This window comes from Elephas maximus, chromosome 11 (genome assembly GCF_024166365.1).
Source record: "Elephas maximus indicus isolate mEleMax1 chromosome 11, mEleMax1 primary haplotype, whole genome shotgun sequence".
Lineage (NCBI taxonomy): Eukaryota > Metazoa > Chordata > Mammalia > Proboscidea > Elephantidae > Elephas > Elephas maximus.
Window position 1 is genome coordinate 74644231 of NC_064829.1, and position 144179 is coordinate 74788409.

Sequence of the window (144179 nt, forward strand, 5' to 3'; positions counted from 1 at the left end):
AGTATTAAGCATAAATGCTACAATTATAAAATTTTTGAAGAAAACATAGGAGAATATCTTCATGACCTGGGATAAAACCAGGATCTCTAGCACAGGACATGGAAAACAACAGATAAAAGCCCCCCCCCAAAAAAAACCCCCAAAAGAATCAATGATTATAAAATAGACTTCTTAAAATTCAAAACTTCTGTTCATCAGATGACATCATTAAGAATATGATTAGGCAAGTCACTTACTGAGAGAACATATTATAGAACAAGAACACCTGACAACAGTAACAAAGGCAAAAAAAAAAAAAAAAGACAAATATTGGAAATATTTTCTAAATTATTTTTGGCTTTTGGGTTACTTAAAAATACTTTGAAATTCCACATATTTTGATTTTTTTCTGGTTATAACGTTCTTATGAATTTCCAATTTAATTCCAACCTGGTCCAAGAACATAATCTGTGTGATATGAGTATTTTAACTGAGACTTGCATTATTGGGCAAAGATAGAACAGTGTATGTACTACCTTGGTGAATGTAAAATGTGTACTTGAAAAGAATATGCATCCTGTAGCTATTGAGTATAACATTCTAGAATTATCAGTTAAATCAAGGTGCTTGACACCGTTGTTTTGATCTTTTATGTCTCTACACATTTTGGGGGGTCTTATTTTATCAATTGTATAACCATCAAGTTGGTTCTGACTCACAGGGATCCTAGCCGTGGTATTTTCAATCGTTTCACATGCATGAGAAAGCTGGACAATGAATAGAGAAAACCAAAGAAGAATTGATGCCTTTGAATTACGGTGTTGGCAAAGACTGTTGAATATACCATGGACTGCCAGAAGAACAAACAAGTATGTCTTGGAAGAAGTGCAGCCGGAATGTTCCTGAGAAGGGAGGATGGGGGATTTTGTCTCACCTACTTTGGACATGTTATTAGGAGGGACCAGTCCCTGGAGAAGGGCATCATGCTTGGTGAAGTAGAGGGTCAGTGAAAGAGAGGAAGACTCTCAACGAGATGAATCAGTGGCTGCACCAATGGGTTCAAGCATAGCAACGATTGTGGGAATGGCACAGGACCTGGCAGTGTTTCATTCTGCTGTATTTAGGGTGGCAATGAGTCGGAACCAAATGGATGGCACCTAACAACAACAACAATGGGAAACAAGAAATTGAGGTCTCAGCATTTTTATGTCATTTTCAGAAATACCACTACTACACATTGTATGAATCCCCACCATGCCAAACACAGCCTTGTGAGTGATAGAGTGGGGGTATGCAACCCCCTATGCTCAGGTGTTCCTATTCTCCTCTACAGAGTATGTTTTTGTAGGGCACAGACTGTGCACATGGAGGCTGTGTTTTGAGTGATTATACTTAGTGCCCTGTGTGCAGTATGGCACCTTTGCTCTCATCCCTAGCTGGCACCCTCCAATCTAGAGAACCTCTATGTTTGTTGTCCCAGGAGAACAATCATCCAGTCACCAGACAAGGTGGGAGAGAAATGGCTTCAGAAGGCAGAATAAGGCAAGGGGTCCGAGGCTCAATATTCACCTCATCCTTCTGATTTCTGCCACAGGCTCACCTCATTTTCAGGTGAATCTGAAGCCACTAATTCTTGAGCTTTTGAGAAGTTTTGTTATGCAGATCAGGTAGCATCTTGACTTGCTCCAATATCTGTCTAGGATTCCATTTTCTTATACCTGCTAGGGCAGTTATCATTTTCACGTTTGCTTTCTAGTTTTTGAAATGTCATTGCTTTTCTTTCCGTTTATGCTCTCCATTTCCTTGTGTATTCATCTCTTTCAAAATCCACTCTTTTCATTGGGAGAATTTTCGGAGGCAAGGGAGGTAAATCCAAGTATTCATTCAATCGACTGGTTCTACATTAAAAAAATAAAATAAAATAAGATCTTGAAAATAAAATTTTAAAGCACTTTTTTGTAATGTTTATCATTTGTTTATATACATGAGGTGTTCTACATTGGGGAAAAAAAAAAACTAGAAGGACTGTCATGAGTGTGTGTGGAAAAGAACACAGCTTGGAAGGTTATGATGACATTGTAAATGCAACCTGGATGATAACATTGCTTATAAAGAAGATTACTTTCAAAATTATTTGCTCCACCAGTCATATTCTGTTAATCACATAGAAGATGATTATGTAAATTTTAGATTAATCTAAACTCAACCATTAAAGCAAAAAACAAACCAAAAAGAAAGAAAGAAAAAAACAGTCTAAAATATTTCCGTACCGAATACGTGGTACTCCCAACGTTGTCAATGTCCTCTTCACAGTAGTTGAGCTTTGGAAGAAGCGTTGGCACAGGAGTCCAGGATTCAGTCCTCACTAAACTGACTGAAGTAGAATAAGAGGCGTACAGATCTCAAAGACTTTGAAATTGACTTGCTTTATTTTATTTAGGCTAATAATATTTTAATATTATTTTTTCCAGAGAATCTTGGTAAGGTAGGAGCTATAAAAATAGAATTTTTAAGATGCAAAACATATTCTTTTCATAATTAATGTTTTAATTTGAGGGGATACGAGGGTGGCTAAGTCAATGTTAATTTTATCATTTGGAACTGTTTATCCTGCTGAATCTCTTTAAAATTTTGGCTCTAAATAAATTCCATAACTATATATATATATAAGTTTTTACTAATATGTAAACATCTCTGCAGCTTTCTGTTTGTTTACTGTGTGGGAGGCAATCAAATAGGTGTATAGGGGAACTGAGCAGATCCTTATAAGTGTTAGTAATTGCCTGATGATTTCCTTTCAATTAGCAAACGATTTTTCTTCCTTTGGAGGATGGAAATGAGTATGAGATAAAACAGAATTACAGAAATGTTGAAAATGAGGGAAATCAGCATAAAAGTTACAGGTAAGAGAAATTAACCAAGATTACCACAAAGCTTTATTATTTCACCTTTTCATGCCATGTACTAATGAATTGAAATATCTTTTCCATGATCTGCAGAAATTGGGAAGCCTTTGTGTTATTACAATGGCAAACACAACCTCTGTTTATGTCAGTGGAATTTGGTCATGCAGCCTGAAAAAAAAAAAGAAGAGCATCAAGAATATATTTCTCTTGTATATATTTTGAGAGAAGATTAATGCAAAGACACACATACTCACACAGAATGTGTTTAATTCTAAGAAGAAAAGTTCAAATTCCAAGACATGATGAGGAAGAATGAAGAAATATGACATGGAGAGAGAAGTAGAACTTTCTGTATATCTTCAATTTACATTACATATAATTGGAACTAAGTGGATATCTAAACATTGAGAGGATTTGGAATTGAAAAAAAATTTAAATTGGAAATGCACTTATTGGAACAAATACAAATTAAGTGTGACTCATATATATGCAGCTTTTCATTCATTTTTACCAAGTTACACAGTATTAAAGAATCCTAATGCACTGATATATTTTAACCAAAACATCAACATATCTATTTATTTCTAAGAACCTTAATTTACTAATTTAGAATAGGATGTTTTCTTATTTTAATTTAGGGTACTATCTCCTGGCAGAAAATCAATAACGAATATCAAATTACAGATCACAATGCTGATCAACTAGAAAAACAAAACAAAAAAGTGAAATCAGCGAGGAATATTTTTGTGTATCAATGATACATGTGTTGTCTTTCTATGCTCAGGTTAATTCCGTGTTTAAAATACACACAAAAAAAAAACCCAAAACACAAAGAGATGTGTTTCTTAATTATGGACCAATGATTTCTAGACTTTACCCAGAACATACCTAACCTTTTAAACACACTGATAATGCTAATATGCCTAAATTTAAATGAAATATGTTAGTTACATCCATAGTTCCGTTAATTTCCAGTCCTAATCATAAATCGATAAATTGCAAATTGTCTTGCTAGATAACAACTGTAGATGACTAATCTCATTCTCCAATGATTTCTACGAGTAACATTACAGAGGGAATGTGTTCTGCTTGGAGCTTGGAGCCACCTATTCACTAGCTATCTGTATGTAACTCATTCCTCAGTACTGGTTGAGAAGATACTTTGTGAAAGGCTTTGGTTATGAGAATGAACTACGAGACAAACGGGACAGCATATGTTAATAGTTTGGGAAGAAGAAATGTCAATTTTTGCATTTCCGTATAGTGATTCAGAAAATTGCATAGGCTATGAGGAAGGAAGGATGGAAGGTAAGGAAAAGGAGAGAGGAAATTATGTACCAGGTCAAATTGAAAGTATATTCTCTTAGATTGTGTAATGAAATATAGTTAAACCTCTCAAGGTTTATCTAACCTACTTATAGCTAAAAATTCTTAATTCTTCTGTAGAAAAATGGAATACCTGAAATAAGATAGTCAAGCATGATTAGACCAAGAAGGTACAGAACAACATTCGATGTGATGAACACATCACAGAAATTCAGAGTTCAAAATTTTAATCCTTTACAATTTTGGTAGCCATGTATTTTTCATATCACTAACTTGTATTAAAATTCATATATTCTTATGGATAAATAATGGAAAGGCAATTTGGTAAAGGATTGAACAAACTACATAAATCATATAATCTAATCTCAGTATTTACATAGCTAATCATAGATATTCTAATATAAACCTAATATATGTTCAATCACTATATACAATATTAAATATTGCATAATTAACATATTAACAGTGTTGACTCTTTTGACCAACGCACAAAGTGTATCTCTCCAATTGTTTAGGTCATCTTTAATTATTTCTCAGCACTGTTTTTAGTTTTCACTCTGTTTCAAATTTTTGTCAGAATTTTCCCTGTGTTATATATATATATATTTTACTATTATAAAGGGTATTTTTAAAACTTCAATTTCTGTTTGTCCATTACTGTATATAGAATATTGTTGATTTTTGTATATTAATCTTAAATCCTGCAGCTTTACCAAACACATTTGTTCCAATAGTTTTTCTTGTAAATTCCATGGAATTTTCTACATAAATTATTATGCTATTGGTGAATAAAGACTGTTTTCCTTTGAGTGACTACCTTCCCTATTTTAACTTTATGTTTTAATATATTTGGAATGAGGAAACTTAAAAAATTTCCAGAGAACAAGTATACTGAAGGGACTAAAAAGTATATATTTAGTAAAAATAATCAGCAGAAGTTAAGAAAATTAATATGAATGACTCTAATTCCCTCTAATTATGGCCCTGAAACTAAATGAGATATGGGTCTTAGATGTACTACCAGTAAAAAGATGTAGGGCTTTTACTTGATGTGATGCTGAAAGGAAGTCTGTGATATGATCTAACTTAAAAAAAAAAAAAAAAAAAACCCAAATTGATCTTTGCATTTGTCCTTGTATTGGAATAAGGCCATTGCCTTTTTTTTTTTTTTTTCCAACACATAGGTGATTGCAGTGTATTTATATGTTTATTTTTATACAACATGTCTTGGAGAGGAAAAGATAATTGTGGTCATTTATAGAGAGCCAGAATGGGATCTAACACCACTAGGTGGGGAATGCTTGGAAAAAGGTAACTGTTTACTTTGCAGAGAAGACTTGAAGCAAACGGGAGAGGAAGGAAGGTGGAGGATATGACAGCTGATAGTGACTTCTAAATATCACACAGACAAAAAATATATCCCCATCCCACTACCCAGCTTAATGTTCCTGTTAGTAAACTATATAATAGTGGCATTATTTTAATTCTCTCATTTTTGAAGTTGCAATGTAATGGCATCTGACCCATTAGTACCTTGCTGCTGCAAAATTCTAATCCTGTTTCCCATGTTGGCCCTGGTGGCGATATTTGGCTCTGTTCTTCACAGATAAAGGGGAGATAATAATTAATAATGTTGTTTCTTGAATTTATAAGTATTTGACAGAGCTAAAACTCTTCACACTTTTCAGCATCTTGACAAGTAAATTTGAGACAAGGGGCAAAATTATCAAAAGTTGGCAGTGTTTATACCATGTGTTATTTACTAGTGTTTATTAGAAATACTTGAATAAGGCTATCAAAACTTGTCACAATCAGATGAAGGGGATTTGTGCTTGTTTAGACATTATTTTCAAAGAAGAATTCAGTTAAACTTTTAAATATTGTAAATACAATTTTATAAAGTTATTTTGTTGCCTTTGTGCAAATCTAAGTTCTCAGGAAAGTTTTATATTAAATTTGCTAAATGACTGACAGAGATGTCTTTAGGATATGAAAGAGAAACATTAATATTTTAGCCCATGTTTTTATAGTTCCTCTTTCCCCTATTTACGCTTCTCTCAACATTATTTTCACTAGAAAAAATTATTCTTATTAGTCTTAATGTGGGCTTACATATTTTGGTAAGTATTATAGGTGACTAAAACTGAAGGTATTCTTTCAAGTTCCTAGTCTCACTGAATATTTAGATTAAATTAACTAAATGTGACCATGTTTAGGAAATAAACTGAGCTATTGAAAAAATTTGAGATGTATAATCCCTTATATATAATAATCAAATAATGTATGCATATGTAATAATAATATACTTGATTTTAAACAATATATTTTTAAAACTACATTAAATAACTAATATTCATAAAATACTATTATGTTCCAGGAAATGTCTCAATTGCTTTACATATATTAAGTCACTGAATTATTTTAGATTTTAATTATTAGCCCCATCTTCTTTAAGAGAAAGCAATGGCACATCAAAGCTCAGATTTGCACAAGATCGCAAACCTGGACATACTAGAGTTGGTTTCACACTTAGGCTGCCAGGCTCTAGAGTGTATTGGGAAAGTGTTTTACTTCTTTTGTGTTATAATAACTCCTACTGTGGCACAGCAGTTAAGGCTGGCAGTTTGGTATCCTTATATATTACAACCTAGGAAACCCCATGGGGCAGTTCTGGTCTTCACCACAGGATCACCATGATTGGAATTGATTCTATGGCACCCAAAAAGAACAACAACAACAACAGTGAAGATAAAGAGATATGTTTTTTGACTTTACATTTATGGAATACATTTTATGTAATTAAAATTACTATCCCTATGCATAAGGATTTGACTGTGAGAAATGTACAAAGGTCAGCTCCATATTTTAACTGAGGTATACTTACGTTTCACTGCAAATATGAACAAATATGCATTAAAGCAAACTATTTTTAGTATCCATACTCTCTTAGAGTATGAGGAATCTTCTTACTATGCTAAATAATTCATTTTAATTGCTTCTTTTCATTTCATGTCTGTGCCAAACTTAGAACTTCAAATTTAAATCCCAGTTTAAATATGAATAGCTAAGGTTGCCACCATACATACTGGATACCTCTTTTAGGGAGTTCCCAACGTCAGACCACTTTCAAATTCTTTCAGCTGTGTGTCCAATAGTACTACTTAATAAACTGTAGAATGGATTTTAAAACATTAGTGAGGTTACTGGATACAATTATTAGATTAAAAGGGATAAACTTGTGGTAGTAGAAGTTCACTGATTTATTCATTTACTCAACTTTAATTCAGCACCTATTCCGAAGCTCATGTCCAAGTTATTCATGGTCATGACCCATCATGTGGAGAATTTAAGTTATGCGTAAAGAATCCACAGTCTTCTTTTACCCTCTGCTTTACAGAAAAACCAACTCTGTGATCAAGCTGCTCAGAAATACTCCCTCCTTTCCCTCCTAGGTATCACTGATATATGATTCTTTCCTAAGTGTGGTGTTTCCCTGACAGTCCTCTACAATGTGTACTGCTTACTGTCCCTCACAGTGCCCAGATTCCAGGTTCGTGTTACAGGAGCTGGCATTTGACTTACTCACCTCTTACTCCTCCTATTATTGTTGTCTGCCAATTTTCTAGTCATTGTCCCCCATTTTTTTCCACATTTATTCTCTACCCAGATCTTATCGATGTGTTGACTGCAATAAATATGTGTTGTATTTTGACAAGTAGAAAAAAAAGGCAAGTTTTTCAGCCATATGGTATTATCCTATTTAGATCAGCTTGAGAATATTTCAATATATATTGAAATATATATTTCAAATCATATCAAAATTCATCCTTTATATACTCTCACATTTTTTCATATTGGTACATTTATTATTTTTTTTCCAGATAAAACCACAGAAATCTTCTAGGACCAAAGGGTAAGTCCATTTTTATTTTTAAAATTTAATTAAAATGATTGTATTCTCTGAAAAGTACTGGTGATGCTGAGAAGTACCAGAAAGTAGAAGAGTACTAGTCATAATATCTGGTTTAAAAGGAAAAAAAAATTTTTGAGTAGAGGGCTGAGTTAAGGAGAATTTCTAGTTCTATGTTGAAATAAAGTCAATGTGAGATACATCAGTCAAGTTATTTTCTGTTAGTCAGTTAAACTTTTTGACATGTTGACCCAGAATGGATATAATCCTCTTTGACAACATTTCTAACAGTCAGATCCCTTATGCACAGGCACAGCAATTTTAATTATATAAAATATATTCCATAAATGCAAAGTCATAAAACATTGCTTGATTTTCAATATTGTCATATCATTTTTGACCATGAGAATTCATTTGATGGGCGGTAAGCAATTAACCTACGATGTGAAAACACAAGAACAACACTTTCCCAAACAAACAAAATAATAAATAAATGGGGCGTGGTTGTGGCACACTTGAGAGAGTTCTTGAGACCATATACAGATTCTTCAGGATCAGCAGATTTGAGGAAAATGAATCCAATAATAGATGCAGTTAGGGGCCAGGTAAGAATTATTGCAATACTCCATGTGAGAAAGAATATTGACTTAGAATGATAATAGTGGTTGTAGAGATAACTGTATACATTTGAGACCTGTTTAAGAAGTAGAATCAACAGAACTTGATGAGGGATGGGATGTGAGAGAATAAGAAATAGAGAAAAATATCTATTTCAATTTACAATCATCTCCATTATCTTCTGGCATTTTCTTTTTCTTTTTTTTTTTTTTAGGGGCAGGAAGCCTTGCCATCAAATTTCCATTTGAGGCTTTGCCAATGAGAAGCTTTGAAAGGCAGAAAGACAAAGCCAATTTGGAGGGCCAAAGAAAGGCAAAAACCATTGCTTCTTCTCCTGTGGCCTCAGGCATAAGCATGAGCTCTGGCAGACATGTAAGTTTTGTAGCTCTCCTGGTAAAAATATTCCCCTAATAATTTGTCTGCCTGGTGTTATAGGCAGTTGAGACTATTGTCAGAAGTTTTCTGCCATTCCTGCAAGTTACTGATTTTCTAAAATCTAAGAATGAAATTGAGACCTAGCAATGGTTTTCCTGACCTTGACTTCCTCCAGCATTCTAAAGAAATTTTAAGCATATCATTTCCTGTACTAAACACCTATCTGCAGGAAAGGCCATGAGGGTTTTTTGTTTTTCTACCTGCTTCTGTCTAAACTGAGTTTGGTACCAGAAATGGCTGACCTACCCTTCAGCCAGCATTGTTCCATTTTTCACTCTACTAATAAGAAACAATTGTGTGAGATCTGGAAGATGAAAGAGAAAAACAAAACCAATTATTATAGTCGTGGTGGGCAGACCCTTGGTCTTCTGAGAAAGTATTATTCTGCAGTCTCCAGGCTTTATTTATTTTTTTCCTGCAGATTTCCTGTCTAATGCTACAGGCAGCTATGATCATTGACACTGGTTTCCTGCAAATCTGGTAACTTTTCGATTTTCTGGAAACCTGCTAGGAAAGGTTCTTCTAGACCTTTTAAATACATTCCTTCAGTAATTCTTATGCATCTATTTCTGTAAATTAAGTTTTATCTCATTTGACTCATTGACTCGATGGCAAAAAGTTTTTCGGTTTAGAGTGATAAAAATCAAACTTCTGTATGTACATCATTCAGCTCAGCAAATTATGTTTAGCAATGACAATATTAGAATATGGGGTCAGAAAATAATGCATGTGGAATTTAGCGAAAAACGACAGCAACAACAAAACATGACAGTGTTTCTTAGGATATCTTGTGGACAACTCAGAGAAATATGGGTTCTGTAATAGTGTTTTTGGAAGGTTTTTAGTGTGTTAATGGAAGCACCTAAATTGAGTTCACCAGTTCATACCGTAAGGTGTGATTATAATGGTCTTTCACAGGCTACTGTTGAATTTTAAGTTTTCAAATAACTGTGCGTGACCTGGATTAAGAAGTTAAAGAGATGCTTTCATGTTTTCAGATGCGATAAAGTCAAGAGAAAGAATAGATTGTATGCTGTTAACGTTTTATTTGTCTTGTGATTGTAGCCACTTGTTTACCACTAAAAGGAGCCCTGCTGCACAATGGTTTTCGCTCAGCTGCAGAGCAGAAAGTCAGTGATTTCAACTCACCCTGCTGCTCTGAGGGAGAAGAGACCTGGTGACCTGCTCCCATAAAGATTAAAAACTCAAACCCATTGTTGTCGAATCAGTTACAACTCACAGCGACCCTATAGAACAGACTAGAACTGTTCCATAGGTTTTCCAAAGCTGTAAATCTTTATGGAAAGTTTTCTCCTGCAGAGCGGCTAGTGGGTTCCAACAGCCTACGACAGTCTAGGGGGCAGTCCTATTCTCACTTATGGGGTTGCTATAAATAGGAATCAACTCTATGGCACTAAACAACAATAACTTACTACCAAAATTTCTTTTGACACTTGTCAAATGCAAATCTTTATAAGAAGGCATGGTAGATCTTTCACTTGCTTGGCACTTTTTTCCAAGTTTAACATAAGACTATATAAAAATAATGCTAGTATAAATTTATGCACTATAAAAGCATGAACGCTTTCAGGCTGCAGCAGTTCATTTAACTCTTATTAACTTGAAATAGGAGGAGTCTATGACCCAAAAAGAGCAATGGTCTCTTTAAACCTAGCTTTAACCATTCCTCTCTTTGGATAAGTGACTTTTGTAAGGATAATTTACGCCTATCCTAAGACCCTAATTTATGATTTCATTGATCACCTATTGAGCACTGTGCCCTGTACTATGCCCAGTGATTATTAAGGAGATAGCTTTTTGGCATGATACATTAGAATCAATTCTGGAAGAGTAATGCATATGAATAAAAAAAAATCAAAGCTAACTAGAGATAAAAAGATAAGTAAACACTTTATCTTCGTATGTCCTGTGAAGTGTCACTAGGGGACTCTGCAAATGGAGAGACTTGCATTTAATCCCTTTTCTAAATGGACTTCTCTGTGCGTTTACAAGTTTCTTAAGTGCAAGTGGATAAAGACAGTGCTTCACATTATTTTAGAATGTGCTCTGCTGGTGTTAATAATTTTGAAATCAAGTAGACTGATTCACACTTGACTATGTTTCAAAATAAAATTGCCCATAAGGATACTGTAGTTACATCCTGACAATTTCATGTTTTACAAAAGTTTCCATAATTTCTTTAGTAAGGCAGTAAACCTATTTCACCGTTAAATTATATAAGGAAAAAAAAAATGATCTACAGGCTTTTGCTTTAAAGAAATGGCAGGGATGGCCACAACTTAAATAAGATCTGCATCTGATGAGGAGTACTGTATATGATAATCACTTTACTGATAGTATCCATTGAAAGGAATGGCTGCACTGGGAGAAATTATGGATGAAATGTGGAGTTATATGCCGAAAATCTAGGTTATTTCAAAGTCATACACTCTTCTTTGAACCAAGCCTACTTAAAATAGAACACACTGATAAAATCAGGACTGAAGAAGAATCTCCAGGGGTAAAAATACTTGAGAATCAGGGATAAAAATATCATTGTTGATAAAGTGATTAATTGATTGAAAACTTTATCAAACCACAAGAAAACAACTAGACAGGAGCTTAAACGATACTCACCTGGATGTAAAGGACGGAATATGTTTACTAGTTGTAATCATAATAATAAAACCTTAAGTATTAAATATTTTTTTCATTTCCAAGATATTTTCACATTCTCTACCTTGATCTTCAAAAACAGTCCAAGTAAACAAAAGTTTTAATGAATTTAAGGAATTTTGATAAGGACTAAGGAGTGCCTGATCCAAGCCATGATATTTTCAATCACCTCATATGCATGTGAAAACTGGAGAATAAATAAGGAAGACTGAAGAAGAGTTTATGCCTTTGAATTATGGTGTTGACAAACAATATTGAGTATACCACGGACTGCCAAAAGAACAAACAAATGTTCTTGAAAGAAGTACAGCAGAACGCTGCCTGCAAGCAAGGATGGTGAGACTTTGTCTCATGTGCTTTGGACAAGTTATCAGGAGGGACAAGTCCCTGGAGAAGGACATCATGCTCAGTAAAGTAGAGGGTCAGTGAAAAAGTGGAAGACCCTCTACGAGATGGACTGACACATTGGCTGCAACAATGAGCTCAAACAAAGCAACGATTGTGAGGATGGTGCAGGACCAGGCAGTGTTTTGTTCTGTTGTACATAGAGTTGCTGTGAGTTGGAACTGACTTGATGGCATTTAACAACAACAAAGAAGTTGAAATAGCCATAGGATGGTTATGATTATCTAATTTGTTTTCCTCAGCCCTGTCTCCCTTTCTCAGGTAGTAATCAGTATAATTGGTTTTGCATGAATAAATTGAAGCACAGGATTAAAATTACATGCCCAGAAGTGGTAGAATCAGTACTAGAACCTGTCTTCCAGAGCAAAATCCAAGCAAATTTCTTCCTTTTTTTTTTTTTAACTCAGGGCATTGGGAAGAAATCATTACCTACAGTACTAACCAAAACCAAACCAAACCCACTGCCATTGAGTCAATTCTGACTCACAGCGACCCTGTAGGACAGAGTAGAACTGCCTCATAGGGTTTCTAAAGCTATAAATCTTTATGGAAGCAGACTGCCACATCTTTTCTCCTGCAGAGCGGATGGTGGGTTCAAATGGCCAAACATTCTATTAGCAGCTGAGTGCTTTAGCCACTTTGCCACCGGGTTCGTTTCTACAGTACTAGAGTACTACAACACAGCTGGTTAAAAGTAAAGGGGTGAGGAAAGATATGCCATATTAATATTAATTTAAGGAGGCCTGGTTTTTTTTTCTGGTGGCACAGAGGTTAAGTTCTTTTCTGGTCACTGAAAGGTTGGTGGTTTGAATCCACCAGATGCTTCTGTAAAGATTACAGCCTTGGAAACCCTATGGGGCAGTATTTGGAAAAAAAAAGCTGAAATAGGTACATTAAATTCAGACAAAGCACACTTTAGAAAAAGGTAAATTATCAGGGATTTAAAAAAGGGCATGCCATACTGATAAAGGGATCGATTCTCCAAGGAAACTTAATCCATGTTGTATATGCATCTAACAAAATAGTGTCAAAATATGTGAGGCAAAAGCTGATAGAACTGAAGGAATGAATAGACAAATCCACTATTTAGGATGAGATTTCAACATCCTTCTTTCAGTAATTGACAGGCCAAGCAGGCAGAAAATCAGTAATGATATAGCTGACCTGAACAGCACTATCAATCAACTGGATCTGATTGAAATTTATAGACTACTCCATCCAATAACAGCAGAATACACATTCTCCTTAGTCTACCATAGTCGATTCACCAAATAGACCACATTCTTGACCATAAAACATACCCTAACACATGTAAAAGGAAGGAAATCATACAAAGTATGTTCTCACACCAAAATGGAATTAAATGAGTAGTTGATGACAGAAAGATAGCTGGAAATTTTTTTAAAATATTTGGGAAACAAACAACACACTCCTAAATAATACATGGGTCAAAGAAGAAGTCTCAAAGACATTGAAAAATATTTTTAACCAAATGAAAATATGACAGAATGTCAAAATTTTGGGGATGCAGCAAAAGCAGTCCTTCGAGTAAAATTTATATCATTAAATGCATGCAGTAAAAAAGAAGAATGATTAAGAAGGATGTGAAATCCTAGCACATTACTTGGCTCTGCAGTGAACAATAATCACGAGATGTAAATGCTCTTCCCTGGCTGTCAACTTCTAAAATCAACACATAGAGCATGGAAGACTTAATTATGGTTATGAAACCAAAGGTACGAACCAGTTTACCCATATTAGTGATTCAAAAGAAAAGCTACAACCGATATTGGAGCAAGAAGGGGAAAGGGAAGAGCTGCCAATAAGACAAAAAAAGAAAAATGATTAAAAATCAATTATCTAATCTACCTTAAAAAACTAGAGAAAGAAATATTGAAGCCTAAAGCAGGCAGAAGAAAAGAAATAATAAAAATTAGATAAGAAATCAATGAAAGTAAAAACAGTAAAACAACAAAAGCAATAAAACCAAAAGCTAGTTCCTTGAAAAGATCAATAAAATTGATAAGCTTCTTGTAGGCCAACCAAGAAAAAGAGAGAAGAGACAAATTACTAATATCAGAAAAGAAAGAGGGATGATCAGTAGGAATATACAGACAATAAAGTAGTACTATGAACAACTCTATGCCCACAAATTTGATAAATAACACTGACAATTCCTTGAAAGACAAAAGTTACCAAACTCACACAGGGGAAAATAAATAATCTGAATAGGTCTGTATCTATTAAAAAAGTTGAGTCAATAATTAATAAACTTCCAAAAAGAAAGCATCAGACTCATAGTTTCACTGGTGAATTTTACCAAACATTTAATGAATAGATAATACCAATTCTCTACCATCTCTTTGAGAAAATAGGAGCAAAAGGGGAACTTTCTAACTGATCCCATGAGGCCACTATTGTCCTAATATCAAAACCAGATTAAGACATTACAAAAAGGAAAGCTACAGACCAAAACCTCTCATGAATATAGATTCAAAAGTCCTTAGCAAAATATTAGTGAATCAATATATAAAAGCAGATATTGTCAAAACAAAGTGTAATAAAAATTGGATAACACAACCAAATGGGAGTTGTTTTGAGTATGCAAGATGAGTTCAACATTTGAAAATCAATTAATGCAACTCATCACATCAACAGTCTAAAGAAGAAAAATCATATGATCATATCAATAGATTTAAAAGAGTGATAAAATACAACACCCATTCATCATAAAAACACTCAGCAAACTCGGAGTAGAGGACAGCTTAGTCAGTTTCATAAACAACATCTACAAAAAAATCCACAACAAACATCATACTTAATGGTCAAAGACTGAACACTTTCCCCCTAAGATCTGGACAAGGTGAAAACATCCCTTCTCACCACTCCTATTCAGCATCACGCTGGAATTTCCTACCTCATGCAATTAGACAAGAAAATAAAATAAAAGGTATACAGATTAGAAAAGAAGCAATACGATGTCTTTGTTCACTGATTACGTGATTGTGTATGTAGAAAATTCCATATAATTGAAAAACAAAAAACTAGAACTAATGAGCAAGTATGGCAAGGTTGCAGGATATAAGGTAAATATACAAAAGCCAATTGGTTTCTTATACACCAGTTCTGAACAACTGGAATTTAAGATTAAAATGTATTACCATTTACAATAGCATAAAAAATGAAATCTTAAGGTATGAATCTTCCAAAATATGTAGAAATGTACAAAGCTCTGATGAAAGATATCAAAGAAGATATAAGTAAATGGGGAGATATTCCTTGTTTATCAACTGGAAAAATCAATATTGTGAAGAATTTAATCTTTTCCAAATGAATCAATAAGTTTAAAAATAGTCATATCTTCCTTGCAACAGAATTCCAAAACATTTATGAAAATACTGCACCCTCAATGAAGGGGAACATACTTCCCAACTCGAGTATAGGCTGTGCAGAGTGAATTTCTTCCCAAGAGTGTAGTGTGGAAACCAAAAAAAAAAAACAAACCTGTTGCCATCAAGTCAATTCCGACTTATAGCAACCCTATGGGACAAGGTGGAACTGCATATAGGGTTTCCAAGGAGCGGCGGGTAGAATCAAACTGCCAAAATGCTGACCTTTTGGTTAGCAGCTGAGCTCTTAACCATGTGCCACCAGGGCTCCACAGTATAGAAAGGAGGAAAAAAAGAGTAACTTCACAGTGGGGAAAAATGACAAACACTGTCTCAGCCAAGTAATCAAGGTCAACATCAGCAGGGAGAAACCATGTTGATGGTACATACTCTTGAAATGATATGATGAAAATGACTCTTTACCATGGGGTCTTCCTTCAAAAAACCATGGTCCTAAGTAATCATTAGAAAAACATTAGCCAAATCCCAATAGGAGAGTCTACAAAATACCTCACCCGTACTCCACAAAACTGTCAAGGTCATCCAAAGCAAGGAGAGTCTGAGAAATTGTAACAGCTAAGAGGAGGCATCTAAGGAGACATGATCAGTTATTGTGTTATCCTGGATAGGATCCTGGAACAGAAAATTGTTAGATAAAAGCTAAGGAAATCTGAATAAAGTATGGACCTTTAAAACAACAATGTATCGCTATTGGTTCATTAATTATAATAAATGCATCCAACTTATATATAAGATGTTAATAACAGGGTTACTGGGTGTGAGGTATGTGAGACCTCTCTGTACTATCTTTGCAATTTTTCTTTAAATCTAAAATTGTTGTAAAAATACATCTCTCTTAAGAGATGGTGGAGCCCTGGTGGCACAGTGGTTAAGAGCTATTGCTGCTAACCAAAAGGTCAGCAGTTCGAATATACCAGCCACTCCTTAGAAACCCTGTGGGACAGTTCTACTTTGTCCTGTAGGGTCACTATGAGTCACAATCAACTTGACAGCAACAGGTTTTCTTAAGAGAGTGACATCTGTGTTCAGAGTTATGTTATACAGCCAGACTGCACAACACTTGACTGCAAAATGAATGGTACTCTGAGAGTTATGAGTTGTCCTGTCTGTATTGTGTGACTGTGCTCCCTACTCCAGGTGTATCCACCTTTGTTTGGATGACGTAGTTCAGACACCACAACTGAAATTCACTACTTGTGTCTTTGGTGCAAGTCTAGTTTTGAGGTAATTGTCATGTACCTGCAAGGTCAAAAACGTGTCATAAGAAGGTTCTGTTCAATCTCCAAAGAAATTACACTGTGGGGTACGTGAATATGTGATACTGCATTATGTCTACAAAGATCATGTCAGTGACCATCTCCTTGTCAATTTTGTTCAAACCCAGCTCAAGTACCATCTCCTTTATAAAGCTTTTTCTCACCATGCCTGTCTGCCATATCCCTCACTGGACAGGATTAGAGAGTGAGTGGCTGCCTCCTCCATTTTCCCAACACACTTTACATTCACTTCTGTTAGCATCTGGATAGTGATCAATGTTTTCTTCTCACACACCAGTCTCCTGATGTTGACACCTTGTGTTATTCTCCTTCATGTTGTCAGAATCTGCTATAGTACTAGGCATGTAAGAGGTGCTCAATAAATATTTATTGATTGGATAAATAAATGAAAGATGAATATGTGTGGTGGTCACATGTGAATTAGAACACTGGGATGAGAATATAGCAAAATGGGTTCTCACCATCTTATGGTGTGACTTTAGCTCTTTACTGCGATGGCACACACACACTCATGCACACACACACTCACACACACACACAAATAAGCATATACCCTAAAAAACATTTGTTGTACTTAGAAAATGAGATAATGCAATGCCTCATATATATATATATAAAATGTAAGTTTCATTATATATACATACATACATGTACATATATATTTTTTCTATTTAGTCTACTAGAACCAAATTATCCTAAAAAAAAAAAGACATAGGGATCACATGGATATCACATTATAAAGATATCTTAAAGTATTATTCAAATGGATCTTTTGAAGCAACTAATTACTCAAATAACAAGAAAATAACAAGATCTTCTAAAAATTGCATTTTCATCTTTTCATGATGCTTTTAGTAGTTGAGGGACACTTTTATAAAATATATTGTTTTATAAGTAGCTGAATAGTAGTTTAATAGTATGAGAGTTAACTTTTGAAAAGATTAACAGTACTGTGCACTATATTGCCCTAAAGAATATCTATGTACTATTTGATTATTCCAAACCAATATTCCTTGACTGTTTTATTGTTAATGCAAAGCAGTATAGGTATGTTATTTAAAAATTCATTGTTATTCTGGTCTTCTCTGATCTGGGCCAATGTCTTAAGGCAAAGGCTAATTGTAAAAGCCACAACTGAGATAGATCATTTCTACTTGAATTAAGAAACTGCCTGGGAGAAGAGAAGCATCTTGAATGATCCCTATGTCTCTCAGTGGGACTGTTGCCATGTTTAACATATTTAATACATTTAAGCATCCTACCTTTCAGAAAAGCAATTAGTGGTCATAATGGAGTACTCTGATTTACTTAATGTTATATACAGTATGAAAATAAATGGAAGTGATTAGAGAAGGGAAAATTTGGAGCTGAAATCTGCCTCAGGGGGTAGTAGCGTTCCTGCTGCAGAAAGTAGCATTTGGCTTTTCAAATTGTGTAGCATGTGGCAAAACAAGAACCAGCTTGGAATAAATAGCTCTGCCCATAATGCTCTTTGAGTTCAAATCCCAAGGTTCCGCAAGCTTTGTGCAACTAATTTAATTAGAAAAGAGAACGCATTATAAAATAGCAAATGATTTACAAGGGCAGAAACCCTTCTGCAGTCTGGAATGTTAACTAAATACTTAAGATATTTCACTCACAAAACGCTAACTATGGCGACCTCAACTCTAGCTATCTCTATGTATTCTGATGAATTGATTAATTAATTTTTATTGATGTTACAAACCCACCAAAGAAATAAAACTGGAAGCCATAAAAAAATTAAGATTTGAATGCAATATAAAATTCTGTCTGGTTTGTTGCTACTTCTCTACACAAGTTCATTTTCATTCTCTTCCTCCAAGCTAATAGTATTTGCCTTGGCACAAATACAGAAAAGCCCATATTCTTCCTTCTGAGTACAAATTGGTAGAATGCACCCCCTGCTGGGGCAAATCATGGTGATGATATGTCTACTCTTGACTGCAATGTCAAGGTCAGGCTGCATTTCAGCAATGGGAACAGGTAATTTTTAATGCCTGGTGAGAATCACCATAGTGATTTAATGCTAATAACTGTCTCCATGTTTGAACAATTTCTCCAAAATATTACAGAGGCCTTTATGATGTCTCGCTTTCCACCGTGGAGAGCAGAAAGAGAGCACGAAGAGCAGCCACTTCAGCATATATGCCCTTTTAAAATGTGTCTAGGAACGCAGGACTTGATTCATTTTCTTTCTTTCGTATTTTCACTCTTTGCAGATGCTTTATTTCAGAGATTTGTAGGTTTTCAGCTCTAAATTGAATCAGGTGCCATTTTTAAATAAGGAATTTCATGTAAAAAACACCAGTTAAATTTACTTTATCCTTCTAAGTTGACTACTTTCAAAATCAATACCACATTTCAATATGTATCTTGGAAGGTCTAAAATAAAGTCAATTACAATTCAGATGTGCAAAAACAAACAAAAGGAGAATCTCCTTATTTCTTTAACTTGCCTATTTTTCAAAAACCCTGTCCCAGTGGTTTTCAGGTAACTCTTGTTTTTTGTTATATAAGTAGATGCTCACGTTTTCTTTATCATATCTTTTCCCCCCATGAGATGGCACATGGATATATGTGTTGTTGCTGCTGTTGTTAGTTGCCATTGAGTTGCCTGGGATTCATGGAGACCCCATGTAATAACAGAATGAAACATTGCCCGATCTTGTGCAAGCTATGTGATTGTTGGTATGTTTGAATCCATGTTGCAGTCATTGTGTCAGTCCATCTCATTGAGGATTTCCCTTACCTTCACTGGCCCTTCACTTTATTAAACATAATGCCCTTCTCCAGCAGTCAGTTCATCCTGATGACACATCCAAAGTAAGCCAGTTGAAATCTCGGACAATATTCTGTGACCTACAGGGTTTTCATTGGCCAATTATTGAAGTAAATCAACAGGACTTTCTTCCTGGTCTAGGTCTGGAAGCTCCACTGAAACCTGTCTACCATAGGTGACCCTTCTGGTACCTGAAATACCAGTGGCATAGCTTCCAGCATCACAGCAACCCACAACCTATCACAGTACAACAAACTTACATATAGGGTGGCTGACATATGTAATAACCAAACCCAGTGCCGTTGAGTCAACTCCAACTCATAGCGACCCTATAGAACAGAGTAGAACTGTCCCATAGAGTTTCCAAGGAGCACCTGGTGGATTTGAACTGCCAACCCCTTGGTTAGCAGCTGTAGCACTTAACCACTACGCCACCAGGGTTTCCGACATATGTAATAGAGGCTTAAATTACTGTATGAGGATGAGAAAGAGAGCATCTTATAATCATTCTTGTGCAGACCTCATGCTCTATCTTTTTCTTCTGGTCTCTGTCTCCTGACCCCCGACTCCCTGCACTGAACACACTGCTAGACAACACCTGAGAGCAGACTCAGCTTCACTTCAGTGCTCACTGACACTGAGAGTATTTCCAGGTTGGGCACAATTCCCATTTAATACCTGGCCTAGGCAGTCAGCCAGCACCCTTGTAATCGCTGCAGGTATCTCACCACGCAGCATCAGCACCTACGTTCCCAGCCCATATGTAACATGGGTGCATGTATGGGTTCCTTTCAGTGTGTTTGGAAGCCAAAGCAGGGATGGGTAATAAACTTAGACCACTTTATACCTGTCAAACTGTTTTTTCTTGGCCACAAGAGAACATTAAAGGTTGGACCACCATGGTGGCAGACCCCTTTCAGGGTTTCAAGTAGAAAACAAAGTCCATGTTATACATCCCTTCCCACTGTTCTCACAACCTATTTGATACGGGCCTCTCTCTCAGAATTCTAGCCCAGAGTGAGCCAGGACCAGTTTTTATGACATCTTATTCTCTGGCTTGTGTTTCTTTGTCCCTTGCCACACTAAGCTCTCATACTGTATGTCTAAAACTTCTTTTACATTAGCTCTTGGGTATTCTCTATCCATGACTTACTAATAAAGTAGATTTTCTTCAGCCCTTATAGATTTCTGCCTCCACATGCCTGTCAGTTTGTCGTATTATGGGGGCTTGCATGTTGCTGTGTTGCTGGAAGCTATGCCATTGGTATTGCGATACCAGCAGGGTTGCCCATGGTGGACAAGCTTCAGCTGAGCTTCCAGACTGACAGACTAGGAAGAAGAACCCTGCAGTCTACTTCTGAAAAGATTTAGCCAGTGAAAACCTTATGAATAGCAGGGGAACACTGATATAGTGCTGGAAGATGAGCCCCCAGGTTGGAGGGCACTCAGAGATGACTGGGGAAGAGCTGCCTCCTCAAAGTAGAGTCGACCTTAATGACGTGGATGCAGTAAAGCTTTTGGGACCTTCATGTTCTGATGTGGCATGACTCAAAATGAGAAGAAGCAGCTGCAAACGTCCATTAATAATTGGAATGTGAAATGTATGAAATATGAGTCTAGGAACGTTGGAAGTCATCAAAAATGAAAAGGAACAAATAAACATTGATATCTGAGGCATTAGTGAGCTGACATGGACTGGTATTGGCCATTTTGAATTAGACAATCATATGGTCTACTATGCTGGAAATGACAACTTGAATAGGAATGGCGTTACATCTATTGTCAAAAAGAACATTTCAAGATCTATCCTGAAGTACAACGCTGTCAGTGATAGGATAATATCCATATGCCTGTAAGGAAGACTACTTAATATGATTATTACTCAAATTCGTGGCCAAAATCACTGAGGCCAAAGATGAATAAATTGAAGACTTTTAACAACTTCTGCAGTCTGTTATTGATCAAACATGCAATCATGATGCATTATTACTGGAGTCTGGAATGTGAAAGTTGGATCGGTAATTGGAAAATACAGCCTTGGTGATAGAAACGATGCCAGAGATTGCCTGATAGAATTTTGCAAGAACAATGACTTCTTCATTGCAAATATCTTTTTTCACCAACATAAATGGTGACTATACCCATGGACCTCACCAGACAGAATGCACAGGAATCAAGTTGACTACATCTGTGGAAAGAGACAATAGAAAAGCTCAATATCATCAGTCAGAACAAGGACAGGGGCCGACAGTGGAACAGACCATCAGTTGCCCATATGCAAGTTAAAGTTGAAACTGAAGAAAATTAGAACAAGTCCACGAGAGCCAAAGTACAACCTCGAGTATATCCCACCAGAATTTAGAGACCATTTTTTTTCAAGAATAGATTTGACGTATTGAACACTAATGACTGAAGACCAGACGAGTTGTAGAATAACATCACCAACATCATACATGAAGAAAGCAAGAGGCCATTAAAAATATAGAAAAGAAAGAAAAGACCAAAATGGATGTCAGAAGAGACTCTGAAACTTGCTCTTGAATATCGAGTAGCTAAAGGGAAAGGAAGAAATGAAGTAAAACAGAAGATTTCAAAGATTGGCTCTAGAAGACAAAGTATTATAATGACATGCACAAAGACCTGGAGATGGAAAACCAAAAGGGAAGAACATGTTCAACATTTCTTAAGCTGAAAGAACTGAATTAAAAACTCAAGCCTTAAGTTGTAATACTGAAGGATTCTATGGGGAAAATATTAAACAACTCAGGAAGCATCAAAAGAAGATGGAAGGAATACACAGAGTCACTGTACCAAAAAGAATTGGACTTTCAAGCATTTTGGGAAGTAGCATATGAGCAGAACCCAATGGTACTGAAGGAAGAAGTTCAAGCTGCACTGAAGACATTGATAAAAAACAAGGCTCCAGGAACTGATGGAATACCAATTGAGATGTTTCAACTGAGATATTTCAAAGGAATACAGCGCTGGAAGTACTCACATGTCTATGCCAAGAAATTTGGAAGACAGCTACCTGGCCAACTGACTGGAAGTGATCTACATTTATGCCTGTTCCCAAGAAAGGTGATCCCGCCGAATGCAGAAATCATCAAACAACATCAATATCACACACAGATAACATTTTGCTGAAGGTCTTTCAAAAGTGCCTGCAGCGGTATATCAACAGGGAACTGCCAGAAATTCAAGCCAGATTCAGAAGAGGACACAGAATGAGAGATATCATTGCTGATGTCAGATAGGTCCTGGCTGAAAGCAGAGAATACCAGAAAAACGTTCACCTGTGTTTTATTGACTATGCAAAGGCATTTGACTGTGTGGGTCATAATAAATTTCGGATAACATTGCAAAGAATGGGAATTCCGAAACACTTAATTGTACTCATGAAGAACCTGTGCATAGGTCAAGAGGCAGTTGCTTGAACAGAACAAAGGGACACTGCATGGTTTAAAGTCAGAAAGGTGCATGTCAGGGTTGTATGCTTTCACCATAGTTATTCAATCTGTGTGCTAAGCAAATAATTCGAGAAGGTGGAGTATATGAAGAAGAATGGAGCATTGGTGGAAGACTCGTTGACAACTTGCATTATGAAGATGACACAATCTTGCTTGCTGAAAGTGAAGAGGACTTGAAGCACTTACTGATAATGATCAAAGACCACAGCCTTCAGTATAGATTACAGCTCAACATAAAGAAAACAAAACTCCTCACAACTGGATCAATAAGCAACATCATAATGAATGGGGGAAAGATTGAAGTTGTCAAGGATTTCATTTTACTTGGATCCACAATCAACACCCATGGAAGCAGCAGCCCAGAAATCAAAAGACGAATTGCATTGGGCAAATCTGCTGCAAAAGACCCCTTTAAAGTGTTAAAAAGTGAAGATGTCACCTTGATTTCAATCGCCTTGTTTTCAGTTGCCTTGTTTTCAATCGCCTCCTATGCATATGAAAGCTGGACAGTAAATAAAGAAGGCTGAGGAAGGATTGACGCCTTTAAATTGTGGTGTTGGCGAAGAATATTGACTATACCATGGACTGCCAGAAGAACAAACAGATCTGTCCTGGAAGAAGTACAATCAGAATGCTCCTTAGAAGCAAGGATGGCGAGACTATGTCTCACATACTTTGGACATGTTGTCAGGAGGGATCACTCTCTGGAGAAGGCCATCATGCTCAGTAAAGTAGAGTGTCAGCAAAAAGAGGAAGACCCTCAATGAGATGGAATGACACAGTGGGCTGCAACAACGAGCTTAAGCATAACAACAATTGTGAAGATGGCGCAGGACCCTGCAGTTTTTCATTCTGTTGTATATAGGGTCACTGTGAGTCAGAACTGACTTAATGGCACCTAATGACAACAACAGCATAGATTCCTGGGTATGTATGGAATTTGAAATGCTTTTCTCCTTTTGCTTATGGCTTTTAAGTTCATTATCTTCCAAAGGACTCAAGAATTCCATTTTGATGGTTTAATTCTTCATTTGCATTCCCGTTATCACAGTTCAAATTTCCTTCAAACCTTCCACTGTGGCATTTGATTTCCTCTGGCCAACTGTGGTGTTGGTTACGCATGTAAGAGTGCCAATGAAAGAACACACTATTGCATTTTATATATATATATATTGTTTTTTCCTTTATTTTGAAAATGTAGGTATGTTTATGTATGTGTGCATACAGACAGAGAGATAGAGCTGTACTAGATTCCAGGAATCTGAATTAAAAAAAAAAGAACAAGAAACAATCCATTCACTCAAATTTCTCATAGTCTAATGAGGACAGACATATGCAAGCCAGAAAGTACAAAGTATACATGATAAACCTGATAGCTTGAATACAAAAAACATGTAGAACACGGAAGGAGAGTCTTTACTTCCAATGGGTGCATCTTCAAACATTGCCCAAAGTACCTGACATTTGTCCTCATTATCAAGGACAAGTATATATATGATGGCCTTGTTGATTATGGAAAGAAATTGTTTTTGAATGGGAGAATATTTTGAATAACTGTGTGATCTTGCCATATCTGAACAATTCCAGTAAACTTGGTGTTATCAGGGTGCAAGGAGTTTCATGGAAAGCTGATAAGCAATAAGGCTAGAGGGTTGGCCTAAAGCCAGATAACGGAAAGTAGATGAGCATGCCCCATTGTCTTACTTTTTAACACAATGTAGTAAATTTAAATTTTTTTTTCTCATGTTTGGTTTTTAAGAGGATGGTAAACTTTTTAAGAGACTTCAGAATTTCTTGATCATAACATTAAGACCATTAGGAGTTATAATATCCCTGAAAGTGTGTATTACTTTAGCAGTTTCCTTCATGAAAATTAATATGTGTAATTAGAGTATCCAAATGTTTTGACTAGATATATCCTGTTCACCACCAGTTTAATAGTTTTGGACTCTGAACAGGTATTCTGTTTCATATTTAATTGCCAGGTGCTTACTCTTCAGACAAGTAATTGGGTGCATTGTTTCTTCAAGGTTTAGTCTTTAAAAGCTACCACCATCAACCATTCTGACAGAGATCAAAATAGTGGGTCCCGGGCACAGCGGGAGACAAATGTAGAACAAAACTCAAATTCACAAAAACAGACCATACTTACTGGTCTGACAGTGACTGGAGTAATCCCCCGAGACCGTGGCCCCCAGGCTCCCTGCTAAGTCAGAACTGAAGCTACTCTCGAAGTCCACCTTTCAGCCAAAGATTAGACAGGCCTATAAAACAAACGATAACACACATGAGGAACATACTTCTTAGTTCAATCAAGTATATGAGACCAAATGGGCAACACCTGCCCAAAAGCAAAGACAAGAAGGCAGGAAGGGACAGGAAAACTGGACAAATGGACGGGGAGAACCCAGGATGGAAAGGGGAAGCGGGAAGGTGTTGACACATTGTGAGGATTGCAACCAATGCCAGAAAGCAATTTTTGTATAAACTTATGAACAAAAAACTAATTTGCACTGTAAACTTTCACTTAAAACAGAATAAAGTTAAAAAAGAAAGCCTATGAAACATCCTTATCATTTCAATGCATCATCAGTAAGGCAATACAAATAAGACTATTACTATATGGAACAGTAGAAGGTGATATGTAGAATAAATAGAACTTTCAACATTACAAATTAGCTTAAAACAACTGCGAGAGCAACTCTTTCCCTTTTGTCCAAAAGAAGCACAGGCATTTTTATTTTCTTTAAAAAGAAGCAGGCTTAAAATCATTAATTCTACTGTGTAAATGTTGAAACTATGTTAAAAATTCAAAAGCTGTTAAACTAGAGAATATTATATTACTCATAATAAATAGTGTTAAACTTATCCCATTCACCAAATCCTTAAAAACCCCTGGCCCCATCTAGGTCTCTCAGCTAATATTCTCCCCCAAAAAATCATAAATTAAAGCAAATATTTTATTAAAAACATGAAATTTAATAGGTTTTTAATGCTACATTGGAAAGTATCTCTGAAGGGTTATATGTTTCAGTCACTGAAAATGAAAGAATATATATGATAGTGCTCTTAGGGCGAGTACAAAACATCTTCATCTATTGGGATGAGAATAAGGTCCAGGGGTGTAATTATACTGACAGCATATTATGTAGCTCATAGAAAGAAATTTGGAGAAACTTACCCCCCCCCCTTTGCTACAGAGGTATTTGTTCCCTTACCCAGTTTAGAAATCTTTCCTTCTATTTCCAGAAATATGTACTCCCTATATAATCACACATATAGGGTATTAAGTTGCTTCAAAAGTAATAAGACCAGCTTACTTCTGGGAGAACTCTGGTTTCTTTAGACTTCAAATGGACTGCTTTAGCAAAACATACTGGGAAAATATATTCTTTGAATGAGTCTGAGAACCAATTATAACTTCTTGCTTGCTTATATATACAAATCTTTTCCAAAAATTATGAATTAAAAAAAAATCAATAAATAAGTCTGATGGATTATGACTCCATCCCCTTAAACTGGGTCATTGATATGCTTCTCATGTGTTATTGTGTTAATTTTTCACCACGCCCATACATCCTGTCTTAGTTGTCTAGTGCTGCTAAAACAAAAATACCACAAGTGGTTTGCTTTAACAAACTGAAATTTACTTTCTCAAAATTTAGGATACTAGAAGTCTGAATTCATGGTCCTGGCTCTAGAGGAAGGCTTCCTCTCTCTGCCGGCTCTGGAGGAAGGTCCTTGTCTCTTTTGAGCTTCTGCTCCTGGGCGATCTTCTCGTGGCTTGGCATCTCGCTTCCACCATTTCTGTTTCTCTCTCTTGCTTGTTTAATCTTTTTTTGTATGTAAAAGAGATTGATTTAAGACACACCCTATGCTAATCCTGTATCATTAACATAAAACAAAGAAAAAAAAAAAACATTGCCAAATAGGATTATAACAACAGATACAAGGGTTAGAATTTACAGCACATATTATTTTGGGAGGACGCAGTTCAATCCATAACACATCTTAATACACAGTCTCTCCCTGCTCTACATAACGTAGAACTCTCTCCTTTGTTTTTATCCTGACTGAAGTGGAAGTATGTTAGAGGAATTCATAAAGTTGGCCTGGCACTCAATAACGATGATGCCTATTATTTTGGCAGCTGGCATTTTCCAATGGTCATCTGCAATTGCTGTCTTCTTTAAGCAAGGAATGCTGAACTCTTTGAAATGGTAGAGACCATGCAGTCCTGACACTGGAAGGAGAGAAGTTAAGGAAACATGTTGAGTGTTATTATCTTGCTCTGGTTCTGAAAGCACAGATTATTGCTAAAAATAGGCCTCCCCAAACTAGGTCTGTTTATTTATGCAAATTTATTATATGTTACCTAACAGCATCAGATTAATTTGCAAATTGTGTGAGTGTTGGCACGCAGTATCTAGGAATTTCAAAGATTCTTTTTTAAAAATAGCTAACCCATTCTACTTGAAAATTAAATTATGGAGAAAAAGGGAAAAAAGCCCAGCACACGATAGTGTACATGTAAATGAATCAGAAAATCCCAAATAGAGGGAAGGACAAAGGAAGACGTATGAGGAAATGGCAAAAGCAAAACAAAAGAATTGTAATTGCTCTAAATTCTCCAACTGAATTTAGTTTTTGTTTTTTTTCCATACTCATGTCTTTGTTTTTCTTTACCTTGTTGATCATTTGTTTGCTGCTAAATGCAAAAACCATACACAGCTATTACTTTGCATGCCTTCTGTGGAGGGACGGTTACTATGAAGAGAAAAAAAAAGACATTAAATAATTATGGTGAGTTTGTGTGGCTTTCTATAATAGTGTGAATGCCCTTGAGTAATCAATGTTCCTCCTGTAGCCACAGATGTTCTGAATGCGTTGATTCCATGAATTATACGTAGTAATAATGGGAAAAAAAGTTTGAGATTTTATTTTAATTTAGAAGCTTGCTGATTATTAATAATAGTAATAAAATGGGTAAATATGTTTTTGAATAAGTAATGTAATTATACAGATGATACATACATTGCTTACTGAAAGTGAAAAGGACTCAAAGCACTTACTGATGAAGATATCAAAGAGGACAGCCTTCAGAATGGACTACACCTCAACATGAAGAAAACAAATATCCTCACAACTGAGCTAATAAGCAGCATCATGATAAACAGAGAAAAGATTGATGTAGTAAAGGATTTCATTTTACTTGGATCCACAATCAACACGCATGGATGCAGCAGTCAACAAATCAAAAGACGCACTGCATCGGGCAAATTGAATGCAAAAGACCTCTTTAAAGTATTTAAAAGCAAAGATGTCACTTTGAGAACTAAGGTGAGCCTGACCCAACCTGTGGTATTTTCAATTGTCTCATATGCATATTAAAACTGGACAATGAATAAGGAAGACCAAGAATTGAATGGATTTTAATTACTGTGTTGGTGAAGAATATTGACTATATCATCCAGCGCCAGGAGAATGAACAAATCTGTCTTGGAAGAAGTACACCCAGAAAGCTCCTTAGAAGCAAGGGTGGTGAGATTTCATCTCATGTACTTTGGACATGTTACCGAGAGGGACTAGTCCCTGGAGGACATCATGCTTGATAAAATAGAGGGTCAGTGAATAAAAGACCCTTAATGAGATGGATTGACACAGTGGCTGCAGCAATGGGCTTAAGCATAGCAAGAATCATGATGATAGTGCAGGATCAGGCAGTGTTTCATTCTGTTGTGCATAAGGTTGCTGTGAATTGGAGCTGACTTGACAGCACCTAACAACACAACAGCAATGCTAATCAACTGTCCTATCTATGTGTATATATAATTTATATGCAGTCATGTCATCTAAAACAACAAGAAATCATTGGCAACCTAATATAACTAAAATTCCTAGGTTAATAACCTAAAGAGAGCATGTAAATTGAGAGACAACGTGGTATATTGACTAAAAGCCTGGACTCTGAATCTAGGATGCCGGGGTTGACATAGCGACTGTCCTACTTATTATGTGTATATGTATATATTTTTTAAAAAAAACAGTTGCCGTTAAGTAGATTCCAACTCACAGTGGTGACCTCATGTGCGCAGAGTAGAATTGCACTCCACAGGGTTTTCAAGACCGTGACCTTTTGGCAATAGATCGCCAGGCCTTTCTTTTATGGTGCTTCTGGGGGTTTTGAACCATCAACCTTTCAATTAGTATTCAAGCACTTAACCAACTGAATCACCCAGGGACTCTATTAGGTGTATGTCTGGGGGCAAATTACTCAGTGTCTTGGTGTCCTAGTTTGCTCATTAGTATTCTGGTGATTCTAACAGGACCTACCTCATACACAGATGATTAATTGAGCTAACACTTATAGACTTAGAATAGAACCTGAAAATATAAGTGCTTTTTTAAAAAAGAGAGAGATTTAGTGCAGCAGCTTTGTTTGATATAATCAGAACAACTTGAAAGGATACAAACCCTCCAATTTGGGGCCAATAGCACACGTCAGTGAGGATGGGTGAGGGACAGCTATGCCTGCAAAGTCTGGAGGGGAGCTGAGCTCAGTTCAGTCTCATCTCAGCATCAAACTCTCAAACTAGCCACATGCTATCACTTCACCTCCAAGTGTTTCATTATTTTTTCAAGCCAGGACATAGATATTTCAATTGCTAAGTTTCTGTTCAGGTTTATCACAGAGCATTCATTCTACATGGAGATGCTCAATTGATGCTACTAGTCGATAAAATGTTTGATGCTCGTTATTTACTTCAAATAGAGGACAAATGAATGCCACTGTGAGAAATGTTTAGCATTTTCACAGCTCACAAATTTTCCTAGTATGCACTCTGATCCTTATGTAGAAAATAAAGTAACATGGTGGTGGAGAATATTTTATAAAGACAGAGATTTTGGTGTTGAAAACTTTATTTTTGGATGATTTTAACAGTATGTGACAGTGGGAAATTGTGTCGCTGTTAGTTCAAGTCCGTTCTGACTCATAGTGACCCTATGTACAACAGGACTAAACACTGCCTGGTCCTGAGCCATAGTCACAGTCCTTGGTATGTTTGAGCCTATTGCTGCAGCCACTGTGTCAACCCATTTCATAGTGGTAAATTACTGTACATAAATTTACTACGTGATTTATCAACTTCTAATGTTATTTCTAGGAGTCCTTGGGTAGTGCAAATAGTTAATGCGCTCAGCTGCTAACCAAAAGGTTGGTGGTTCAGATCCAACCAGGGGCTCCTTGGAAAAAAGCCTGATGACTACTTCTGAAAAATCAGCCATTGAAAATGCTCCTCTGACCCACATGGGTCACTGTAAGTCAGAATAGACTGACGGCAAATGTGTTTTTTTGAAGTTTTATTTCCAGAATTAATAGAACTTAAAACATTTTCAAATAATGGGTGAATTTATGTATAAAATAAATCTGTCAGGTACAGGCACGTGTAAGCTTTAAAGAGAGTTAAAATTAGACAATTAGCTTTGCAGAGGAAGCTTCCAGAATTATGTAGAGGTCATCTGGGATAAGAAAGAAGTTTCTGAACACAGAGGTGTCAGTGTGAGCTGGACAAGTGCCTAGAACTTGCATGAGCCCTGAGATTGGCTCAGATATGAGAAGGAGAGATGATAAAAACTTCCTCACCCGAGAACATATGGCAATGTGCCCTTAATTTTTTATTATGAAAGGAGAGAGGATGGTGGAAAGCAGATAGGAGAAACCAAGGATACAGCTTTTCATTTTGTATTGCCAAAGGTGATGTGAACAATTTGCTTTGTAATTTAATTTTAATTTCTTAAAATAACAGTAGAAACATAGATATCAGTATCACATTTTAAAAAAGTTTTCTGTTGGGGCCATTGGCATGTTTCTTTTTTCTTTTCTTCTATATAGTCCTAATATAACACAGAAGTACTTTCTCTTCGTTTTTTCGCCAAGTGAGCAAACCCAGATCTTTCTTTTTTGACAAGTTTTCTTGTAACTAGAGTAACTAGAACTAGTAGTAACTAGAAAAGTTTACCACAAAAAGTTGGTGACCGCTTAATTTAGCATTTTCTTTTCCTCCTAAACAAATGCCAATAGGAGTCACTTTTGATCAAAACACCTCATAAATAATGTATATCTTCAGCAATTAAATTCTTCTTTTGGTAATAATAGAACAGCACCCAAGGGAGAGTCAAGGCATAACAGAAAGCTAATTATTATCTGGGATTAATTGACTTTCTTCTTTCTTTTTTTCCATATTAACTCTAATAATTAAGCAAGGAAATGGGCTTATAAGTATTCCTAAAGGTAAAAATAATAATAATACAATAATAATGATTATAACAATAATACAAACAGCTAAAAATGTCAAGCATTTGCTATATATTTAACATAGGTCTACATTTTTATATGCATCATTTCAGTTAATTCCTAAAACAGCCCTTTAATTGTATATTCTTAATATCCCCATTGCACAGACAAATTTACCAAGAGGGAAGGTTTTGAAGAACTTGCCCAAGGTTACACAACAAGGAAATATTAGCAAGTGGAAAATAATTAAAAATGAACTTCATAGACCACTTACTCTCTAGCATGCAAATTAGGAAATATTATGGAAATATTTACCATGTGAATACTTCATATCTCCACTCTCTTTCCTAGATAAAACATTCTATAGAATTGCACTTCTATGTATTCACAAAAATAGTGTAGGTTCCATGTATAATCTTATTTTGGGCTGAGGTTAATCACTTAGCAATGTAGAAATCAATAAAGATGCATCATATTTTAAATATTAAAATGAATAAACATAAAGGAACCACATAAAATAAATGTGTAAACCATTTTAATATGCTCTTAGATGACTTAAGGGCACTATAAATTATATTTACTTTTCTTAATTTTACTCCAGGTTTATATTAGAAAAATTGAATTTTAAATTATTATTTCAACTATATTAAATATCAAATTGATTTGTTATGTTAATATATCCAGTATATTGAGTAGGTTGCAACATGAAGAGAACCATTAGGAACATGTTTTATTTTATTCAAATTTTGGACATATTTGCATTGACTGATACTCTCCTTGGCTGAATTTCAGGCAGTTTCTGCAGCTTCTGGTCACTTTCAAATAAAATTTTAAAAAGTCCCTTTTCCAGGTACTAGAAAACTTAAACATCCAATGTAAGCTTCTGCCTTTACCCTCCCCTACTCATTCTTCTGCTCCTCGTTCTGTAGGGCCTGGAGAAATAAGAGATAAAGGGCAAGGTAAACATGGCTGTTGCTATCATAATTTAACGGCCAGTGTCCTCTGTATAACGGTGGGACTTCTAGCCTGTGGCACATGAGCGCAGTATTCAGAGACACACCTCAGGGACTTGAGGTCCCGGTTCTCCCTCAGCCTGTGTGACATATTCTCGGGATGGATGTGTTTATCTCCCTCTCCTGACTTCTGTCTGTGCTAATTTCTCTAGCTGCATCCACTTAACCTATGGGCAACTCACACAGCTGTGCCATGTTGAGCACTGGGAACTACATTTTGCCCAGCTGCTGCTGTCTCACCTTGTCTGCCATTTCAGACTGATCAGCCAACCATTGAGCTTCAGAACTCTCCAGGCAAAAAGGCAGTAGCAAATTCAAAAAGCATCCGAGAATCTACCATGTGGTTGAGATACTAGTCTTCCCTCTTCCAGAAGCCATAATTTCTGGATAGATAGATGGTAAATGATAGATAGATAGACAGACGGACGGACGGACGGACGGACGGACGGACGGACGGGCGGACGGATGGATGGATGGTTGGATGGATGGATGGATAGATGATAGATTGATAGATGATAGATGATTGATAGATAGATAGATAGATAGATAGATAGATAGATAGATAGATGATAGATAGATAGATAGATAGATAGATAGATAGATAGATAGATAGATAGATAGATAGATGATAGATAGATAGATGGATGGATAATTTAGGTATATAAAAAGCCACATATTCCTTTCCTCCATTTACCTAATTAGTCTCCCTGCCTTTCTCATATTTAATATCTAGTTCCTTTATCTAGCCTATAAAAGTTGAAGATACTTAATAGGTTTTGAGTAGCCCAGCAAGCATAACTGTGCCTTTACTCTGAATTCAACTCTAAAATGGAAAGTAGATAGAATCCTCATACATCTTACATGTTTTCATATTCATCATACTGCACAGGAACTTATTAATTCTATGAAAGATTTTCTCTAGTAATCATCAAAAACATGTTTTGACTGAACGGTATGACTTTCTCAACATCTTTTTCCCCCACGTTTAACAAGTATAAAGACCTTGAAATGCCAAACTCATATACCATAATTTCTAGAAAAAATCTGAAAAAGCTTTATTGTATCTAATAGCTACCCAGTACTAACCTATTTTGAGGAATATATTAATTCCTTATTTATGTTCCACAAAAGTCAATATGACTTGTGCACAGGCCTGTAAGTAGAGTGGTATTCATTATTACATTAATCTAAGAAATATTTGTTGGATACTTACTATGAGCTAGAAATAGTTGTGGACAATAACAAATGAAGAAGGCAGACAATTTCTTAAGGTTTGCATTCTAATAAGGGAGAAAGGCAATTCAACAACCCAAAAGTGTGTTCTATACTTTGGGGTGGCTAAGTGATTGTGGAGATGGCGCAGGGCCAGGCTGGATTTTGTACTGTTGTACAAAGGGTTTCTATGAGTCGGAACTGACTCAAAGGCACCTAACAACAAGTAATTGGATGAAAAACAATGCAGAACAATGCCCAGAGGTGGTAGGTGGGGAGTCATCAGGAAGGCTGTCTGGGTAATGTACAGTTGGTCATAGACCTGAGTAAACTGAAGGAATGAAAAACACCAGGGTTTGGGGGAGTGTTTCAAGCCTGTATCACATCCTGTTAGAAGTCATGAGGTTGGAACCAACTCCCTGTGTGAGTATCAAAAAGTCAAGTATTCCTAAAACCAAACAATAGTCTATCCAGAAAAGAATGTCTGCCTTGAGCATTGTGCTCTTTTAAGATCTATCTATAGGGGATCAAATTGAAAGTATCAACTCCAAAGAATAGATAAGAACCTTGGGGTGGCAGTGAGTTTATATTAATGGGGAAGGAACACCTCAGAAAAGGGGATAAGAATGGTTGTACAACTCAAAGAATGTGATCGTTGTTACTGAATTGTACATGTAGAAATTGCTGAATTGATGTATGTTCTGCTGTATATATTCTCAACAAAGCAAATAAAATAAGTTATATTAAAAAAAAAAAAAAAGAAAAGTCCTGGACTAAAGTAACTGAAGTTTAGAGTGGAAGCAGGGAGATTGCAGTTATAATCAGGAACCGAACAGTAGGTGACCTTGTGAGCCACAACAGGAGGGTGATTTGTATTGGAAATGTGCTGGGAAGCCATCAGGATTTCTCAGTGCTGGAAATGAAAGAGATCTTGGTGCACCAACAGAAAAGTGTCCATCATAGCAGTGATGCAGTGTTTTTCATTGAGTCCTTCGATTTTGTCAGGTACTGATTGTGTTGACAGTCCTACACATCTTATTATTTACAAGAACCATGGGAATTAGGTAGCCTGGACCTCATTTTACATATTACAGACTGAGGCCCTGAAAAATTAAGTAGTTTGACAAAGTTCAGACAGTTATAAGTAGTAAAAGAGAACTAATTTAAACTGAGATCTGTGAGGCTCAGTCACATTTGCTGAGTGGACTTATTATTAGAGCTAATATGTTTTGATTCCCATCAGTTGCCCCGAGTTGAATCCAGCTCATGGTGACCCCATGTGTTGCACAGTAGAACTGCTCCATAGGGTTTTCATGGCTGTGACCTTTCAGAGGCAGGTCAATCATGCCTTTTTTCCAAGGCACCTCTGGGTGGATTCAAACCGCCAACCTTAGAGTCAGTAGCTGAGTGCTTAACCACTTGCACCACCCCACAACTCTCTGTTTCTTAAAAAAGGACTAAATATTCTCACATTTTAACATTAGTAATTTAAGGTTTACTTATAAACCTGTGAGTCAGCTAAGGGTGATATTTAAGTGCTGCGGGTATTAATGTGAAGCTGTGCTGTTGTCATAAATATCTACACCAATTTAGCCTTTATTAAAATCTACAAAAATGGGATCTTTCGTACCTTTGCTATTAGGAAACAGCTAATTGTATTCCTGAAACAGCTATGTGACTTGAAAAGAGATGAAATCGCTATTAAGGTATCACGGCGTATAATTTTCAGGAAATTGCAACTTCTAGCCTAGAATCAGATAATATTTTTGATATGGTTTTATTTTTTTTTAGCCTAGAATCAGATAATATTTTTGATATGGTTTTAAAGAATACTTGTTAGGCTAGCAAATAGATATGCAACCATTCATGGTTTTTTCCTATGCTTCATATGATTAATAGCCCTAACATTAACTAAACCAGAATCCATTTTGATACATCCGCTTAGCACCACCAGACACAAACAGTAAACACATTGGGGCTGGTATTGGACCAATATACATTTTTTATAGCTTGTACATCCAAGTTTGCCTGTTGTTTATCAGGCTTTCATCCATGGAAGAATCTACTGTGATGCCCAGAAGACCCTATTTCTTTTTTCTAATCCATTTTCCGTGGATTGTTCAATCTGTTGTTTAGCAAACTCTCCAGTTCTTCACTCAAAATCATATAGCACTATTTTTAAATATGGAATAATTCATGAAAGTCTCTATAACTATTTGCTTTCAATGTTGTATATTAATACAATAATTTTTTTTTTCTCAACTTGTACATTTCTGTTTTATTTGCAAGTTTTTGCTCTTTTTTAAGGCACTCTGGTTGATTTTTTTTTTTTAACTCTTTCCTAATAATGATATGAATACTTAAGGATTTACTACAGTTTATGTTCTTTCATTAACTTTTTATTATTTCCCTAAATCATCATATTTCAAATCAGAATTGCTCTGGCTTTTTTAATGTCATGATATCTATGTCACCAACATAATGGTGCCTGGTTCAAATTGTTGAATCAGATTTCCAAGGAGTGCCTGGAGGATTCAAACTGCCAACCTTTTGGTTAGCAACCATAGCTCTTAACCACTACACCACCAGGGCTCTAAAGTACGGAGAAAAGAAAATAATTGTACTCATCCAACTGCTCTATCCATAGCTCTAAATTATTTGAAATATTTGATTTAAACATATATGGCCAATTTGATTCAGTTCAGCTTCACATACTATTAACCAGGAAGGATCATATAAGCCAATTTTAAGACTATTGTATGCACTACTTTCTTTTTGATCAAACTATGAATTTTTAATCCCACCTTGGGTAGAATAAAGATCTTTTTTTAGAAGGTGGATTAAAATTAAAGTGTTTTATTATTTTACTATCTAATGTTACCATAAAGCTTTATGTCCAGCAGCTTAGCATTTACTTCCTTCATAATGTTGCAATAAAACTTACTATTGCACCTAATTTTATATTCCATAATAAAAAAAAAATGACACTGAAGGATCAGTCATACTCTAAGCTCTTAATGAAAAAGGAAATGCTGAGAATCATATCATGTTTTATTTTATGCTTGGTAAAAGGCAGTACAGTTGATCATAATATTTAAGATGAATATTAATTCAAGCTTTAATCTACTACTCATTTCATGTTTCTGTATCATTTTTCATCACAATAAAATTTACTTAGAGATTTTACTCACTTTCCACAAGTTTTATAAAGTTTACATTTAATGATGAACAAATATTGACATGTATTTTGCCACTGTGTTTTAAGATAATACAAAAGTATTCTGGGCTGCATATGAAAATAATCTATGAAAACTCCTTAAACATATTTCCATGTTTCCTTTTTATACAAGGTTGTAATATTATAAACAATACAAATGTATGCAGTGTAGTTTTGATTGATTAATATATACCATGTATCAGTCCAAATTTGAACTCATTTTTAAAATATCAAGCTGGAATGAATCATAGAATCTCTGTGAGGAGTCAGATTATTCATATAAAGAATATAGGTTTTGAAAGATTTGATACCATCACCCACATTCTCCTAGGTGTTTATCTTTACTTAGTATCAGGAACTTAATATACATAAACACTTTACTCTTACTTTATAAGTTTAAAAACACAGAAAAACAATGAAATAATATTAAGATGGCCTAACCCAGTGCTTTTCCTAGATTTGCCATCCAAATTTTGAGAATTTGGATTGGATTTTATTGAAGGAAAGTTAGTGGAGTGCTTCAAGGACATGCTAAAGCCAGCTGGTACTGGCACCCAAGAGCTGATTCATAGCATCTCTCCCGAGGTCTGCAATCAGTGACATCACGTGGGCAGCTTGAAATGACAAAAAAAAAAAAAAAAAAAAAAAACCTGTTGAATTGATTTGACTCATAGGATTCCATAGGGTTTCAAAAACTGTAAATCTCTACTGAAGCAGACTACCACATCTTTCTCCTGGGAGCAGCTGGTGGTTTTGAACTGCCGACCTTTTAGTCAATAGCTTTAACCGCTGCGCCACCAGGGCTCCACGGGGTATTTATTCTAAGGAAATCAGCAAACAATATATACCAAAGAGCAGATTTATCGGTACCTCACGACCAATGGGGGTTATCATCACATGTGCTTTATCTCTTCACCCAAACACATTTTAATGATAAAAAGTCCTTAGTTATTTGACTGCATTGCAGAACCAAACATGCAAGCTAATCTTTGAAAGCGAGGTCCCAAGTCATTAAGGTAATCGTAGCTTTCAGTCTGATCAGAGATTCCCGATCCCAAGGAGCTCAGCGATGCGGCTAACGACCCTGTTCCCTCAAAAGCATAGGTCTGAAGGGAGTCAAAAGGAGGCGCACACGGATCACTGTTCGCTTCTTCGAGCTTTTCTAGGATGAATTTCCTGAATATGTCGCTGTCCGGGCCCACCTGCAGAGACTGCCTGTACAGACTCCGGAGCTCCGAGGTGGCGTGTTTCCGAGTCTTGCGTTCCCGCATAAAGGTGCTGCTCCTCAGCTCTGCGATGTCGTAGGCCTCTGTGTCTTCTTCTCCTCCCCCTTCGTCATCATACCTGAATATATTCTCTCTGAAATCCTCCCCCTTCTCAGGAAATAGAGTCTGTTTTCTTCTTTGTGTTAGACCCAGGATCAAAAAAATAAACCCTGACAATGAAAGCATACCAGAATATTTAATATTTGAGTTAATATTTATTGGCTACAAAGTATGTGCATTGCTCTGAAAGCTTTACATTTATTCCTTGATTGAATCCTTATGATAATGTTATCGTTGTTGTTGCTGCTGTGCAGTGGAGTGATTCCAACTCATGGCCACCCCGTGTGACAGAGTAGAACTGCCTGATAGGTTTCCTAGGCTCTAATCTTTAAGAAACAGATCACCAGGTGTTTTCCCCGGGGGAGCCCCTGGGTGGGTTTAGAAGCAGACATTTAGGTTAGCAGCCCATCACTTAATAGTTCAGCCACCAGAACTATTTATGATATCCATATATTATTACTGTCACCTATTAAAGATGAGAGAAATGGGGCACAAGGACCTTAAATAACATAGCCAGGACCACTGCTAGTAAGTAGATAGCTGGGACTCAAAACCACAGAGTTGGATCAGATCATGTGGTCTGTGATACATTATTAATTTCAGAAATTCCCAAATACCAGGTTTTTAAATCATAAGACTAGTTTGTCCAGAAACAACATGTATTACATAAAATAATTTTAGATATTAAGTAGAAATAAAAAAAAGTCAGAATACTCTTTATTTTAAAGAATACTGTATGTATCAAAGATAGCCAACCCTCACTCAACCTTGGAGCTCATGTAGCTGTTCAGAATTTCATATGTGGAGTTATAACAAATACCAAGTATTAATATTATCATAAAAATAAAAAATATATAGTATTTTACCTACAACTTACATTTAAAAAATTTGAAATAGTTCTCTTGAAATAAATAAGGTCATCACATGTGAATTCAGGTAGTAGACTTTAAACTCATTGGAAATACGTACATGATATAGAACACAATATAATGAATAATTTTCCAATTCATAAATTTGAGAGAGGCCTCAGGAAATTTCAAAGGATGTTACTATTAGTTGACCCATACTCTCCACCCATAAATACTACTCATGTCTTTGCCTGTGAGGCAGCCTCTTGCTGATTTGTAGGATTCTGGGCTTGGTTTAGGTCTCTACCTGTAAGTGGTTCAGTCCTTCAACCACACACTGTGTTTATGCTTCTTGCTTTTACTACCTAGCTATAAAGTTCTAAATGCAGTTTTATTATGACAGATCACTGAAAACATTTTGAAAACTGGAGCGGAGACAAAAAGTCCGATAACGTTCGGTGGTAAAAGAGGAATGAATGGTTTTAGAAACTTTGAGAAAGATGAGAATGAAGGCAAAGCAAGTCCTGAAACATAGTCAAACTCAGATTGAGTGGCAAGGTTGAGATTCCAGAACCAGCAGCTGACAGGATGACTCACAACACTTATGATGTCATGTTTATGTGATGAAAAGTTATCAGGGAAACAAGAGCAGGGCTTAGGTGTTATATACCAGTGTGTTAAAGAAGGGGAAAGGGCTACATTAGATGAATCATTTACAGTCTTGAAAGCTTGACTAAGGCATTTTGGAGTTCAACTATAAAATCAGTAACTTACCTGCTTCTGGAAACAAACAAAATGAAACTGTGTTACTGAGATTTATTTTTTTTCAACACTTTGATTAAATAAGACTGTTTTACATTCTTCCACGAAGCTTGGTGGTGTAGTGGATAAGAGCCTGGCAGTTCGAATCCACCAGCAGCTCCTTGGAAACTTTATGGGGCAGTTCTACTCTGTCCTACAGGGTCGCTATGAGTGAGTTAGAATTGACTTGACGCCAATGGCTTATGCTAACCTTGACTTTCTTTTGTAACGTGTCCAGTCAGCTGCATTATGGTGGTTCATAGGGGAGTGTGGTAGCTATGGAATGTCACTACATCGTTTACTAGCTGCATGGCTTTTAGGAAAGCACGTAACGCTTTGAGTTTCAGTTTTCTCATCTATACAGTGCAGATGATGAGAGTTGTTACTTCAAAAATTTTATTGTTAGAATTAAATTGCATAATGCATATAAAGCACTTAAGACAGTCTCTAGGAGTGTAATAAGCACTCAACAGAAGCTCACCGTTATTATTTTTTATGTATAACTTACGTTTTTTGCAATGCCATGTGTCAAAAACATGCATATACAGATGTCCACATACATAATCACATGCTCCTACCATTCAGGGATCACTGAATTTCAACTCGAAATGTGAATTTATCAATTCTAGTTTTTATTTAGTCTTTTGGGTTTAATAGTTGTAATACATCCAGAAGAGCAATTAAACACACACACAAACAGTACTGCTCTTTTGGAATTAACTTTTTATATATGTATCATGTTATTTTAAATAAATGAAGAGACATTCCACTGAGTACTACTTACCAAATATTATCATAATGCAGATTAGAATAGCAATTACGACTTCTGTCCTGAATCCCATGGAAAGCATACGTTTCTTATTACCGCACGTCTGTGTACTGCCGTAGTCATCACAGTCACAAACATGTATGGTAAGGGTGTTTGTGCTCGTAAGCGGTGGGATTCCATTGTCGGCAATTAAAATGGACATGTAGAAGACAGGCTCTTCTTGAAGGCTGAAACCATTTCTGTTAGTCAAAATTACAGCTGTGTTGTCTAAAACAAAAATCCATGTGCATAATTTTTTTTTTATATACTATAAAAGAAACTCACACAAGTCATAGTACTAGGGGTAATAATGTAGTGGTATGACCAAATAAGATCCAATAAAAGGAAGAGGTGATTTCTGATAAAAAGATAATGATCCACCAAAAAATATCTTTATTCTTTTGACATTACCTAAACTCTAATTCTGTAGTTAGAGGAATTATTTAAACCCATTCCAGATAGGGATAATGTGTGTGGAACACAGAAAACAATTTCATTTGAATTAATTACACGTGATACACGGTGCTTTTTTAAAAAAAGTTGGAAACCATTGTTTTCGCAAATGCTGCAAATACACTAAAAAAAAAAAAATACACTAGATTTTCACAATTATCTATCAGCTAATTATCTCAAATAGTGTATTTACTAATGAAACAAAAGGGTAGGAAAAATCCTGTTTCATTTCACTTTGACATTATTAATCAATTTTCTATATACAATGCAGAAAATCCTTAAGCCTTTGTCCTGTTGATTCATTCATCTATATAGGACATTAAAAAAAAAAAAAAAGAACAGTGTATACTTCAAGCACATTGGAATTGCTCTTCCTTGAATTCTAAAATATTCTAAATAACCCTTTTCAGTGCAATTTCTTGTGTCTCAAAACTATGTTTTTCTTTTACTTTTTTCTCTTTTTTTGATTACTGTGCCACAAAAAATATTTACTGTAGCTATCTGATAAACTTTAGAAGACAACTGTAAGAAAAAGCAAAGAAATGGAAATCTCCTGAAATATATGCTTATTTATGGCTTTTTCAAAATCATCTTTTTTAAAACCAATTCTCCATTATGCTCTTGAAGATTATAAAATGCATGTGATTTTATTTACTAGGCATATTTAAGAGGTAAGAGAAAATTTACATTTTTTTCAATATATATTTTATTAAATTACTTTGTAACCAGAAATATTAAACCAAATAAATCATTTTCTTTATGTTTCAATGTGTTTATTTTGCCTTAGTAACTTATTTCATATTAATATAAACAAATCTAAGCTCAAACCTATTTTGTGTATTGGCGTTTGTGTTTTGTAGCCTCAGTATATTTGAATTCCCTTCACTGGGGAATTTGGTAAGGACAAAAGGAAGAGAAGCCCGTCTACCTTTATTCTCTCACAAGACTCCCCAAGGATTGAAACTTCAATGCAGTCGTAAGGAAGGACAAATTCATGGCCTTTGATTATAAATGCATGAGTAATAACTCCTATGGTTTTTCATATATTTGAGATATAAAGAAAAATTAAACTAGAAATCCATATGAGGACAAAAAAAAATCTGCTATTGAAGCTATAAAAAAAGTAAACAGAGTGACTTTGTATAATTTAATGTATTCCCACTTAGAGATTAAAGAAATTCTATCTTTTCACACAAAACCTTTTCAAACACTCTTCTTATATTGATAAAATTATTTCCAACATATGAAGGGAAGAAAAAAATCTCAAACCAATTTCATAAATTTATAGCTCCTAATTAATGACTCCAAATACCTTTGAATCATTCAAGCTAACATGACTAAGTTTTAAGTATATATCATCTCTTCCCCACTCATCGAATGATTTTTGAAGTATATGAGAACATGAAAGGAACCAGGTTGTTGGGGCTTCAATTAAATTTACAGGGTCGTTGAGATTTTACAAAGACCAACAGTCCCGGATGACAAAAAAAGGCACTTTCTTATTTGAAGAAAGGCGGTGAGTAACAACCCAAACTCATTGCCATCAAGTCAATTCCGACTCATAGTGACCCTATAGGACAGGGTAGAACTGCTCCACACGGTTTCTAAGGAGCGCCTGGTGGATTCAAACTGCTGACCTCTTGGTTAGCAGCCGTAGCACTTAACCACTACACCACGACGGTTTCCAGTGAGTAACAAGGGGCCAGCTTTTCAGTACCTGAATTTGGGTGTTGTTTTTCATTTTCATTGTCACTCTTTTTCTCTATTTCTCAACATTATCATGTTGTAGGAACAGTATAAAAACTAATGTTATAAATTTCATTAAAATCAAACATGAATTGAGGAGAATAGTTAAAAATCCTCATGCATAAATGGCATTACCTTGATTATCTATGATTGCAAAACTTGAGTTCATTGTGTCTTCTACAGATAGATTAAAGTAAAAATGGTGTTCTTCTATGGATTCATCTCTATCCACTGCACTGATGGTCTGAATTACCTAGGAAAAAAAAAAGATGAATATTTGTGTAGATGAATATTTGTGTGTGTGTGTGTGTGTGCGTGTGTGTGTGAGAGAGAGAGAGAGAGACTCAGGAAAAAATTGCTGCCGTTGTATTTTTGTTTGTTTGTTTGCTTTTAATATAATTGCTTTACCAAAATCATGAGGGACTTTGCAGAGGATAACTGCCAAATTAGCTTTTGTCAGATTAAAAATACTTTTATTTACCCCTTTCAAAGGAGTGTTATGATATTCCATGATATCAAATTCTTGTGGATGATCAGGTGGGTCCCATGTGCTAACCTTCTTAGAAGTTCTCAAAGTACTGCTGTCTTTATTCAAGATTCCCCCCTCCCACTTTCTGTATTCCTCCCTCTCTTTCCTTAGTCCTTCCATATCTGAATGGCAGCCATTATGATTTGCTGATGTTATATATTTCCTATTTGTATAATAGCATAATTGTGGTTGAGTTATTGGCTTCGTAAAGAATTTGTTAAAGTGATGAGCTTTTTAACTGATTTGAGGAAATAATGCATTAAAGCTTAGAGATGATGTACATGATTTCTTTTGACCCATAAGGACTATAAGAAAAGTCTTCTACATCAAATAAGTTTCTCTTGATATCTCACATCATAGAAAGTGAAGTAATGCAGATATGAACAAATCAGTTCTCAGCTAATAATTTTCTTTCAAGACATGAGTATGTTACTTAAGTAGTTCATTATAGTAAAAAAAAAAAAAAGAGAGATAGGCTGTTGAGATCACAAAATGCAGTTGTGATTAATTCTGTAAATTCGATTGATTATAGAAGTTACCCTTTTGAATTTTTAAGAATTAAAGAACCTTTAACAAGGTGTCAAACAAATGGCAGACCCAAATTTATGTTATATTTTGAAAAACAGATATCTCTGCACATGAATAAACAGTCTTGTGAAACTACTGCAATTTGTACAGATTTCCTTGATTTATCTTTTCCTCATAACACAATGTTAAATTGTAATGTACTATTAAATAATCTAATAGAAGGAAAACATTTTCATTCATTCCATGATTAAAGTAATAAATGTGTATATTGTATCATAATGCTCTTATTTTGATAAGATTTTATATAGGCATAATGGTGGGCAGGAGCTTGGTAGTCCCATATTCTGAATCATGGCTTTGCCACTTACTAATTGTGTGACCTTAGCAAATTTAGTTGTTCTCCGAGTTTTAGTTTTCTAAACTTATTTAAAAAATAGAGATACTACTACTTAAACTTTAGAATTCAATTTAAGATTTAATTTCTTAGCTTGTCGAAGAGCTTGCTTCACAATCAGTACATGTCTGTTAGGTGTTTTCTTCATGAAAAGATTCTCTTTCAGGGATTTTCAAAGGAGGGTGCTGTGCATGTTGTAAGTAATCTCATTCTGAGGTTATATATTAAACACAGAAGGAAATTCTGAGGTTCTATATTAAACACGGGAAACCCTGGTGGCGTAGTGGTTAAGTGCTAGGGCTGCTAACCAAAGGGTTGGCAGTTCAAATCCACCAGGCACTCCTTGGAAACTCTATAGGGGCAGTTCTACTCTATCCTATAGGGGTGCTATGAGTCAGAATCGACTCGATGGTAATGGTTTATGGGTATATTAAACACGTGCATCTGAATAAATAAAATGCCTCCCTTTCATGTATGAAAACTTACGAACACTGGAGAGATTTTTAACTTTGAATATGTTTTATAATACTTATAATTAATCAAACTGTCCTATACATTTATGTAGGTAAACTGAATGAGCAGGGTCTCAGCACATCTTTCCAATAAACACACCTTCACTCTGATTTTCTTTGTAATTTAGGCTTCCAATAAAATAAAATATTTTATTGGATTCCACTGTTTTACAAATATAGAAAACTACTAGCATAATAAAATCAGTCGCACATCAAGTATCATTTATACTATTGAACTAACCTTGAACATGTACACTTTTCATGAAAAAACAAAGCTCAGCATTACACCTCAACAAAAAGAAAACAAAAATCCTCACAACTGGACCAATAAGCAAAATCATGATAAACGGAGAAGATTAAAGTTGCCAAGGGTTTCACTTTACCTGGATCCACAGTTAATGCCCATGGAAGCAGCAGTTAAGAAATCAAAGGACATATTACATTGGGAAGATCTGCTGCAAAAGACCTCTTTAAAGTGTTAAATAGCAATTGTTTTCAATTGCCTCATATGCATGAGAAAGTTGGACAATGAATAAGGAAGACCAAAGAGGAATTGATGCCTTTGAATTATGGTGTTGGCAAAGAATATTGAATATACCATGGACTGCCAGAAGAACCAACAAATCTGTCTAGGAAGAACAGCCAGAATGCTCCTTAAAAGCAAGGATGGCAAGATTTCGCCTTACACACTTTGGACATGTTATCAGGAGGCACCAGTCACTGAAGAAGGACATCATACTTGATAAAATAGAGGGTCAACGAAAAAGAGGAAGGCCCTCGATGAGATAGATTGACATAGTGCGTGCAACAATGCACTCAAGAATAACAATTGTGAGGATGGCACAGGGCCGGGCAGTATTTCATTCTGTTGTACAGAGGGTCGCTATGAGTCAGAACCAACTTGACGGCACCTAACAAAAAGAACAATGTCTTGACCAGGGAATGTTCATTTTTCTTTTTAATGTAACATTGGAAGGTTTTTGTTTGTTTTAATTTTCAAGTAAAATTTTAAGAAAAATTCCTTTGTTGTGTTGCTTGAAGAGGGAAGAAGGAAAAGAGACAGACAGAAAAAGACAAACCCTAGATTTCTACGCTATTTACTTATATCTATTTCCCTGGAACCTATTACTGGTTTATACATTTATAGAAGGAGCAAAGCCATTTTTTTATATATATATATATATAAATACACACACACACAAAACAACCATAGTTTGAGGAGCTAGAAAATGAGCAATAACTGGCAGATTTTGAGAGCCTAGATTTTTAATACCCTCTTTATTTTCTGTGTGGAGTTCTGTCTAACATTTTCTGATCCAATATATTCCATTTTAAATTTGTAGTGTTTTGAAACCTGTAATGGAAATGCATTGTGTCCACACAGGCAATCTAGAAATACCACCTTTTAATGAGAGCTTATCTATAGGCCAGACCCTGCATTATCTTAGCTAATCTTCACATGGATCCTATGCAATAAATCTTATGATTGTCCTTATTTTATAAAAACTTATATTAAGCCTCAAGTTAATTATCTCAGGCAAGTAAATTGGGCAGCTCAGCATTTGAATGCAAGCTCATGCTACAGCCGCCATGAAAATGTTTAAGACGTACACTTGGTCCCGGGACACGTTTAGCTTTTAGAGTGATTCCCGCACATGAATACAAAAAGCTGCCGTAAACAACATGAGATACATAAAAATAACAAGCAAACAAAATGCCCCCTAAAAGGCAGAGAAAGACCGTTATAATAAGTCATATAATTGCTATAAAATATAGACCAAAAATAACTGGGATTGGGGGTTGGGAGGGAATAATTGAGTTTTGATATAGGAGAAAGAGACATTTTGCCATCGTGGGAGTACTGCAATTGATCATTATACTAATATTTATATACATATATAGTAACACTTGGGTCGCTTTGAGTCACAGTCTACCAGATGGCACGCGAAAACAGCCGATAACATATTAACACCTAAATAAAAATATCAATTAATTGGGAAAATGTGATCCAGACAAGGAGCCCTGGTGGTGCAGTAGTTAAGAGATCTATGGCTACCCACGAGATTGGCGGTTCGAACCCATGAGCCGCTCTGCGGAAGAAAAATGTGGCAGTCTGCTTCCCTAAGATTACAGCCTCGGAAACCCTATGGGGCATTTCTGCTTTGTCCTATAGGGTCACTCTTAGTCAGGATCAATTTGATGGCAATGGTTTTTTTTATCCAGACAAAAGAATAGCATATGAAAATCTTTAAGGATGGTATATTAGGTTAAAGTAAATGAAATTAATGTTATGTACGTCAAAAATGGCCAGTGACAGTTTCATAAGTTTCATAAAGTTCAGCATAATCATTTTATGAAACTACAAATAGTATTTGACTTTAAAGATAATTATAGGAAGAAAGATAATCACTTTTCCTCTATCAATTAGTTTGTACTTTTGCTTTTCCCTACTAAAGGGGACACAGATAAGCCCAGATTAGTAAAATGTCATTCCCAGATTAAATGTCCTGATGAAAAAATCAGACCAATGCTCACTTTTCCAAGAACAATAGGTGTGGCCATTATTAAACATACATTTTTTGACAATTGGCCAAAGAAACTACTATTGTACACTATGATTTGGAACAATCACTTAACACATTTTAGTTTCATTTTCCAAGACTACAAAGCAAGTAGCAGTGCAATCTACCACCATGATTAGATAAGGGATAAATTGTCAAATAAAATTATAAACTATAATGCAATATAAATTATAAATCAATATACAGATGTTGAGTATTAATTGATATAAATGATCAATTTATTGAAATATACTTAATAAGTCATACCCCCAGTACACCATTTCCAATTGGGCACACTATATATTCTTCTGGCCATTGCCGGACCACTAAAATCTGACCCGGACATGGTCTACATATCTACAGGATTACCTAACAGAGTGATGAAAAGTAACTGTGGCATGCTTCTGCATGTTTTATGTGAGATTGGATGAAGCAGTCTGGTTTTATGGGAAAGTCCCCCGGTAGAACTGTCTGAGGTCCACTCCAGAAGATATGTTAGATCTCTCGTGGGGTAGCAAGAGTGAGGATAGAGAGAGATCATCACATTAAAGAGGTATTTAGGAGATGGAATCAATAAGACTTAATGATTGACTGGATGTTGTTGTTGTTAGGTGCCATGAAGTCAATTCCAACTATAGCGATCCATGGGATAAGTAGAACTGCCCTATGGGGCTTTCTAGACTGTAATGTTTATGGGAGCAAATCTCCAGGTCTATCCTCTAGCAGGAGCCACTGGGTGGATTCATATTGTCTACCTTTCAGTCAATAGCCAAGCACTTAACCTTTGCATCACCTCCTGATCACTGAACGTGGAGAGTAAAAGATGCAAAGGGAACAAGGAAGTTGTCAATCTATCTTTCTTGCACAACTTGTTGAGTTATAGAAACTTTTGCTAGGAATACTGATAAAAGGGCAGACTTGGGAGTGATTTTGATGTAACCATGGGATGTTGAGTAAAAACTTTTTGCAGTTAGTTTAATATACAGCTTAAAATTATAGAAGAATGAGCTGACTAGAAATAAAGATCTAGTTGTCTTGATATGAACTAGTCTAGATATGAACTGTAACTGAAACATAGGGGTGAATGAGAAACTAGAAGGAGTGAGTTTGAGAAAAAAATGAAAAGCAGGAGACACACAAATGAGAGGGAGAGGGGAAGATGTGAAGAAAACCAGGGGTCACAATGTGAGACCTCAGAAACTTAGACAAGAGTAAAAAATAACATGGGGATATTGGACAAGAGTATTGGCATGACAGAATAAAAAAATCACTGATATTATACTTCTGGAAGTATGTTTAATATCAGTCAAGATAAAGAGAATCTTTGATTTGAAAACTGATGCTGTTTCCACCAAAAGAAAAGGGCAAATTACACTGTCAGCTCATTTATTATTCATAAATAGCAAACCACTGAAAGTTCCCCCCCTCCTCCTCAGCCCAAACATGTACACATTAAGAAGGAAATCAAAAATTCTTTTTTTACCTATATGGGACATTGAGGAATTGTCTGGTTTCCTCTACTATGGAGTACAACTATTCTGTGGTTGTGATTTTACTTTATAATGAATGAATTAACTATCCAAATAAAATAGATGTACTACAGCTTTTAACCCGTCATTTCATCCAGCTATTTGATCCTGTGTAAAATGAGACAAAAAATAATCTACTTCATTTCAGAATCTTTAAAGAGAAAGACTGGCTGTCAGTATTTTTTTTTTCTCTCTCTCTAGTGTCATACTTCTTTGAATACAATACAGAGATTAGAGACAAATAACTAACAAAAAAAAAAATTTGATTTTCCAAAACCAGTGTCATACATAAACTATTAAAATACTGGCTTGATAGCAGTCTTTTTGAGACTACAAGAATCCCTACATGGGATATGATGGCCAAATGTTGATCTTCCTTAAATAATTCTTACATAATTGAAATTATAGATACTCTCTCTTCTGTTTAAGCCCTTAAAATTATTTTCTGCACCATTATCAAATATGTGTTTATCTATATTCTTTTCTATCTCAGGGCTTCAAGGTATTTTTTTTTTTTTTTTTTTTAAATAATCTATGAGTCGGAATCGACTCGACAGCACTGGCTGGTGGTATTGGTAATTTAGGAAACCCTGGTGGCATAGTGGTTAAGTGCTGCAGATGCTAACCAAAGGGTCGGCAGTTGGAATCTACCAGGTGCTCCTTGGAAACTCTATGGGGCAGTTCTACTCTGTCCTATGGGGTCGCTATGAGTCGGAATCGACTCAACGGCACTGGGACTGGGCTTTTATTGGTAATTTATTTTGGTGTGAAGTGACTATCTAAATTTACTTTTTAAAAAATAATCAGTTTCCTTCTCTGACTCCCCACTAAACTCCATGATGGCACATACTAGTGAGATATTTGACTACTGTTATTGGTACTAATTATATCAGTTTCCTCTTATTATATTTAATGCGTGTGCATTTTGACTTACTTTATTTGTAACCTAGTTCTTATATTTTTTAAATAATTGTTTTGAGCATCTGACAAAAGACATTATCCTGCTCCTACTCTCATGTGAAATACACATTGACATTGCTGGTTCTATTACAATATCAAGGGTTCATAAACACCTTATAACCCATTGCCGTCAAGCCAATTCCAACTCATAGAGGACCTATAGGACAGAGTAGAACTGCCCCATAGAGTTTCCAAGGAGCGCCTGGTGGATTCAAACTGCTGACCTTTTGGTTAGCAGCAGTAGTCTTAACCACTATGCCACTAGGGTTTCTAGATCATTCATAATCCCCTTAGAAGGAAATGGATGCCACACTAAGAATTTATAATGTGTGACATTACTCTTAAGTGTTAATATTAACAAAATTGTTTTAATGAAGTCCTACCTATTTTTTCATTTGGTTTTATATTATCTTTACAAAATTCTTATACAGTAGACATTGTAGAGCAGAAGTTATATCATTTTTTAAGAGGAGAAGACTGGTATTCTACTTGATTAGGAGATTATCTCATCTGGGAAGTGTGGGTGCATGCTAGAATAGGTCTCTCGCTATTATCGCACTGTACTATCTCTTTGTTACTGTTGTTCACTGTTGTTGTTGATGTTTTATTCCCACATGAGGAGAAACACATTTGAATTAAAACCCTTGGGTTCTTAAAACGCATGATTTTTATACAATGATCAAGAATACCAATCAGTTCATACAATGGTCTGAGACAATCAACTGGGAAGTAATACTCCCCCGAATTAACACTGGAAAACAAATGTTCATTTGTTCAAAGAACAGCTTTGTCTCTCAAAAACACAGGACAAAACAAAATAAAAGAAACAAACCAGAAACAAAAGACAGCAGCTAAAGAATAGATTAAGGGAACAAAACATATTTTGCTAACTTGTTCATTTTTCTTGAAGTAAAGAGATAAATCCATCAAGTTCACCCGGACACTAGCTATTATTGGGAAAGATGTGTGCTATGTATGACTTATGACTAAATTAGAATTGTAGTAGATAATCCCACTGAAAAAAAATAAAGAAACTTGAATTAAATACCTATGTTTTCTTTGACTCTTTAGCCACGTTACGGGCCAAGAAAGATAATTACCTGGGAATAAAATGACTTATTTGTTTTCTGATATTCTACCACAATGAAGTAATCTCCAATATTACAAATTCACCATTAACAAATTATCGATTATTTTTGGAAACAAGCAAAATCTTTTTTAAAACAGGAAAACATTGTATACAGTAAAGGCATAAGACATAGACTTCTCCACTGAAATGCTTTTGTATAATTTAAAATTGTTTTACAATGCCATATTTTTCTCCATCCCATCTTTTTACAGGTTTACACAATAAAAAGAAAACCAGCAAAGCTCACGGACAATCTCAAAAATTCTCACACACACAGTCACATCACAAACTGTAAAAATCAAGTTTCACATTTCAAAGAAAATCTCCCTAATTGTTTGTGAAAACAAGTTTTAAAAATCTTATATTCTAGATGTTAAAAAAAGGTAATAAATGAATCTGTTCCTTTTATAGGATGACTTATTGATTTCTCTGTAATCTAATTGCCAGAAATCGTATTACTTCAAGACTCATTAATCTGGTTGCTCTAATAATCTAGGAGCCAATTTGAAAGACTGCTTTTTTTTTTTAATTGGGTTAAAGATGATTTATTTGGTAAATGGCATCTCCAAATACCCTTTACCTTGGTTATTATTCCTAAATTAAGCTTAAATTATGTTTTGCCCTCTTTTTTTTATATAGCCACTTTGTTAGTATTGCTATATATATATATATAAATAATTCATCAAACGTGTTTTTATCAATCAGTTGATTAAAATTGATTATTAAAATAATTCAAATGCTTGATTCCTAAAAGGCTTAGTAATATTTTAAAAGAATATATAATAATGGATATAGTTTCTGGAGTTGATAATAAAGGAAAAATCATGATAATTTCTATCAATGCATTTTTCAGAAAATTATTTGCAAAAAGTTCAATTAAAAAAAAAAAACCCAAGCGTGGGGAAAACATTTATGTTGAAAATAACCTATATGCCATCTGTAGTGGATACAAAGTTCTTAGGCATTTCTTTATTGACCAGCTTACCTATAGGTAAGTATCAGTACCTAGAACTAGCTTTTAAACAGGATAGTGTTTTCTTAACCAGTAAGTCATCTCTGTATGTTAATGGTAGAATTACTTTTTTTAGGTATTCATAAATAATTATGTCCCTAACTACCTTTTGCCTGTATTTTTAATTAAAATCTATTGACCTACCAAAAAAGGTATAGGGTTTATGAATAAAGTTATTTATATATATATATATATTTTTATAATAGAAAAGATTTACTAAATTTGACACTGCTTTCAAATATTTATTTGTTCTGGAATCTTCTTCATCCTTTGCCTTTTAAGCCTATGATACTTTTAATATATAAAAGTTTTTCCTCTATTTCGTATTCTTGCTTTTTCATATTTTCTGTATGCATTCTCTCAAATTTAATTTTAGAGAGTTCTTTACTATTCCCAAAATTCGAGATTCTATTAGACATTTAGATGAGGTATGTTGCCTAAAAACAGAAGTATTTTCTATAATTTTTTATAGCTTTGGGCTCTGTCTTAGACACAGACAGACAGATAGAAAACATCTCTTGTAGTTAAGAAAGAATTAATTTTAATTGCTAGCATCTGAGTACAACATATCTCAACTAGTGTTGAACTATAGGTAGGACTCCCTTTTATTAAAATATATTATTTGAAAATAAATAACAAAAGAAAACAAATCAAAAATCACAAATAAAAAACAAAATGACATGGAGTTTTCCTCAGAGTTGACTTAAACATTACTAAAAATAAAGGGAAAGAGAGCCAGAGAGTGAGCAAGAAAGAGAGACGAGATTTTTTGTTTGTTTGTTTGTTTTCTGGAGACGACTTCCAATTTTATTTATTGAGTATTTCACCTGTCCACACTGATTTTATTCTACCAGTTTCACATATTACAAACCTGTTCACATTGGCTACTATTTTTGTATCCTATTTTGTTCAACATTTCCATCTATTTCTTGAGGAAACCTAGTATGTTTTTGTTTCATTTTGTTTATCAGTAGCATTAAATATACTACTATATGGTAACACTAGACGGGTGCATTATATACTGATGGCACTCACATTATCTGTCGCTACAATGTCAGTTCATAAACTGTAGTGTCTGTAGTGGGTTGAATGGGAATATCGGCTTCCTCTCGGATCTGAGTAAAGGAACTTTACATCTAGCCATGATATAAAGTATTCTTTCAGATACTTAAAGGACTGAAACCAACTTCTAGATTTCAGTAGTGATTATCTACAAGTCGCTTTAGAATTATTTGATTATTTATAGTCTTCCTCCTGAAATGGAAACCCTGGCAGTGTAGTGGTTAAGTGCTATGGCTGCTAACCAAAAGGTTGGCAGTTCAAATCCACCAGGCGCAGCCTTGGAAACTATGGGGCAGTTCTACTCTGTTCTATAGGGTCGCTATGAGTCGGAATCGACTCCACAGCAACAGGTTTTTTTTTTTTTTCTTTCTCCTGAAATAAGGCTGACAAATGGGACTTACTCTGTGTTTGAGCAGTGGGCATCTCAGAAAGGTGGCGAGAATCAATAAGATTGGCTTTATTTTTGCCCTTAAAATTATAAACACAATTCCTTCCTGAATACAGAAAAAAAAAAAGAAAGAAAAAGCATCTCTCTTACTTCTTGTATTATGCAAAATTAGTCAAAGGATGGCTACTTTTCATGATTAGCATGGTGTGGTTGAAATCAGTCTGGCTTTTGGAGAAAGATACAAATTATAATCCTGGCTCAATAATTTATAAACTATATGATGTTGGGAAATATATTTAAACTATTTGAAGCTTAATAAAAATATTTATAATATTTTTTAAAAATAGATTATTTCATCAATTTTTTAGGTGATTTTATATTTAAAATCTTAGCAGGTCACAAGAAACTTTATGCCACTACATCAAATTGGTATTTTTTTTCTCAGAAGAGTTTAACTACCATATAAGTGCTACAGCTGCTAACCAAATGGTCAGCAGTTCAAATCCACCAGGTGCTCCTTGGAAACTCTGTGGGGCAGTTCTACTCTGTCCTATAGGGTCGCTATGAGTCGGAATCAACTCCATGACACTGGGTTTTTGGGTACCATTAGAGTACATTGCCCTGAAATTAGTATTTTAGTTTCTTTTTGAGCAGTTCTACCTATTTTAAACACTGATATTTTATCATTTTTTCCTTCTTAGAAGCAGTCCAGAACACAAAGATACTGAGCTAGATGTCCCCTGAGACTATGGTCTCCAGCACTCAGCCCAGTAATTGGGTCTCTGAGGGAGTTTGGATGTGTCTGTGAAGCTCCCATGATCTTACCTTGGTCAAGTTGTGCTCACTTCTCCAGTATTGTGTACTGTCTTACCCTCCACCAAGTTACAACTTAATTATTGTCTAGTTAGTATCTTTCCCTTCCCATCCCTTGCTTATAACAATCAAAAATTGTTTCTTTTTGTGTGTAAACCTTTTCATTAGTTTTTATAACAGTGGTCTCATATGGTATTTGTCCTTTTGTGATTTACTTATTTCACTCAGCATTATACCCTCCAGATTCATCCATGTTGTGAGGTGTTTCCCAGATTCTTCATTGGTCTTTATTGTTGCATGGTATTCCAATGTGTGTATGTACCATAGTTTATCCATTCATAAGTTGATGGGCACTTAGGTAGTTTCCATCTTTTTTGCTGTTGTGAATAATGCTGCAATGAACATGGGTGTGCATATGGCTATTCTTGTGACGGCTCTTATTTCTCTAGGATATACTCCTAGCAGTGGGATTGCTGGATCCTATGGTATTTCTAGTTCTAGTTTTTTTAAGGAAGTGCTATATTGTTTTCCAAAATGGTTGTACCATTTTACATTCCCATCAGCAGTGCATAAGAGTTCCAAACTCCTCAATGCCTCTCCAATATTTGTTATTTTCTGTTTTCTTGATTTGCGCCAGTAATGTTGGAGTGAGATTGTATCTCATTATAGTTTTGATTTGTGTTTATCTAATGGCTAGTGATCGTGAACATTTCCTAATATGTCTGTTAGCCACCTGAATGTCTTCTTTGGTGAAGTGTCTGTTCATGTCCTTTGCCCATTTTTTAATTGGGTTATTTGTCTTTTTGTTGTAGAGGTGTTGGATTTTCTTGTAGATTTTAGAGATTAGACCTTTGTTGGATCTGTCATAGCCAAAATTTTTTTTCCAGCCTGTAGGTTCTCTTTTTACTCTTTTGGTGAAGTCTTTTGATGAGCATAAGTGTTTAGTTTTTAGAAGATCCCAGTTATTTAGCTTATCTTCTAGTGTTTGTATATTGTTAGTTATGGTTTGTATCCTATTTATACCATGTATTAGGGCCTTTAGAATTGACTCATTTTTTCTTCTATGATCTTTATAGTTTTTGCTTTTATATTTAGGTCTAAGATCCATTTTTGAATTAATTTTTGTGTGTGGTGTGAGGTATGGGTCCTGTTTCATTTTTTACAGACGGACATCCAGTTTTGCCAGCACCATTTGTTAAAAAAGACTGCCTTTTCCCACTTTAATGGACTTTGAGACTTTGTCAAGGATCAGGTGACTGTAGGTGGATCGACTTACATCTGGGTTCTCAATTCCGCTCAGTTGATCAATGTGTTTGTCATTGTACCAGTACCAGGCTGTTTTGAGTACTGCAGTCAAATAGTAGGTTCTGAGGTCAGGTAGTGAGACTCCTCCTACTTTATTCTTCTTCTTCAATAGTGTTTTACTTATCTGGGGCCTCTTTCCATATTAACTTAATGGTTAGTTATTCCATCTTGTTAAAGAATGTTTTGGTATTTGAACTGGGATTGCATTGTATTTGTAGATTCCTTTGGGTAGAAACAACATTTTCACAATGTTGAGCCTACCTATCCAAGACCATGGTCTGTGTTTCCATTTTTGTAGGTCTTGTTTGATTTCTTGCAATAGTGTTTTGTAGTTTTGTTTGTATAGGTCTTTTATATCCCTGATTAGATTTATTCCTAAGTATTTTTTTTTTTTTTTAGGGGCTGTCATAAATGGTGGAAACCCTGGTGGTGTAGTGGTTAAGTGCTACGGCTGCTAACCAAAAGGTCGGCAGTTCAAATCCACCAGGTGCTCCTTGGAAACTCTACAGGGCAGTTCTACTCTGTCCCATAGGGTCGCTATGAGTCAGAATTGACTCGACGGCAGTGGGGGTCATAAATGGTGTAGTCTTCCTGATTTCCTTTTTATCTTTCTCTTCATTGGTGTGTAGGAATCCAACTGATTTTTCTATGTTTATCTTATATCTTGCCACTCTGCTGAATCTTTTTATTAGTTCCAGTAGTCTTCCTGTGGAGCCCTTTGGGTTCTTTATGTATAGTATCATATCATCTGCAAACAAGGATAGTTTTACTTCTTCCTTACCAATTTGGATGCCATTTATTTCTTTTTCTTGCCTTATTGCTCTAGCTAGAACTTCCAGCACAATATTAAATAAAAGTGGTGATAAAGGGCATCCTTGTCTTGTTCCTGTTCTCAGGAGGAATATTTTCAACCTCTTTCTGTTAAGAATGATGTTGATTGTATAGATGCCCTTCATTATGTTAAGGAATTTCCCTTCTGTTTCTATTTTATTGAGAGCTCTTATCAGGAATAGTTGTTGGACTTTATTGAATGCTTCTTCTGCATTGATTGAGATGATCATGTGATTCTTTTGTTTTATTTATATGGTGGATTATGTTGATTGATTTTCTAATGTTGAACCATCCTTGCATACCTGGTATGAATCCTGTTTGGTTGTGGCGTATTATTATTATTTTAATATGATGCTGAATTCTATTGGTTAGAATTTTGTTGTCATGAGAGATATTGGTCTGCAGTTTTCTTTTTTTGTGGTGTATTTGTCTGGTTTTGGTATCAGGGTTATGCTGGCTTCATAGAATGAATTCAGAAGTATCCTTTCCTTTTCTGTGTTCTGAAATAGTTTGGGTAGTACAGATACAATCTCGTCTCCAAATGTTTGGTAGAATTCTCCAGTGAAGCCATCTGGGCCAGGGCTTTTTTTTTGTTGGGAGTTTTTTGTTTGTTTGTTTGTTTTACCTTTTCAGTATCTTCTCTTGTTATAGACTTATTCAGATTTTTTACCTCAGTTTGCATTAGTTTAGGTAGATAGTGTGTTTCCAGAAATTCGTCCATTTCCTCTAGGTTTTCTGTTTTGTTGGAATACAGTTTTTTATAGTACTCTGTTATGATCCCTTTTATTACAGTTGGTTCTGCTGCAATGTCCCCTATTTCATTTCTTCTTTGGGTTGTGTCCTCTCTTGTTCTCTTTTGTAAATTTGGCAAATGATTTGTCGATTTTGTTGATTCTTTCAAAGAACCAACTTTTGGTTTTGTTGATTCTTTCTATTGTTTTTCTGTCCTCTATTTAATTTATTTCTGCTCTGATATTTATTAGTTCCTTTCTTCTAGCGACTTTGGTCTCCTCTTGCTGTTCTCTTTCTCTTTGTTCTACTTGTATAACTAATGTTTTAATTTTGTCCCTTTCTTCTTTTTTGATGGGTGCATCTCTTGCTATAAATTGACCTCTGAGTATTGCCTTTGCTGTGTCACAAAGGTTTTGGTATGATGTGTTTTCATTCCCATTTGATTCTAGGAATTTTTTGTATTCCACCTTTGATTTCTTCTATTACCCCTGGTTTTTAAGCAAGGGTTTTTTTTTGTTTTGTTTTTGTTTTTTTCAGTTACTATTTATTTGATTTTTTCCCCTTGCCCTGCCTATTGTTAATTTCTAGTTTAATGGTGTTGTGATCAGAAAAGATAATAGGGAAGTCAGCACCACTTGACCAAGGCAAAGTCATAGAAACTTCATAAGCATACACAAACTCACCAAGGGACCGAATTACTGGGCTGACGGCTGGGGACCATAGTCTTGGGGGACATCTAGCTTAATTGGCATAACATATTTTATAAGAAAACATTCTACATCCTACTTTGGTAAGTAGTGTCTGGAGTCTTAAAAGCTTGTGAGCAGCCATCCCAGATACTCCGCTGATCCCACCCTGTCTGGAGCAAGGGAGGATGAAGAAAGCCAAAGGCACAAGGGAAAGATTTGTACAAAGGACTAATGGACCACAGCTACCACAGCCTCCACCAGACTGAGCCCAGCACAACTAGATGGTGCCTGGCTACTACCACTGACTGTTCTGACAGGGATCACAATAGAAGGTCCCGGACAGAGCTAGAGAAAAACGTAGAACAAAATTCTAACTCAAAAAAGAAGACCAGACTAATTTGTCTGACATAGACTGAAGAAACTCTAAGAGTATGGCTCCTGGACACCCTTTTAACTTGGTACTGAAGTCACTATTGAGGTTTACCCTTCAGCAAAGATTAGATAGGCCCACAAAACAGAAGGAGATTCAATGGGCACACCAGCCTAAGGGCAATGACAAGAAGGCAGGAGGGACATGAAAGCTGGTAATGGGGAGCCTGGGATCAAGAAGGGGAGAGTGTTGACATGTCATGGGGTTGGCAACCAATGTCACAAAACAATATGTTTATTAATTGCTTAATGAGAAACTAATTCACTATGTAAACCTTCATCTAAAGCACAATGAAATAAAGATATTAAAGAAAAAGTAAAAAAAAAAAAGGCAAGCTACCAACTGGGAGAATATTTTCAGAAAGCATATATCCAACAAGAATGTAATAACCAAAAGATATTTAAAAGTTTGACAATTTAACTACAAAAAGAAAAATAACCCAAATATGGGCAAAGGAATTGAACAGACATTTCACCAAAGAGGATATTCAAATGGCCACCAAACACATGAAAAGATGCTCAGCGTTATTAGCTATCAGAGAGATGCAAATGAAGACCACAGTGAGATATCATTTCACTCCCATTAGGATAACTAAGATGAAAAAGAGAGAGAGAGAGAAAAGAAAGAAAGAGAGAGAGAGAAAGAAAATAACAGATTTTAGTGAGGATATGGGGAAATTGGAACTCTTAGCCACTGCTGGTGTAAATGCAAAATGGTACAGCCATTGTGGAAAACAATGTGGCAAAAATAGAACAAAAAACTAAAACTAGAACTACTATAACCCATTGCCATCAAGTCAATTCCAACTCATAGTGACCTTATAGGACAGAGTAGAACTGCCCCATGTGGTTTCCAAGGAATGCCTGGTGGATTCAGACTACTGACCTTTTGGTTGGCAGCCGTAGCTTTTTAACCACCATGCCACCAGGTCTTCCAGAACTACATATGGTCCAGCAATTCCACTCCTCTACAATTCCACTCAGCCAGTAGGAGAAATGAAGTCTTGATACATGCCACGGTATGGGTGAAGCTTGAAGACATGCTAAGCAAAATAAACCAATCACAAAATCACATGTGTTGTATGACCTCACTTGTGTAAAAAGACAAGAAAAGGCAAATGTATTGAGACCAAAGTTTATTAGTGGTTACCAGAGGTGGGAGGGAAGAGGGAAAGGAGGGCTAACAGTAATGGGAAAATTGCATTAAGAGTAGGGCTGCAAAGCAAACAAATAAATAAAGATATTATTGACTTTTTTTTTTTTTAAATAGAATAAAACTAATTCTACCTTCAATTATCATATGGGCATTTTGGACACTTTTATAAATCTAGAATACATTACGGGAGCTCAGGGATACTGTTTTTCTCATGCCTTGAACATTTTGCCATTTCATCATCCTAGGAATTGTTTCATCCTTACCCATACATTTTTCCAAATATGCCCTCGAAAGACTTAAATGATAAGGGAACTGTATGAAGGATGGCCTAGAAGAATGATACAATAATGAAACAAATCTTCACCACTGTACCATTTAAAATTTGTTTTCATTGTACTGCCCAAAATATTACAGCACTTTCAAGAAGATATAAAAGATAGTAGGTAGACTACATTTTAGTCTTATTTTAGCTTTCATTGACTGCAGTTGAAATTCCTCATTTTTCATTTTCTGTCTCTATGACAAAGAAAAGAAAATTGACAGAGGAAGACATTTCACAATTACTAGATAACTCAGATGATGAATAGCAAAAGCAGAACCAGCACTATAAACTCAAGATGATGATGAAATTGATCACGTAACCAAAATCTCAGACTTTGAATCTTTGGGTGACTATATACCAGGTGAACTTTCTCAAAGTCAAGAATCAATGAATGAGCAATGTAACTCCAAGTGCCAAAGAGAAACCATGGTGCCATCATTCTGTTAGTCATTCAAGAGCAAGGACTTCACACAATATTTTGTAACAATAACTTGGACTATCCTGGTTTGGTAAAAGTAAATGTGACTGTATGTTTTCATCTTTTATAAGATTTTTCTACCAAAATTTACTTGATATATCTTGTAAATTGAAAATGTAGAAGACAGCATGTATCTAAATGTAACTGGAAGGAAATACCAAAACCCAGTGCCGTCGAGTTGATTCTGACTCATAGTTACCCTATAGGACAGAGTAGAACTGCCCCATAGAGTTTCCAAGGAAAGCCTGGCAGATTCAAACTGCTGACCCTTTGGTTAGCAGCCATAGCACTTAACTACTACGCCACCAGGGTTTCCGGAAGGAAATAGATACTGTACAATTTCCTTTTTAAAAGTAGATTTTTCATTTTATTTGATGTTTACGAATCTAAAAATTAAATGCTTTGCAGTCATGGATCAAAGAAGATAGCCGTTTTCTCTTCCACAAAAATATGAGCTGCCAACGATTTTAAAAACCTCTTGAAATATTCCACTTTAGCAATGTAAATTCATTACCAGAAGTAAAATAATGATAAGCTAGTACTTATTAGAGATGTATTTAGAACTTGGGATAATCATTTTCATACCTTTAACACAGAAAAAAATATGAAACAAAGTATGGATTTACTGTGTTTACATTATACTTAAATTTTAATAAAACTTTTCACTACTCCTTTATTATTTCTGTAAATTATTTATAAAATGAATTTTTTTGTAAAGAGTACATTTGACCAGAATGCAACTAGTGAGAACCACTTTTCCTGAAATAGTGAGGGTTAAGGATGTAGACATTTCCTCTTTCAAAAACTGGCCTCCATACATGTCTGTGTCAATAGTCTTATTGTTTTCTCCTACCTTTCTGGTCATAAAAAAAAAAAAAAAAAAAAAACTCCATTTTGTTTACGGTAATCTTCCTTTACCTGATTCTGAAATACTGATGTATCTAAGGTCTCTGTCCTATGTCCTTTCATACTCTTATTTTATTTCCTTCCTCGGTGATGTTACATCCTTTTCTAAGTCCAAATATTTTAGAAAGTTGAAAATCTCTGTTTTTAAATCCAACAGGTACTTTTATTTTCTGCTTTTGCCTGACCTATACGTACCAAACCCCACACGTCTGTCAGTTTGTCATACTGTGGAGGCTTGTGTGTTGCTGAGATGCTGGCAGTTATGCCACTGGTATTCAAATACCAACAGGGTCACCCATGGCAAACAGGTTTCAGCTGAGCTTCCAGGCTAACACAGACTAGGAAGAAAGTCCTCATGGTCTATTTCTGAAAAGAATTAGCCAGTGAAAACCTTATGAATAGCAGCATAACATTGTCTGATAGTCCCGAAAGATGAGCCCCTCAGGTTGGAAGGCACTCAAAATACGACTGGGGAAGAGCTGCCTTGTCAAAGTAGAGTCCACCCTAATGACGTGGTTGAAGTCAAGCTTTTGAGACCTTCATTTGCTGATGTGGCACAACTCAAAAATGAGAAGAAACAGCTGCAAACATCCATTAATAATTGGAACCTGGAACGTACAAAGTATGAATCTAGAAAAACTGAAAATCATCAAAAAGGAAATGGAACACCTAAATATCCATATCCTAGGCATTGGTGAGCTGAAATGGACTGGTATTTGGTCATTTTGAATCGGACAATCATATGGTTGACTGCTAGGAATGACAAATTGAAGAGGAATGATGTTGCATTCATTGTCAAAAAGAACATTTGAAGATCTAATCTGAGGTACAAAGCTGTCAGTGATAGGATAATATCCGTACCCCTACAAAGAAGATGAATTAATATGACTATTATTCAAATTTACGCATCAACCACTAAGGCCAAAGATGAAGACATTGAAGATTTCTACCAACTTATGCAGTCGAAAACTGACTGAACATGCAATCAAGATGTACTGATAATTACTGGTGGTTGGAATGTGAAAGTCAGAAATGAAGAAGGATCAGTAGTTGGAAAATGTGGCCTTAGTGATAGAAATGATGCTGGAGATCACATGATTGAATTTTGCAAGACCAATGACTTCTTCATTGCACATACCTTTTTTCCCCAACATAAAAAACAACTATACACATGGACCTCACCAGGTGGAATACACAGGAATCAAATCGACTACATCTGTGGCAAGAGATGATGGAAAATCTCAATATCATCAGTCAGAACAAGGCCAGGGGCTGACTGTGGATCAGACCATTAATACTCATATGGAAGTTAAAGTTGAAACTGAAGAAAACTAGAACAAGTTGACAAGAGCCAATGTACGACCTTGAGTATATCCCGCCTGAATTTAGAGACCATCTCAAGAACAGATTTGAAGCATTGAACACTAATGACCGAAGACCAGATGAGTTGTCAAATGACATTAAGTACATCATACATGAAGAAAGCAAGAGGTCATTAAAAAGACAGGAGAAAAAGAAAAGACAAAAATGGATGTTAGAAGAGACTCTGAAACTTGCTGTTGAATGCCAAGTAGCTAAAGCAAAAGGAAGAAATGATGAAGTAAAGGAACTGAACAGAAGATTTCAAAGGGCAGCTTAAGAAGACAAAGTAAAGTATTATGATGACATGCCCAAAGACCTGAAGACAGAAAACCAAAAGGGAAGAACACGCTCCGCATTTCTCAAGCTGAAAGAACTGAAGAAAAATTTCAAGCCTCGAGCTGCAATACTGAAAGATTCTACGGCGAAAATGTTAAGTCATGCAGTGAGCTTCAAAAGAAGATGGGAGAACACAGAATTACAATACCAAAAAGAATTTGGTTGATGTTCAACCATTTCAGGAGGTAACGTGATCAGGAACCAATGGTACTGAAGGAAGAAGTCCAAGCTGCACTAAAGGCATTGGTGAAAAACAAGGCTCCAGGAATTGACGAACTATCAATTGAGATGTTTCAAAAAACGGATGAAGTGTTGGAAGTATTCACTCATCTATGCCAAGAAATTTGGACGACAGCTACCCGGCCAACTGACTGGAAGAGATCCATATTTATCCCTATTCCCAAGAAAGGTGATCCAACCGAATGCAGAAATTATAAAACAATATCATTAATATCACATGCAAGCAAAATTTTACTGAAGATCATTCAAAAGCAGCTGCAGCAGTATATCGACAGGGAACTGCCAGAAATTCAGGTTGGATCCAGAAGAGGACATGGAACCAGAGATATCATTGCTGGTGTCAGATGGATCCTGGCAGAAAGCAGAGAATACCAGAAAGATGTTTACCTGTGTTTTATTGACTATGTTAAGGCATTCGACTGTGTGGATCATAACAAATTATGGATAACATTGTGAACAATTGGAATTCCGGAACACTTAATTGTGCTCATGAGGAACCAGTGCATAGGTCAAGAGGCAGTTGTTCGGACAGCACAAGGGGATACTGAGTGGTTTAAAGTCAGGAAAGGTGTGTGTTGTATCGTTTCACCATACCTATTCAATCTGTATGCTGAGCAAATAATCTGAGAAGCTGGACTTTGTGAAGAAGAATGAGGCATCAGGATTGGAGGAAGACTCATTAACAACCTCTGTTATGCAGATGACACAACCTTGCTGGCTCAAAGTGAAGAGGACTTGAAGCACTTACTGATGAAAATCCGAGATCACAACCTTCTGTATGAGTTACACCTCAACATAAAGAATACGAAAATCCTCACATCTGGACCGATGAGCAACATCATGATAAACGGAGAAAAGATTGAGGTTGTCAAGGATTTTATTTTACTTGGATCCACAATCAACACCCATGGAACCACCAGTCAAGAAATCAAAAGATGCATTGCATTGGGCAAATCGGCTACAGAAGACCTCTTTAAAGTATTGAAAGGTAAAGATGTCACCTTGAGGACAAAGGTGTGCCTGGCCCAAGCCATAGTGTTTTCAATTGCCTCATATGCATCTGAAAGCTGGACAATGAATAAGGAAGATGGAAAAAGAACTGATGCCTTTGAAAATTGTGTTGGTAAAGGATGTTGAATATACTGTGGACTGCCAAAAGAATGAACACGTCTCTCTTGGAAGAAGTATAATCAGAATGCTCCTTAGAAGCAAGGATGGCGAGACTACGTCTCACATACTTTGGACATGTTATCAGGAGGGATTAGTCCCTGGAGAAGGATGTCATGGTTGGCAAAGTAGAGGGTTGGCCAAAAGAGGAAGACCCTCAATGAGATGGATTGACATAGTGGCTGTAACAATGGGCTCAAGCATAGCAACAATTGTGAGTGCGGGGCAGGAGCAGGCAGTGTTTCATTTTGTTATGCATAGGGTCACTTTGAGTAGGAACCAACTGGATGGCACCTAACAACTACACACATAACACAAAAATGGATAATAGCTCTCTTTATTTAATTTCTGGGTCATTCCACACTCCTGGATTGCTCCTCAACTGTTCTCTTTGCTAGTGTCCCTACCCACTCCCCTCAGCCACTTAGTGTTAAGGTACTCAGGTCTCAGTCTTCAGACTTCTCTTTTCTGTCTACACTTACTTCTTTGGTGTTTCCCCCAAGCTTTAAATTTCAAATATTATGTATAAAACTGATAACTTCAAATTATATCTCTAGCATGGACTTTCCCCTGAACTCCATATCGGTGTACCTGGCTGTCTGTATGACCCCTACACCTGGATGACTGAAGTTATAGGCATAGAGATTCCCACTGACATAACAACAACAATTAAGGAGGTACAAGATAAGTCCAGGGTGGTCACTGGACTCAGGTAGTATCCTCCTAGAACTATTTATCACCCAGATCTAGTACTCTGTTCTCAAGCGTCCTATTATATAAATTGTGTTGCCTTCGCAAATCTTCTGCCCAGTAACCTCAGCCCAACTGAGACCGTTCATTGTATATGCAACTTTTGGGGGTAAATAAGTGTTTTTATTGCCCAGGACATTTATAGAAATAAGCATATAGATTGTTGTTCTTTTTGTGTCGTCAAGTTAATTCTGATTCATAGCAAACCTACAGGACAGAGTAGAACTGCCCCATAGGGTTTCCTAGGTTGAAATCTTTATGGAAACAGACTGCCACATCTTTTTCCTGTGGAGCTGCTGATGGGTTCGAATCACCGGCCTATCACTTAGCAGCTGAGTTCTTAACCACTGCATCACCAGGGCTCCTTTATGAAAGATGAATAAATTAAGCCTCTTGTTTTAGTTTGGAAATAGGTTGTCTAATCAACAGGATAACCTGAATATAATTATATTATGTAAAGTGTTCAAAATGCTTTGTCATGCTAGTTTAATGCTTCAAATTTGAAATATGTAGTTGTAAAGACTAAAATGTAATCGTATTTGTGCTAATTGTTAAATATATATTTTAACGTATAAGGAAGCTGAATATGCATTAATTGGAAAGTTGTAAGATACATTGATTTTGTTCAAAATTATTTGACTTCTAAAGAAACTTCTTTACTACAGTTAAAATATAATTTATTAGATTTACATGGATTGATTAGTGATATTTTTAAAGTTGCTTATTATATATTGCAAAGTAATGGCAATGTATTTCAAAATGAGCATGTTTTCATAAGTTTTTATATACCTAGTAATTCATACGAAATGGAGTTTCAGTTGTGTTGATATATTTGATGTAGTGGTTATAAGCTATGGGAAAATTTTCTGTTTTGTTCCTCTTCATATTTATATAATGATATATTATTTTACCTTTGTCACCATGATGAATTAAAAACTAATGAAAATGTGATTATTGTACAGAAATACAAAAAAGCATTTTTTCTTTATTGTATTGGCAAAACCAAAAAAGAACCAAACCCACTGCCGTCGAGTCAATTCCGACTCATAGCAACCCTATATAGGACATATAAATGAATTACTGCTGAATCTCTAGTGCTAGCAGAAGATTTTTCAAATATTTGAGAAATTTGGAAGTGGAAAACTTGAAGTTTACATGGTATTTACTTTAAAAAATAGAAATTTAAATTATTATATAGAATCTACAACATAAAACAAGTAATTGTTGTTGTTAGCTTCAGTCAAGTCAATTCTGACTCATGACAACCCCATGTAACCGAGTAGAACTGTTCCATAGGGTTTTCTTGGCTATAATCTTTACAGAAGCAGATTGCCAGGTCTTTCTCCCACGGAGCCAACTGGGTGGGTTCAAACTGCCAACCTTTCAGTTAGTAGCTGAGCACTTAACTGTTGGCACCACCAATCAATTAAATTTAAAATAAAGTTTATTTTTTAAATATCTCAAAATTGGAGGATACGTAGCAGAAGTTTTCGCCAATGTATAATGGACATCTCCCAGGCTTTACAAATTTACTCTGGGTTCTTACCTGACCAGCGTCTGCATTTTCACAAACGTAAGTCTCATAGTATTGAGAGAACTCAGGAGCATGATCATTAATATTAAGAACTTGCACGTACACGGGGACTTCAACAATTTGTTGTACATTGTCTGCAAATAGAAAAAAAAATGAATGAAAATAAAGGATTTTAATGCTATCTTCAGGAGAAAAAAAGTAAAAAACTTCATCAGAAGCTGTATGGCATATTTTTATTTTACTTGATTAAAAGCTAACTGAGAACAAGATCTCTATATGGTCCATCCGTTTATCAACAACACAGCTTAGAAAACAAATGTTCTGCTTAACATATTCAATTCAACCAGTACTTATTGAGTACCATATACCTACCATGGACTTTCTTGTAGGAGCTGATGAAGGTAGTCAGATATACTGACAGCTTGTGAAAATCCATGAATTGTTTGAAGAATTTGTATTACTCATCTAATCCCGATGGATATAAATATGTATTATTACCCTCTCCAATTTTAACCCATTGTGATGGAGTAGATTCTGAATCACAGTGACCCAACAGGGCAGGGTAGAACTGCCCTGTAGGGTTTTGGAGGCTGTAATCTTTGCAGAAGCAGACTGCCACATCTCTCTTCCTCAGAGAGGCTAGTGGTTTTGAACTGCCAACCTTTTGGTTAGTAGTCAAGGGCTCAACCAATGTACCACCAGGGCTCCTTCTCCACAACTTTACTAATAAAAACAATGAGAAACCCTTTAGTTCCTGAAATTGCAGTTAAATGATTTGCCTAAGGTCATAGCTGAACTGGAAAAGGCACTTGAAGAAGCCAACAGAGTTCTTTATTGCTATGGTATACAGTATAGGTTTTAATAACAAAAATTTAATACAGACTAACAGTCTAAATATATTTTAAAATAAAATAACTATAATAAAGCCTAAATATATTTTAAAATAAAATAACTATAATAAAGCCTAGGTTAAGCTTTATAGATTGAGTTGGGAAGATTTTCGTAAATGGCCAAGAAATTCAGAATACATGAAGAAATAGAAAGATATGGTTAAATACATTTAAAGTATGGCAAAAACAACATAAAAAGGCCAAGTAATAATAACAACAAAGTTGGGAAAATACTTGCATCACAGGATACAGTATTGATAGCTCTTGTTTTTAAATCCTGAAAATTTAAAATAAACTGGAAAGATGCATACAATTGCATTAATTCAGGAACGTGACATTAAAGGGTAGTGGGGGGGTGGTTTTGTTTGTCTTAATATCTTTATTTGTCATCTATATGCTATTTTGTTGGATCCACAATCAATACCCATGGAAGCAGCACTCAAGAAATCAAACGGTCCATTGCATTGGGCAAATCTGCTGCAAGAGACCTCTTTACAGGGTTGAAAAGCAAAGGTGTCATCTTGAAGACTAGGCTGCACCTGACCCGACCCATGGTGTTTTCAATCACCTCACGTGCACACAGAAGCTGGGCAATGAATAAGGAAGACGAGAGATGAATTGACGCCTTTGAATTATGATGTTGGTGAAGAATATTGAACTTTCCATGGACTGCCAAGAGAATAAACAAATCTGTCTTGGAAGAAATACAGCCAAGAAGGCTCCTTAGAAGCAAGGATTCCGAGACTTTATCTCACATACTTTGGACATGTTATCGGGAGGAATCAGTCCCTGGAGGAGGTCATTATGCTTGGTAAAGTAGAGGGTCAGCCAAAAAGAGGAAGACCCTCAGTGAGATGTATTGACCCAGTGGCTGCAACAATGGGCTCAAGCGTAACAATGATTGTGAGGATAGCGCAGGACCAGGCAGTGTTTCATTCTGTTGTGTGCAGAGTTGCTATGAGTCGGAACCGACTCAACGGCACCTAACAACAACAATGGTATTTTGTTAATAGAAAAGAACTATATTTGTAACTATAATTACAGCTGCAATTATGATAGAAATTATAATTTTTCAATTAAAAATTAAAATGTAGAAGGCATATTACACAACCAGAAAGCAAGAAATCTAAGGCCTTTAGGAAATACAAAAAACATACAGGTATTATTATTTTGGGACTTTTCTCTATGGCGTTACACTTAGGGTTAAAATAGGGAACTAAAACCTTAAAAATCAGAAAGATATTTCTAAAAATTTAGAAATGGGATTATCCAGTAAAAAAGACTCATTTGTTTTAATGGTTGAAACATATAGAACATCTTTTTTTTTTTAAGTAGTCAGATAGGAAAAAAGTTTTCAGGTACAAATAAACTTAAGGAAAATTAATAAATACTTTCCCAGTTTTGATCTTCATTTTTTTGGAAAAATTGGCTTAAAATTATATTCAAATTAAACCTTTGCGGCATGCCTGTACATAACATACATATATCGTCACAGCTTCATCTAAAAGTATTTAGTAGTATTATTCGCTTAGCTGGCATATTGATAAATGGCTTGGGTGCTTAATTTGGGAAGCTTTCCAGGAAAGAGAATCAGTGCAATTAACTCCATTTGCTGGAAATAGTGCTAAAATGAAACATCTCTTTCCTCCGGCCACCTGGATTGTTATGTTTACAAGCTTTTAAAGGTAGGTAACGTGTAACTAGTGATTCTGAAAACAGTTTTATAGGATGTCTGGTTTCCTGCACTTCATGTGGTTTGTTTATATTACTATCAAAGTTAAATGGCCAATTATTTCCACTATTGATATCATGGGAGTGAGAATTTGCCACAACTATCTTCCCCAACATTGTTCTAAAATTTGTTTAATGATGTAGATTAAAAAAAAAAAAAAAAAAAAACTGAGAGAGAAAAACAGACATGAAGTTTGATTAGTCAGTGTTAAGTAAACTCTTCCTAACCAGTTTTCCCTTAAGACTGAAATGTATCTTCAGAGAGAAGTTAGATCAACATTGATTTTGTGCTTTTCCAAGAATATTTATCTAACTATATATTTCGTTTTGGAATTTCACTACCCACTCTGTATCTTTTCAGCCCTAAGATTAGAATAGTAATGGGAATATAAAATCCTTATTTACCAAAATTTTTTTTTAATTCCAAGAAAACCCATAGTATAGAATCAGAGGCTGATCAGCATAAATTGCTTAATTTCTATAGTTGATAATATTTCTAATCACCTACCTCTGAAACAGGACTTAACTTCTAAGTATTATGTTATAAATAAAATAAATATAATCTGTTTTATGTTGTTGTTTACATAGATTTGAAAGTTTTTTTTCCTGACTCTACTTTTTATCTTCTGTTTATAAGATAGTTGTTTAAATACAATTTTCTATAACTGCATAATATTTTTTAAATTTAAAGGTATGTTAAATAATTTGATACTTTTTCCTTCATATGATGAATTTAAACATTGGTCTAATTACATTTTCTAAACACTATCTAAAATGGCATGTTTTTATTAAATCTTGTTTTATTCTTTTTTTTCTACTAAATTTGTGTCAATGGCTTATTTCCTTCCTTTTTCTCAAGAGGTGTGAAATGTTTTCAAGTTATTTTTCATTTGTTTTGTTTTTGTATTGTCTGTATTTTGTGTTTCTATCTTCATATTTATAAAATGATAACTGCAATATACCAAAAAACAACCAACTCCATTGCCGTCAGGTCGATTCCAACTCATAGCAACCCTATAGGACAGAGCAAAACTGCCCCATAGGGTTTCCAGGGAGCTGCTGGTAGATTCAAACTTCTGGCCTTTTGGTTAGCAGCCAAACATTTAACCACTGTGCCCCAACTATAATGTAAATACTTCCGATTTTACTCTTTCTAGAGCAAATTGTTTATTAAAAAAATATACTTTTAGCAAGACAGGACTATGTTCTTTTAAATTTTAATCATCTCTTGAACTCCCATCAAATAAATGTAATATTACTAGCCAGACATGCTTTTAGTGATTCCTGACTGTGGATGAAGCAACAGCTTCAGGGTGAAAACAGCACACCGGAGAGGAGTCACAGTAAGCATCAAAAGGGATTTAACTAACATACATGTTGACTGTGTGGCCCTGAGGAAGTCATGCAATGTGACATAGTTTAGACTCTATAGTTAGGTCATTAACTGAAACAACTTAGTTATTAAGCTCTATTGTTTTTTAGGGGTGGAGCCCTGTTGGTGCAGTGGTTAAGAACTTAGCAGCTGGCCAAAAAATTGCCAATTCGAATCCACCAACCACTCCTTGGAAACCCTATGGGGCGGTATAAAAAATGGAAAAGATTAAACTTTGGTTAAAGTGCATATATTTAATTCAGTAAAGACCAAGTGAGAGCAAGTATCATTTTTCATGTTCTCAATTAAGAAAATAAGCTTTGGAATTAGACGTAGAAGGTTAGCACTCCCCTTGACAAGGATGGAAGAGGCCCTTGGGCCTTACTACACATGTATGGTTAAGACATTACCACCTACTTTGGGAAGTCTAATCACAGTTGGGAACCCTGGTAGAGTAGTGGTTAAGAGCTATGGCTGCTAACCAAAAGGTTGATAGTTCAAATCCACCAGGTGCTGCTTGGAAACTATATGGGGCAGTTCTACTCTGTCCTATAAGGTCATTATGGGTCAGAATCAACTCAACAGCAATGGGTCTTTTTTTTTTTTTGGTAATTACTCCCTGCCTTCATCATTTAGGGAATGAGCATGTTATTTAAATTTTTAAATTGCAGGAGCTTCAGATTTACCTTCTGTGAAGTGGTATTTATCTCACATTTTCATTATGAGCTTTAAAAATACTAAAATTTGCAAATTTTAACAAAGTGTCAGGTAGCTAGATAGATGGATAGAGAGAGAGATGATAGATTAGATAGATCAATATTTCAATAGATAGAAAGATAGATTGTAAGGCCAAATACAAATTGAAAATAACAGGTTTTGATTCCCCCTGTTGTAAATTCTTTCTCTGTCTCTTTGAAAAGGATATAAACCTAAGGTGTTAACTCAAGGACCTGGCAGCCACCTCTTTCATCCTCCCTTATCTCCCAGTTTCCTGGAAGGAGATTAGCTTAGCCTCAGGTGGCCCCAGACCCAAACTGCAAATCTATTTTAGGTCATAAAGATACCAGAAAATTAACACATAACATGAATATAGTAGGTTCTATCCACTCAGTTATACAAAGAGTCAGGTTTCTTTCAGGCTTTGCAACCTCTTTAGCAGATTGCTTGTGATACATCACATTCTCCTTTAATGCTTATTCAATAATACATTTTCTTCTCTTTTATATTTGTGGAGAGGTTTTCTGTTGGGAGTAGATTTTGTTCTTAATTATACTTTCCCAAATATATATATATATATACAAATTTAAAAATCTCTGAATATATATGTGTAGGTTTTTGAGATGTACATATATATACACACAGAGAATACTCAATGTTAGTATGCTATTTAATAAAATGTAATACCTCAAAACTCACCATTACAACCATCTCAGGAAATAGATATTTTATAAATGAATATCTGAAAATACAATTAAGAAGTGACAGAGCTAGAGTTTCATTCCTGGTGAATCTCAAATGATATCCATTGATGTTGCCATGGCTGTTGTTTGTTTTCTCCAATACATACTGATTGTAATATCTACAGGGTCACTATGAGTCGGAATCAACTCGATGGCAACGAGTTTGGTTTTTTGGTATGGCCTTTAGTGGACTCCTATAGACTAATTTTTTAAACTGAGAATTTATACAGTTATAGTGGCTGAATAATATATACAGAGAGAACATTTGGAGCCATGTCTTCCTTCACACAGTGAAGGCTATTGATCACCTGGTGCGCATGGTACAGCTTAAGAGTTGAAATCCAGCCTGATTACTTGTGTTATGCTTTGCTGATTATTAAATTAGATTATTTAATATGTTGAATATCACCCTTGACTGTAATATAAATTGGCATAATTAAAATATTTATTAGATTGTATAATTTTTGTGATATATATGTAAATATACATGTTGTGTGCTGTGGAGTCAATTCCTACTCATAGCAACCCAACGTGACAGAGTAGAACTGCCCTATAGAGTTTTCTAGGCTGTAGTCTTTATGGGAGCAGATCACCAGGTCTTTCTTTCTCTGGAAGAGATGCTGGATATGTTCAAATCACCAACTTTTCTGTTAGCAGCTAAGTGCTTAACTACTGCACCGTGGGGAGAGCTCCTTGTAAATATACATACATATATTCACTGACCATTTTTATAGACAGAAACTTTGCTGCCCCCATATTTTTATTATTGTTTTTGTTTTAATTTATGCAATTTTAATTGTAATGCTACAATTTACATTCATTGTTAAAGAAAAAAGTTGATCCTGAGATTTTTCCCTTACAGAAATGGTGACTGGCATGGATCTGATAAGAGTTAATCATTTAATTGATGAGGTAGCATATAATTAAATTATTTTGAAATTCCTCATGAAAATAATTTATTCATTTTTTTCTTTCTATTCATAAAAGATTTGAATATTTTGTGTCAAATAATACACATATTAAGTTTTAAAGATTCTGCTTTCTAGTAATTCACACTGAAGTGATGCTAATTTAATGGAGGTATTCTTACCAAAAATCCTTCTCCTTATATGTAAAAATATATAAAATAAGACTAAAGTGGAGAATTAATTCATATACATTTATTAAAAGAGGATCAAATTATAGCCGAAAGTTGTTTCATGGAGAAATGCATTTTTCAAAGATGTCCAGTGTTCCCTTGAACTGAAGTAAAATCTTTTTCTCTGTAGATTTGTAAAGAATGACATTATAAATAATTCGTTCTCAGAAATACCCAATGAATAAAGCTTCTTGCTTTTAGAATAAAAACCTTTGTATTTTTTGACACCAAAAGCCTTGGCATTTCTTCTGTTGCAGCAGATATTTATTCCATTTTAACATTTGCTACCCCACCCTTTATTGTTTAAAGAGAATATTCAAAACCCAGACTAAAGCCATCCTGCAGTGTTTCCATAGAGCTGTTCAATGTATGACAAAAATATGTGAGAGGTGCTTTCCACTTGCCATTATCACCTGTCACCTGTCCAGTAAAGTGAGGAATAAGATAAATATACATTTAAATGCTTAAAAAAAGAAACATATTCAAAATCACTTACATGAAAGGATACATTCTAGAATATTTCATATTCACAAAACTAATTCTTCACTGTACTTTATCAAATTCAGTGGCTATATAATGGGAATAATTTTCCTAATCCCTTTGTGCTCTATCTTGAATTAGTAGGAATGACTGAATAATTGAATTGAACGATAACTTTCAAGACAATATCCAAGTGGTAAATCTGCTGGTTTTATCTATTTTTACAACCTAAAAAGGGAAACCTCTGCCTGTCTCTCAGAAAACTGGGTGCTACTGGTTATTGACCATTTGGTTATCAGCACAGCTGAAGCTCTAAATTTAATCTGAAAATGTATCCCTCGATAATGTGATGGAGTCGCCTATTGAATGTTTGTTGTTTGAATCCTTTGTAACCTTTCCCGTAATTGTTTCACTGAAATGTCATTAATGCTAACTGCTGATGTTTTCAACTGCTACCTTGGTGTAAATTCTACCTTGTTATTGGTGTGCAAGAACATCTCTAACATTTTATCCTAGAACTAGAATAAGGCACTCATATTCTGTGTTTGATTTGTAGAATAATTTTTTTTGCGAACTTGTAAAATTAGTCTCAAACTGATTATGGTTAAATGGGACAAAATTCTCATCCATTTTAAATTGTATTAAATTCAATTCTCATTCAATAACTTTACTACTGTTTGCAAAGTAGGAAAATAACGTATAACATTAATTATGTACTTCCGTAAAATAAAACGGAAACGCTGGTGGTGCAGTAGTTGAGTACTACGGCTGCTAACCAAAAGGTCGGCAGTTCGAATCCACCAGGCGCTCCTTGGAAACTCTATGGCGCAGTTCTACTCTATCCTATAGGGTCGCTGTGAGTCGGAATCGACTTGATGGAAGCCGTTTTTTTTTTGGGGGGGGGGTAAATTAAAAATTTTACTCTAAGGGAACGATTCCTACAAAATCAGTATTATATCTTCTCTCCATTCATAACTATCTTTTCAGTGTGAACACGTTTTTGGAAAGAGCATAAGTCTTTCTTTGTTCATTAAATACATCCATTTAAAAAGAAGCCATGTAGAATACATGTGAACTATTGTTCCGTTTAAAAAAATTGGAAATGTATATTCCATTTATATAGATGTGAATATGTAACCATAAAAAAAGATTTGCCGGCATATTAACCAAATCGTTGCCTCCAATTGATTTTGACTCATAGCAACTCTGTAAGAGTAGAACTGCCCCATAGGGCTTCCCAGCCTGCAATCTTTACAGAAATAGATTGCCACACCTTTCTTGCACACAGCAGCTGGTGGGTTTGAACCACTGACCTTTCCGTTAGCAGCAAGACCTCAACCACTGCACCACCAGGGCTCCTGAGGGGGTATTACTATAAAATAAGTGGGTTTTAGAAATTCAAATGACTTTTGTTTTATTCCTTGTATTTTCTAGATTTTCCATGATATTTTTTATATTAAAGATGATTTATTTTTATAATAAGAAAAATTTCCTTAAAAGTATTTAATGAGTAAGCATATAAATAAGCTGTGATACGGGTGACTGGACAGCATTCATTTGAAATAATAAAATAACATATGAATGAAATGATATATATATACATCATTTAATTCTAATTCCAACAACATTTTAAGCTAGTTTTTTTCCCTCCTTTTAGAAATTATTAATGTTTTACAAAATATTGTGAACCCATGTGTAGTTCCCATAGGAGTACTTACATTTTTCTGTGGCTGTAACAGTTAGGTTGTACCAAGCGCTAACCTCCCGGTCAAGAGGGTTAGTTGTAATGATTGTGCCGTTGTCATCAATACTGAACATTTTGCTTCTGGTAATAGAATACCTACACCAAAAGGAAAACATTTCTTAATATTATTTTCTCCATATAACACTCTTTTTTAGATAAGAGGACAGAATATTAAATGCATGCTTTACATACCTAATGTCATGCTGAAAAGTTTTCAGAAAGGTACATTCATACATTTAATATGCAACTCAGCTGAGGTTAAAAAAAAAAAAAAAAGACTCCAGATTTAAATTGATATATGTTAAATCTAAACAAATGTCACTCACTCTCGTTGCTAAGAAAGAATTTTAATAGGGGGAATGTCTTGGTTAAAAAGAAACAGGAAAATGCCATTTGCAAAATGAAGATAAGTTCAAATAAGTAGGGATAAAAAATAAGGCTTTTGAGTCTTGGGTTCTTTTATTCAAAGCAAGGTAAAACATATCCTCAGCCTGTTACTAGCCTCTTTCCTATAGCACATAGTTTCTAGATACATCTGTGCATAATGTCACAATTATTTGATTCCTGACATATAAGAAAGGCTTTGTTTTGTCAGTTTCAAAGGAATCATCTGATAGTATTTAATGCCAAAAATAAATAAAAAATAAAGAAAATGTTAAATCAGGAAAATGTTACAAAATATAGAGATATGTAAGGTTGTTTCCTCTCTACCTCCCCACCAGCCAAATGAGGGGGCATTAATCTGTCATTCTCCTTATCCCCAAAGTAAAGGATCGTAGATTTAAAGTCCCGTTAGAACCTACGTGGAAAAAAAAGCCAAGTTACAAATTCCCTCATACAAAAAAGCCTGAAAAGGATCTCGAACTCTACAATGAAAGAAGCCTTTGAAGTTCTCATCAAGTCTCATCTGCTTGCAAATGATTAATAATAAAAATTAAAGAAGAGTAATAACTCAAGTTCAGTGATGGCTTCTCATTGCATGTATATTCCCGAAAGACTTTGATGATACATCAATGAAGTATGCCATAATTATGTGGCAAAAGATGAGAATATTTTAATCTGCAATTGACAGGTTTCTGAAAATATCACAGTAATTTATAGCCTAGTGTTCAGGAGAGAATTAAAATAGAAATCACAGAGAATTCAGCTTGAAAAGAGTTCAGTTTAACTCCACTCATTTTTAAACATTTACTAGCAAATTACTTAAATACCCACAAGAGGTCACATCTCCTACTTATAAGATTTGTTGATCAAATGAAACAGTTGTGTATCAGTTAATATTTTAAATTAAACGTTTTCTGGAATATCCTGTCTCTGTAAATAGGTCAGACTCCCAAATAAATACAAGAGTTTGACAGAAAGTCATGGTTTTTAGTAAAAATTAAGAACAATGGATGCCACAATAATTAGGTTTAGGGCCAAATGAAAAAAGCAAAACAAAACAAACAACAGATGTAGGCATCTAGGAAGAGCAGATAAGCTAGACAGCTTAACGTGACCATAGTACTGATGTGTAATAGGTGTCACTTCCCTTGGCCCCTTCTAGAGCCACCAGTTCTAGTCTTTTTATTGGCTTTTCCACCATCTGATTTTCACCAAAAGTTGGCAGTCCGAACCCACCAGCCTCTCCTTGGAAACCCTATAGGGCAGCGCTATTCTGTCCTCCAGGGTTGCTATGAGTCGGAAACGACTCGACAGTAACAGGTTATGCTCACCAGTTCTCCTATGTCCTTTACCCAGCTTTCCCTAAGGCTAACATTATATAAAACCATAGCATTATTATTATTGTATCAAATAAGAAATTAATTGACATAACTATAGGCTTTACTGGGATTTCACCCATTCTTCCACTAACGTCATTTTTATTTTCTAATATCCAAGATAGGATCCCACATTGCATCTCGATTTCATCTCCTTAGTCTTTTCCACGGTTTCTCAATCTCCTGGTGTTTCATGACCTTGACATTTTTCTTGAGTACTGTTCAGTTGTTTTGGAGAATGTCCCTCATTTTGAATTTACCTGATATTTTCAAAAGACTAGATCGAGGTTATGCATTTTTGGCAAGAATACCACAGAAGTGATGTGCCTTTCTCAGGGCAATATCAGGAGGTACATGACATGGATCGATCTTATCAACAGTGATGTTAACCTTGGTCAGTTGATTATGGTGGTGTCTGCCAGTTTTCTCCACTGCAGTCACTATTTTCCTTTTTGTAATTAATAAAGATCTCAGGGGCGATACTTTGAAATTCTGTAAATATATGGTTTTTCCTCAAACATTTGCCAACTAATTTTAGTACTCATCTATGGTCCCGGCCCATAATAATTGCCACTTTGGTGTTCTAATGATTTTTTTTTTTTCAATTCTCATCATTCTTCTACATTTATTAATCACAATTCTTCTGTAAGAAGATTTGTCCTTTTTATTTACCTATACCAGAATCAACTCATGGGTATTTTTTCTATGTGTTATAATCCAAAACTATCATTATATATGTGTTGCTGAAATACCTCCAGTTTTGGACATTGGAAGTTATTCCATTGCAGTTCGTGGGGCCTTTCAACATACTCTCAATTCTTTTTTGAATACTTCCTTACTGTCTGAAACCATCAGATGTGCCAGGCTCATTTCACAGTTTCCCTGGAACAGCTTTGGAATCAACCATTTCGCCAAGGGGTCTCAGTACCTTTGATTGGATAATTTGGGTGCTAGGTGTGCTCTTCTTCTTTTGTTACCTTTAGGGCTCCGAGTGGACAGCAGTATGTGGAGAGTAATACAGATATAGATAAATATCCTCGCTTAAATTTTCAATGGAATTTTATTTTTATGATAACCTGTTTTTACTCACGGTTTAATGCAAAGCTAGTTAGCTGATATCCCAGGTATACCTGATGGGAGAATTCCTATGATCCGGATCTGTGGCAGACACATTGCCTACAAAGGATCCGTATGAGTTTCCTTCAGAAATTTCAAATACATAATACGGGAGGAGGAAAACAGGAGGTTCATCATCGTCTTCCACCAGGACCTTAATGGATGCAGTGGAAGCTTCAGCATGGTATTTCATGAGCTGTTCCTCAACATGGCGGTTTTTAACTTTTGCTTTAATAACGTAGTGATTCTGGTGCTCAAAATCCACTTTCTACAGAGAAATACAATGTACACAGAAGACATGGCTTCAGTAACCCAAGGCATTGCTTATGGGGAAGTAAAGTGTTAATTATTTAAGTCTCAGCTGCTTTTCAGTTAGGTTTTACTCTTTAAATGCATGGATTCCTCTGCTGTTATCATAAAGCAATTCTATTACAAGTCACTGTTTATATTTTATTTTTATATTTATTACAAAATGTTTTAGAATGATAGCTATATTTTTAATTCAGGATTAAAATTATACTTCTCGAAGCATAAATATTTTAGGGAATCGTATTCAAGGTCTTCTCATAAATGCTGTCTTTCATTTCAAAGTATTTATAAATAAGCTGTTCCAAATATTAGAAAAACTCTGTAATACCTATCTAGCTCTCTAGCCTCTATACTTTTTTTTTTTTCCCTAAGCCGTAGACCACAGGTTCTCATTTCAATTATTTACTAAAACAAAAGCCTGACTGAGTGTACAAAATAATTTTGTGCATTCCTTATTTAATTTAGCACTATTGTGTAAACAATTTAAATTCATCTACCTTTTTTAATATAACTATTCCTTCTTGAGTTTCATTGTTAGTGATTATATCAAATGTTTGTGAATCATCTTCTATGCTGTATTCCATTTCTGCATTCTCTCCTATGTCATTATCATGTGCCTTGATTGTTCCTATAGACGTCCCAATGGGGGCAGATTCAGAGACAGACAGGCGGTAGAATGCTTTTAAAACAAAATTTGAGATATTTTGCATAAATAATTAACATTAAAAACTCCCAGTTGTAACACACTTTATGGACTGTGGGTAAACCCACCCCACCCTTTCCAATTATTTTTTCTAAATCTCTATTTTTTCTCTCTTATTTTGTTAAATGTGAACATATTCTTAATATCCTGTTCAAGCCTTTATTATGCTTCCAAATTATACCTTATGAATTCCTATCACTAAAAAAAAAAAAAATTCACTAGCATGTATAATTTCCAAATTTCTGTTCATAAGCATACTTTCTCAATATTCATGGATTTATTTTTTTATTTTATCCTTCAACCCCCCTAAATTAACATTGGTTAAAAGAGATTTGCAATTTCACTCAAGGTTTCCCTAATGCCTAAATTTACCCACGAATACAAGTATGAATAAAAGGTAGGGGAGGCTAAGAGCAAGTAGATGAGTCCTAGGTATAACAGTTTGATTTTAAGGCCCTGAGACTGGATTAGATAAATCATGGTGGAAATGAAAAGAAAGTTGGATCCAAAGGAGTTGGTAAGTGGATGAAGAAGAGAAACCATGTTAGAATCACAGATGTCCCCATTGTTTTGTTCACAAGAACATAATGGCAGTTCTATTTGAAATACATAGATACATATACAGATAACTGAAGGGTTTTTTTCTTGATTTAAGAGTCACTTGCGTAAACCTCATAAAGAACTATTCCATTCTTCTCAAATAAATTATCATAATTTATGCTAAAGGAGGAGGAAATAATCATACATGTTTATATTCTAAAGAATGAAACTTTTTAGAATTTAATAAAGGAAAACATAATCAACTTTTTTTTTTTTTCCTTTAAATGGACTCTTGCTTCCTTTAGAAGCATATAGTAAGTCACTTCATAGATTGCCTTGTAGGATTTTACCTTTTTTATTTTATTTGTTGGTGGAAGGAATGTTATACAAAAGTTGCTGACCTTGTACTATTTTTAGAGATGGGAGAAACAGTTCAACTTTGCCGCAGTTTTTCATTATGGGAAAATTAAAAGAATTTCGTATTTGACTGCACAAATTAAAAATTGCTCTCAAATTAAACTTGAGAAAACAGTAACACTACCATAAATCTAAAAGCAGATGTTCTAGGCTTACATGTTATTAAGTTTATGTTAAACTAGGGCCCTTCGTCATTAAAAACAACCAAAACATTTCCTCAAATCAACACTTGTGTTGTTGTTAGAGACCGTGGAGTCAGTTCCAACTCACACGGACCCTGCATAACAGAACTAAATATTGCCAGGTCCTGTGCTATTCTCACAATCATTGCTATGTTTGAACCCATTGTTGCAGCCACTGCGTCAGTCCATCTTGTTGAGGGTCTTCCTCTTTTTTGCTGACCCTCTACTTTACCAGGTATAATGCCCTTCTCCAAAGACTGTCCAAAGTACCTGAGATGAAGTCTCACCATCCTCACTTCTAAGGAGCATTCTGGCTGTACTTCTTCCAAGACAGATTTGTTCATTCTTCTGGCAGTCCATGGTGTACACAATATCCTTCACCAACACTTAATCTCTGATATTTTCCAAATTTATTAAAATATATATATATATATATCTTAGAGAGGATATGTTGAATATTGTAAGAAGTGTAACGTGATTTCAGTAAGGGAAAGCAGTGTGAGGAGTAAAGAGGCTGCTCTCTAAAGAATTGGACTCGGTCTAATTCTATGAATCCTTAAAAGTGGAAGAAGAGTAGAAGTGCGGTTTGGAGAGATGGAGACATGAGAAGGATTTGATGTTCCTTGCTGCTTCTGAGATGTGAGGGCCACGTGTCCCATGTGTAAGAATCGGAGAAAGATCTCACTTCTCCAGCTATAGTCGGCAATGAAACAAGGTCTCAGTCCTACAATGACATGGAACTGAGTTCTGCTAAGATGGCAATGAGCAAGGAAATGGATTCTTCCTTAGAGCCTACAGAAAGGACGCCCGCCCTGCTGCCTCCTTGATCTCAGCTGAGTGAGACTCATGTTAGACCTCTGTAAGATAATGAACATGTGTAGTTTTAACCTACAAAATTTGTGGTAATTTGTTACGGCAGCAATAGAAAACTATCAAGCACATTACCCTTTCATTTGTATTCAACTTTTCACGCTAATGAAACTCATCACACCTTCGAGCAATTCTTAACGGATTCATTTTATAGAATTCTAACTTTGTTGCAGTGATATTGGAATGAAAATTCTAACCACAACCCATAATCAATACACTTAAACTTTATAATATAAATTTGGAATGTCTTCTACTTACTTTTTTTAAATATAGGCTTATTGTCATTAATATCAGAAAGTCTAATTAATACACTCGTTGTTCCAGTAAGTCCTCCAGGTTGACCAATCATGTCCTTGGCTTGAATAATTACCCGGTGTTCCTCTTGAAGCTCTCTATCCATTTCGGAAAATATTCTTATGACTCCTTTAAAAATGGAATATAATACCACGTATTATTTCACTCTTACCATGGTACCTTCCTAGTTAAGTTAATCTCTTAAGCATCCAACCATACAATCAGTCTTTTGACATATGTTGAGCCACTACAATGTACAAGACACTGCCCTGGAGAAACGAAGCTATTTATTTCTGGAAACAACTGGTCTATGTAACTCATATTTTATTAACATATTTCAGTGGTGATTTGGGTTCAGACTTATTTTAAATGAGTATTAAACTCATTGTTGCTTATCTAAGAGAATACAGTCATTCAGATGCAATTGAAATTCCTAACAACAGTTTATAAGTAACTACTCTTTACCAGTTTTGTGTTATTTGCCTACTTTAGAATCGTTGAATTATACTTGGCTTCATTCAGAAATACCTGTTGTTGGTTCAATGGAGAAATATGGCTGTCCTAGTAGTAGGCTGTATAGGAGACGAGCATGGTTGCCACTGGAAGGGTCATCAGCATCCCTAGCTGTCACCTGGATGACTAATGTTCCTGAAGATGAAATAAACAGTAACGTGACATTAAGACTCTTGTAATATTCAAACATGATCTCAATTCTGTAAAGCGTTCTTTCTTTTGCAAGTCCAGTGGTAATATTATCTCTTTATTGTAAAATTAATATCTTTCTACATAGAAAAAAGAATATAACCTTATATTCTTATACCCATATAGCCCCGATTCTCACATACAATGTAGAATTTTAAACCTGTAGCTTTATGACATTATGGAATGTACCTATTGTATAATCTGTGATGATGTGTAACTCCGGATCTTTAAAAGATGTGTTATTAGTGAAAATACCAAAAATGATTTTCTTCAAAAATCGTACTGTGACCTGTACCTCAAACAAATTGCAAAATGGTGACAAAATATTTATAAGGATTATTGAAATGAACTTGGAAGAGTATCAAAGTAAGGATGGGCATAACTGTTTTGCCTATTTTATCCCTTTCTATAAATACGTACTTGATTTGAAAAATTGAGAAAAGCAAAACAAATTCTAGCAAATAATGATAATCTAGCAAATACCATCCTCATGAAGATTTAGTAAAAAATATTAAAAATCATAGGAAATAATTATTTGTAATTTAAAAATAACGCTCTGGTTAAAAATATTTCTTTGAATAAATTAAGCTTTTTAATTTTCTTTACGCAAACATTAAGTCCAGCACTATAAATCTTCTTGAAAATCAACATTTGTTGAAATTCCACATTCTATGTCAATAAGAAAGGCATTACAAATGGCTTACAATCAAATAGTCTCTGTGATTTTGTTTTACAATTAGCATCATGCATTTTCCCATTACAACAGAATTTTATAAACTGACACATTCTAATAGGAAGCTCTTCTGTTCTTTAGTAATAAAACTCTTGAAACTTTTACCATGACCCTCAATAGCATGTATTCTTTGCTTTTTTTTTTCTTAGTATTTTTATGTTAAAAAAAAACTGCCATCAACTGGATTCCTACTTATTGTGACCCTATGGGATAGAGTAGAACTGCCCCACAGGGTTTCCAAGGAACAGCTAGTAGATTCCCATGGCCTACCTTTTGGTTAGCAGCCAGACAATCACCTCTGCACCACCAGGGCACCATTTTTATGTTAGTTATTTGCTGTTTTTTTTTATTTGTTGTTTACATTGGAGTGCATATTTAACTGAAGAAAAATTTGATGGTAAGGCTGTCAGTCAGCTGCTTTATAAAAAAACTCATATAATTTCAACTGGTTATACTTTCCCTTGATTCAAAAATCAAGAACTATAAAATGCATCAAAAGAAACCTGCCCGCCACTTCCTATGCTAAAGAAACCCACTGCCATGGAGTCGACTTCGACTCATGGCAACCCTGTAAAACAGAGTAGAATTGCGCCATAGAGTTCCCAAGGCTGTAATCTTTATGGAAGCAGACAGCCACATCTTTCTCCTTTGGAGCAGCTGGTGGGTTCAAACAGCTGACCTTTAGGTTAGCAGCCTAGCACTTAACCACTTCACCACCAGGGCTCCACCACTTCCTGTACTTACCCAATTCCCCCAACCACTCAACGTATAGACACTTGTTAGTATCAGATGTTTTAAAATACATTCCCATAGTAATAAAGAGCTATGACAACAAATGAGTTCATATGAATCATCAACTAGATCAGTTTGCATTAGGCAGGATTTGTTATTTACCTATCCTGTGCAGACATCCTCTCACTCTTTTTACATTTCCTTACTATGTCCCCATTTCATTTCTTTCCATAGGGATTCCCCATTCTTGGTTTTGAAAACTACCAGCTTTCTCTAGCTTCAGGAACCATTGCCAAAATCTTGATATTGTTAATTATTGATCAAAAGAAATTCTTATAATCTGAGATTTTATAGTTCCTAGCCTAATATAATACAAATGAGAAATGGAAAGACCAAGAAAAGGAAATGACTCACAAAAGATCACTCCATCCTTCATTTATATGAATACAAGTTATGGCATTAGTTGCTCTTCTCAGTCAAAGGTGTTCTTCTTGTTTGTTTTGTTTTGACACATTTTTCATTGTTTTATTTATATCTGCTAAACAAAACTTATATTTCATTTTCTAATGTCAGTCTGCTTTCTGCTAAATGAAAAACCAAATGAAATCTGGTAATGGATTACATAAAATAATTCTCTTAGTGTGTAAGAAATAAAAAAAAAAAAAAGGCAAACTCTTAGGAAATTTAGTGATACAAACAGTGTGATACTATAAATATCCAGAATACTTCACTCAAATTAATTTAATATGAAGTTAAATTTCTAAGGATGTTCTTATTGTTTTCTCCTGTAAGTCTTATGGCACTTTTAAAATTAAAAGACTATAAACATGGTATGGGGGCACTCTCTGACCTCTTCTAACATCCCAAGGGGGAAGGAGAATCAAGATCAACACCCCAAGGCTGATTCCTATGAGGTGGAGGTCAGATATGCCTTCTACCTCCACCATCTTTACCAATTCCGACACCAACCATTCCTCCCACAGCACTCTCTACTTCTCTACTGAGTTTGGTAACTCATTGCAATAACCACACAGAACTCGGAGACCATACTTACGGTTATGGGGTTTATTAGGAAAGTAACAGGTTACAATTCAGGTTCAGGAATGCTCAGGGTACATGTCTTTTCATCTGGACAGCCTCTTTTCAGCTGTGCCCACAGGCATGCCTGTCTCTGGCTCCTCAGCTTCTGCCCTGCTCTGGTGAATGTTACAAAACTCTTTTAGCTCTGCCAGTAAGTACCCTGAGACACTGCACTCTGCCAGTAAGCCTAGGCCTGAAGATTCTAAGCTCTAGCTTCTTGGGTCAGCAGACCTAGTTTCACCAAGTGCCCAGAGGCACCTCACTCCTTCAGCAAGCCTCCTGCCCAAAGGCACTCAGCTTTCTCACTCCAAGGGCTGGGAAGTCCACCATGCTGTCTCCTGGCAGTCTCTCCTGCTACCGTTTCTCTGTCACTGCTTCTCACCATCTTCACTATTACAGGTCTCTCTTTCTCTTGATCTCCTGGTTCCAAAAACTTCTCAGTACAGGGATCCCACGTTTCACCCTTGGCTCTTCTCCCTTGGTAGTGGTGAGATCTTCTCTTTGCTCTGGAATTGGCTCTTTTTTTAAGTCTAGTGGGATGGTAAAACTGACCAATCCCGTTGGTGGGGCACAATTACCTTATTTGTACAGTCCCTCCCAATCACTTGCATGGAAGTTACAAGACCATGATGAGAAAGGCCACACACAAAAGCAATCCATTCCACTGCAAGGACCAAATATATAGAATTGGTATGATTCCACTATGTTTCAATGACTCTTAGTGCTTGATAATGAATCAATAGCTACCCAGTCTTTATGTGTGTGTGTGTACATATATATCATACTACCATAGAAGAAAAAAGAAATGTAAATCAAATTAAGATGATAAAAATATGTAGTAATATTTCCAAAAAATTAGTACATATAGTTAGTTTTGCTTTAAATTCTTACTAATGATTTGGAAATACTGTCTGTAAAATTCAGAAGGTTCATGTTGTTGTTGTGTGTTGTCAAGTCGATTCCAACTCATAAAGACTTTATAGGACAGACTAGAGTTGCCCCATAGGTTTTCTAAGGCTATAATCTTTATGGAAGCAGATTGCTACATCTTTCTCCCACAGAGAAGCTGTGGGTTCAAACCGCCAACCTTTCGATTAATAGCCAAGCGCTAACCAATGCGGCACCAGGGCTTCTTAGAATGCTCCCCCGCCCAAAAAAATCTTGTTGCCGTTGAGTCGATTTCGACTCACAGCAACCCTATAGGATAGAACAGAGCTGCCCCATAGGGTTTCCAAGGAAAGCCTGGTGGATTTGAACTGCTGACCCTTTGGTTAGCAGCTGAGCTCTTAACCACTTCACCACCAAGGCTCCAGGACGGCATTGGCAGTATTCAATTCTTATATCATCTCTGCCTTGTTTTTCAGCAATTTGGAGATAACATACCTAGGTGTGGTTTTGGGTAAGTGTGTGTGTTGACTTGAGTTTTATTGAGCTTGAATTTGTAGCTTGATATTGTTTTTCAAAAGTGGAAAAATTATTGCCAATTATTACTTCCAATATGTGTATTTCATCCTGGATGGCCCTGAGTTAATCAGTTGGATGGCCTTAAAAACAGAGTTGAGGCTCTCCCCAGAGACACAAGGGATCCAAGCTTGTGAACAACAATTTCAACCTTTATGATTTTCAGTTGGCTCATGGTCATTGCTTCTTGACCATCTTTGGACAACACCTTGATCCTGTACCTATGGGGTTTCAGTAAGTTCATGATCTCTCTTGCCTGATGGCCTGCCCCAAAGACACTGGAGATGCTTAGCCATCTCCATACTTGTGTAAGTCAATTCCTTGAAATAATTCCACATACATGTGTATCTATCTATATGTGTATGTACATATATATATGTGTGTATGTGTCTGTGTGTATATGTATATATGTATATGAAAGAGCCCTCAGGGCACAGTGGTTAAATGCTCAGCTGCTAAAAAGGTCGGCGTTTAGAACTCACCAGCTGCTCTACAGGAGAAAGATGTGGAAATCTGCTTCTGTAAAAATTTACAGCCTTGTGAAACCCTATGGGAAAGTTCTGCTCTGTCCTATAGGGTTGTTACGAGTAAGAACTGACTAGAGGGCAATGAAGTTGGGCGTGTGTGTGTGTGTCTGTGTGTATATAGTACTTGTTCAGTTTTTCTGATCAAACCCTGACCATTACCATTGCGTGTTCTATCTTCAAACATTATACCATTTCCCAAAAAACAATATATATTCCAATTCTTCAATGTCATCCTCTGAGTTTGTAAGGCTAGAAGTTTTAATTTTATATATTAAATTAATTATTTTTAATATTTTTGCTTCAGACCTTCTATTATATTTTATAGTGATTAGACACAAAAAAGTCTTTATATTTCCCTTGTAGTTTACCACTTTTAGATCTCTTACTCATGTAGATCTAAGTTTCTTTTTTATCTTTTTCTGTACTCCTTCTGTGTGAAGAACTCTAACATTTCTTGTAACACAAGTTTCCTGACTCTGATTTCTCTCAGCTTTTGTATCTCTGAGTAAATATGATTAGTTAAAATTCATTTTTTGAAAGACATTTTTGCTCAGGTTAGAATTCTTGGCTGTCTACTTTTTCTTTTTTTTCAATCTAAAAGTATCACTCTATTTCCTCTTGTAATGCATAGTTTCTGAAGAGTGGTTTGTTGTAATCCTTGTGTTTCTTTCTCTGAAGGCAATGTGTCTCCTTTTTTTTTCAAGAATTTATTCTTATTACTGCTATCAGTCATTGAATTTCAGAGGCTTTAAGATAATGTGAATGTGTTTAGATTGTTGTCTTAGGCTGGATTCTCTAGAAAAGCAAAAGCAGTAAAGCTTATAAATATATATATAGAGAGAGATTTATATCAAGGAAACAGCTCACACAATTGTAGAGGTGGGAACATCCCAAGTTCATGAATCAGGATAGAGGCTTCAGGGGTTGGTGAACTCAAGATCAGCAGGTCGGAGAGCAGGGCTGCTGCTCACAGCAAGGCTCTGTGAAGATCTGTGGATCCCAAGATTAGCACATAAGCTGCTAGTTCAGGTCCCAAGAACCAGAGGTCAGATGAACAGCAGGTAGCTGTGGGATCCAGAACAGGCAAAAGCCAGAATATCCACTTACATTCAGATGCAGCCATACACCCAAGGAAACTCCCTTTCAACTGATTGGCTACTCACAGCAGATCCCATCACCGGGGTGATCACATATAAACACTGAGAATCATGGCGCAGCCAAGCTGACACACAATCTTAACCATCACATTTTTAAAATTTTTTTTTTATTTTTAACTTATTTTGCTTGGGCTTTTTGAGTGTCTTCAATCTATGCTTTCATTATTTTTTATTTAAAATTTTCATTATTTTTGGAACATTCTTGGCCTTTATCTCTTCAAACATTTGTTCTGCCTTGTGTTTCACTCATCTCCCTTTGGCCTATTGTTTTACCTATGGTAGGCTGTTTTATATTGTCTCATAGTTCTTAGATGTTCTGTTCTGTTTAATTATTTATTTATTTATCTTTTTAATTTTCCCTCAAAGACATTATTTCCAAACAAGGGCACATTCACTGGTAGTGGGGTTTAAGTCTTCAGTGTATCCTTGTTGTTGTTGTTTTTGTGTGCTATTGAGTCAGTTCTGACTCATAGAGACCCTATAGGACAGACTAGAACTGCCCCACAGAGTTTTCTAGGCTGAAATCCTTTTTTCTTTTTTTTTTGCCTTATTCTTATTTTTTCTTTTTTAAAGTATTATTTATATATATTTAAAAAATTTTTAAATTAGGTTCTTATCAAACAATACACAAATTGTTTTGTGACAATGGTTGTCAACCCTGCAATATGTCAATACTCTCCCCTTCTCCACCCCAGGTTCCCTGTTTTCATCTGCCCAATTTTCCTGCCCCTTCCTGCCTTCTCTTCTTTGCTTTTAGGCTGGTGGATCCATTTAGTAATTTTTACAGAAGCAGATTGCCAGGCCTTTTCTCCCAGACTATGTGAGAATAACAGAACAAATTACTCTTTGTTAAAGCCATTCACTTGTGGTATTTCTGTTATAGAAGTACTATATAACTAAGACAGAATTTGGTACCAAAAAAGTGGGGTGCTGCTCTGACAGATATCTACAATGTGGAAGCAGTTTTGAAACTGTGAATGGGTAGAGGCCGAAACAGTTTTTTAAAGTACTTAATAGTAAAAGCTTAGACTGCCTTGAAGAGACCATTGATGGAATTATGGACATCAAAAACAATTCTTGTGAAGACTCAAAAGGAAATGAGGAAAGCTGTTACACTGGAGATGGCAGACGGCAACAAGGAGCAGTAGAACTAGGAGACCAGTGCAAGACAGTGCTAGAGCTGACCCTTGGAGTGAAAGAGCTGAGTGCCTTTGACAGGCCTCCTGGAAGAGTGGTATGCCTCCAAGCACTAATCAATGCAGCTAGGCTTGCAGACCCACAGAGCAAGAAAGTTGAGGGCCTTCCTGCTGAAGTTTACTGGTAGATTGAGAGTGCCTCCAGGTACTTATAGGTAGAGCTAAAGAGTTTTGGAACACTTGCCCCAGCAGGGCAGATGTGGGCAGGGAGGCCCAAGGGGCCAAGAAGTCTAGGAACCAGGAAGCAGAAGCTGAAGAGACAAGGAACACAGGAAGAAGAGCTGTCTCAGTCTCAAAGGGTAAGGCCACAACCTCTGGGGTCTCAAAGGGTGGAGCCATGGCATTTGGCCTCCAAACGGTGAGACTATAGCCTCCTAGGTTTCAAAGAGTAAGATCTTCATCAACTTGGTTCTGGAGTATGGGGCTGCCTTTCACGAGTACCAGCGGGATGGGGCCGAGCCATTGCCTAGTGCTGAGGGGGTGGGGTTGCCATACCTAAGGGGCAAAAGAGCAGGGCCTGCTGTGCCTGAGGGGGTGGAATCGCCACTCAGATGGACTAGGATAATGGGGCTATCCAAATTCGAGGAAGCAGAGTTGCCATTCCAATGAGCCTGGAAGGCAAAGCTGAAGCCCATGCTTGAGGGGCTTCCACTCAGAATTTGGAGAGTGTGGCCAATACCTAGATTATAGAGGGCAGGGCCATTGTTAAATAGTCTCAGAGAACAGAGAATTATTTTCAGGCCTTGAGAGCTAATATAATGTGTTCTGCAGACTTGCTTGGTGCCTGTTATCCCTTCTTTCCCTCCAGTTTCTCCCATCTGTAATGGGAATGTCTAGCTTGTGCCTGTTCCACCATTGTATTTTCGGAAGCAGGTAACTTGTATTCTAGAATTCAGAGATGAAGAGGAATTTTTGGATTTTGGACTTAAGACTTCTGCTATGATATGATGGGGCGAATGTGTTTTACATGGGGCAAGGACATGAATTTTGGGGGAGCCGATGGGTAGGATGCTATGGATTAAATTGTGTCCCCCCAAAATGTATGTCAAATGTGTGCTAGAATTGTGTGATTGTCCACCATTTTGTCATCTGATGTGATTTTCGTTTGTGTTGTAAATCCTACCTCTATGATGTTAATGAGGCAGGATTCAATCTACAAGATTAGGTTGTATCTTGAGTTGATCTCTTTTGAGATATAAAAGAAGGAAGCCAGCAGAGAAACAAGGGCCCTCATACCCCCAAGAAAGCAGTGCCTGGAGCAGAAAGCATTCTTTGGACCCGGGGTTCCTGTGCTGAGAAGCCCCCAGACCAGGATAATATTGATGATGAGGACCTTCCCCCCAGAACTGACAGAGAGAGAAAGGCTTCCCCTAGAGCTGGCACCCTGAATTTGGACTTCTAGCCTTCTAAATTGTGAGAGAATAAATTTATCTTTGTTAAAGACATATACTTGTGGTATATCTGTTATAGCAGCACTAACTAAGACATAATGCTTGGTAAAGCAGAGGTTCAGTGAAAAAGAGGAAGACTCTCAATGGGATGGATTGACACAGAGGCTACAACAATGGGCTCAAATATAGCAACAATTGTAAGAATGGTACCGGACTGGGTAGCGTTTCCTTCTGTTGTATATGAGGTCGCTATGAGAGTGGAAGGAAACCCTGGTGGCATAGTGGTTAAGTGCTACGGCTGCTAACCAAAAGATCAGCAGTTCGAATCCGCCAGGCGGTCCTTGGAAACTCTATGGGGCAGTCCTACTCTGCCCTCTAGTGTTGCTATGAGTCGGGATCGACTCAATGGCACTGGGTATGAGTGGAAACAGACTTGATGGTACCTTAGAATTAACAAGTTAATTTCTGAATCTTCACATCTATCTATTGCAAAAGATCTTTGTGAATACAAATTGAACATGATATTTGTCCATTTTCTCAGACATAATATTTTGCAGAAACTTACTGTTTACAGGTGACAGAGGAAGTAAAATTGTACCAAACAAGTCAAGGGAAAATAATCATAGTTTAGCAGTCTGTGAAAACTGCATTTGGTGATAGATATTTTTATTTGTTATGATACAGATAGAAAATTATAATGAGGTAATGGCACATTAACTTAAGATAAAATATTTAATGCATTTGAGTAGAATTACATATAAAATTACTCTTGTCCAAGGCAAAGGTAATATGCTATACCCTTTAAAAGTACGTGTAAATTTTGAAGACTGAAAACACCATTTACAGCATCAGTAACTGATTTTCCAATATATCAGACCTACTTTCCCCAACACTGAGTAAAACCTGATAGAAGAATGGTGTGGTTCTGTCAATATCGATTTATGTGGATTTTAGTGTCAGCTAGCACTAATACAGAGGACTGAATGAGTCTTATCCAAGTGTGATGTTAACATGAGTAACCAAACTTTATTGGATGAAGTCTTCTCATGACGCATAGAATGTTATATCTTCTAGTGATTATGGGAGGCACAAAGCATTAAAGAGTGGTAAATTTTTATATGCAGACTAATTCTGGTATCATGTAGGCACTAGGAAAGCCAGGAACCTGTAGCAAAGACATTTTGTAATTATAGCTTACATTTATTATAGAATACCTACACATGCATGCCAGAGTTTATTATAGTGTTTGAATGCTTAAACAGTAGATTTCAGAATGACTCATTTATTTTAGTATGAAATATATATATATATTTAATTCAGTGGTAAGAAGGTTAAGAGACTTTTCATAGAATGAAGATATAAATTGTCTGATAGGAAAGTGTTTTTTTTACATGTAGTTTTGCTACATGTAGGTTTACTGTGAGTACACTTGGATTAATCTTGAGAAAATACTGAGTTGTATAAGGGTCAAATTTAAAGCAGCGCAGATAAAATATTATTATTTTGACCCGGACTTTGAATCTGTGATTTTTGTAACAATAACAACAAATTAATAATGGTTAAATGATCATGTGAGGTTTTTATTTTCAGAAAACCAAATTTATGATGGAAATAATGGTACGCATGGTACATCTACTCACTCCTTCACATTGAGAACTGATTTTATTAGTGTGGGGACTATTATTCATTTACAGGTAGTGATTGATCCATCCTCGCTGCATTTATATTTGAGATGCAGTTACTTTTCAACCCAGAACCTCCTAGTGAAGATCAGGAAATGCATGATATTTTGCTACTTGTCACCCTAAGATTGCCGAGTATTCTTCAATTGCTTTGTTTTTCTTCCATTATTACCTGAAAATTAGGTGCTCCTTTTTATTCTTATGTTTTATTTTTGACACCTCTACTTTTCATAATCTGAAATAACAGAATACAGGTCAAATCAATCAGACTAGGTTTAAGGAAGCAAATGATAACATATTGAGAGGGAAAACGAGAGCAATACACCCCAAGCTCATTTATTTTCACTTGTGTTTCCAAAAGGGGATGAGATTTGTAGATCTACTTTTCAAAGTTGATGAAGTGCTTTCAAGAAATAAGGATTTTTATTTTTCTGAGAAATTTCTGCTACACGTGGATGTCTATTACAATTTATCTAAATATGTATATGTTTTGCATTAGATTCAACTTAATCTTTTTTTTATAATGGCTCTACATCATGACATAATTATGTTATATTGTTGATCTTGTTGTTAGTTTCCATCAAGTCTATTCAGGCTCATGGTGACCACAAGTGAGCATAGTAGAACCTCTCATAGGGTTTTCCAGGCTATAACCTTTCAGAAGCAGATCGAAGGAGCTATCTTCAGAGGTGCCTCTGGGTGAGTTTGAAGTGCCAACCTTTTGGTTAGTAATTGAGCACTTAACTGTTTGTGCCACCCAGGGACTCCTATATTGAAGATAAAACGAAAAAACAAACCCGTTGCTGTCGAGTTGATTCTAACTTAAAGTGACCCTAATGGACAGAATACAACTGCCCCATAGGGTTTCCAAGAAGCTCCTGGTGGATTCGAACTGCCAACATTTTGGTTAGCAGCCATAGCTCTTAACCTCTACACTACCAGGGTTTTGATAGATATTATTAATGTGAATTTTCTATAAACTTTTCTAAAAATAATAAAGCATGCAGTTTAAAATACTTCTTTAATAATTACAGAGTTCAGAATAACCCACTTCATTTGCATTTCAACTCTGACCTCATTGTAATAGAAATTCCTAACTAGTAAGCTGCACACAGTCTTGCTCAAGAGTACTCTCTTTCACTCTCAGAAGCACCCTGATTTTCGTAATAGGTAAAACATTCACCATCAGTATAAAGAAAGTTGGATGCTTGATAAAGTTGAAAATTATAAACTCAGTCACAACTGCTATGAAATTTGTGGATGAAGGATATTTATTAGGTAAAAAAAATAAATAAATAAAACTCCCAGGAGTGTGGATGAAAATAAATATGGACTGATAATATTTACTGGGCAATAGATTTTCCTTGCTTTCTCTACTTAAGAAAATCTATAAACATAAATTTAAAGGAGTCAGGTTTTAAATTTTCTTTTTATATATACAAATACATACATGCATACAATCGTATATATATGAATAATAAATCAGTAAAATGTGTTAGTGAACTAATGACCATTTATACTGTATAAACTATATATATTTCTCATTGTTGTTTTTTCACACAATGTGACCTCACTTGTTAGAGCATGATTTAGTAGAATTTGTGCTGATTTGCAGAAAATAAATTACCCAGGACTCTGCTTTTTAAAGATCATGAAAAGGAGGATAAGATTGGTATTTGCCACAAAAACTACTAGATACAACTAGGGATTAGGAATGGCATAAATAGTTGAAGAAGGCTTAATTGCTTATTATATAGCACACTAAATCTAACATTTTAAATGACCTCCTTTTTTTAATTGACTTGCTAATATTTTAGTTATAACTAGAAACCTTTACTGAAAGGCAAGATAATCTCTTTGTATATTGTTATTCATATACTCTAAAAATGACATAAACTCTCTCTGGATTTTACATCCATTGATATCCTCTATTCATCTCCTGGAAACACTGGCAGTATAGTGGTTAAGAGCTAGGCTGCTAACTAAAAGGTCGGAAGTTTGAATCCACCAGCCACTCCTTGGAAACCCTATGGGGAGTTCTACTCTGTCCTTTATGGTCGCTATGAGTCAGAATCGACTCGACAGCAGCAGGTTTGGTTTTTGGATTTTTTATTCATCTCCCAAATTAGGCTAACCACCTATGTCGTATTTTCCATGCATTTACCATTCATTCAATTACCCCTAACCAAGGCACTCGATGTCCCCTGGCCTAAAAAAACCAAAAAAAAAAAAAAAGTTGCCATCAAGTCAATTTCTACTCATAGTAACCTCACAGAACAGAGTAGACATGCCCCATAGGTTTCCAGGGTTGTAAATCTTGATGAAAGCAGACTTCCACATCTTTCTCCCATAGCGGCTGCTGGGTTTGAACCACCAGCCTTTCGGTTAGCAGCCAAACACTTTCACCACTGCACCACCAAGTCTCCTCCTGGCCTAATAGAGCATATATTTTATTTGGAAGAAAAAGAATAACTTTGCAAATCGAGAGTGACAGATGGGAAACCATGATGTTTATCCCAATTTCACTTGGAAGTTTTAGTTTGAAAGCAATCCTCTCTCAATTATAAGTGCAGTCAGTGAAAGCCCACCACTCTTTGGAAATATGTGTTTAATAAGCAACAAGTAGTTGGTAGATTTTTTTTTCTGATTGACATCCTCAAATATTCTTTGCAGTAATCCAATCCAAATCTAAGTTCAAAGTGCAGACTCAAATATAATAATTGTCACACGGCTCTAATACAACAAAAACATACTTAAGAAAAACAATGGGCAATAAAATGTTTACACTGGTCTTTGTAAAGGATAAAATGGGTGCAGAGAGGAATTCAAAGCCAGGTCAACAGTCAAGCAGTAAGAGGACACATTTTGTATAGGCATAATTCTGCCTCACCCCCCAGACCTTTTTATTTCGATGGCAGCCAATTCTTATATATTATCAAAAATACTCTTATCTACAGCTATTATATTTGAAGCATTAATAAAATACCATTGGATTTTGACAAGGAGCTTGAACATGAATACAAACATGAAAAGATGTCCGACCACTTTGTTTTGTTTGGGGTCTTCATGTCACATGTTATTTGATGCATCTGATAGTGTTTGTCTTATAAATTGGCCTTTCCTATTTTTAGGTGCCTGTCTTATATCATTACCTTATTTGTCTTTATGAGATACAAAGTTTCTTTTTTTAATATAAAATCTTAAATTTAAAAAAATAAGGTATTAGTAAATCAACAAGCCAAAGAACTTTACAAATCACTCAAACATGTTTAACATGTTCAACCTGTCTTTCTTTTTTTTTTTTTTCCTATTGCTTTAAAGACTGGGTATGTTTTAATAGCAAAAATAATGTACAGTACCATTTCCACAAAATGCTGAACAAATAGTATAGATTTTCAAGTATTTTCTCCGACATGCTTGTAGAAGGAAGAATTAGTGTAGAACTTTAAATAATTTACATCTCCAATAATATCCTGAAAGTTTTAAATCTGTTTTCATTGTTAATATAGATTTGATGTAAATTAATATGCGATACCTTCTGGAGACATCTCTGGTACAATGGCCTCATAAGGTTCATCTAGGAATTTTGGTTCATTGTCATTGATATCCGAGACTCTGATGACAAATTCAGACTCAGGTTCCACAGCCCTTCCAGTAGTGGTGTCTATTACCTGCGCTCGCAGAGTGTAGAGGGACCGTTCCTCTCTATCGAGCTTCTGTACAGCATATATGTCACCTGTCCTTTTGTCAATGTCAAAAATACTCCCAGCTCCATCTCCCAAAAGCTTGTACTGGAAAGAGTTGTTTCCATTGTCAAAATCAGATCTTAGCTGCAAATACAAAGAGGACCAATTTAGTTTCCAGAAATGTTGAAATGGACAAATTAACTCGAATGATTTTATTTTAAGGCTATTAAGTGTTCCCCAAGTTAACGATTCTATGTAATTTCCATATTGTTTTAAATCAGGTGAAATATTTATTTCAAGGTTAAAATATACTTCCAGGTAGAGGAAGGAGTCATTGAATTCTCAATGTAAAGAACTATACAAATTTTATGACTCTAACTAGATAATTCCAATGAGAAGCTATAATAACTGAAAAATCCTTTTCCATAAATGGTGCACAAGAAAGTTGGTTCAAGTTTGCATTATGATTGAATTCTTGCTCACTGAAAGCATACCCTCAAATATTTATATAGGCTAGGATCTAGAGACAGATAGGGAGATAGCCATCTAAGTAAACTTAAATAGTCATGTTCTGTCGCTAGGCTGAAAATACATAGAAAACATGGAAATATTAGGGAAAAAAACTAGGGAACATGATAAGAATAACCTTAGCCATCCATTGGAAGCATCCATTGGATACTTCTTACATGCCATAAAAATCTACTAATTGCTCTATATTAATTGCCTCAATTCACCCTCATAACATTAAAAATGAGGGTGAATTGAGACAATTAATATAGAGCAATTAGGAGGTGCATATTACTAATATCATCAAACTCTTCTACAGATAAGAAACTTTAGGCTCTGAAAATTTTTAAAAACTTGAAGAAGTCACATGGTTTCAATATAAACTCCCAGTGTAGACCACAGACTGTCTGATCCCAGATTCCACCACCTAACCACTGTGTAACATGTGTTTTGGCCCTTGACTTTTAGCCAAACCAGATTTAAACTCTTCCTAGATACTCTACTCAATTGCCAAATATGCCTTTCCTTCTGCCCTCATTCTTTTACTTTTTTTTAAAGCAAATTTGTTTATCATTCATAACATCATAAAGGGTATTATTTACAATTTTGAATTTTATGTGAAAAATTGAGTCACATTTTGATACATTTAACATCATTAACATAAACTGTTTTTACACAAAGGAGGCATGTCACCATCCCCTAAATATTGTGAAAGTATGGTTTCCTTGACTCTCTCTTTAAGAATATACCCCTCTTCAAAGTAAAGAGCTTCTCTGAAAACTCACAAAGTTAACCAAAATAAAGAAGCTTCTAAACAAAAGATTCCTTTTCTGATGGCTCTATTTAAAATTAATTATTCTGGACTAATTAGTTAAAGTTTTAGTGTGATTGGGGATAAAATCTGAAGACACCTAAAACATCTAATTTAGCATTTTAATAATGTGTTGAGTATCAGTGTTATGCAGTGAAAGAAACACATTGCGGAAAATAAAACAGTCATATCAACTTTCTGATTATAGTCTTTTAATCATGTAGTCTTTCATTACTCATAAAAGGAAAAGAAAGTCTGTATGCCATAACGTTAAGAAAACATGAAAAACAAAGAAAAGTACACTACAATCAATACATCAAATGAAAGCAATGCATGTTCTTTGTTTTGTATATTTAGTTCATATATGTAGTTTGAAATTTTTATTCAGTGTTAAACCCGTTGCCGTCGAGTCAGTTCCGACTCATAGCGACCCTATAGGACAGAGTAGAGCTGCCCCATAGAGTTTCCAGGGAGCACCTGGTGGATTCGAATTGCCTACCTTTCGGTTAGCAGTCATTGCACTTAACCACTACGCCACCAGGGTTTCCTATTCAGTATTAGAAGATAAATTAAAATTAGTACTCAGTAAATGTACTTCAAGTATACTCGCAGTGTAATTTTTATAGACCAGTGGGCTTGAGATTTTTAAGGACAAAGATACAAGGAGGAAAAAAAAAAAAAAAACTGTTTTAACAGCTACCCCTAAAGACACAAATCAGATATATTAAGCTGACTTCAATCTCCTGCACTGTAGTATTACGAAATGTTCCATACTTCCATTCACAGAATGTTTTCTCAATTAGGCAGTTACTATGAATTTGGAAAACGAATGTCACTTTAAATTTTCTCTCAATTGTGCTTCCCAAACTTAACCTCTTTTAATTAACAAATGGATCACAAAGCAAGTTATCTTGGACAAAGCAGCTACGTTTAATCTTCCCTTGCTCTTTAATGGCAAGCACCACAACACCCACTATTGCTATCTTTTAAACCAGTTATCTGTATGTTCTTTAAAGCCCAAGGCGGTTGTAAAGAGGGAAAAGTTCTGTTAGAGTATTTTCATAAAGATTTTCACGGAATGAAAAAAAGAAAACTAATCACTGTGTGAAATGAAGTAGGAAGTGTGTGTAAGGAACAGAAGCCGACTAACAAACTGGAAAATGTGACAGCCACAAAGGTAGTTTGAGTTGGATCACGCTGGTCCACTTCCCCGCAGCGCCTTGTTAACTGAAAGTCACCAGCGGATGTTACCTGTCACCCAGCCAGTGACAGGCAAGCACCTGGCGCTCTGCGGGGTCCCTTGCAAACAAGGCTGGGGAGACTCACTTATAATAGCAGGCACTTCACCAGGGTCCTCATTTACACCTCCACGCATGCCCCTGTGGTTTACCTGGAGTCCTCTTAGAAAATAAAAAGGGGGGAGGGATATTACTTGTTATAGCAGGCACACTCTCTCTCTCTGCCTTGAAATCTGTTTGCCTGGAAACTCAGATCCAACACTCAGATGTTGGTGGAATGTCTGCATACACGTTTAGCTAATTGGATAGAAGAGCTGCTATGGAAACCAGACGCTATGCTAACAGGGCAGCGCTCTGGAAAGGGAGACAAGAGACTTAATGGATTTTGAGTGCTTCACCCTTTGGGCCCAATTAAATTTTAGCGCCAGTTAATTAGCAGTTAAACTTAGTTCGTCCATCTAGAGAAAGAGCGTTACGGCAAAGGCCATGATATTGTAATTACCTTTGTTTAAAGAAAACCAAATAATATTAAAAACCAAAAAACATAAATAGGAGATATTCCGTTTCATTAAAGGAACTTTTTCTAAAATATGTCCACCTAAGAAAGTGAAAATAATTATCCTTTGTCCTCCAACTTCACTGTTCAAATGAAGTGTGTGGGTGCCTGTCGCTATTTAACCGTAAAAGGATTTGGTATTAATCTGCTTCATTAAAAATTAATGAGGGGTAAATCAACAGCTACTTAGCATAATGAAAATCAGGCTAAATATTGTTAGTTAAAGATATTGTTCTCAGTGTGACTGCTTTGATCCATTACCAAAAACAGCACCATCAAATTTCCAGATGTTGATAAACGAGGCTGCAGTTCACACAGGAGACTGAAGCGAAATTTGAAAACCTGAGCTCTCCGTCTCCCACGAGGTTTTAGTGGATGTTTTACGTGCTTGTAAATCTGAAGCTATTAATTATGCTGTCGTTTGCGGCTTTCTAATGGTTCCACTGAAAAAAAACGTAGAACTGCATCAAATACCAAATCTTCTTCGGCAACCCATTCATTTACATTTCATACGAGGCTATTTAAGGCAACACTTCCGAAGATAGTTACCTGGCCAACGTGATGACGAGTCGCATTCATTTCCTCGGGTACAAAAAACTGGTTCCACACCCAGCCACGCTTGGCTCGCAAATGAGATCCCACTGGCTGCTTAACTTCCTGTGTTTTCGAGTTTTCTGTGGCTGTGAGGCAGGGTCGTAGGAGAGTAATTCCGACCACAAAAGGTATCAATAAGCAACAATTCATTCTGATCTCTCTGCGGATTTTAGGTGGTGCTCTTCAGAGGAAAGGCGGATGGCGAAAACAAAAATCATGTGTTACAATCTTTTTTTTTTTTTTTTACTCTTAAGCATATTTCATATCCCTAAAGCATAAGAAATAAAACAAAATTTGCCATAATCACAAAAAAGGGTTCCTCATATAGTTGCCAAAGGCAGGTTACAATTTTTGCCTCCTTAAACTAGTCTGACTAAATAGGACAAAGACATATATACTTAATTTATCTTCCAATTAAGCAAGTTAGTTTTATTTTGTAGTTCAGCTATAATTTGATTGGAGTAATGACAAATTTTTGTGCAGGCACAGTTCATTTTGTGAACTGCAGTCTTAAATCTGCCTGCCAGTTGAGAAGTTGCTCCTGCACTCTTCTTGATTGACAGCTGACATTGAAATAGATTTTGTTTTTGTTTTTGTTTTGTTTTGTTCTTTAGCCTGCTTACTTCCACCTTTCCATCTCAGTAAAACTCAAACTTTCCTGTTGAAGCAACAGCCAAGCAGGGGAAAATGTGTCAGCTTTCTCCTCTTTGTACTCAATAGAAATAAACTTTCTCATCCAATTTCCTAAATTAACATGATTTGTGTACTTAAATAGACAAAAGGACAATTCAGTTTAAAAGCCTGGTGGGATTTAATAGTAAGTTATTAAAAAAAAAAAGTTATAGTGATGCTATAAACCACTCTTAGAAAGCCTGTGCAAGATATTTACTTTGCTATATTATGAAAGTTAGGGGAAATAAGTGTTTCATCTTCACAAAGAAAGAAGACTATTTATAGAAAACAAATTAAAAAATTACAGTGCCTGAGTAAAAATGGCTCAATATTTATAATATGTGAGATGGAAATGAAAGGTATCTTCCAATATATTTATTAGACCTCTTATGCTATATGTAGATCCCTGGGTAGCACAAACAGTTTGTGCTCTACTGTTAACCTAAAGGTTGGTGGCTCGAACCCACCCAATGGCACCCCAGAAGAAAGGCCTGGTGAGCTGCTTCTGTAAAAATTACAGCCCAGAAACACTATGGAGCAGTTCTACTCTGTAGCACATGAGGTCACCATGAGTTGGAAAAATTTGGGTTTTTTTTTGTTATTATATACGTATAATCCCAATCTACTGAGTTTTATATTTAACACTTTCATTGACTCAAAGGTATCCCTGGGTGGTACAAATAGTTAATGCCCATGTCTGCTAACCAAAAAGCTGGCCATTCTAGTCTACCCAGAGATACCTCGGAAAAAAGGCCTGGTAATCTACTTCTGAAAAGTCAGTCATTGAAAACCCTGTGGAGCACAGTTCTACTCTGACACACATAACCTCATCCTGAGTTGGAATCTACTGGAAGGCAACTGTTTTTTGTTTTATTTTTTACCTGAAGCTGATCTAAGCAGCAACATTTGAATTGATAGGTATTTCTTATTTTTATCTCAATGATATAACCAAATTTCTCAATGTTACAACCAAATCGAATTGTTTGGGATTCATGAAGGTTTATAGTTTTGCAGGCTCTATAATACAGTATAATACCATATAATCAACAGAAAATTCAGAGTCCATTTATGTGCCAGGAGATTTTTGTATGATCCTCTTGTACAAGTTTTAAATCTTCCCCATATATTTTTGAACAGCTCCTAAGAGATTCCTAGGTCTTCATCTCTTGTTAGGGGAAGTTGTTAAAAAATACCTAATTAGGAAGGGACACATTCCCATGCATGGGGATCCTGTGGTCCCTCTGCAGTCCCTTAAGCAGAGGGTTCTTTGTTACAAGTTTAGTTAATGAGGGTCTTGGGGCAATTCAGCAGATGTGAAAATCACACATGAATTACATCCTTATGTTGAGTATTTGAAATTCAAATAATATCTGTTGTCAAGAAATTGCTAAAATATATATTGTTGACACCTGATGAATAATAAAAGCATTTGGAACAAGCACACTTTTCTTCAGAAGGGTGACATTTTGTATAAATTTGCACACATTTGGAAAACTAACACTAATATGAAGTACAGCTCTGATCTTCGGATGAATAACATTCTTTTGTTTATATTGTCATATTTTCAAACTTTTAAAAATAGGAAGAAAAAAAGTAATGGACTCCTATATACTCATTACCCATTACCCAGCTTCAATAATTATCAACACATAACCAATCTCACTTCCCCCATTAAAATATAAAGTCTGATGGCACATCATTTTATCCATTAATTACACACACATACACACAAACACATTCTCTCTCTCTCTCTATGTATATATATATATATATCAAAGACAAATCTAAAAATTAGGAATAACTCTTTAGTATTATTAAATATCCAAATCAGTGTTCAGATTAAAAATCTTTAAACATCTTTGACTCAGGATTCAGATATGCCCACGGAACACAATTTGTTGATACACCTCCTAAGTCTCTTTTAGTTCATAGGAATTTGTGCTCTATTTTTAATTTTTCTTTACATTAGGTGTTATAAAAGCAAGGTTGTTTGTACTATAAGAAAAAAAAAAAAAAACCCAAACCCAGTGCTGTCTAGTCAATTCTGACTCATAGTGACCCTATGGGACAGAGTAGAACTGCCCCGTAGAGTTTCCAAGGAGCACCTGGCAGATTCGAACTGCGGACCCTTTGGTTAGCAGCCTTAGCACTTAACCACTACGCCACCAGGGTTTCCCAGAAGGAAGTATAAATAGGATAAATTGAAAATAACACATGAAAAATGAAAGACAAATTTCGATACTAAATTATATCCCTGTCAACTTGGCTAGGCCATAATTCTCAATGGTTTTGCAGATGTTATGTAATCATCCTCCATTTTCTGGTCTGATGTGAGCAGCCAATCAGTTGAAAGGGGTGTTCCCTTGGGGATGTGGCCTGCATGCAAAATATATGGATGTTCTGGCAAATCAATCTCTCTTCTCTCTCTACCTCTCTACCTCTCTATCTACCTACCTGTCTGTCTGTCGGTAGGTCGGTCTGTCTGTGTGTCTGTCTATCATCCATCCATCCATCTATCTATCTATCTATCTATCTATCTATCTATCTATCTATCTATCTATCTATCTATCTATCTATCTATCTATCTATCTATCTATCTATCTATCTATCATCTATGTATCTATCATCTATCTATCTATCTATATCTATCCTGCTGCCAACTTGTCATCCTCTGTCTTTGGTTCTTGGCACATGAGCCAGTAGCCTGCTGCCTGACCTGCTGTTGTTGGGTTCATCAGCCCCTGCCACCACTTGAGTCAGAAGCCTCCAGGCTGCTTCCTAGCCCACGGATTTGTGTGATCCATTTCCTTGAAATAAATCTCTCTCTATATATTAATGTATATGCTCCACTGGTTTTGTACCTCTGAAGACTCCTGTCTAAGACAATATCAATGATATAAGTGTTTCAAATTTACAATAGACTCTATGATATTTTTGATACGAACAATTTAGCAAAATAGTAAGTCCAGTAACAGAAAAATGACAAAATGTATTTTGATACTTTGATGGTAAGAAGTGAAATTGATTTAAAAGTCGGAGTTTAGCAAAATCCGTCACATTTTTCTCCCTCAAACAACGTAAGAACCTCAAATAATATTTGTTAAATCTGGGTGATCGATCCACCGTATGTTATAGTATTTTCAGCTTAAGTTTACAATTGAAATATTTCATAATTAAATTCAAAAAATGAGAATAAAAATATCATTTTATAATTCCAGATTTTAACAAATGCAGGTATGAATGCTCTTTGATCTGAACCTCTTAATTAAAAAAAAAAAAATGAGTGAAATGTTAGCAGTGGTTCTATCGGAGTAATGAAATATTGTGGCTTTGTTTATACTCTTCTATATCCCAATTTTTTTATAATGGTCGTAGGTTTCAGGGGAAGGGAAAAACGGTTCAAATAATGGTCCACATCTGATTGAGGATTGATGGCAGCTGTCAACAGTGCTACACTGTGAAAGACACTGGGCTGAGTCCAGGCTAATCAGGAGAAAATGCGACCAGTCAGGAATGTCTGAAAACGGCCCCAGAGGAACAAGCAGTGGCATTTCTTTCCTTCACTCACCATCCTGGTTATATTTTCCAATCGGGCTACTATACTGATAAAACCCTGCATAACAATTCTATATGGAAACATCCTTGCAAACTTTGTGTCTCATGTTAGTGTGTTTAGATTTATTCTCTTCTTTCCAGTATCTAGATACAGATTTATTAAACCAAATGCAGAGTGCAATACATTTAAAACTACATAATGTATCCAAAGTAAAATAGAAGTAATATTAGCACAATTTTATAATGAAATAATTATATTAATATTTGCATAACACTATCACCAGGAGATGCTGGGTGGTGCAAAGGGTTAAGTGCTCAACTACTAGCTAAAAGGTTAGCAGTTTGAACTCTCCTAGACACACCTTGGAAGAAACTCCTGGCAATTTGCTTCTTAAAGATCACAGCCTTGAAAACTGTATGGAGCTCAGTTCTACTCTGGACACATTGGGTCTCCCTGAGTCTCGAAATCAACTCGACAGCAACTGACAACAGCAACGTCACCGTAAACAGTATCAACATATTGTTTGTAAATAGAATCATATGATTTTGGTATTGCAAAGTATATTTCATATAACATATTACATTCACACATTAAGGAACTTACGTTCAGAAATGTAAGTGACCTGCCCAATATCAAATAGTTATTTAGCTAGGACTAGAAACCTGATTTTAGGGCACAGAATATAGGATGAACACTGTGCTTTACTGGACATAGGGAAGGAAATTAACAGGTATCTGACATCATGACACCTGTCAGTGATTGTCCATCTTATTTAAATTGAATAAAAGTCCATAAATTGTGTTTAAGGTTTGGACCAGTCTTGCAACTATACATTATAAAATGTTTTTGATTATCTCTTTTTAGAACACCTTATTTCCCCTTGTTCTAAAGACTCCTGAGGTCAGAAAGAAATGGAAGAATAAGTCAGAATGATGGATTTGGTGGTTGTGTGGCGGAAGATAAAAGTTGAAGCTTGAGAAATGTGGATAGGATAAGTAGAGAAACATAATCCTATTTGTGATTGCTTAAATATCAAGGGAAACTTGGCAGCCTTCAGAGTGGCACTATACATAAAGACTTTGAAATGGCTTCCTCAGAGCCACTGGTAGGAAATATAGGAAGAAATAGCGGTGGATGCTACTTGCATACATATGTGAGAAGGAAGCAATATTTTCAGTGCAAATGTGAGAAGAAAGCACTATATTCAGACCAACAATTGCAATCAATCATGTGCACAATTCTTTCCCTGGGAACACTTATTTCTAGACCCAGCATGTGAAAGCTCTTTCTCTGTCCCGTTGATGAACTCTAATTAAACAGATAAATTTTGCATATTTATTGCCTTGGAAAAGTCCTGTGCTACAAGTGCAGCAATATAGACTCAGATTGCTTGTGTAAGAGCCTCTGATGTCCTTTTTTGACATTATAAAAGCATTGGCCATTCACTGTTTGAATGATTACTAGGGTGTGGAGCTTCAAGGGCCATTCCATTCCTTGGTTGAATATTATAAACTCTATTCTATAGCAGTAGGGAGGACTGTGGATTAATAAAAAGCATATTTGGAATGTTAAGCACTGCCAATAACAGGCCTGAGTGTGTGAAATGTTCTAGAATGAGAAGAGGCAACTATCAGTTCATGGAACACATTTTGGCAGTATCTTATTTTCTTAAATCCAGTGTCTTTTTTTTTTTTTTTTCTCTCCACAAGCTCCCAACACATGATTTTTTCTTGTCATCTCAAGGTTCAATCTTTGTATGCCTCTGTGTTGAAGATTATCCTAAAACCCCCTTGGGACCATATTCCTCATTATACGTCACCAATGTTATTAATCTGATAGAACTCAATTATGTCTTTGCCATCTTTGTAATTGGATTTTAATTTAGCCATTGTTGTGTCCATAAGCTATTTCTTAGACTTATCTTCCTGTGTAATTACAATCAACCCTGTAAAATATTTTCTTTTCTTAAAATTTTGTGTCGTCTTAATGTTCTTGTGAATAAATACAGGCAAATAAAGCAATGCTATTATATTTTAAAAATGTATTCTAATATCACAGGTTATTTTGGAAGGTAAAGCTACATACAGTTGTCATTATTATAGTACCTTAGTTTTATTTTATGTTTTAAAAACACTGTAAACTCTCTGAACATCCTAAACATATTAATTGGGAGAAGATACATTTAATTGGTCTCACAGTTGAAAAAGAAACAAGTAAGAACAAATTACAAAATTCATATTGACATATTATTCAGCCATTAACTTTGGTGCTGTAAGGTAATTTAATGGCATGAAAGGATGGCTATAACACAATGTTAGGAGAAAGGGATTAAATATATATTAAAGACTCCACTGTTTTTAAGAAAAAAAGATCTAGCCAACGCAGAGAAGACTATGCCTTACAATGAAAATAGCAATCATCTCAGAGTTGAGAAACTTTTACCGAATTTAATTTTTCCCTTATGTGTATTGTATGTTTTCATATGCATTTAATTAATACATATATACATAATTTCATAATAATATATAAAATATTTTATATAATAAAGGTGTTTTTACCATAAGGAAGGCCAAAAGAGTCACTACCTACAAACTCTGTGGTTATTTTCCCAAATATGTTGTGATTAAAAGGCCTCTAAAAGCAGCTTAGTGGAGTTAAGGGTGTCATCGCTGGAGTAAGGGTGTTTGAAAATCTAAGCCAGCTCCGTCATCTACTAGTTGTATGACCTTGGGTTTATGACCTTGGACAAACGGTTGAACTTCTCAATCCCTCAGTTGTCTTATGTGTAAAATGAGAATAACAAAGGTGCCAATAAGCAACATCATGATAAACAGAGAAAATATCAAAGTTGTCAAGGGTTTCACTTTATTTGGATCCACAATCAACACCCATGAAGGCAGCAGTCAAGAAATCAAATGACATACTGCACTAGGCAAATCTGCTACAAAAGACCTCTTTAAAGAGTTGAAAAGCAAGATGTCACTCTGAGGACTAAGGTGTACCATGGTATTTTCAATCACCTCATATGCTTTTGAAAGCTGGAAAATGAATACAGAGGACTGAAGAAGAATTGATGCCTTTGAATTATGGTGTTGGCAATGAATATTGAATATAGCATGGAATGCCAGAAGAATGAACAATGCTGTCTTGAAAGTACAGCTAGAACACTTCTTAGAAAGAAGGGTGTCAAGACTTTGTCTCACTTACTTTGGACATGTTATCAGGAGGGACCAGCCCCTGGAGAAGGACGTCACGCTTGGTAATGTACAGGGTGAGTAAAAAAGAGGAAGACCCTCAACAAGATGGACTGACACAGTGGCGACAATGGGCTTAAACATACCTATTATTGTGAGGATGACACAAGACCAGAAACTGTTTTGTTCTTTTATTCATGGGGTCATTATAAGTCAAAATTGACTCAATGGCACCTAATAACAACAAAAACATCCCATTGGCTTGTTTTCTTCATTAAACGAGTTAATACACCCAGAACATTGCCTGGCACATATTAAGAGCTGAAAGTGTTTTTAACCAATTGCCTATGGATGAGTGGTAAAGATCTAATGAGATTTTTATCTCTCCAGTTAGAAACATTCAGCTATTTTTATTTCTGCAAACAATACACACACATAAAAAACTTTGTAAATGACTATTGCATAAAATAGTTTGGAATACGTTTTCCCTAATGTCTGTGTTCTACATATATTTTCAAATGCTTTGAATGACATCATATTTTTCCAAGCATGGCTAAGGGACTATGACAAATAAACACCATCATGCTTGAAGTAATACGTGATATTGCATGGACATACATAGGCTGAAAATGATCCCAATGTAAGTCAGAACAATTATGTTTTCAAAGAAGACTAATTATGACGAGGGATGAAAAATATTATAATCTATGCACATATACAGTTTCAAACTTCATCTTATTAGAAATTGTCTTTTCTATGACCTCTTCTTGGTTACATAAAGATAATTATTCCATCTGTGAAAACGTATAAAAATATAATGTATTCTAGAAGGCTTTTGGAAAACTGAAATATTTCAGCTCAACTGAACTTAGCTACTCATAGGGAAAAGCAGATGGCAATTAATATAATGTCTCTTTTTTTTTTTTTTATCTTTAGAAAGCTTTGAAGTAGACTTGGCCAAAACAATATATCTTAAGACATACTATGCAACAGTCAGGAATTTCTAACCTTTCAAAATAACCCTCAGGAAAATGCTTAAAATCAAGCTTTATAAAATGTTACTTAATAAAAAAAAAAAGAAAGAAAAAAGTTGCTGACCATCACTTGGGAGAAGCAGGTCTACCTTCTTATACTGGCATCTAAAGGTGCTAAGCAAACAAATACTTGAAAGTTTAAATGTAAAAAACAAGCAGGGAAATGTAACCTTTAGAATCTTTTCTGATAATATTGTTATGGTAAATGCTGTTGGAGGCGCTTCACAGTTTTCTAATTTGAGTGATTCTTTATACATAAATAATAAATAAATAGGAGTCTTTGACGTGACTACAAACCTACACTCAGCTCTTTTTATCCATAATTATTGTCATGGATTAAATTAATTATGTCCAGAGTTGGGGAGAAATATGATGTTCCCAGGGACAAGTACATTTGCATGTTAATTTCAAAAACACTCTTTCATAGAACAGCTCAAGACAAGCCATTTCCAAGTTAATGTATTTAGGATGGTTGAGTAGGCTAAAACCACAGCCATCTGTATAATTCAACTAATTCTCTCTTGTGTCAATGGCAGTTTCGGTTTCTCTAATTCAACCCAACCCTGAATATTCTAGAACATTTTCTCCACTTCATCAAACAGTTGATCTATCTAATAGCAGAGAGAAGAAAAACTGGAGAAGATGGAGGCAAATAGCAGAAAGAAGAGACAAGGATAAATTTATATGCCTGTATTTCCATATTCCTTTACAATTTAACATACATTTTAACAATCAATATTTGTAGGTACCCCAGAATGGCTTTATAATAGAAAACTTGCATAAGCTATAGGAAAAAAATGACAATATTAGGTACTGAATTAACACTCCTGCTATTTTTTCACTATTTTTAAAGCAAGCCCTCAGGTACTTCCATCCTGAGTTTTAATGTTCCTGATGGTTTCCTCATTTGTCTATTGTATTCAGACTGAGATGCATTCTTCAAGCGTTTGGTGCCAGGATATTTCACATGTGTGCTTCTAATATGTGAAATATTCTGATCAATTTTGTGTATCCCATTAAAAAAAAAAGAGATAACTGGTAAGAAATCTTCAGCTCTTCATAGCTATAATGAACTACTTTTAAAATTAAGATAAGCTAGATGCAAAGACCATGAATTTCCTGGAAAATAATCCATTTTAGATTTTACTTTTTCCCAAAGTGTATGTTTTTCCTTTCCCCCTTAAATTGTAGTTGAGATATTATGTTATTCTTTTGAGTTATACTTGATTTTTTCCCTTGTTTTATAGTTATTTTATAAATACAGTGATACATATTTCATTAGTCTTGGTAGTAGTCCCATGAGGCAGCAAGCAGCAAGTTTTATTTATTTATTTATTTATTGTTAGCTGTTTCTAGTTTGTGATGTTAATTAACACTAAAATTATACCATTTAATAGTTGGAAACTAGTCAAGTAGAAGACATTAAATTGTTACTGTTAAAGAAACATTTTAATTCATATATGGTAATAAAGATAGAAGTTGGTTAGGAGTAGTAAATATGAAAAGAGATACACAATTAAAGATACAGTATATATTAGCACATTCATATTTTAGTAGTGGCAATTCTAATATTCCCCAAAAAATATTTTAAGTGCACAAATACGCTTAATACCATTCTCATTGCATATTGTATAACAAGTCCCAACACTCAAACATTCAAGATGAATAATTTGGAGTCAATAAAAATAACATAGATAGATAAATAGATACAAAACCAAACCCATTTTCCAAGGCTGTAATCTTTATGGAAGGAACCCTGGTGATCCAGTGGTTAAGTGGTCAGCTGCTAACCAAAGGTAGGTGGTTCAAGCCTACCAGCTGCTCCTCAGAGGTAAGATGCGGTAATCTGCTTCTGTAAAGATTATATCCTTGGAAACCCTATGGGGCAGTTCTACTCTGTCTTACAGGGTCATTATAAGTCAGAATCAATTCAACGGCAATGGATTGGTTTGGGTTTTTAATCTTCATGAGCCGACTGCCACATCTTTCTCCAGCAGAGCCTCTGGTGGCTTCAAATTGCCAACCTTTCAGTTAACAGCCAAGAGCTTAACCACTGAACCATCAGGGCTCCTTATGATTATACTAATATGTGGGTAAGTGTCAGTTTATATATCCATTGCCTACTGAGGGAATTGTATATTGTTTTCTTTTCATTCCTTTAATTCAGTTGTTTAATAAATAGTCTTTTGTATCTTTCCTTGTATCCATGTTTGGAACTTCTCTAGTAAAGACACTAAGAAGTTGAATTTTTTAATTCATATTTACCATGATTCTATTGCAAACAATCCGAGGATACTGTCATCACCATCATCGTTATCTTGTCTAACAAGCTGAACACTTATTCTGTGAGAATTACTATACAGTGAGTGTGCCATACTTTAATTGCTTTGAGTCTTACAACAATTCTGTGGTATATGTTCTACATGTTGTAGTTATTTTATAAATGCAGAAAATAAGCATGTAGAAGTTAAGCAACTTGGCCTAACCAAATAACTACGGATGAAAATGGCATTAAACTCAAGGAAACTGCTTCCCCTAGAGCAGAAGGAACGAATGTCCTTGGAGGAATCATGCTATGGAATATGGAAGCCATTTTAGGAAAGAAGGTGTGTGCTAAAATTGGTTGGCATTTATCTCTAGAGATTTATACTATATACTATACATATAAAAAAATACATATACTACGTATATATTATATATATATATGAGAATGGTATTTGGCATATTTTTGCACTTAAAATGTTTTTGAGAATACATATATAAGTATATATTTATCTGTAGAGATTTATACTATATACTACATATACTACATATATTTATAGTATAACACATGCATACTATAGAGCATATTTTATACTCCAATCAGAAAATAATGGTGAACTGCAATATTGTATATATATTTACATACTAATCATTTACATCTACAGCTTCAATACTATGTAAAATATTTCATAAAACATATTCTAAATGGAAACAGAAAAGAATGAAGTAAAACATAAACATATGGAATTCCTCATATTTCCCCATGGCTCAATTAACAGCCTTGTGTACCCCCATGTTATGTAAATATCTACTTGTAGACAGCTCTGATGGTGGAGGAGCGCCACTGGACCATTTGGATACACCAGCTCCATATTTTCCACCTTACCCTGCTTTGGGTTCATCATTTTCATTCTCTTCAAGAGCACAGTTTTTCACTGATTCTCATACTGACTTGTACTCTGTAGTTGTGACCACACACTAGTAATTCCCTGGTGGCTGATTTACAGCTAAAATAAATAGCATAAATTGAGAGCATATGCTAGTATACAAAGGTATGTCATAAAGTAGAGAATTTGGTCAAATGAACTTTATAATTCCCATGTGGTTATTTTTTAAATTAGTTTACTTCTTTAAATCCTTATTTTATAACATTGAGTTAACGATGACCATTATGTAGATGCTCTTTTAAATGTAAATATATGCACCTCTGTAATACGATAGGAAGTATTTGATACAGGCTACCTAGAAATGATTTTGGATTTATATATCCAAGGCGAATGTGCAAAGCTTTTATTATGTGAAATGAATGAATTTGGCAGGAAACAGAAGTAGAGGTTTGCCATGGTTAAAGGATCTGTGACTGTTTAGAGATATCAGATGGTTACAACTGCTACCATAACATGTCATCATCACATCTAAATATAAAGTTAGAAAAAAATGCTTTCTAACAACTTAAATGTTGAAATATATTTGTCTATCTACCAAGTACCTGTCTAATCTATAACTTGCCACTTACATTGAGTTTCATCTTAATATTTTCATTGAAGGAAAATATACAAATCACACAAATCTTGTATATACAACTCAATGACTTTTGCTTGCTTGCTTATTTAATCATTTATTTATTTAAACTTATTTTCATAGCTACCTATTTAACCATCCACCATATCAATATATAGATCATTTCCACTACCCCAAAGACTTCCTGTGCTAACCCAAGCAGTGACTCTCACTAAAAGAAACTTGTAAAGCATGATCTTCAAGAAGAAAGGGGATGACTCCACCAAAGGACTAATGGACCACATCTACCACAGCCTCCACCAGGCTGAGTCCAGTAAAACTAGATGGTGCCTGGCTACCATCACTGACTGCTCTGACAGGGATCATAATAGAGCTCCCAGCCAGAGCTGGAGAAAAATGTAGAACAAAATTCTAACTCAGAAGAAAGACCAGACTTGCTGGCCTAACAGAGACCAGAGAAACCCTCAGAGTATGGCCCTGGACACCTTTTCTACTCAGTAATGAGGGCACTCCTGAGGTTCACCCTTCAGTCAAAGATCGAACAGGCCCATGGAATAAAACAAGACTAAAGGGGTGCACCAGCCCTGGGGCAGGGACTGCAAGGCAGGAGGGAACAGGAAAGCTGGTAATAGGGAACCCAACGTGGAGAAGGGAGAGGATTGACATGTCGTGGGGTTGTTAACTAGTGTCAAAGAACAATGTGTGTACTGTTTGATGAGAAACTAATTTGTTCTGTAAACCTTTATCTAAAGTACAATTAAAAAAAAAAAAAAAAAAACAGAGAGAGAAAGGGAATGACTCCAGAACGAATATGATCCCAAAGACAATCTCAAATGAAGGAAAATTGTTGTCCCTCACAATTTAACAAAAACACAACTTAAATGATATGCTTCTCTAACTCATCTATTAAACATTAATATATTTTTTGAAAAGACAAAATTATGCTGAAAAAACATAGATTCATCTCATAGAAGCAAAAATAAATTGGAATGATATTTTTGAAAGTAGAAGAAAGTGTGTTTCATGAGCCCTAAAGATTTCTGAGCATTCTATCTACTAATCTCGCTTCTGAGACTATCTTAAAGGAATAAATGATATTTAGCAATATCCGGCAACAAAAAAAAAAAAAAAAAAAATTGAGCTATTACTACTTTCATTGTTTATTGTATCCAAAATTGGAAGTGTAACTGTTGAGGCTAGTTGAGTACTTTTTGATGTATATACTCAATCAAATTTTTAAAGAAGTTAGATGGGACTATGGCAAGGATATTTGGAGGTTCATTTAAGTAGAAAGATTTCGTGGTTAACAATCCTCATGCTGTCAGGAAAGTGGAGTTCTACAGAATGGTGTATTTAATTGGAAAAAAACTGTGTTAACAAATGAAAATAAACATAGATCTGGTTTCTAACATCACTAAAAGAAACCACAGCAATTACAGCAGGACTTTTGCTTCTCACTAACACTAACAGGCACTCTTAGTGCCCCAGATTTGGCTTTGTGTTTTTCTTTAATTAAAACAGCCAGTGCAACACGGTGACTAGCTGAAGAGAAGTTTTATGAGTGATTCTCAGGAAACAGAAGAGAGTTGCTGGGTAGGGCGGGGGGTAGAACTAGAGCTGAGGTCCACAAGTAAAAGAGCCTTTCAAAGAATTTGCTAATAAAATAAAAACAGCAACGTGAGGAGGTAGTCCTGGGGAATGTGGGGGTGGAGTTAAGGAGGATTTTTTTTAAAAGATAGAGCATACATTGTTTGACAGCCTGCTTTTATAATAATAAAAATAACAAAGATAGTGTTGCAAAGGAAAAAAATAAGCCAAGCGTTAAAATAAGCACTTAGTAAGTTGTGGTTATTATGATGTAGTGTAATAATGGTCACCCTTCTCCTCCTCCTTATAACAATAGCTTTTGTTGATCATTATTTTCATCCTCAATAATTATCATTACTGTTGTTGTCATTATTATTAGTCCATGCTTCCCTAAAATTTGAAAATAAATACCAAAAAAAAAAAAAAAACCCAAACCCGCTGCCATCGATTCTTTTCCGACTCATAGTGACTGTATAGGACAGAGTAGAACTGCCCCAAAGAGTTTCCAAGGAATGCCTGGTGGATTTGAACTGCTGACCTTTTGGTTAGCAGCCATAGCACTTAACCGCTATGCCACCAGGGTTTAATTCAAATTGACAATCTCACAGAATATTCCATGTGCCATAATTACATTTGTTCAAATTCATTTCAGAACTGAAAAAGTAAAATTAAAAAGGGTTTATTCCATTGTAGATTATAATCGTTACTCTCAAAAACTTTAGCATTAAAACTGTAGTAAAATCAGGCATCCTAATATGGTATGTGCATTTCAAAAGACATATTTTTAAAGTAAGTGAGAAAATACTACTATTTTGGTACAAAATATTTTCATACTAATATTCCTTTAAGATAAGCACCCACAATGCAGCAACATTGCATTATATTTCTATAAATAATTTAAATTTGATTGTATATATCAGTGACTTTATTAAATTCATACTCTATACAATAGCATGGCATTTTAACAAATCTGTGTAGCCTTAAAATTATCAAAGGAGTATACACAAAAATAGAAATTATTTGTCTATAGACACTTCTCTCTCTCTCTCAAGACATATATATGTATGTATGTATGTGTATTTTATTATTAACACATTTCTTGAAATGAAATCTTAATAAACCAGTAGAGTTGGGATTATTATATAGCCATTGGATAAAATAACACAAACACCAAATAAAATAACATTGGATAAATTACACAAATAGAAACAGTGTCTTGCATATCCCCAAAGACAAAAGTCTTACTTAGAAGAGGGAATTTATATCCATCTGAAAAGTGATGTTGCAGCCCATTTGTTTTCCATCAAACACTGTGGGTGCAGGGTTATGTTTTGGTTTACCAGTTCACAAACAATTTCAAGCACTGTCAAGAAGTATTTGCTTAGTGACATACAAAAATACTCTGTTCAAAATTCAAGCAGCGATGTGTGTCTATACCCCTTTTATCTTTTTTAGTGTTCTACTTACTTTTTACCTTTGTCTTAGAATTTGGTAGTATTATCTTTTTATCTCCACTAGCTATTTTTAAGAATAAAGTAGACAGCAAACTCTCTGGAACAATTTAGGTATAACCCAACGTGAAAGCAGAAAAATGGTGGCATCCCCCTTTCCTATGATTTATGCCCTGTTTTCTTTCTCATTTCCACAGGAATGACATTTCTAAATTTTGCACACAGAGAAAGAAAATCACCTAGGTTATTTTAAGCCCTGACTGATGTGTCAGAAATTATATTCACTTTAATATACTATCTTGCAAATTTACAAAGGTCATTCATCATGTAAGTTCTTATAATGAAGCACCAGATAAAACGTGAGTGTTCTGATCCTCTATGTTAATCAGCCTCTGTCCTATAAAAACATTTCAAATTTGACTTCATATGTCGAAACAGAGTTTCTGAATATTATGTATTTTTGCTTTAATATTATGTCCTGCATTGATGATTCTGAATTTTTTTTATTGAGTAATCAATGAAACAAAATTCTAACTAAACCATTTCTCCTTTTCTGATATTAGAGCATTAATTTGTGAGGCAAAAATTCAATTAATGGATCCTACCAGAAGCTTTAAGAGAGTATGTGTCATTTGAAAAAGAAATCGACGTGTTACACATTTTGGACAGGTAGGTTTGTCAACATTTTAGGTGGGTTCTGATTATTGAGTGGTAGAGAGTGGGTAACAAACTCTCTAAGGGTGTAGTTTTAAAAAGGGTCAAATGTGTCAGTAACTGGCAAAGATAGCTCATTTTTGTAAATCAGTGGGTTGTCATCAGCATTCAGAGAAGGAAATGATTGATTCATATCAGGTTATTAATTCCCATATTTGTATCATGTTTCAGCCTCAATTGTTATGTCAAAGTGAACGGATATTAAAGGAAATCATCATGACAACAAAATATAAAATTCCATTTTTCTCATTCATCAGCATGTTTCTCAAATTCTCGTTGGGAGCAATAAATCTCAATCTAAAGAAAGATATAAGAAAAGATCACTATGTCCTTTCAAACATTGTAGTGCATTTATTCTCATTGCATTACTACTCTATAACATGATAAATGTCACTTTATATCCCTTTGAATATAGCAGACTATTTAAAGAGCATATGTTAAGATTATAAATGGTTAAAAAAGCATTAATTTATATTTAACTGTGGATTATAACTTCCTAAAGAATGAGTCTGTTTTTTTAGAATGCATGCATGTGTTTTTGAATCACTTTCAATTTATAATAACTTAATTGAACTAATGGAACCATTTCCTGGTGATAAGAACCTTGGAAGGATTCCAAAGGGGAAAACCAAACAAAAAACCTAAGCACATATAATACACTTTAAAAGTCTAAAATTTGTGTGCACGTGTGTGTGTGTGTGTTTGCTTAAGCATAAAAAACCCAAAAAACCCACTGCCGTCGAGTCGATTCTGACTCATAGCGACTCTATATGACAGAGTAGAACTGCCCAATATAGTTTATTTAAGCATAAATGTATAAATATTTCACTAGGATACAAGTAAATACCTTACTGAACTGTAAGACTTTTTAAATGCAGATATAATTTACACAATGATCTGAAGCATTTCATTCATTATTATATATATTATTATTATATAGTGTTGGTCAAGTTGAAAATATATGTAGAGACTGCTAGATTATACAAACTGGCTATTTTTAAAAAAACTTGAATAATTCTAGAGTTTAAATTTTTACTGTTTATTCATTTTAACAACTTTTGTTGGTTATGACATTTAATAAACATAAATTTTCAATTTATGTTGGAAATTAGTATTTTCAAACTAAAAGTTATATTAAGTATGCATCTTTGAATACTTATGATACTTAATACTTCATTTAAAATATTTTAGATTTGGAATAAATAGTATTATACAATTTTTTATTGTTTTATCACTTTAGTTGATGTTGCAAATACATCCAAAATATAAATATATTACTGAATTTGTAAATATTTTATCTAAATAACATCTTCCTTACAGAAATGTGAATTCAAATACAAATTGATAGAGCTAAAGAATAAACTTATGTAATCTAAGTAGAACACTTGTGGTTATATCTAGTATACTTTTTTTCCTAAGTACTTCATTTCCTTTTTTTTTTTTGTAATATTCTACTAGACTAGATAGTTATAGATTTACTAAATCACTTTGGAGAACTTATTTTGAAATATTTTATTAATGTTAGTAATCCAATTCAATTTACATGTACCAAGTTCCAAATAAAACAATGTTAAATATCTGCAGCAATTTCTATTTTTTTTTAATTTACACTTTTGTGTCTTCCTTATTTGAAGAAATAATGTTTCCATTGCATATAATGGATATAACATATCACCAAATTTATATATGTATGTGTTTATTTTCACAATAATGCTCAATAATTTACTTTTATTAGAATTCTTATAGAATTATTTTTTGTAATAATTTTCAGATGTCAACAGAAAGTTTGATAGAAAAGAACCTGGCAAAGAGAATAATTATCTTTCCACCAAGAGAATAGATTGTCCTCTAAAGAAATATCTGTCATTTTTCAGATATGAAGGAGATGCCATACTGAATAATATTCATTAAGAAATTAATCATTTATTATACTAAAAATGTTTCCTCTGAAAAGAAATATATTTCTTATAGCTCCGTTGATGCCGACTCCATTGTTTATAGCAATCAACAGTACAAAAGTAAATACATGATAAATTAAAAAATAAAATTCTGGAGAGAAAAAAAATTGCAGTAGTGATACATTTCTCCCAGGACGCTGAAATTTAAAACATTCCCAGATATAAAGCAGCATTTATTTCTCAATCTGTAATGTAGCGATGACAAATCGTTTTCACAAACACTTTTTTTATAAAGTGCTCAATACACATTTCCAAATTTTAGAATTTTTAGATATTTTCTTACGTACTAAGTGTAAACTAGCACCAGCTTTTCAAGCACTTTTTGTCCCAATATAGTCATTAAGAAATCATTGGTATGATTCATAATAGGCCCGATTTATCAGACTTACCTGTGTAGCTTTGAATTCTAGGAGTTCTGCATAGATTGACATGCAAAATTCATGTTCAAACACATGAGGAATAATACGAAAGTTCTTTTTTTATTTTTTTCCGTCTTTGCTTCACAGGCTTCTCAGCAAACGTTCTATGTACCACATTTCTCCTCGATACAGACTCTTGTGCTCTGGTACCACAAGATTCCCACTATGTCATTGCTTACAGAGTGCTATTTTGGGTTTTCCGAGTAGAGCCATGAACACTGAGCCTTTTGTGCAAAATATCAGAAGGCCACTCTGATGTTCACTCCTAGTCTGGGATGAAAATACAGACAGCTCCAGCAAGTAATATGAGCTGATTGTTGCCCTTTTTTTTTACAACAAGCAAGAATTAAATAAAGTACTTATACACTTGAAGGGATAAGGGGAGAATTCAACTTATGCAAGAGAACTCTGCCAGTGGAAAAGACAATCCCTCTGCTTGGGGATTAGCTGATGCAACAAATGATCAGTTTAAAGCAGGCACAAGAGTTACTAAAAAGAGAAGAGTATTTCCACTGTGTGGCTATGCCTTCTGGCTGTTTCTTAATTCAGTCATTTCTGCTGAGGAATCAAGACAAAAACGGAATGAGAGAGCAATGTCTAAGTCATACTTTAAATCCACTGTGGTTCCTTGGTTTATTTATTAGCTAAAAATACCTGTTATTCATATTTATGATTGGATTTTGTTATAAAACAGTTATCTTTAGTTATCACAGAATACATCATTATAATGTTCTGTGTGGTTCACTCAAGCTGTTTTTAGTTAAAAGTCCTGTTTGAACCAAATCAGTGTTAGATTAAAAAAGAACATGAACAGTCTTTTGAATGATGATTGATGTCTATCAAATTCAATATTTTTAAGGTTTAAATATGCGGTTATGGTGAAGAGACAGCCTCTAATTTCAGAAACGTACTTAAGTCCAGTAATATTGGTAATATATACATGTTTGTAGCTTGTTATTATAACAAGGATGGTAGGAAAGCAATTACAACCAATGGCAGGTGAGAAGGACTAGAAACAGTATGCGATCTTGGACTTATGCCTTCTTTCTTAATTCATAAGAACCAAATTTTATAGTTACTGTTTGCCAAATAGTGTTAGGGGCCTTTGTAATATGTAGCCAAAAAAAATCTTGTTCAGTAAACATTTTTCATAGAGTGCTACTTCTTAAATTTCCTATCCAAAAGCTCAGCAGTTCAGAACCACCAGCTGCTCCTTGGAAACTCTATGGGGCAGTTCTACTCTGTCCTATATAGTCACTATGAGTTGGAATCAACTCAACAGCAATGGGTTTGGGTTTTATATATGTATATGTTATTGTTGTTGTTGACTGCCATGGAGTTTGTTCCAGCTCATAGTGACCCTATGTACAGCAGAACAAATTCCTACCTGGTCCTGCGCTACCCTTACAATCATTATTAAGCTTGAGCCCATTGTCGCAGCCACTGTGTCGGTTCATCTTGTTGAGGGGCTTTCCCTTTTTCACTGACCCTCTACCAACCATGGTGTCCTTCTCCAGGTACTGATCCCTCCTGATAAGATGTCCCAAGTACATCAAAGTCTCACCATCTTTGTTTCTAAGGAGCATTCTGGCTGTACTTCTTTCAAGACAGATTTGTTCATTCTTCTGGCAGTCCATGATATAGTCAACATTCTTCGCCAAAACCATAACCCAAAGGAATCAATTCTTCTTTTTCAGTCTTCCTTATTCATTAGCCAGCTTTTCATGGATATGAGGAGATTAAAATACCATGGCTTGTATCAGGCACATCTTAGTCCTCAAAGTGACATCTTTGATTTTCAACACTTTAAACATGTCTTTTGCAGCAGATTTGCCCAGTGCAGCAAGTCATTTGATTTTATAACCTCTGCTCCCATGGGCATTGATTTTGGATCCAAGTAAAATGAAGTCCTTGACAATGTCAATCTTTTCTCCATTATCATAATGTCATATTTGTCCAAGATATAATCCATACTGAAGGCTGTGATTTTTAATCTTGATCAGAAAGTGCTTCAAGTCCTCTTCACTTTCGGCAAGCAAGATGGTTTCATTTGCATGACACAGGCTGTTAATGAGTCTTCCTCTAATCCTGATGCCACATTTTTCTTCATATAGTCCAACTTCTCAGATTATTTGCTCAGCGAACAGATTGAATAAATATAGTGAGGTATATAACCTTGATGCACACTTTTCTTGATTTTAAACCATGCAGTATCCCCTTGCTCTGTTCGAATGACTGCCTTTTGTTCTATGTACGGGTTCCTCATGGGCACGATTAAGTGTTCTGCAATTCCTATTCTTCATAATCTGTTATGATACATGTAGTCAAATGCCTTTGCATAGTCTATAAAACACAGGTAAACATCTTTCTGGTGTTCTCTGCTTTCACCCAAGATCCATCTGACATAAGTAATGATTTTCCTAGTTTCACATCCTCTTCTGAACTCGGCTTGAATTTCTGGCAGTTCCCTGTTGATGTACTGCTGCAACCACTTTTGAATGATTTTCAGCAAAACTTTATTGTGTGTGATATTAATGATATTGTTTGATAATTTCTACTTTTGTGTGTGTGTGTGTGCTTTAGGTGAAAGTCCACAGCTTAATTTCTGCATTCTGCTGCATCACTTTTCTTTGGAATGGGCCCATATGTGGACCTCTTCCAGTCAGTTGGCCAGGTAGCTGTCTTCCAAATATCTGGTATAGAGAAGTGAGCATCTCCAGTGCTGCACACCTTTGTTGAAACATTTCAGAGCCTTGTTTTTCAACGGTGCCTTCAGTGCAGCTTGGACTTCTTCCTTCAATACTACTGGTTCTTGATCACATCCTACCTCTAGAAATGGCTGAACATCTACAAATTCTTTTTGGTAGAGTGACTGCTTGTATTCCTTCCATCTTCTTTTGATGCTTCTTGCATCATTCAGTATTTGGCCCATAGGATCCTTCAAAATTGCAACTCGAAGCTTGAATTTTCTCTTCAGTTCTTTCAGCTTGAGAAATGCCGAACGTGTTTTTCCCTTTTGGTTTTCTAATTCCAGGTCTTTGCATAGTTCATTATGATATTTTACTTTCTCTTCTTGAGCTGCTCTTTGAAGTCTTCTGTTCAGTTCTTTTACTTCATCATTTCTTCCATTTGCTTTAGCTACTGTATGATCAAAAGCAAGTTTCAGAGACTCTTCTGACATTCATTTTTTCTTTCTTTCCTGTCTTTTTAATGTCCTTTTGCTTTCTTCGTGTGTGATGTCCTTCATGTCTTCCCACAGCTCATCTGGTCTTTGGTCATTAGTGTTCAAAGTGTCAAATCCATTCTTGAGATGGTCTCTAAGTTCAGGTGGGATATACTTAAGGTCATATTTTGGCTCTTATGCACTTGTTTTAATTTTTTTAAGCTTCAACTTGAACTTGCATATGAGTAACTGATGGTCTGCGCCACAATTGGCCCTTGCCCTTGTTCTGACAGATGATATTGAGTTTTTCAGTAGCCTCTTTCTTCAGATGTAGTAGATTTGATTATAGGGTGAGGTCCACGTGCATAGCTGCCGTTTGTGTTGTTGAAAAAAGATATTTTCAGTGAAGAAATCATTGGTCTTTCAAAATTCTATCATGTCATCTCAAGTGTAATTTCCATTACCAAGGCCATATTTTCCAACTACAGATCCTTCTTCTTTGTTCCCAACTTTAACGTATCAATCACCAGTAATTACCAATGAATCTTGATTGCATGTTTGATTAACGCAGGTCTGCAGAAGCTGGTCACAATCTTCAATTTCCTCACCTTTAGCATTAGTGGTTGGTGCATAAATTTTAATAATAGTTGTATTATCTAGTCTTCTTTGTAGGTGTATGGATATTATGCTATCACTGACAATGTTGTACTTCAGGATAAATCTTGAAATGTTCTTTTTGATGATGGGTATGATGCCATTCCTCTTCAATTTGTCATTTCCAGCATAGTAGACCACATGATTGTCTGATTCAAAATAACCAGTACCTGTCCATTTCAGCTCACTAATGCCTAGGGTATCAATGTTTGTGTTCCATTTCCTTTTTGTGACTTCCAATTTTCCTGGATTCATACTTTGTGAGTTCCACGTTCTGATTATTGATGGATGTTTGCAGCTGTTTCTTCTCATTTTGAGTCATACCACATCAGCAAATGAAGGTCTTGAAAGCTTGACTCCACCCACATTATTAAGGTCAACTCTGCTTTGAGAGGGCAGCTCTTCCACAGTCATCTTTTGAGTATCTTCTATCCTGAGGGGCTCAACTTCTGCCACTGTACCAGACAATGTTCTGTTGCTATTCATATGGTTTTCACTGGCCAATTTTTTTTCAGATGTAGACCACTGATCCTTCTTCCTAGTCTGTTTAGTCTGGAAGCTTTGCTGGAATGTGTCCACCAAGTGTGACCCTGCTGGTATGTGGAATACTGTTGGCAAAGCTTCCAGTATCACAGCAATATGCAAGCCACCAGAGTCTAATAAACTGAGGTATATAAGAGGAAGAAGTCCAGGCTGTACTGAAGACATTGGTGAAAAACAAGTTTCCAGGAATTGATGGAATATCAATTGAGATGTTTCAACAAATGGATGTGGTGTTGGAAGTGCTCACTCATCTATGCCAAGAAATATGGAAGACAGCTTCCTGGCCAAATGACTGGAAGAGATCCATATTTATGCCTATTCCAAAGAAAGGTCATCCAACCAAATGTGGAAATGATAGAACAATATCATTAAAATCACATGCAAGCAAATTTTTGCTGAAGATCTTTCAAAAGCGGCTGCCGCAGTACATCAACAGGGAACTGCCGGAAATTCAGGCCAGATTCAGAAGAGGACATGGAACCAGGGATATCATTGCTGATGTCAGGTGGATCCTGGCTGAAAACAGAGAATACCAGAAGGATGTTTACCTGTGTTTTATTGACTATGCAAAGGCATTCGGCTGTGTGGATCATAACAAATTATGGATAATGTTGCGAAGAATGGGAATTCCAGAACACTTAATTGTGCTCAGGAGGAACCTGTACATAGAACAAAAGGCAGTTGTCTGGACAGAACAAGGGGATACTGAGTGGTTTAAAATCACGAAGGGTGTGAGTCAGGGTTGTATCCTTTCACCATACCTATCCAATCTGTATGGTGAGCAAATAATCTGAGAAGTTGGACTATATGAAGAAGAATGGGGCATCAGGATTGTAGGAAGACTCATTAACAACATATATTATGCAGATGACACAACCTTACTTGCTGAAAGTGAAGAGGACTTGAAACACTAATGAAGATCAAAGACCATAGCCTTCATTAGGCAGTACACATCAACATAAAGAAAACAAAAATCCTCACAACTGGACCAATAAGCAACATCATGATAAATGGAGAAAAGATTGAAGTTGTCAAGGATTTCGTTTTACTTGGATCCATAATCAACAGCCATGGAAGCAGCAGTCAAGAAATCAAAAGACACATTGCATTGGGCAAATCTGCTGCAAAGGACCTCTTCAAAGTGTTGAAAAGCAAAGGTGTCACCTTGAAGACTAAGGTGTGCCTGACCCAAGCCATGGTATTTTCAATCTCATCATATGTATGTGAAAGTTGGACAATGAATAAAGAAGACCAAAGAAGAATTGACACCTTTGAATTGTGGTGTTGGCGAAGAACATTGAATATACCATGGACTGCTAAAAGAACAGACAAATCCGAATTGGAAGAAGTACAACCAGAATTCTCCGGAGAAGCAAGGCTGGTGGGACTGCGTCTTACATACTTTGGACATGTTGTCAGGAGGGATAAGTCCCCGAAAAAGGACATCACGCTTGGTAAAGTACAGGGTCAGTGGAAAAGAGGAAGACCCTCAAAGAAGTGAATTGATACCGTGGCTGCAATGGTGGGCCCAAGCGTGACAATGATTCTGAGGATGGTGCAGGACCGGGCAGTGTTTCATTCTGTTGTGCATGAGGTCACTGTGAGTCAGAACTGACTTGATGACACCTAACAACAACATCAACAATATATATAATATATAAGTTTATTTATTTTTTCAAGAAAGGCTGGATTCATACTCAGTTTAACTGGGTATAAATTTTCACAGTTACAATAGTTCAAAAGATATTTATATTAAAAAAAAGAAAGAAAACATTTTATATCCCTATAATCTAATCAGTGGAAAGTCTGGTGGCGTAGTGGTTAAGTGCTACAGCTGCTGACCAAAGGGTCGGCAGTTCAAATCCACCAGGCGCTCCTTGGAAACTCTTTAGGGGCAGTTCTACTTTGTCCTATAGGGTCGCTATGAGTTGGAATCTACGGTACTGGGTTTTTTTTTTTAATCTAATCAGTATCAACTCAAAGGTCATGAGTTCAACTGATGATGTAATATTTATCTTTGCTGAGTTGGTTACAACTAAGGATTCTCTCTGTGCCTCTCCTACTCTAGGTTTTTCAAACTTTTGGGACCATTTGCTTAGTACCCTGGCATCAGGGGAAGTGCCTATATTTCAGCTACTCCTTATCAGTCTTCTCCAAGAAGGTATAGCTCATCACCCTAGGAAACAACCCCTATCGATACTCTATTTTACAGGATGATGGTGGTACTAACACATACTGGCATTGAAGATTCCTGTTTCTTACTCCAGGTTCACATGGGTACATTGGATTACTTTAAACCATTTTTTTTTAATTAACCACTTTAAAGTGAATAATTAAGTGGCATTTATTTAGTACATGAAAAATATTATGCAACTGCCACATTCTATTTAATTCAAAAATATTTTCATCAACCCAAAGGAAAACCTGGTACCCACTAAGCAGTTGCTACCTCACTGTGCTTTTGATTTGCATTATTTTTAAGGATTTTTTATTTATTTCAAAAAATAGGAGCTGTGGTTTCTGTAAAAATTTAAGATTATAGGTGATTTTTACCAGACTGCATTTTTAAAAAGCCTGGTGAAAGTTAATATGTTTTTGTTTGGTTTGTTGCTTGATTTTTTTCCCTAGAAACAGTATAACGTAGATTCAATTAAAATATTAATGTAAACATATAAAGTGAATACTATAAATTCAATTTTTTATATTTAGATGTATATTCCACCATCCATTTGTCAGTGTTTTGTACTGTGGTGGCTTGCCTGTTGCTATGGTGCTGGAAGCTATGCCACTGGTATTTCAAATACCAGCAGGGTCACACATGTTGGACAGGTTTCAGTGGAACTTTCAGGGCAAGACAGACTAGGAAGAAAGGCCTGGTGATCTATTTCTAAAAATTAACCAGTGAAAATGCTGTGGATCACAACAAAATATGGTCCAATGACCATAAAGATGGTGAAGGACTGAGCAAAGTTTTATTCTGTTATACATACAGTCACCATAAGTTAGTGCCAACTCGACAGTAATTACGACAATGATGATGTACATTATGTCCTACAAATAGAGAAAATTGAATATGGTTTTCCTGATGACAAAGTAAAGTCTTTAATAAGGGATCCAACTAAACCAAACCCAGTGCCATTGAGTCAATTCTTAATAAGGGATAAAATAGCACAATATAAATTAAAAAATATTAATAAATTAAGGAAAAAGACTACGTAAATTATTAAATTGTTCAAAGCATAGAAGTTTATCAGTTAACACTACGGCAGGGAAGTGGGTATTAAAAAACTCTTTCTAAAGGTAGGTAAGTCTATATTGAATACTGAATCACATTCAGCAATTTCTAAGGTAAACAAATTGGTGGTGGAAGTTACAACTAGAAAAGAAAGTTCCATTAAGTGTCAACTTTTAGAAATTCGCATTCATATTATAATTGATTAAAAAATGACAGATGGTCCCCAACGAACATATCAACAAACATTCAAATTAATACTATGGGAAAGCAAATTAAAAATAATAATTTTTATTCAAGCTATTTGCAAAAATTATAAAGTTTGATAATATGTATTGTTGCCAAGAGAGTGGAGATAAGGTTCATCACATAGACATGAAGAAAATAGCTTTGTAGAAAACAATTTGAAAGTATCAGTTCTGGAAAATTACCCTACAGGGATAAAAACTCTCATAAAGATATATGTAAAAGCACATTTATTATTGGAGATTCATTAGCCATTTAAATGCCTATCAAAATGTATTATATGCATTTATGGTATGCCCATACTACAGCATAAACCCAAAAACCAAACCCAGTGCCATCGAGTCGATTCCGACTCATAGCGACCCTATAGCATAAAAAAAAAAAGTAGCTAATAAAAACATTAAGATGGTTCTATATGCACTGACATGGAGAGGTGCAGTATTAATCACATTTATATAGCTGTATTTGAGAAAATAATTCTAAATCTTGGTGGTTTATGTTGTGGCTATTTTTAATGATGAAACATTATTAGTTTTTATTATTGAGAATGATTTCCATAAGTAATCTGACACTCAGAGCACGATCTCCTGACCTGCTCCTACAAACAAGACAACCGAGAGTATCAACAACATAACAAAGAAAATTGGTTTTTTCAGTGTCATTTTTTTTCTTTACTGCAACACCAATTAATTCTAATGCTTTTTCTTCTCTGGAACAAACATACTCAGCAGGTTAAAAAAAAATGTTGGTGTTTCACAGTAATGAAACCACAAGGAAGTAGTCTTCTTCAACCATTGCAACTTCTTTTATTTTTCTAGTCAATTGTCCATGAGGAAGAAACTCAAGTTTCCTCCTTAATCTTCTACTGCCTCATAAAAAAAAAAAAAAATTTTTTTTTTTTTTGTTTTATGAGCCTCATAGACAGGAACAAAAAGATAGAAACTCAAGGCCTTTGAGCCTACTTGAAACTTCTCACAGTTATTTTGGTGCTGTGAGAAAACAAAGAAATGAAATCCACTGCCATGGAGTCCGTCTCAACTCGTGGGGACCTCATGTGTTACAGACTAGAACTGCTCCATTGGGTTTTCTTGTCTTTAATCTCTACAGAATCTGTTTATCAGGCCTTGCATCCACAGAGCCACTGGGTGGGTTTGAACCATCAAGTATTTGCTACTAATTAAAAAGTTAGCTTACAACACAAACCTGTTTTGTTTTATGTGCAAATATTTTATTGAGGAGCGTGATACCAGGGGGCAGAAATGAGGCATGAGGGAGCAAAACTGGCATGGGTATATTATGGAATTGGGCATAGCTACCTACAAATGGGAGCCCTGATGGTGCAGTGGTCAAGATCTTGGCTGCTAACCAAAAGGTCAGCAGTTCGAATCCACCAGCTGCTGCTTGGAAACCCTATGCGGCAGTTCTACTCTGTGCTATATAAAGTGAGAAGCCCTGGTGGTGGCATAACTGTTAAGTGTTCAGCTGCTAACCAAAAGGTTGGTGATTTGAACCCACCGAGCAGCTCTGCAGGACGAACGAAAGACCTAGTGATCTTCTCTCATAAAGATTACAGTCTAGGAAATCCTAGGAGGTAGCTCTACTCTGTGATACGGGGTCACCAGAGTCGGAATCGACAGAACAGCATCTACTAACAGCAACAACATGTGCAAATGGGTTCTCGACCCGTGGAACCATTTCAGGATTCATATGAAGACCTTCTATGGCTGGGGAGATAAAGAATCATTTTTCTATTGACTGTCAGATCTCATTGATCAATGACATTCCCTGTGTTTGTCAACTCCCTCATACTTCTGGGCTTCCCTGCATGGGTGCTAAGTGAGGTTCCTCTAGATTTCATCCAGGCAATAGCACCCTGAGAAACCTGTGTGAGAGGTAAGAAGTATGGGGCACGTGATGTCAGGTTGTACCTGTGAGAAGCTGGCTGGAGCAGTGGCTGGACTAAGAGACCAGTGGGCAAAGGGAACCCCAAAAAAGATGTCCACCATGGTCTTCTTAATGCACATTCAATTTTATATCCTGCTTTTTCCACTTAACATTATATATTTTCCATATCGATCAATAGTTCTCATACCTTCTAGTGGCTGCTTGTTAATTTTCCAAATAGATGTAGAGAAGCACGTTTTTAATATAATTGATTTCTACACATTGAGCTATTTGTAAAACAGTGAAGAGCCAGCCCACTGCGATGACCGGGGAAGAGTAATTTTAAAACTTTGTAGCTTGGAGTTGCTGTTTCTCAAATCAGGTGGGAGATAGGAGAATATTAATTCCCTTACTAGGCATTCTTACTTCTATTTCAGATACCTTTGGAAAACATTGATGAATGACTGCCAGGAGGGAAAAAAAATAATAAAACTTATTAAGGGATAAAAGTTTATCCCTTTTCTTTCTTCCTACTTGCAATACTTTATAGATTGTTGGAAAACTTTTGATAAAGAGGGGTTTAAGACTCCACGTCTCTTTCTGCACTCATTGATTTAACGTTTATTGAGTCAAATCTAGTTTTGAGTGCATTGTTCTCAATCCTACAAATAAAAATAGTATACAAATCATTCACACAATTTCTTAAGGCAAGGATTTAAAATTGACAACTGCAAGCTATAGATACATATATTTTACAGACAATAATAAAACCCTGATAGGAAAAATTCAGGAATAACAACTCCAACAGTTGAGTTGGCCCATGGAGGCATTGGAAAGTTGCATTTCAGTTAAAGTCAGTTCCATGTAGTCTTTGTCTTTGGATAAATCTATTTGATTTGATAGTGTTTTTGGAATAATCCATCATCATTTAAATGATTAATTTTTATAAAATGAAATAGGTTGTCCTCAATTTGGATAAAAAAGAATGAAAGGTGGGAGAAAAATATGAAAGAGAATTGGCTCAAAAGCAGCTCATGGGGAAAACACCCAAATTTTTAAATATGCTATGTAATGTGTCAATGATCTGAAGAGCTGGCAAAATGCATTAGCAGAAACTCAATGTCTTCAATTTACCTAGATGTAAAAAGTTACAAATAGAAAGGTTGGCATGCGAAGAGAAGTTAGACTTCCATTATATTTCCCTATTCTTCTGTCCTGCCATGGTCAAGTTTTTTTGGAGGCTCTGCTCACTGTTCTTGGAAGTACTTGTCCTTAGGCATGAGCCTTCTGCAGCCACAGCTGTGTTATGTGAAATCTCTACCCCGATTTCATTTTTATATATAGGGTCAATATGACCCCGCACCTAACAACAACTACTCCAATTAGATCTGATGGAATTAAGAATTTGATACCTTCCCCAGATTGTGTCACTCGGATTGTCTTTATTTTAATTTTGAACTGCATGTGTTAAGAACTAATTGTAAGACAGATAATATAACGGGAATTTTAACATATTTTATCTCACTTAACAAATTAATAACACCCTAAGTATATTTGTGTTCTGTATTTTACAAAGGTCAAAAGTGAAATTCAGTAAAATTAAGTAACTTCCCCCAAAACTCTGTATCTAGTGAATCAGTTGATCTGAATCCCAAATGCATGTCCTTTCAATAATATATTATACCACCTCCTTTCAGAAAGGCACCAAAACCAGCAGGCTTTACTATTACTTTGTTGTTGTTGCTATGTGTCCTTGAGTTGGTTCCAACTTAGTGATCCCATGTACAACAGAAAGCAACACTGCCCAGTTCTGCACCTTCTTCACAATCATTACTATATTTGAGCCCATTATTGCAGCCACTATGTCAATCCATCTCATTGAGGGTCTTCCCCTTTTTCACTGACCCTGTACTTTACCATACATGATGTCCTTCTCCTGGGACTAGTCCCTCCTCATAATATGTCCAAAGTATGTGAGACACAGTCTGGCCGTCTTCGCTTCTAAGGAGCACTCCACTACTTGCCTGTCAGTTTGTCATACTGTGGTGGTTTTCGTGTTGCTGTGATGCTGGAAGCTATGCCAGCAGCATCACCCTTGGTGGACAGGTTTCAGTGGAGCTTCCAGACTAAGAAAGACTGAGAAGAAAGACCTGGCTATCTACTTCTGAAAAAACTGCCCAGTGAAAACCTTCTTATTGCTGACTGTATTTAAAATTGTGTTTATAAACATGCCAACAGGTAAACTCCACAGGAGAAAGACGTGACAATCTGCTTCCATAAAGATTTACAGACTTGGAAATCCTATGGGGCAGTTCTATCCTGTCCTATAGGGTCGCTATGAGTCAGAATCAACTCGAAGGCAATGGGTTTGGTTATTTTTTTGGTTTATTTTTCTGTGTATATTTCTTCTTTCTGTTATGGATTGAATTGTTTCACCCAAAAATATGTGTTGTAAATCCTATCTTAAACCAATCACTTTTTAAATACAAAAGTGCAGGTTAGACACAGAAGCAAGCAAACAGGAAAGGGCAAACATAGATGCTACTTGGAGATCTCCAAGAAATGCCCAGAAGAACCCTACATAAGCCAAGACAAGGATTTCCCCTCAGGGCAGACAGAGAAAGCCTTCCCCTGGAGTCTGTGACCTGAATTTGACTTTCAGACTCCTAAACTGTGAGAAAATAAATTTCGGTTTCTTAAAGCCACCCATTTGTGGTATTTTTGCTACAGCAACACTAGCGAGCTAAGGCATTTTCCCCTCAGTGCTTCTGCTTATTTATAATTAAGTTTACTTACAGCTGATTATGACACCTGTAAATTCTAAGTCACAGATTTTCAACTTCTACTTCTAGTACCAAATGCCTCATTCCAATGTTATTTCCCTGTTAAAACTGCTAAGAGAGCAAATCATTCTATGCACATCAGCAACGATCCTACAGTTGCTTATCTCTTGGATTCCCACCTCTTGTCCAATCGTCTGTGGCAAGGAGAGCAGATGGTGTTGTGTGCAACAAATCGTAATTCTCAGGGCAGCCTCTCTAGCTGGACGGTACTAGGGTAGAGGACTCTGTGACCCTTTTAAGGGGGCATGGGATTGCCAGGAGTCATGATTTATGTTGTATGCTATTATATTCATCCTTATCCAAGGCATGAAGAGACTAAAACTCAGAGAATGCCACACTGTTAGTATGTTTTGCAGCCAGATTTCAAGCTTCTACCTGATGCCAAAACTGATGAAGTTTCCGCTTTATCACACTGTCTTGTATTTATTCACAAGTGCAAGTGAATCTTCATTCATTCAAAGAATTTTATTGAGTTCTACTCCATGTGATGCACTGTGGTAGAGTAGTTTAAAAACCAAACCAAACAAATAAGCCCACTATGGCCCTGGTCTAAGAGAATCACAACATTTACTATAATATGATGTGTTGTGATACATTTATCATAGGGATCTAGAGAAGTACATTTAAGGGTTGCTTAATCTACTGAAGTTTTGTATGTGGAGGTCGGGAAGAGTTGGGAAAGTATCCCTCAAAGAGAAAGTGCTCATGCCCAGCTTGTTGAACGAGCAGATTTACTTACGTGGGATAGGTAACCATGTGCACAATACTGTGACAACATGCCATCTTCAGGTAATGCCCAATAACTGACACATTTGTATTCTAATGTAGATGTTGAGAAATATTAGGGATTAAGCATGAAAATAAAAAGTTGAAAAAGAACATGAAGCTGATTGATTTCATTCTTAACCCATCAAAACTTTTTTTACACGAAAGATTATTAACATGACTAGTTTGGGAGTTTATGAAAGTTACTTTGAAACCGTGAGAAAGTCTGAGGTTCAAGAGCAAAAGTAACATATCCAGTCGTGAGTCTACAACGGTAATTCTCACACATGCACAAAGAAAAGATAAATAAAGGCATGTGCTGATGATAATGGGGAAGAAAGTGACTTGTCAAGATGTATATTATTTAGGCCTTTGAAACTTGTTGACTTATTGGAGGTAAACGAAGGAGAGAAGAATGTTTTCTCACAAGCTTCTGGCTGGCCATTTGTGAAGCATAAAGAAGGATATTTTCCTGCAAGTTTTCTGGATTGTCCAGTTGTGAGAATAGTATGGCACCATTCAACTAGATGGACTGCAACAGTATATGGTGTCCTAATACATTTTGGGTGTGGAGAGAAAATAAAGTAAAATAGAAGAGACAGAATGGGGAGGGGATGGAGTTTTAAGGAAAAGATTTGTTAAGTCTATAATCAATATGGAACCCTGGTGGTACAGTGGTTAAGAGGAATGGTGAGCTATGGCTGCTAACCAAAAGGTTGGCGGTTCAAATCCACCAGTTGTTCCTTGGAAACCATATGGGGAAGTTCTACTCTGTCCTGTAGGGTCACTATGAGTCAAAATCAACTCGACAGCAATTTTTTTTTTTTTTTTTTTAGTATAATCAATATGGGAATAATTGAAAGCATAACAACATTGAATCGTCCCATCTAAGGACACAGTATAATTCTCCATGTATTAAGAATTCTTTAATTTTTCTTCTCAGTGTTTTGTTGTTTGGGTGATGAGGTCTTGAATGTATTTTGTTAAATATATCTGTGATTGTTACATATTTTGGGGGGTATATTCTAAATGGAAGTTATTTTTTTAATTTTTCATTGCCAGTTTTGTTGCTTTAAACATAGTACTCCTCTAATAAAGCTATGGTTAGAGCCAAACAACTACATATAGGTTTTCAGGTTGTGCACTGAGTATTTGGGGGCACTTACACATTAATATTATGGGGATAGAGTCCCTCTGGAGCCCTGGTGCCACAGTAGTTAAGAATTCAGCTATTAACGAAAAGACTGGCCATTCAAATCCACCAGCTGCTCCTTGGAAACCCTATGGGGCAGTCCTACTCTGTCCTATGGGGTCACTATGAGTTGGAATTGACTTGATGGCAATGGATTTTTTTTAGAGCCCCTCTAAGGAATTGGAGCCTTGGTGGGTCAGTGGTTAAGAGCTTGGCTGCTAACCAAAAGCTCAGCAGTTCAAATCCACCAACTGCTCCTTGGAAATCCTATGGAGCAGCTCTACTCTAGGGGTCTCTATGGGTTGGAATTGACTTGTCAGCAAGGGGTTAGGGGTTTTCTAAAGGAGTGTGTATTTTGGCAGCTATGCACAATATTGTGCAGTCAAATTACAATTTAAGTTTTTATCATAAGCATCAAAACATGACTTTAAAATTTTTTTTTAAATTGTCTCCTAAAAAATATGCCAACCCCCCCCCCCCAAAAAACAAACTTTTTGCCTTTGTATTGATTCCAAATCATAGCAACCCTATAGGACAAAGTAGAACTTCCCCATAGGTTCCCCAGGAGTTCCTGGTGGATTTGAACTGCCAACCTTTTGGTTAGCACCTGAACTCTTAACTACTATGCCACCATGGTTCCACATGTGGTTATTTTAAGGGTTAGGTGTTGCACCAAATTGAAATCAGAAAAGAAAGAAGAGTCGAGGATACTATAATTATAGGATGTACGGTATTCCCAAATGGCTGCAAAGCCATAATCTCCTGTCTTAGGATTCGAGGTTAAAAGCCCTAGACCAAAAAATGCCAAACCTATTGAGTCAATTCTGATTCATGGTGACCTCATGTGTTACAGAGGAGAGCTGAGCTCCATAGGATTTTCTTGACTTTAATCTTTATGGAGGAGCCTTGATGGTGCAATGGTTAAGCTCTTGGCTGCTAAACAAAATGTTGGCGATTCGAACCTACCCAGCCTCCCAGTCTCTGTGGGAGAAAGAAATGGTGATCTCTTCCAGCAAAGATTACAGCCTAGAAAACTGTCGGAGACAGTCCTAGTCTGTCATATGGGGTCGCTAGGAGTCGAAAGTTCACTCGATGGCGCTCAACAAAAACAAATGGAAGCAGATTGCCAGGACTTTCTTCTGTGGAGCTGCTGGATGGGTTAGAACCTCCAACCTTTAGGTTAGTAGCCAAACAAAAACCACTTGTGCCACCCAGGGACCTAAAAGCCCTTAAAAAAAGCCCTAAACAGGTGGCTAAATGTGGTACTGTGTGTTAGGGTCAAAGTAGCATAGCTCTTCAACTTACAATATCACTGTCCTTCCTCAAAAACAATGATTTTGTTAATATAACAAAATAGTACAAATCCTAGTTCTAGCATAACTGGCATAGAATACGAGCTTAACATGGCCAAAGCCTAGTACAATTAGTAGATGCCACTGTTTCTCTTCCTAACTTCATTTGTGAGCATTTCCTTAAATTTTGCAATAATCTTCCTCACTCAGCTCTACAGTGTTTCACATATCCTCTTCCTTTAAAGAAAAAAAAAAAAAAAATGGATAAACTCATTTACTTTTGTGTTAATTCTCCCGGAAACGTATTTTTACAATGAGATTCCAAATATATGGCACTAGGAGTGGCAAGGATCCACTGAGATAAGTGATTCTCCTCAGTCTCCTCCAATCACAGCAAAGGATAGCATGCAGCTGTATTTAATTGGAAATATTGGTGGTAAAAACAGTTCTAAAAGTTACAAAAGAGAACTGGGTAGAAGGGGAACAGGAAGTAATGTATTACCTAACTTTGAAAGGAAAATTCTCAGTGTCCTTGTACAAGGGCAGAGGAAAAGCCTTAATTCAAAGAACCACCTTTACTTTCATAATTTCTTCTAATTCACACTAAGAAAATAAACAACAACAACAACAAAAAGCCATCAGTATCAGTGGTCAAAATATAATACTATGTTAGTCTCCAGGAAATACATTTGATGTGTCAAAGTCTGTTGTAAAGTAGACAAACCTTATCACTATAAGTGATTTTGTAAGTTGATTTGTCAAATATATAAATAAGAAGGCTAAAAAAGCTACTGTTTCACCTATAATATCATTTCTATCAAGTTGCATTCAGGAACACTGTAAGACATTGGGAAAAAAAGGCACTGTTAGTGTTCCTCGAAACCTATTCTTTAGGAAATTCAAGGCTTCTGGGACTTGTATTTCTAGATGTTAAAGTTTTGTGTTGAGGAGAAAACAAACAAAAAACCACTTCTGCCCTTCGGCTTTTGTATTTCTCTATGTGCATTCTCCTATGACACTATTGAAGAGTTCAAGTGTTCCAGTGATTCAGAAGGAAATGAAAGATGTCATGAAAACCAAGAACTATCCTAAGTATATTGTAAATTAAAATGTAAAAAAGAAAAGTCCATATGCTAAGACAAGATTTTTCAATACGGCACTAGCCAATATCACTAGTATGCCCAAAGCATACTTTCTCTGAACTTATTTGTTCTTTTAACAATTTATGTGATGAACATTATATTTTCTTTTAAGATTGATTAAATACATTTGAAGAAACTATGTGTTTATTTTACCTGAAGTTATATCATTAAGTTCCCGCATTATTCACAAGATAATTTGGCAAGAATAATATAGGGAAAAAAATGAATTAATTATTTACTAAGATAACATGAAGAAAAATCTTGTAAATATGTTAACCTCTCAAAACTTTGTTTGCTTAGTGGAGTTGGATTCTGTCTGTGAGGATGACTAGTGCCATAGGCTTGTCTCCATGGAAATAGAGATGCATGCTTCCTTCCAAGACATAAGAGCATTATCTTTAGGAAACTTCATGGAATCAAACTAACTCTCCCAACAATTCTGACCCGCTAAGAAATATGATAGCATCCCTAATTTGCTAGAAAGCAGTTGATACATCCCGTGACACACTGTTTGGGGAGCAATAGTATATAAATGAATTTTAGTAGTCAATCAAGTCAGTAATTCAGTGTAAAAGCTCAAGTTGAAATTATAAGTCCAATATTATATGTGCAACATATTTTTTTTCTTACCTTCCTCATTTTATTCCCACTCTCAGGAGAAAACATATAGATGGGTCTAAAACACATTGTTTGTACTAGTTTTAAACATTTATGTTTAGACATTGTCTTCTCTCTTGCTGGCTACCCTCTAACCCTAGTGGCTTGGAAAACGATTTCTTACTAACAAATATTGTTCTTTCTCTGAGAAGAATTGTGAACAGTTTCTATTTATATGCATTACTCTTAGATGCAACTCTGACTAAACACATCATATTCTTCCCGATGAAGCTGGGGACTATGGTATACAGGACTGTTTCTAGTTATCCAGTATTGTTTCTACGCCTGACTTATTGCATACCAATTTCTACTTTGCATTAGGATGTCTATTAGAAATAGTATTCAATCCTAGGCTCTGCTGAAATGTAAGTGACTTAATTTCTTGCTCACATCATATTTCTCTTAAGCAGTTCTCTTCCAGGCATTGACTCAAGAATACAGGCTGCTTTCATCTTGCATCTGTGCTTTCTGACACAATGAACTTCCAAACTAATAGTGGAAGAGGAAGAGAATAGGTTGTTGTTCAAAGTGTTTTGTAAGGGCAAGTTCTGAAAGTGGCTTATAACAATTTCACTCACATTTCCTTGGTCAGACTTCGTCATCTGGTACCAATATGATTGAAAGAGAGGTTAAGACTTATAATTTCACTGTATTCCTAGGAAGAAATGATATGGTTAATTCACAGTACTATCTCTGCCAAACTTGAAGAGGAAGAACATGTCTAATTCACTTTTCCTTTTTCATACTATCTTGGTCAAATCTTTGAATTGTAGGATATAAGCCAACATTTCTTGAATGTATGACTTAGTGGATGTTGGTGCTTACTTCCCTAAAGGGTCCCGGAAATTTCATTATTTGTATCAATTAGATTTGAAGCACTTACTGATGAAGATCAAATCCTTCAATATGGATTACACATCAACATAAAGAAAACAAAAATCCCCACAACCAGATCAATAAGCAAAAGCATGACAAACAGGGAAAAGATTGAAGTTGTCAAGGATTTTATTTTACTTGGATCAATAATCGACACCCCTGGAAGCAGTGGTCAAGAAATGAAATGTCACATTGTATTGGGCAAATCTGCTACAAAAGACCTCTTCAAAGTGTTAAAAAGCAAAGATGTCACCTTGAAGACTAAGGTGCACCTGACCAAAGCCATAGTATTTTCAGCCACCTCATTTGCATGTGAAAGCTGGATAATGAATAAGGAAAATGGAAGAATAACTGATGACTTTGAATTATGGTGTTGGTGAAGAATATTGAATGTACCATGGACTGCCAAAAGAATGAACTAATCTGTCTTGGAAGAAGTATAGCCAGAATGCTCCTTAGAAGCGAGAATGGCGAGACTATGTCTCACATACTTTGGATATGTTATCAGGAGAGATCAGTCCCTGGAGAAGGAAATCATGCTTGGTAAAGTAGAGGGTCAGCAAAAAAGAGGAAGACCCTAAATGAGATGGTTTGACACAATGGCTGCAATAATGGGCTTAAGCTTAACAATGATTGTGAAGATAGCACAGGACCAGGCAGTGATTAGTTCTGTTGTACATAGAGTTGCTATGAGTCAGAACCTACTCAACAGCACCTAACAAGAACAATTAAACTCATAACCTAAAATATAACAGTAGGGCTTCAAAACAATCATTTTTGTTACTTCCAACTTAGAAAGTTTTATGGAAGAAATAGAAAAAGAGTTGAATGAAAAAGAGAAAATCATACTGAAATTATGTTTGTATCTGAGAAATTATGTTATCTCACCTTAATATGTGATCACTGAATTATTTAAGAATGTTCAAGTCTTCTATAAAAGGCAAAAAATAAGCAAGTAAGAATAGTAGATGCAACTAAAGCAAGTAGCTTTTGAGTCAGAAGCCAAATTCATAAAAGATGTAAGATATGGTAAAGCAGTAACTTATCCAAAGCGGTATACTATATTAAGTGATACAATATGTATATGTGCTAAACAAATAGAAGGAGACCAACAAGCACCTAGTATTGATAATATACTAAGTACACCTGAAGTAACAGAGACCTCAACATTCATGATGTACTCAATATGAATGAGGCATATGAGACACTCTAGAAATGGTTGATGTTTTAAATAGGCCACCCACTGGTGTCACCTATTCTTGCCCTAAGTATTTCCCGCTCAAGAAAAACAAAATAGAAGGTATTTGGCACCTTTCATTGGGGTCAGGCATACTTGTCCCTGTGTTACTGAACCATAGAAAATGGGACCTTGTCTGGTGCACTCAGGCTTGCCAATAATCTGGGCACTGACCTTTGAGAAAGAGAAACAAACTTTGTTGCAATGTGCAGAGCAAAGAGTCAGGAGAAATTTCCTTAGACTCCCTGAGCTGTGGAGAAGCAGGGCTTATATGTGATTTGGGCAGCAAGATGGCAGCTGTGCAGCTGTACTGGGGAGGGAAAATACTAGAAGGTGGCCAAGAAACAGGAGGTGATGTGGTTTTTGTCAGACTTCTCATTTTGGAATAGAGTCGGGGTGATGATTTTCCTTCTGATTCATTTCTCCTGTTGCTGCATCCTCTGTTCAGATAAACAAGCCATCATAGCTGGCCCTTCTGTGAATGTGGGGTGGGCCAAATCTGGCTTGGTCTAATTTAAGACTAATGGAAATTTACTGGCATTCGTAGGGTCAGGTTACACCTGCATCTTTCAAGTAAAGCAATTGTGTGTGTTAGTCCCAGGCACTTCCTATAAATTGGCCCCCCTTGCTCAAACCTCAACTCTGGTCTTCATAAGCACAACGCCAGCAAAGAAGCCTGACGAGAGAGAATGATAGAGAGCAACAATGAGAGAAAGAAGAACAGAACATAGGAATATTGTGTAAACCATAATCTAACTAGTGTGTTCTTGCTATTCCACTTGAAAACTTATCTTAACCTGCCCCATTTCTTTCTTTTTGCTTCAACCTCTATAATTTAAATATATTTGAGAATCTTAATTTTTTTTGAGTCTTTCTGGCCTAGACAGCATGACTGGTATTGTTCTTGGAGGCTATCATTGAGTCATGAAAAGTTTCCACACGCCACTATGCTTAATAATATATGCAACTAGTATTTAGAAGGTGGACATGTTTCCCAGCTTTTCATAAGTCCCAAAATTTTACAAACAAACTTCATTTCCAAAAGTATTGAATCCACTTTCTGTAGTTTTAGATACCCATATTTATTAAAAGATAGTTACAAAATTATATAATTAGAAAAAATCTTTTTTACACACAGGATTTTAACCCTAGATTTGTAAATTACGAGCCTATAGGAAAACAAATTTGCAGCAGTTGCATGAAAACATGTCTCCTGAGTAAAAATATGGAACTCACTTTTACTTATTTTGTTTATTTATTAAAATATTTTAGGCACACTAGAAATAGAGATTTTGAGTATGTTTTTCACTTGATATAAATGGACTTCTCTAATGAAGATGCCATAAAATGATAATTAAGTATTTTACAGAAGAGAGCCAGAAAAAGAGTCAAGAAAGATGCCTACATACAAGAAAGTAATAATTTTAAAAGTATGAAATTGACAATGTAACTTTTATTGAAGAAAAAAAAAGAATGAAGTTAGAAGAAAATTTATTATCTAGTTGATTAGAAAACCAGTCAAAATTTAGTGTGAATTCAGTGTGCTTGTCTGAAGTTAAAAAAAAAGGATGAGAATTAAACCAGTGTCTTAGTTATCTAGTGCTGCTATAAAGAAACACCACAAATGGATGGCTTTAACAAACAAGTTTCTTCTCTCACAGTTTACGAGGCTGGAAGTCCAAATTCAGGGTGCCAGCTCTAAGGGGAAGCTATCTCTCTCTGTTGGCTCTGGGGGAAGGTCCTTATCGTCAATCTTCCCTTGACTAGGAGCTTCTCAGCAGTGGTACCCCAGGTCTAAAGGATGCGCTCCACTCCCAACACTTCTTTCTTGGTGGCATGAGGTCCCCCTCCTCTCTGCTCATTTCTCTCTTTTATGTCTCAAAAGAAATTGACTCAAGATAAAACCTAATCCTGTAGATTGTGTCCTGCCTCATTAACATAAAAACACTACCTGTTGCTGTGGTGTGGACACTGACATCATAGAGGTTAGGATTTAAAGCACGTAGGAAAATTACATCAGATCACAGAATGGAGGAGGACAACCACACAATACTGGGAATCATGGCCTAGGGAAGTTGATACACATTTTGGGGGGACAAAATTAAATCCATAACAACCAGTAATAGCGATGCAATCCATTAAAAAGTAAACTTGCTGAAGGAATCACAACTCAGCCCTTTTTACTTACTGCAAGTTAAGAAAAGTCTCTAAGGAGGAGTCATCAAGGCTCCAGTTGATGAAAGGTCGACTACCTCAATAGCAAGATCAGTTATTTCGGAGGAATTCTGCCACCTCTGTCAGTTCCCACCAGCTACTGTGAAAGCTGAGCTAGTCAGTTCCAAGATCAGAAATGTGTTACTATTATTATTTTGCCTAGAATTTTCCAAAAGGGAAAATGTCTGCAAAAAAAAAAAAAAAGTTAAAAGGTGATTAAGAAAAAAGTTGGAAATCTAATTAGATAAATAAATTAGGTAATCATGAGTATAAAGCCCATTGTGTATGATCTTAAACAATGGAGACGGCTGCTAGTACACACTTTCATATTATTCTACCTTGTAAAGCTCACAATTTACCCAAACTGATATATTTTTATCAGAACTGTTTCAGAAAGGGGAATCTACACTTATTTTTAAAATGAAAAGATATGAATTTTTTGTTAAGTGAAGTAATGTGAAAGTGTATTTAATTGTAAATTCAAGAACAATCCAAAATGATTAAATGGATGTAGTAATTGCTTAAAAACCAAGTCATATTTTTACTACATACAAAGAAAAAAATTGAGTTCACAATTGAAATATCATCTAGAATTCTAAAATAATAAAAAACCCAGTAAAGACTACCATTATCAATAAGCTAGATCCCCCAATTTTGCTAGTACTTATCACTCTTCTTACCCATTCTCAGAATTACGCAATTAAGAGTTTAATCTTACCACTTAATTTTAGTTTTCATACATAATTACAGTGAATGATTTTCTGAAGTTATTTAAAAGATATTTTCCAATTATAGATGTTAATCGATTTATAATCACGTGATTAACAAGCTTTTATGATTTTTTTTTTTAAACTTGAAGATACTATGATCCAAATTAACTGAATTTGAGTTGTTAAAGCCTACAAGATTCATTTTAAAAAGTATTCCAGAGAAGAGAAAGGACATCATCCATCCTGCTTGAGGGCTTTCTTTCTTTCTTTTTTTTCAATCTTTCCACCCATGAGTCTACTCACAACTCTGCTTAAGGCTCAGCCTGTGCTTGCAATAAAGCACGCTTTCTGATCAGTCCAAGCCATTATCCTCTCATCTCTCTTATCCCTGGTCAACTCCTGAATATACCCTCAATGGGCATCTCTCCTCTCTCTCTTATCATCCCATATTTTTAAACTCCAGATCCACTGTCTACCACCCTTGTGCCTAATGGAAGGTAGTGTTCGTCGTACTCACTATTAATAAACCCCTTTCCATTGTTATACTAAAAAAAAAAAAATTGATTTTGTTGATATTGAAATCAATTCTGTAATCAATGTTGACCAAGTTTTGACGGAGTCCAGTCAAATATTTCTTTTCTTACTGTCTATTCTTTCACAGCTTATTTAACTATATGTTTTCGTTTGATAGTCCCCACTTTCAAAAGAACGGACAAATCTGTCTTGGAAGAAGTACAACCAGAATGCTCCTTCAAAGGATGGATGGTGTGATTTTCTCACATACTTTGGACCTGTTTTCAGGAGGGATCACTTCCTGGATAAGGATGTCATACTAGGTAAAGTAGAGGATCAGGGAAAAAGAGGAAGACCCTCAATGAGATAGATTGACACAGAGGTTGCAATAGAGGGCTCAAGCATAACAATGATCATGAAGATGGTGTAGGCCCAGGCAGTGTTTGTTCTCTTGTACATAAGGTTGACTCAATGGCACCTAACAACAACAGCAACACTTCCACTATAACATCTTGAAGTCAATTACGTCCTGTCTCTCCCTTGAGAAGCCCTCTTTCCACGGCAGTTTTCCAGTGCAGTCTGTTCATTCTCCCACGTCCAAGATCAGGTAATGCTTCTTCCAGTCTTTACTCTTCTATCCTCGGAAACACAACCTGCTTCCTGGAAGTTTCTCTGTTGTCTGTTAATCCCCCAGATGCCCCTCTCATTACTGAAGTATTTGGAAAATGCCTAGTAGATTCCTTCCCCTGGAGCCTTCCTGCACCACTGACATCCTAATTGCCTATGTCTATGAATGTCCCATCAAATACCACAAACAAACAAACCCATTGCCTTAAAGTTGAATTCTGACTCATAGGGACCCTAGCGACCCTATACAGTAGAACTGCCCTGTAGGGTTTCCAAGGCTGTAATCTTTATGCAAGCAGACTGCCATATCTTTCCCCATTGAGCTGCCAGTGGATTTGAACTGCCAAACTTTTAGTTAGCAGCTGAATGCTTAACCACTGCACCACCAGGGGCTTGTATTTCCTTTTTGGCTCAGGTGCAAAGACCTCCCTTTTTCCTCCATTTCAGCCATTCTGTCACATTCCTTAGGCCTTGCCCCTCTTACCGTTTCTGATTTTGTCTGTATTTTTTTTCTCTCTCTCTCTATTTTCTTCTTTTGCTCAGCTTGTACACATGCTCATGTCTCTTTTATCAATAAAGCAAGAAACAAATCACACATAAATTCCTATTCATTACTTTTAATCTATAGTTTAAATTATTTCCTACCCTACTCATCTAAACGTCTATATCTTCTCATTTCATATTTTTTTCTTCCTCCTACTACAATCTGATCTCCCAAAGGCTATCAATTTATTAGAAGTCAAATTCAGTAGATTTTTTTTACATTCTTTTTGAACGATTTGAGTTTGTCCATATTGAAATTAATTAACCAACATTGGCCAAGTTTTAATGAAATCCAGTCACATTTTTTTCCCTCACTAACTCTTCTTCACTGCTGAGTTGACTGTAAGTTTTCATTTGATAATTGTTTGTTTTAAGAAGCCTTTACATATGCTTTGATATTCTTTGTGTCTGAAAGGTAATTTTTATGAATGTATTAGTTCTGATTAACACTTTCTTACCAGTAAATTTTCTAGGTATTACTACCTCCTTCTCTCCAAATAAGGATATGCTGGATAACTTTGAGACTACCCTGTTTTCTTTCCTCTTCAATAATTTTGCCAGGATATAAATTGGGGTTGATTTTCTTAATGATATTGTTTCTTTTGTCTTTTTTTTTTTGATGACACACACTTTCAAACATCAGATTCAGTTATTCCTTTGTGTTTAGAAAACTAGACACATTTTTGTGTTTCTAGGTTCAATTTGGTCTTTAAATAATTTCAGACCCATATATTGGCTTATGCTGCTTTGGGGTTATTATGATTTTGTAGGGCTGAGTTTATCCTCATCAATTACGTTTTTTTGTTTTGTTTTAATCTATTTCTTTTTGATATTCATTCGTGACAACTCTGAAGCTTTCTTGTAATCAATAATTTGGTTTCAGATAGCATTTACTATAGCTTTTGCTGTTTCTAAAATTTTTCTGTATGCTATGGTGGTGTCTCATTTCTCAATTTGTTTCCTTCAATCTACAGTCATAGTTTCAAGTTTTATTATTGCTTTGAATACTTGTTTCATTAAATTTATATGCTTTTCTCAAATTCTCGTAAAAAGACCAGACTTAATGGTCTGACTGAGACTAGAAGGACCCCAGTGGTCATGGTCTCCAGACCTTCTGTTAGCCCATGACTGCAAGCATTCCAAAGCCAACTCTTCAAACAGTGATTGGACTAGAGTATAAGATAGAAAATGATACTGGTGAGGAGTGAGCTTCTTGGCTCAAGTAGGCACATAAGACTATCTGGGCAGCTCCTGTCTGGAGGGGAGATGAGAGGGCAGAGGGGGATAGAAGCTGGCTAAATGGATATGGGGAACACAGGAGGGAGAGGAGTGTGCTGTCTCATTAGGGGAAGAGCAACAATGAGTACATAGCAATGTGTATATAAAGTTTTGTATGAGAGACTGACTTGATTTGTAAACTGTCTCTTAAAGCACAATAAAAAAGAAAAAAATGTATTTGTTTTTATATTTTTCTATATTGAGAAACACTATAAATAATATTTTGGGGGCTATATTTTTGGCTAAAATGGTTTTCAAAGGTACACATTGTATAATATTCCTCAATCTCCTTGTTGCATTTTCCTTTTTTTCCTTGCCTTTGATTGTATTTTCCTCCTAGTTGGGTTTAATATTTGCTCTGTGCAGATCTCATGTTAATAGAAATAGAAGGGAGATAAATTCTCTTTGCCTGCCTTTATGGCCTACTATTATAGTGGCTCAGTGGAAGTGAAGCAGGGGTATTTTTTCTCATTGCATAGGATGTAGCCTGGTTAACCTGGGTGTTTGTCTTCTCTGCTGCTATCCTAGTAAATGTGCTTTATCCAAGTTCACTTCA

The 144179-nt window shown here is 35.6% G+C and overlaps 1 protein-coding gene and 1 non-coding gene across 3 annotated transcripts; one reads left to right on the forward strand and one right to left on the reverse strand.

Annotated features, from left to right (window-relative positions):
- Window positions 1-37587: 37587 nt before the first annotated feature.
- Window positions 37588-118132, reverse strand: CDH19 (cadherin 19). 2 transcript variants are annotated; one of them, XM_049900736.1, is made up of 12 exons: window positions 117983-118132; window positions 99600-99825; window positions 95788-96082; window positions 82120-82239; window positions 81556-81720; window positions 79083-79264; window positions 78291-78544; window positions 75375-75496; window positions 66598-66719; window positions 43067-43184; window positions 40709-40960; window positions 37588-38385 (listed from the first exon to the last, which is right to left on the reverse strand). In XM_049900736.1, the coding sequence occupies exons 2-12, from the start codon at window positions 99792-99794 to the stop codon at window positions 37895-37897; spliced, it is 2316 nt and encodes a 771-aa protein (XP_049756693.1). In that variant the 5' UTR covers window positions 99795-99825; window positions 117983-118132; the 3' UTR covers window positions 37588-37894. The 2 variants fall into 2 exon arrangements, with proteins under 2 accessions (XP_049756693.1, XP_049756694.1); XM_049900737.1 differs by lacking the exon at window positions 40709-40960.
- Window positions 70902-71021, forward strand: LOC126086360 (U6atac minor spliceosomal RNA). The gene has a single exon (XR_007519454.1). It is a non-coding gene; the product is annotated as a U6atac minor spliceosomal RNA (small nuclear RNA).
- Window positions 118133-144179: the final 26047 nt, after the last annotated feature.

Bases quoted from the DNA above. Each gene is read 5' to 3' on its own strand.
- CDH19 (XM_049900736.1), bottom strand. From the start codon at position 99,794: ATGAATTGTTGCTTATTGATACCTTTTGTGGTCGGAATTACTCTCCTA. The intron at 81,721-82,119 runs GTATTTCTGAAT...CCATTTTTAAAG, and splicing joins CTCCATTGAACCAACAACAG to GAGTCATAAGAATATTTTCC. The intron at 79,265-81,555 runs GTAAGTAGAAGA...TTGTTTTAAAAG, and splicing joins TAAGCCTATATTTAAAAAAA to CATTCTACCGCCTGTCTGTC.